We start from the raw sequence: 121,896 nt of genomic DNA, 5'->3' as shown, positions 1-121,896 counted from the left end.
GTGTTGAGAGTGGATAAATGTATGAATGCATGCAACTGTAATTGACCAAGAGGAGGCGCTGTTGCGCCAAATGTATGGAGTCACGTATGACTGATGACACTACTTTATAAGAATGTTCCTATGCACTTGACTCTCACGGAGAGCTGTATGCTTGTTGTGCGCGGTTCTACAATAAACAATGCCACGAGATTGATGGCTGAAGAGACAAAGTCTGAACGTCTGTTCATCCCTTAGAATTATTATTCCGCTGTGCAGGTAGGCAGAAAGAGTAAACCTACCTGCTAACACTAAGAGTTAACTTAGTTTAACATGATATCTCTATTTAACATGATGTTTTGACATTGACATTGTAAACGTTATCTAAGGAGAGTGAAAAGCAGTTTGCAGTAAAGCTAACCAACGTCGTCTCTATCGCAGGAAAAAAATACCGAGCAGCCTGATAACTAAATGAAATGCTCGGCGGGCCGGATGAAAGTGCTTGGCGGGCCGCAGTTTGCCCACCCCTGTGGTAGGCTATCGAAAGACACTTGCACTTTCGATTCAAACAGCTGCGGGGACTGTGTTTGACGACGACGTTACCGCAAGCGGATCACATAAATGTATTTACTCCTAGCAACAACCCACAAAGGCACGGCCCGTGTCGCCAACTTTAAAGCTTTGCATTAAACTTTGAGTAGGCTAACCTAATTTTATATCCATGATAAGTCCAATTTTTAAAAAAAAAACTGTCCATCCGATCACATATTAACACTATATTTCTACTATATCCTGTTGCAGTAATAAGGCTGTTAGAAGAACACACTATTTGTACTTTTCAAATGCTTTATGCAAATTTAGTTGTTTTCTTTTGAATTATTATTATATGTTTTATGTTTTGTATATGAAACGAAGCTTCGGACATCACTGGTCACGTGATTATCACAAAACGAATCAAGCTCCGATACAAAGTTCCATTCCAAATCTTCGATACACTCCTCGAAGCAGGGGGTTCACGGGTGACATCACTAACATTCACGTGTCACATAACCCTTGTCCCGCCCATCACGCAGTTTTAGCGGAATTGTTTGCAGTTCATGCAAACGCAATATTTCAGACTAGGAAATAGTAGCTAGAACACACAGCTTAAATTTTGCAGGAGCCTAGGCCTACAACTCAGACCTATGTCTCATAACTAACTGCACTTATTTTTTTGTAATGGCGTGCGTGCTTAGGCCTAGGCTATTGTCAAGACTCGTCAAGATCGGTTGGCTATTGTATTAGCTCTTCAAAAGTGAAAGTGATTCACCCAGTCAGTAATCATACAGCATTCATTGCTGTTGAAGAGCTATCCTACACACGGACATGACTACAAATTTAGGAATAATGCAAGGTAAGTTCGGTGCGGTAAGTTTTAAAGCCTGTAGGCTATAATATAGGCTGCATGGTTGGGTTTAGGCTACATTTCCCAGGGTAGCCAGCCTACGACGGAAAACACATGGACGCTTTGGAATAATGGCATAGCCTCAAACGTGAGTCGATCTAGAAAGAGAACATGTAACGACTCCTTTCACAAACGCGAATACAACCACACCGCATAGGCTACCCTTATAAAACGTTGCCGTTGCAAAACAATGTTCATCATTAGCCTTTCTCAAGAAAACGTTTGAAAACGTAGCCTATAGGCCTAGTCTAAGTTCTGGGTAAGATTTGTATGCACTTCATTTAGCGGAGAATATCTCAACTGTTATAGACTAATATGACTCCATTTAACAACGTGGGATGTGTGCCAAAATCTCTACCTCGGACGAAAGTCCTGAAAATGACCACAAGGTGACACTATTATCACACTGCAGGTGAATGGGACTTTTTTCCCTTTATAGATAGGCCTATCCTCATACATTTCTATCAGTTTAATCTTCATATTAAGATAAATACTTGTTGTATTACACTTTGTCTTAAAATAAAGTATTCATAAAATAAAATATGCAAATTAGGCAATATCTCATTAAATATGCATACATATAAACTATTGAATTAGAACTACAGATTCATATTAAGATAAATACTTGTTGTATTACACTTTGTCTTAAAATAAAGTATTCATAAAATAAAATATGCAAATTAGGCAATTTCTCATCATACATATAAACTATTGAATTAGAACTACAGATTTTCTGAGGGAATCACAATGTTCAATCACCATGTAGTGTAAGAATTCTGGTTTGATATTTTTAATTGTGTTTCTGTAGATGTTCAGTGTGGATGTTGGGTGGGGGGGTGGGGGTCCTGTTTTGTGCCGTAGCCTTTTTAATGGACAATTATAAATACAATTGTATACAAACAAGGGAGTTTTTTAAAAGAAAGAAAACAAGCATTTGATTAATATACAGACATTTTATATCCAACCTTGTTATTATCATTGGAATGTTAACTTATAAAGTGAAAAATACACAACTACAGGTTTATTTCCGGTGTTCCAAGGTAAAACTTTCATAACAGAGTCCAGATATGGGGATGATGATGAGAGCTCATTCAGTGATAGGATTTTTACAACTATTGTCTCCCTTGCATTTGCAGCAGTTGCAACAACTGATACCAGCTACCCGACAGGGACACACATTCTTGTGTGCACACTGGCCACACGAGCAGGGATCTGGCAAACCTTCAAGTTTTGAGATTACAATCTCAGGGACTAATAAACTGCCCTTTCTTACAAAACCATAAGCATCTGCATTTAAGATCAAGGTGGCGTCTGTAAATGGTGCTTGAACCCAAAGCTGCTGTTGATAATAGGCTCTTTGTACTGTATATGTTTTCTTGCATTAGTTGAGTCTTAAAGGCATTACTATCGAACGCAGCATTGTGCAGGTCGTCAAATGTCTCCATGTCCATTGATGGTTTGAGACATTTGACCAAGAAATTTTCTGCCATTGTATTGCGCACTCTGTTAGCTGTGGACAGTTGAAATTGAGAATCAGAGAAGAGTTGTGGTTTGCGGACAGTGTTGCAGAGCTGCAAGTTTGGTTGATATTTGCTGGTTGTATCGCACCCAGTCAGCACATGTATTGCTGGGAGACACTGTGTAAGCTCGTCTCCCAGAACTATGCAGATATCATGAAGTGGTAATATTGATCTTTTCACTCCTGAGTTACGGATGAGCCAGCCCAGAGCAACTGTTACGTGGTATAATTGGCACGCAAAGACGTCTCTGTCACCTGATGACAGTGTCAGTGATGTAGATCCTGTGGATAAGTTGTTCTCTCAGATCTCCAGATCTTTTGGAATTTTGAAAAATAATGTTTCAAATATGAGTAATTGGTATGTACCAACTTATCTGTTCTTTGTGAGGAATAACTTAATGACATGAAGACACTGTAATTTCATCAACTTGTTTGAACTTGTTTCAAGTTGTTCAAAATTACAACTCACAATGACACGTAATAAGTGTACATGCCAACACAAAGATTCTTACTTTCCTTGATCTCATCAAGAAGTAATTTTGCTTGACAGCCATGTGCTCTGCTATGACCTCAGGTCTCTATGGTTGGCAAGTAAACTTTTGTTGGGAAAAATAGTTGAAGGTGATGGCGTGATGACGGCAATATTTAGAACAGGTAGGAAATGAAAGCTTTTAAAGTTTAGGTTAATAAATAACTGGCAATTCCTGTATGTTACTATAGTTGTATGTAATAGGTTGACTGTTTTTTAGCCATTTTCTTTATATCAAATCAGAACACGTACACTCTTCTATGACCTTAAAATTATGGTCATTGTGATCACCTCAGAAAATCTGTAGCTTCAAGGGTTTATATATTTAATAGAGAGTTTAACTAATTTTTTAGGCAAAGTGTAATACAAAAAGTATTTCTCTTAATATGAAGATTAATCTAGTTGAAATGTATGAGGATATTTATGAAGGGGGAAAAAATCCCATTTAAGTCCCGTTGAATAGTATCTCCTATTGTGGTCATTTTCAGGACTTTCGTCCCAGGTAGACGGGTAGTAGGCAAAATGCATAAGGTGTATTAAGCAATAAGCCCCGAGAGGCCTTATGAATTACAAATGTAACGCAAGAACACATCTTTTTTTATTCTTGTTCAAATGTAATACAAGTATAATTATATGATTATATATAGATGTATCTATTATTTCTATATGTACTCTTATCCATTTTTATCCATTTATTTTGTTTGTTTGTTGTATGTTCAAACAAAGGATCCAACGATATTTTTGCATATGTCATTTACACTAATGAAAGACTGGCGTATTTCTTCATACCGTAAAACTTCAAATAATCGCCGAGTCCCTAAGAGACGCCTGTCTCTTTTAAACGCCTGGCGTGGCTACAGGTTTGGGTTAAAGGCCGGTCTCCAGTAGAGGCCTGGTCTGTTTTTTAGTTTCGGGTTGTATTTAATCTTCTAAAACCCGTCAGATCGTCTGTTTAAAGATTCGCAATGACACGAAAGGAGGTTACAGTGTGGAGGTTACAGCAGTTACAGCAGTGTGAATTAGATGTTGCACGTCGTTGCAAGCCGTCGCAAAGCATTTACCTTGTCTGGTCATAGTTGCAAGGTTTTAGAATGTTGCATCAAGTTGCTGCTCATCTCGTCGCGAATCTTGGGTGATTTGGGCTTAAGTATGGCGCAGACTGCGCACGTTATGATTATGGCATTAAAAGACTGCGGTGAAAAGCTAGTTCCAAATTGTAAAGCTAGAGTTCCAAATTGTATAGCTTTTTTTCAATATGAACTATGCCTATATGTCCGACTTTGTCATCGTTCAATTCATCCCTTGTGTTTAGAATTTGCGGATAGGCCGATGGTAAGCGTGTTTTCATGCTGCCAACAAAACCAGAACGGTTCGCGAACGTTATTGATTGATTGATTTATTGATGAGTCGGAGTGGCAAGTGCTGCGTGTAGTTGCAGTGGAATGTGGCTGCCCAGGGCATTATAAAACTTCTCACTCTTAGACCTACTCATACACGGCGGTGAAATGGTGTATTTAGCTGTCTAAATTCGAATCATATGCTGGGGGAGAAATCGTCGGACATCCATGATTATTTTGTTATTCAGCACCCCTGGTCAAAAATATGTTCCCGTGCACCTGGAAGTAGGCTATGATTTGAATGTAGACTGTTGTCAAATTTGGCAAATACAAAACGGGAGAAACAATATGGTTCATGCTCTCTCATGCTGTTTCATTCGTGCCGAAAAGGAGGGAGAAACATTAAGCACGTTCCACTTTTGCATAAATAATTCCTGAACGGTTTTGGTCAGGGCTGATAATGCAACTGTGTTTGACAAAGGACCGATATGCTATTTGCTAGTGACAAAATATGAGCTTTCAGTGTGATACGATCTCTTTTTAAATTACGTAATTAAAACGTGTTTTATCTATGAACAACATCTCAACACTAAATGAATGATGACCCGTAATTGTCATCAGATAGCCTAGTCATATAGGTAGACATTCAGTGTGTTTGAAATAATTAATTCGATAATATTTTCCATCTTTGCAGAGGAAAAGTTTTGTGTAAAGGGAATTAAAGGCCTGTCTCATATAGACGCCTGTCTCTAATACTAGCCCGTGCAGTTTGGCGATTTGGGAAAATAAAAGCCCGGGCTATTATTTGGAGTTTTACGGTAGTTCAATCTGTCCGGTCTCTCTTGATGTATGTGACAAATAGTCACATTATTTAGGCTTACTTGAGACATTGAGGATCTCAGCCAAGTCTTAAGCCTCCTCAGGGTACTAAAGCTCTTCTCAGCCTCAACAGAAGAGGCAGGCACAACGAGCAAAAGCCTCACTAACATTTGTACCTGACCGAACAGACCTCTCACCTCCGGCATCTGAATAGGTAGTAGGTCCATCTCTGTTGCCATAGCAGTTGTTTTAGCAAATAAGTCATCAAAGTGCTCCTTTGTTCGTTTGTCCTGCATGCTTGTTTTGACATGCTCCACAGCCTCCAACATGCCTGAGACAGACTGTTTACTAAGCTGCAGGGAGGTGTTCAGGCATTCCAAATCCTCCTACCTCTTAGAAATCCTGCATGAAAACCACGGGCCTTAGTTGAAGTGTCAGATACTTTAGAACTGCATAAGGCCATTTCTTCAAGGGCTGTAAGCACTGACTCATACTGGTTGAGAACTGAGCAGATGGCTGGGGTGCTAACAGTCCATCTGGTTGGACAGAGAGGTTTCAATGCGGTGAAACCATCTTCGGAGTTTGCAATTTCCTGTAAAATTACTTTAAATAAGTCATGCACAAGACTCATTGAATCCTTAACTAGTACAGAAGCTCCAGACAGCCTGAGTTATGAGGTTCACACAATAAAAGATGGCCAGCGGTTCTCTTAAAATGGCTTGCACCCCTTGGAGATGTCCAGCCATGTTTGCGGCACCATCATCTGTCTGTCCTCTAAGTTGGGATATTGGAAGGCACAGCTGTGTCATGACATCACATGCCATCTTGGCTATGTTTTGACCGGTTGTTGAGGAAACTTAATATAGTCCAAGGAACTCTTCTTTAGGGTGTAGATTGGTATCTACAAAGCTCACACATACAGACTGCTGCTCAACCGATATGTCCTGGGTGCCATCAATTATAAGAGCAAAGAGGACCGTTGGCATGGATATTATCTTTGAGTCTATCTCTTTTACTATCTTATTTTCTATTATACTTGTACACATTTTGCGTAGCAACCATGCATTTTCACATCAAAGTAAGCCGATACGATTTTTTACTTAAAACTGTGGAAAAACTAGCAAACATCCAACTTCTCCAGAAAGTTCCCTGGAGCGAGTGAATTAGAATCGAGGGTGAACGAAAGAGAGAAAATGACAAGTGAGAATGACAGACAGAGCATAGTGATTAGCCTCTCTTTGTGCTATTTTGTCTTCGGCCAACGGTGAGTTAAATGAAAGACTTGATGAGGTGAGCCTGTGTTCACTCGCAAATTCGTGTTCCCCCAGCTGACCTCGGCCTGCCTACGTAATTCGGCTCGATTTCTTTTCACTACAGTACTCCGCCTGGAATAGGTTGATTCGCGCTCGTTCACTTCGGAGGTTGGGCAGCCGAACCAACCAGCGAACAGAGGGCGTTCCTGAGAGCAATTACGTTACCCAGGCATGGTGTTTTAATTACTACATCCCCGCCCCCGAAGTAGACCGCTTGGAATACATCAACGTAGGGAGCGAAAAGGGCTTATATTTATGAAATCTTTGAGCAAATGTGAATAAAATGCGCAAATAAGGTTGGTGTGAGTTATTTTAGCTCTTTCTAGTTTAGCCTATTAACAGGAGTGTCATGAAAGAAGTCACAGTGGAGTAGGATGTTATATCGTCAGCTAAACTTTAGTCATAGATTTTGTCACTTGAAATAGGCTACGAACGTACCCGAGTCAAACTTTAGTTTAGTAGGCTACATGGTCGCGTCAAAATCGCTATTTTTCAAACACTAAGAAGGCTCGACATAACATGAAACTTTGATTGAAGCATCATCAGTGTCTCTACATATGAACACGAGCATTGAGAACATTGTTCGTGTACACATAGTTTACTAAAAAGAAAGATTTTGGACAACTCACTCCTTGCAAGATGGCAAGATGGCAGCGAGCAGAAAAAACAAGTGAGCTGTTCAAAACCTTTCTTTTAGTAAACTCTGTGTACACCAACAATGTTCTCAATGCTCAAGTTCATGTGTAGAGACACTGATGATACTTCGATCAAAGTTTCATGTTGTGTTAAGCCTTCATAGGATTCCCATTCAAAAGGTAATTTCTCCCAAAAACGACAACGCATACAAGCTTAAAAGTGGCGCTTTGGACGTACTTATGCATTTAGATGAAAGTTTGACTTGGGTACATTCACAAAACACTATATGATGCATTTTGGCGAAAATTAAGCAGATGAAATGTGTGATTGTTTGCTGATAAGATGCACACTTGCTTGTTATGGGCGTGATGCAGAGGGGTCATTCCGTGTCAAATCACCCAGTGGCTGGCAGGTGACCCTCTCCCAAAAAATCTGAAAAAAATCACAGGTGTTTGAAGACCAAACCTATGCATAAATCTTAAATAGTATATCTGTATCACTAATGGTTCCAAAACTACAGCCCTTTCAAGTTTCAAGTCATTTTAAGCATCGTGGTGAACAATCCTTTTTGTTCAACTTCCAACATTATTGGCTCTTTTGGTATTTCACACACATTAGTGAAACTATGTGAATAGAAGTACATTTTCCTGTTGAATTAAAAAATCCAATCAAATCAGGTGTATCTTGTGTAATTCCCCCTCTGCAAAGCTCTGAAAATGGCTATAAATTCATAATGTAAAAAACATCACCACCTTTGAGGGCTTCTCATTCAAAAAGTATGTGATACAAATTCATCAGATTTTTTTCCCACTCATGTATGGATTATAAGGTCATGTCCATGCATTAACTTTGGTTGTTAACATTATCATATTGTCAGAGCATTTTTATTAAATTGGGCTTGATTTTCAAAAAGCCGGTCTTCATCTTCTCATTTCACCACGTGGACAGTTAACAGGATTTTTTTTAATTTTACCATATATCATTCTGTATGTGAGGATCATCTGCCCAAAATGTGGGCTTGTTGCTGAGTTTCTTCATTGAGATAAGATTTTTTACAAATATTGTCTATAAATCCACTGAATTTGTACTTTATCTGCAGTACCACTTTGCACCACACGTGGTGCTCTTTTAATACAATGGAAGTCAATGGAAGAGTATTGGCTCCCACACACAGCTGCGTGCTTCGCGTTGCTGGAGACGCATCCCATTCACTTTACATGGGCTCACGTGATCCGTTGCCGAACTGAATTGTGGGTCCGTCGCGTCGCGTTTCTCCCGCCGCTCGCGTTGAGGAGTTCAGCTGTTGCTGCACCGACAGACGGCACCGGCCAATCAAGCCAATCTACGGACGGCACCAACCAATCACATTAAGGTTTTACTTCAAGTCATTTGCATAGCTACCGTCGGGAACACCCACTGGCATGCGTTGACGGAACGCAGCTGTGTGTGGGAGCCGTAAGAGAGTCACTTGTTTGCTGCATATATCCAATCTAAACACACAGTTTATGGTTCATAGCTGAACTTCTCCAAATAATTATCGCAACATTAACAACATACTACTCATACATAAATCTTATCTAGAGAAAATAAACTGATCAAGTAAATTATACACACATAAGACTGACTGGTCATCATACATGCAGCAAGAGGATTTAGCATAATTACCATCTTTGTAATGAGTTTTCTACACCAGCTTCAACCTATCAGTGCCTATGTGAGCACTTTAATAATTACTAGCCAGCTGGTTAGGCAAAGTCTATATCCATCGTCATATGCATGGGATGCAGTCCTCTGTGATACACAGACAAAGAGCATCAAGATGGAGATCAGTGCTTTGTCTCCATGTGATCTAGGAAAGAAGTTGGAGAATGAATGTAATAAAGGAACATATTCAAGTAAAAAAGGGGTTTCTAAAATTCAGTGCATTGTCAGATGCAGAAAAATCAATACTAAAGAGTTATCATCTTTTTACGAATGCCTCTTGGATCCACGAGTCCTCAAACCTTGTTATGAATACTTGTGATGGAAACACACATGGTCATCTTCATCAAGTGAAATACCTTGATGAACTGAATTTTAGAAAACCATTGTTTCTTGAATATGTTCCTTTATGACATTCATTTTCCAACTCCCAGATCACATGGAGACAAAGCACTGATCTCCATCTTAATGCTCTTTGTCTGTGTATCACAGAGGACTGCATCCCATGCATATGACGATGGATATAGACTTTGCCTAACCTTTGCCTAACTACTTGATCAGTTTATTTTCTCTAAATAAAATGTATTTATGAGTAGTATGTTGTTCATGTTGCAATAATTATTTGGAGCAATTTAACTATGAACCATAAACTGTGTGTTTAGATTGGATATGTGCAGCAAACAAGTGACTCTCTTACTCTTCCATTGACTTCCATTGTATTAAAAGAGCACCACGTGTGGTGCAAAGTGGTACTGCAGATAAAGTACAAATTCAGTGGATTTATAGTCAATATTTGTAAAAAGTCTTATCTCAATGAAGAAACTCAGCAACAAGCCCACATTTTGGGCAGATGATCCTCACATTCAGAATGATATATGGGAAAATTAAAAAAAATCATGTTAACTGTCCACGTGGTGAAATGAGAAGATGAAAACAGGCTTTTTGAAAATCAAGCCCAATTTTAAAGAAATGCTCTGAAAATATGATAATGATAACAACCAAAGTTAATGCATGGACAGGACCTTATAATACATACATGAGTAGGAAAAAAATCTGATGAATTTGTGTCACATACTTATTGAATGAGAAGCCCTCAAAGATGATGATGTCTTTTCACATTATGAATTTATAGCCATTTTCAGAGCTTTACAGAGGGGAAAGTACACAAGATACGTGTGATCCGATTGGATTTTTTTAATTCAACAGGAAAATGTACTTCTATTCACATAGTTTCACTAATGTGTGTGAAATACCAAAAGAGCCAATAAGGTTGGAAGTTGAACAAAAAGGATTGTTCACCACAATGCTTAAAATGACTTGAAGTTTCAAAGGGCTGTAGTTTTGCAACGATTAGTTATACAGATATACTATTTTAGATCTATGCATGTATTTGGTCTACAAACACCTGTGATTTTTTTCAGATTTTTTCGGAGAGGGTCACCTGCCAAATTGTGCTAAAATTGGGTGATTTCACACGGAATGACCCAGAGAAACTTCTCTGTATGATGAAACGCCGGTTGTTATGATTGGTTCAAAGCGGTTCAAAGGAACTCCAATGATTTTAAACCTCAAACTGTGCCCTACCACCCGGAAATAAACGTATGCCTATGGATCTGGGCCAGACTGTCTGCAAAGTCAGAGAGTCTGGTTTCCAGGCTACTGACGTATTGGGAAACTAAAGAATCTCCACTGAGTGGGATTGTGACTTCACCTAGGCCCAATAGTTTGATGTTGTCTTGGAAAGTTATAATTTGTTCACTACTTATTTCAGTTCGCTGATGGTTAAAATCTTCATAACTAAAATGCTCTCAGGGAGTGCAGATATTTCCAAGGCCAAATGTAGCCATTTACGAGTCCCTTTAATAGGGATAATGTAATAAAAAAAAATGTGAATGGGGTGAATAAGTTTGAGAACCATTGTCTAAGCAGGGATAACATATAAACTGGGTAGCCTAAACTGATACGAAGTGACTCTCTTGGCTTTTTTGTAATCTAAGAATATTTCATTTTATTTTTTTAGGCCTAGATGCCGAGGTGACACTGGCAAGTAAACTGTTCAGTTTTCTCTGGGCAATAGGAATGAGGACTCCAATCATCAAAGGATTGTTAATAAAATGTAAGTTGACAAATGTAATAATCATTAGGGGGGCCAAATATTACATTCTTTCTTGGCACCTCAAATTTCTAACAGTGACCATGCTGAACATTCACATGTTTTCATAATCTAGTGTCGTCTTTATATGGGACAGTGTTGCCCATTTACCTGGAAGTGACAGCTGGGATCAAAGTGTTCACTGTCCTCACTGGGAACACCCTGGGCTCCCATGAGAGCTTCAGGAACCGTCTCGCCACTCAGTTGAACCTGACGGAAGTGCCTTTAGTCGAGGACTGTGATGTCATCCTGGCTTACTGTCCAATCGTTTCTCGAGTCGGAACTGACATTGGGGCAGCACTATCGGTTATTCCAGGTAGGTTGATTGTGTTAGTAGTAATTATGACCACTAGCGAAGCGGTCATATAGGGATTGTCAAAGTGCCCCCCCCCCCCCCCCCCCGTCATCTACTTCCTGAATTTTTGGTCTACGATACCCGGGATACCGAACCACCGGGGCACATGACATTTGGTGGGTATGTAGCCCCACTAGACTTTTACGGAAAAATTTTGTTTCGTCCCCGGGGTCCACTCCCCCCCCGTGCTGGGCCCCCCGAACCGCAAAAAAAGCAGTTTTTCCTAAATAACTACCTGAACCGTGGCACCGAGGATGAAGAATCTTTTATGGTATGTTGGTCTCAAGGGCCCACATCAATCTGGCCCATAATCACTCATTTGTGATTTGCACCCCCCCCCGGTAAAAATGAAAATGCAATATCATTCTGCTTTAATCGCCCCTATCTTCAGTTAAGATGTTCAGAACTGCACCAAATTTTATGTGTATGATTGACCTGGCATTCTCTGGGGGTATGCCAAGTTTCGTAGAATTTCATCCATGGGGGGGGTCTTAACAAAATTAGATTTAGTGACTGTACACTCATTGGCCTGTAGATGTCGGTGCACACATTTACACATGCACACACACACAGGCACCCACATACTATCGGTATTAGAACGGCCGATACATAATTACAAATTCAGTAGGATTAAAAGAAAGCCAAAATAAATATTCATCATCATCATCATGGCTGCATTTAAAGTATTGGCGATAAGTAGTCATTTGTCCACTAGATGGCGCATCGTTGCAGTGAGACGTAATTTTGTTGGAAGTTAAACGTGGGTTGGAATAACAATGGACGCTTCCTACAAGGACTATAGTTTACCGCAGAGAACGTCTAATAAGGATAGGATGATGTTCACATGAAATGTAATTCCCATTTATTCTTGCAGCCGAAATAAATCTGAGGATGTTTATCGGACATGCTTGGTTTTTACTGCAATACATCTAGTTCAGTTAATGATACAAGTCAGTGGTTGTAATCTAATACACTTTGTTGTTGAATTCACCAAAGTGCTCCTCTTGGCCCTCTAGCTATCTATTCTGTGTCTGTGCTAAAAAAAAAAAATCCTCAACTAAATAGGAAACCAACACGGTGACTCATACTTTAAACAATCCTAGCCAATCACAGGTGCACGAAATGGTGGGGTGTGATTTGATTTGCTGTTGAGCTAAAATATCAGTCTTGACCTTCACCATAATTGTGAAGAAGATTATGCCATTCTGAAGTAAGCATAACTGAATGTGACTTCTTTACAGATTGCCGACCTGCAGTCCTAATGGTGTTTCACCACACCAATGACAAATATTACATTGTACCAAACACCAACCGATTTACTCAAGACAGGGGTATATCCACAATTAACTGCTTGTTCAATGATGATGGACTATTAAAAGCCCCCCAAAATAATGAGGCTTTTAGACTTGCAGTGAAACATTTGAAACTATTTCATAAGGTAAGTTTTTCTTGTAACTGTACAATTTTGTTTGGCAACAGTATATCACATAATATAGCCTGTTTATTTTACACGCAGCCTTCACTACCATGGACTGAAGGCTAGTGGGTCTAGAGCTATGTGATGCACAAAGCTCACTCCCCACCACAGTGCCTCAGTAGACCTGCTTTTTCTTAGAATATGCAGCAATATGTGTTAGTTTACAACAAAGCATGTAAGAGCATGTAAGCGCCACAGTCATTGACTTCAAACATTTCACAGAAATGTCTGAGTTACAACTCTTTTATTTTATATTAGACCATACTAATTTTGTATTATATTCTAATATGCTATCATGTCCTTAACCATCAGGTTTATGCCATAATGTTTCACAAGAAAGTCAAATATAATATAAAATTTATAAAATATAATATAATACAATGTGCAGTAATTCTTTATACCCGAGTATTGTAAATTCACATTCACTTTGTTAAATCCCTAATTCCTCCTCTTCCATAATGTGCCTAGGGCCGGCTTCTCCGACTTTTAACCATCCTTCAGCGTAAGTGTCTCCTCTTATATCACTAATGGCAAGTAAAAGGTATGGAGTAAATGTTTATAGTGCATTTTCTTACCTGTATAATCCGACATCCTGACTATACTTGTATTAATTAAGATGTGTTGCTTCTCTGCTTTCTAACAGGCTGGGTAGGCTACATGCCTTCAGAAGATCATTAGGGCCCGAGCACCGAAGGGCGCAAGGCCCTATTGTTTTTGTAAGGATTATTATTATTAGGGCCCGAGCACCGAAGGGCGCAAGGCCCTATTGTTTTTGTAAGGATTATTAGGGCCCGAGCACCGAAGGGCGCAAGGCCCTATTGTTTTTGTAAGGATTATTAGGGGTCCGAGCAGCGTAGCTGCAGGAACCCTATTGTTTCTGTACCGTTCATTTTTTGGCCAAAATTCTGTAAAAGTCATACTGCAGCCTAAACCGTAACTCCAAAACTCTTGAAATTTTCAGGTATGGTTACCAGTACCCCCCTCTACCCATAACCCGAAATTTGGGGTACTGCACCCAAAGGTGGCGCTATTGAAAAAAAAAGTTAATTATGCTTATTTCTCCTTACCAGATTCACCTAGACTCAAAATTCTTTCAGAATATTAATCTCTAAACTCAGATGCATCTTTTTGGCCCTGGTCTTATGGTCTACAAATGTTTACTTTTTCCACAATTTCATGGAAAAGCCAAACATTATAAAAAGTTTCACACTCTTCAAAAATAATCGAATCTTCACCAAAATTCTCACAGACAATGTTTAGACCAAGCCTCACAAAAGTTATCGCTCAGAATTTTGATATTTTGTTCCATTTCAGAGATATAGGCCAATAAAGTTAGACCACTTAGGCCTTTTTTCCTAGATCACCTATATTCCTATAAACCGTAAGTCCTAGAAACTTGACATTTTCAAGTATTGTTACCAGTACCCCCCCCACTACCCATAACCCAAATTTGGGGTACTGCACCCAAAGGTGGCGCTCTTGTCAAAAACGCTTATTTCTCCTTACCAGATTCACCTAGACTCAAAATTCTTTCATCATATTAATCTCTACATTCAGATGCATCTTTTTCACCCTGGTCTTATGCTCTAAAAATGTTTACTTTTGCCACAATTTCAGAGAAAAGCCAAACATCATAAAAAGTTTCACAGGCTTCAAAAATTATCAAATCTTCACCAAAATTCTCACAGACAATGTTTAGACAAAGCCTCACAAAAGTTATCAAAAGAATTTGGATACGTTGTTCCATTTCAGAGATATAGGCCAATAAAGTTCGACCACCCAGCCCATTTCTCCTATATCACCTATATTCCTATATGAGTAATTTTTTTTTCTTGGATAACAACCATACAACCATCATTAGGTGGATACCATTAACAGTGCACATTTTCAGATATGTACTCTTTTTTTATAAAGCCCTTAATTCTATTGTCAAATGTATGCTAGGAATTTTCTTGATGTTGTGTGTTTGCCAACACACATTTTCACCATTTGAATGTGACTGCTCAATGTGTATGATTGTCAGTGGCTGAGTGGGATAATGCCTAGTGCTGGTGTTTGTTAGGTTGAGAGTTCGAATCCTGCTAGAGCTTTAGGCTCAAGATGCACATGCTATTGGTTATTGAAGATTCACACTATTGAACAGCACCTGAATGACATCAGACAATTAACATTCACACTCATTAGTTGCCAAGAATCAGAATGCCGACACACTCTATGACATATAGGGGAACTTCTTTGTTTACTATTTTTCCTTCATCATTAAGTCTATCATATTTATATTTCATCCATTACTGTTCTTCTCTATAAATGTCTAATTGCCCCAGAATATCGAAAAGTTTTCAGGTGTACTCTTTCAGGAAAGCCCTTCATTTTATTGTCAAATGTATACTTGGAGTTTTTCTTGTGTGTTTACCAACACACATTTTCACCATTTGAATGTGACTGCTGAATGTGTATGATTGTCAGTGGCAGAGTGGGATAATGCCTAGTGCTGGTGTTTGTTAGGTTGAGGGTTCGAATCCCCGGTAGTGCTTTAGGCTCTAGCTCGAATACTATTGGTTATTGAAGATTCACACCATTGAACAGCACCTGAATGACATCAGGCAATCAACATTCACACTCATCAGTTGCCAAGAATCAGAATGCACTCAATATGGACTTGTAGTGCAAGGCAAGTATTACTGTATAATTATAAGCTGTAGCCTATAATTATTTGTTATTCTTATAATATTTGTCATTTCTTATACATATTTAGTCGGCTCTTCCACTTGACAGAACAACTCTATATCGGTTAAGGATGTCACGCATGAAACAATGCTGCAGAAACATGAAAATACGACTTTGAGTTTAGTAGGCTATAATTTTCAGTTCCTGTTTATCTATTGCACAATGGGTAATAATTTAAAGGAATCATGTTGCAGTCTTGTAAATAGTGACCCTGCAAGATCCCTAGTCATTGCAAAATCATAGTCTGTGACTTAAAACTCTACTACTTGTCTTTAGATGTGAGAGGGTCTGAGACTGTAGTCTTTCAAAAATCTTCCAAAGTTTACCCGCTGGGAAACCCTGTAGCTCCGGAGCAGGGGCTCAGACCAGGATAAATTGTTTGCTCGCCCTCAGTTCGCTCTTTTGTTCATCTCAACCCAGCACTCCAGTGTGTCCTGCTCTGTGTGCGTCTTTGAGTTAACGTAAGTCATCACTTTAATCACCCTCACTATGACTTTTGTGATGTTTATCAGTTTGTAGAGTAGCTCTGCCATCATGTGTAAAGTTAAGGTCTTTGTTTGTTGGTTTGGTGTGTTGGAGTCCCATGTGAGAGATGATTAGGTGATGTTGGTTGACTTGGGATGTCAAGTATTGTTTAGTTGTACCTTATATAGCCATATGATTTCAGTTTATTGTTCAAATGTCAATTGGTTTGTTTGTGAGTTGGGATCTGTACTGATTTACCCCATTTCACTGATTACTCCATTTTCTGTTTGTTTCCTCTTTGATGCAGTACACATACAAGTAAAGAAAAGAACAGATGAATTGAAACTCAAATAAAGTTAACTTGTGTTGCACCGAAACCTGCCATCTCCGTGTCATCACTCCATACCATTGAGCCTTCTGAGTCACACCATTGAACAGCACCTGAATGACATCAGGCAATTAACATTCACACTCATTACACACTGCTGGTGTTTGTTAGGTTGAGAGTTCGAATCCTGCTAGAGCTTGAAGCTCAAGATGCACATGCTATTGGTTATTGAAGATTGACACCATTGAACAGCACCTGAATGACATCAGGCAATTAACATTCACACTCATTAGTTGCCAAGAATCAGAATGCCGACACACTCTATGACATTCAGGGGAACTTCTTTGTTTACTATTTTTCCTTCATCATTAAGTCTATCATATTTATATTTCATCCATTACTGTTCTTCTCTATAAATGTCTAATTGCCCCAGAATATCGAAAAGTTTTCAGGTGTACTCTTTCAGGAAAGCCCTTCATTTTATTGTCAAATGTATACTCGGAGTTTTTCTTGTGTGTTTACCAACACACATTTTCACCATGTGAATGTGACTGCCTAATATGTCGGATTGTTAGTGGCTCAGAGGGATAATGCCTAGTGCTGGTGTTTGTTAGGTTGAGAGTTCGAATCCTGCTAGAGCTTTAGGCTCAAGATGCACATGCTATTGGTTATTGAAGAGTCACACCATTGAACAGCACCTGAATGACATCAGGCAATCAACATTCACACTCATTAGTTGCCAAGAATCAGAATGCCGACACACTCTATGACAGGGATGTCAAAGTCAAATACATTAGAGGGCCAAAAAACCAAATTTGCTACAAGCCGAGGGCCGGACTGGTTCAATGTTTATTAAGATAACCACCCACTTCAAAGACAGCAGGAACGCACAAAGCCTATGGCAGGGCATTCAGGCCCTCACGGACTACAAGCCCGCGCCACAGAGCTGCGAGAGCAACATCCCTCTGCTCAACAACCTGAACCACTTCTTTGCTCGCTTTGAAGCACAAAACAGCACCTGCCCACAGAAGACCCATCCCCCTCTACATGAGCAGCCCCTGTGCCTCTCTGCCGACAGCGTGAAGAGGACACTTGCTGCTATCAACACCCGTAAGGCAACAGGTCCAGACAACATCCCTGGTCGTGCGCTGAAGGACTGCGCAGGGGAGCTTAAGGATGTCTTCACAGACATCTTTAACACTTCCCTGAAGCAAGCCATCGTCCCATCTTGTTTCAAATCTGCCACCATCATACCTGTGCCGAAGAAAACTGCTCCATCCTGCTTCAATGACTACCGCCCTGTGGCACTGACACCCATCATCATGAAGTGCTTTGAGCGGCTTGTCATGTCACATATCAAATCCATTCTCCCCCCCACCCTGGACCCCTTCCAGTTTGCATACCGAGCCAAACGGTCTACAGAGGATGCAATCTGCTCTGCCCTCCACCCAGCCCTCACCCACCTGGAAAAAAGAGACTCATATGTGAGATTGCTGTTTATAGACTTCAGTTCTGCATTCAACACCATAATACCACAACAACTCATCTGCAAACTTGTTAAACTGGGACTCAGTACCTACCTCTGCAACTGGCTACTGGACTTCCTCTGTCAGAGGCCTCAAGTAGTACGTGTTGGCAACAATACCTCAAGCAGCATCACACTGAGCACAGGGGCCCCCCAAGGCTGCGTGCTCAGTCCGCTGCTCTTCACCCTGCTGACGCATGACTGCACTGCAACCTACAGCAACAATCACATAGTGAAATTTGCTGACGACACAACTCTGGTGGGTCTCATCACCAAGGGCGACGAGACTCAATACAGGTTGGAGGTCGACCATCTGACCACGTGGTGCAGGGACAACAACCTCCTGCTGAACGTCAGCAAGGCCAAAGAGATTGTTGTTGACTTCCGGAGAGGTCACACCCAACACCTGCCACTGACCATCGACGGTGCTGTGGTGGAGAGAGCGAGCAGCACCAAATTCCTGGGGGTGCACATCAGTGAAGACCTCTCCTGGACCACCAACACAGCATCACTGGCGAAGAGAGCTCAGCGCCGCCTGTACTTCCTGCGGAAACTCAGGCGAGCAAGTGCTCCACCAGCCATCATGACCACATTCTACCGAGGCACCATTGAGAGCATCCTCTCCAGCTGTATCGCTGTGTGGGGCGGAAGCTGCACTGAATACAACAGGAAAGCCCTGCAGCGCATAGTGAACACAGCTGGAAGGATTATTGGTGCTTCACTCCCCTCCCTGAAGGACATTTACACCACCCACCTCACCCGCAAGGCGACCAAAATTGTGAGTGATGCAAGTCACCCCGCTCACAATCTGTTTGATCTACTGCCCTCTGGGAAGAGGTATAGAAGCCTGCGCTCCCGCACTACCAGACTCACCAACAGCTTCATACACCAAGCTGTTAGGATGCTGAACTCTCTCCCTCCTCTCCCCCCTCCACCCTCAGCTACATAACATCCTGGACATTGGACCCACAATGGCCGCCTGCACCACTCCACTTGCACACTTGTACACTTTGCAACTTGTTGTTGTTGTCCTGAAAACACAACACTTCTGCTGCTCTTACATAACTTGCACCACTATGCCACTTTATTTCTTACTTAGGTCAAACAGAACTACCTCAGCCTCTTATTGGCCTGACTTTGCACTAGTATTTTATTTTATTGACTGTCTATGCACAATTTCAACCATTTTTTGCTGCTCTTATTTTTTCATTATATGTGCCCTCTTATTTACTTATTTACTTACTTTTTGTTTACTTGAATGTTATGTTTGTCTGTGGACTTAAAATTGGTAAAATATGTCTTGTCTCCACCGTGGGATAGTGAGAAACGTAATTTCGATCTCTTTGTATGTCTGGAACATGTGAAGAAATTGACAATAAAGCTGACTTTGACTTTGACTTTGACTTTGAAAACATATTAAAATGACTGCACGTAACCTATTGAACCAAGACATGTACTGTATTTTATTTAATAATTAAATGAATAATGACTGTGACTGAAGTGCGGGCAAAGTTTGCACAGAAATGTACGATTTTTCCCATCCTCACCGACCTTGTCATAAAACTTGTTTAAATGATCATACGATGCCTCCTTACTGCTTTGTCTACATCAGCCTTTCTCAAACTTCTTTGACCTGAGGCCCAGTCAAGGCATACTTTGGGGTCATAGGGCCCACCTACATGAACCCACCCCCCATCAAATTATCATAATGATATCACGATTATTATTTTTAGGCTATACTATATTGCTATACATGCACTTCAAAACAGTCAATGTTTAAAGTGCTAAGATTGTTCACAAAAGTTTGTGAAAACATGCACATCAGAGTACTGCTTTACTAATGTAAAATATAATTAGGCCTACAATAGTTTCATTGTTTTTGCATTGTTGCATGATGCTTGCATGAGAAATACTTCTCAAAACAACAGCAATTATTTGGGTGCCATTGTTTTGGGATGTTTCCCTCATGCAAGCATCATACACTGATAGAATATATATATATGCTATTTAATTACATTTAATTTGAATGCCTGAATGTAAGGATTCAGGAAACACAATACCAGCTTTTGTGAATGGTAAATGGCGGATCAGATCATGCGTAAATCACTGATCTGGAGATCTTGACTAATTAATAGCTTTTGGCTGACTTTAATACTTAATGCCAAACAGTGTTTAATATAGTCTGTGCTCTGTTTTTTATGGAAGTTGCATAAATCCACGTCGTTCTATTAAATGTCGTTTCATAATTAAATAGCCTTCCAATAGGTTGAAGCTTAGCTTTGCTACCAACGTGCACACTATGTTTGATGACACCAAACAAGTATTTCCTAATTGCAGAAATGTTTGTTTTCTTTTTCTGTCCGCGCGGCTCCTTGATCAATTGTGCAGCAAATTATCAGACGATGGCCCGGGAATAATTTCACTCTGCAGACCATTGTCCACATTGCGGACCGCGGCCCATAGTTTGACAAATGGTGACCTACATGCTTCCATATTAAGGCCTTTTTACGGTGTATTTTAGCCGGGTTTTCGCGTGGAAGGCTCTGTAGAAATCTGGCACCCTGTTCAAGAAGTTAAACTGAAAGAGCGTGCCGTTCACAGACACCAGAATGAACGAGTTCACAGTAACGTTCATCAGGCAATACAGTAGGCTACGTTCAGTTCACGTTCGCTCAAAATATGAACGAGTTCATGAACTTTCGTTCAATGAACGCGTTCAGGCACAACACTGGGGAGGGGGGTAGCTGAAAGTTGACATCTGCCCTGACTGAATACTGATGAATAATGAAGCCGAGGCCCACTTGCGGCGCCGCAGTGAGTTCGTGCGGGCTACCGTTGCATTGTGGGGAATGGAGTATTGGTGCGTGCAAAACAGCAGCGGCTGTGGCCTGCGGGCCGGTTCTAATACTAATCAAATATCATCCCGGGGGCCGTAGATAATTCATTCGCGGGCCGGATCCGGCCCGCGGGCCTTGACTTTGACATGTCTGCTCTATGACATATAGGGGAACTTCTTTGTTTACTATTTTTCCTTCATCAATAAGTCTATCATATTTATATTTCATCCATTACTGTTCTTCTCTACAAATGTCTAATTGTCCCAGTTGCCTAATTGTCCCAGTTGCCCAATTGTCTAATTTCCAAACGTTTTCAGGTGTTCTCTTTCAGGAAAGCCCTTCATTTTATTGTCAAATGTATACTTGGAGTTTTTCTTGTGTGTTTACCAATACACATTTTCACCATGTGAATGTGACTGGCAAAGATGTAGGATTGACAGTGGCTTAGTGGGATAATGCCTTGTACTGGTCATCCTTATGTTGAGTGTTCAAATCCCACCTGAAGCATTAGTGTTAAAATACTGTTGGGTTGTGGAGGTTAGCATACTAGAATAGAATGCTGTTGGGTTGTGGAGGTTAGCACACTATAACATTACAGCATTACAGCTACTTGTCAATATGGACTTGTAGTGCAAGGCAAGTATAACTGTATAATTATACGCTGTTTATCTTATTGACTCCGACACAGAACCCACCACCACAAATACAATTCAATTCTGTGGGAAACACTGCCTTCCATTATCAAACCCTTCATCTTATCCACAACAAATAAATAGTCCTGTAGAATCAAGTATTGTTAGAATACTGTTGGGTTGTGGAGGTTAGCACACTATAATGTTACAGCACAGGGTAATCCTAATTTTATGCATCAAATTTATTCCAATCCAACTCAAAAGTTTTGAACGACACAAAGTGAAGGTTTTATCCAGATCAAAACCAAGAATAGATTATGTGATCTAATCCAATTTCAGGATCCTTGTTTCCCTTTGAACAACCCATTTTCAAGATTTGATCCAATCCGATAGCTGAAATCCGGTAACTGAAATCCGATAACCGAAATCCGATCACGTTTCTTTTGAACAATTGTGCCCAAACAATCAAAGCATATGTAAAACTAAAAAGCTATGCCATCATGTTCGTTTTGCTCGGACCCCGTAAATCACCGCTTGCGGTTATATTTATTATTAGGGCCCGAGCACCAAAGGGCGCAAGGCCCTATTGTTTTTGTAAGGATTATTAGGGCCCGAGCACCCGAAGGGCGCAAGGCCCTATTGTTTTTGTAAGGATTATTATTATTAGGGCCCGAGCACCGAAGGGCGCAAGGCCCTATTGTTTTTGTAAGGATTATTATTAGGGGTCCGAGCAGCGTAGCTGCAGGAACCCTATTGTTTCTGTACCGTTCATTTTTTGGCCAAAATTCTGTAAAAGTCATACTGCAGCCTAAACCGTAACTCCAAAACTCTTGAAATTTTCAGGTATGGTTACCAGTACCCCCCTCTACCCATAACCCAAAATTTGGGGTACTGCACCCAAAGGTGGCGCTATTGAAAAAAAAAGTTAATTATGCTTATTTCTCCTTACCAGATTCACCTAGACTCAAAATTCTTTCAGAATATTAATCTCTAAACTCAGATGCATCTTTTTGGCCCTGGTCTTATGGTCTACAAATGTTTACTTTTTCCACAATTTCATGGAAAAGCCAAACATTATAAAAAGTTTCACACTCTTCAAAAATAATCGAATCTTCACCAAAATTCTCACAGACAATGTTTAGACCAAGCCTCACAAAAGTTATCGCTCAGAATTTTGATATTTTGTTCCATTTCAGAGATATAGGCCAATAAAGTTAGACCACTTAGGCCTTTTTTCCTAGATCACCTATATTCCTATAAACCGTAAGTCCTAGAAACTTGACATTTTCAAGTATTGTTACCAGTACCCCCCACTACCCATAACCCAAATTTGGGGTACTGCACCCAAAGGTGGCGCTCTTGTCAAAAACGCTTATTTCTCCTTACCAGATTCACCTAGACTCAAAATTCTTTCATCATATTAATCTCTACATTCAGATGCATCTTTTTCACCCTGGTCTTATGATCTAAAAATTTTTACTTTTGCCACAATTTCAGAGAAAAGCCAAACATCATAAAAAGTTTCACAGGCTTCAAAAATTATCAAATCTTCACCAAAATTCTCACAGACAATGTTTAGACAAAGCCTCACAAAAGTTATCAAAAGAATTTGGATACGTTGTTCCATTTCAGAGATATAGGCCAATAAAGTTCGACCACTCAGCCCATTTCTCCTATATCACCTATATTCCTATATGAGTAATTTTTTTTTTCTTGGATAACAACCATACAACCATCATTAGGTGGATACCATTAACAGTGCACATTTTCAGATATGTACTCTTTTTTATAAAGCCCTTAATTCTATTGTCAAATGTATGCTAGGAATTTTCTTGATGTTGTGTGTTTGCCAACACACATTTTCACCATTTGAATGTGACTGCTCAATGTGTATGATTGTCAGTGGCTGAGTGGGATAATGCCTAGTGCTGGTGTTTGTTAGGTTGAGAGTTCGAATCCTGCTAGAGCTTTAGGCTCAAGATGCACATGCTATTGGTTATTGAAGATTCACACTATTGAACAGCACCTGAATGACATCAGACAATTAACATTCACACTCATTAGTTGCCAAGAATCAGAATGCCGACACACTCTATGACATATAGGGGAACTTCTTTGTTTACTATTTTTCCTTCATCATTAAGTCTATCATATTTATATTTCATCCATTACTGGTCTTCTCTATAAATGTCTAATTGCCCCAGAATATCCAAAAGTTTTCAGGTGTACTCTTTCAGGAAAGCCCTTCATTTTATTGTCAAATGTATACTTGGAGTTTTTCTTGTGTGTTTACCAACACATATTTTCACCATTTGAATGTGACTGCTGAATGTGTATGATTGTCAGTGGCAGAGTGGGATAATGCCTAGTGCTGGTGTTTGTTAGGTTGAGAGTTCAAATCCTGCTAGAGCTTTAGGCTCAAGATGCACATGCTATTGGTTATTGAAGATTCACACTATTGAACAGCACCTGAATGACATCAGACAATTAACATTCACACTCATTAGTTGCCAAGAATCAGAATGCCGACACACTCTATGACATATAGGGGAACTTCTTTGTTTACTATTTTTCCTTCATCATTAAGTCTATCATATTTATATTTCATCCATTACTGTTCTTCTCTATAAATGTCTAATTGCCCCAGAATATCCAAAAGTTTTCAGGTGTACTCTTTCAGGAAAGCCCTTCATTTTATTGTCAAATGTGTACTTGGAGTTTTTCTTGTGTGTTTACCAACACACATTTTCACCATTTGAATGTGACTGCTGAATGTGTATGATTGTCAGTGGCAGAGTGGGATAATGCCTAGTGCTGGTGTTTGTTAGGTTGAGAGTTCGAATCCTGCTAGAGCTTTAGGCTCAAGATGCACATGCTATTGGTTATTGAAGATTCACACTATTGAACAGCACCTGAATGACATCAGACAATTAACATTCACACTCATTAGTTGCCAAGAATCAGAATGCCGACACACTCTATGACATATAGGGGAACTTCTTTGTTTACTATTTTTCCTTCATCATTAAGTCTATCATATTTATATTTCATCCATTACTGTTCTTCTCTATAAATGTCTAATTGCCCCAGAATATCCAAAAGTTTTCAGGTGTATTTTTTCAGGAAAGCCCTTCATTTTATTGTCAAATATATACTTGGAGTTTTTCTTGTGTGTTTACCAACACACATTTTCACCATGTGAATGTGACTACCCAATATGTAGGATTGTCAGTGGCTCAGTGGGATAATGCCTAATGCTGGTGTTTGTTAGGTTGAGGGTTCGAATCCCCGGTAGTGCTTTAGGCTCTAGCTCGAATACTATTGGTTATTGAAGATTCACACCATTGAACAGCACCTGAATGACATCAGGCAATCAACATTCACACTCATCAGTTGCCAAGAATCAGAATGCCGAGACACTCTATGACATTCAGGGGAACTTCTTTGTTTACTATTTTTCCTTCATCATTAAGTCTATCATATTTATATTTAATCTATTAGTGTTCATCTATACAAATGTCTAATCGCCCCTCCATGCTTGGAGTTTTCCTTGTGTGTTTCCCAATACACATTTTCACCATGTGAATGTGACTGGCCAACATGTAGGATTGACAGTGGCTCAGTGGGATAATGCCTTGTACTGGTGATCCTTAGGTTGAGAGTTCAAATCCCACTTGAAGCATTAGTGGGTTGTGGATGTTAGCATACTACAATAGAATGCTGTTGGGTTGTGGAGGATAACACACTATAACATTACAGCTACTTGTCAATATGGACTTGTAGTGCAAGGCAAGTATTACTGTATAATTATAAGCTGTAGCCTATAATTATTTGTTATTCTTATAATATTTGTCATTTCTTATACATATTTAGTCGGCTCTTCCACTTGACAGAACAACTCTATATCGGTTAAGGATGTCATGAAACAATGCTGCAGAAACATGAAAATACGACTTTGAGTTTAGTAGGCTATAATTTTCAGTTCCTGTTTATCTATTGCACAATGGGTAATAATTTAAAGGAATCATGTTGCAGTCTTGTAAATAGTGACCCTGCAAGATCCCTAGTCATTGCAAAATCATAGTCTTTGACTTAAAACTCTACTACTTGTCTTTAGATGTGAGAGGGTCTGAGACTGTAGTCTTTCAAAAATCTTTTCCAAATCTTTGCAAATCTTTCCAAAGTTTACCCGCTGGGAAACCCTGTAGCTCCGGAGCAGGGGCTCAGACCAGGATAAATTGTTTGCTCGCCCTCAGTTCGCTCTTTTGTTCATCTCAACCCAGCACTCCAGTGTGTGTCTTTGAGTTAACGTAAGTCATCACTTTAATCACCCTCACTATGACTTTTGTGATGTTTATCAGTTTGTAGAGTAGCTCTGCCATCATGTGTAAAGTTAAGGTCTTTGTTTGTTGGTTTGGTGTGTTGGAGTCCCATGTGAGAGATGATTAGGTGATGTTGGTTGACTTGGGATGTCAAGTATTGTTTAGTTGTACCTTATATAGCCATATGATTTCAGTTTATTGTTCAAATGTCAATTGGTTTGTTTGTGAGTTGGGATCTGTACTGATTTACCCCATTTCACTGATTACTCCATTTTCGGTTTGTTTCCTCTTTGATGCAGCACACATACAAGTAAAGAACAAAAGAACAGATGAATTGAAACTCAAATAAAGTTAACTTGTGTTGCACCGAAACCTGCCATCTCCGTGTCATCACTCCATACCATTGAGCCTTCTGAGTCACACCATTGAACAGCACCTGAATGACATCAGGCAATTAACATTCACACTCATTACACACTGCTGGTGTTCGAGAGTTCGAATCCTGCTAGAGCTTGAAGCTCAAGATGCACATGCTATTGGTTATTGAAGATTGACACCATTGAACAGCACCTGAATGACATCAGGCAATTAACATTCACACTCATTAGTTGCCAAGAATCAGAATGCCGACACACTCTATGACATATAGGGGAACTTCTTTGTTTACTATTTTTCCTTCATCATTAAGTCTATCATATTTATATTTCATCCATTACTGTTCTTCTCTACAAATGTCTAATTGTCCCAGAATTTCCAAACGTTTTCAGGTGTTCTCTTTCAGGAAAGCCCTTCATTTTATTGTCAAATGTATACTTGGAGTTTTTCTTGTGTGTTTACCAATACACATTTTCACCATGTGAATGTGACTGGCAAAGATGTAGGATTGACAGTGGCTTAGTGGGATAATGCCTTGTACTGGTCATCCTTATGTTGAGTGTTCAAATCCCACCTGAAGCATTAGTGTTAAAATACTGTTGGGTTGTGGAGGTTAGCATACTAGAATAGAATGCTGTTGGGTTGTGGAGGTTAGCACACTATAACATTACAGCATTACAGCTACTTGTCAATATGGACTTGTAGTGCAAGGCAAGTATAACTGTATAATTATACGCTGTTTATCTTATTGACTCCGACACAGAACCCACCACCACAAATACAATTCAATTCTGTGGGAAACACTGCCTTCCATTATCAAACCCTTCATCTTATCCACAACAAATAAATAGTCCTGTAGAATCAAGTATTGTTAGAATACTGTTGGGTTGTGGAGGTTAGCACACTATAATGTTACAGCACAGGGTAATCCTTATTTTATGCATCAAATTTATTCCAATCCAACTCAAAAGTTTTGAACGACACAAAGTGAAGGTTTTATCCAGATCAAAACCAAGAATAGATTATGTGATCTAATCCAATTTCAGGATCCTTGTTTCCCTTTGAACAACCCATTTTCAAGATTTGCTCCAATCCGATAGCTGAAATCCGGTAACTGAAATCCGATAACCGAAATCCGATCACGTTTCTTTTGAACAATTGTGCCCAAACAATCAAAGCATATGTAAAACTAAAAAGCTATGCCATCATGTTCGTTTTGCTCGGACCCCGTAAATCACCGCTTGCGGTTATATTTCTGTATTATTATTGTTATTCCACTTTTTTGCTTTCCTGTTTTTGAGGTGGTTAACATGGTCCAAAACTCTTGAAATTTGGCACACACGTCAGGTGTCACGCATCGCAGTTAGGTACAAGAGCTTGACCCCGGGCGTGGCCCAGGGACTCGCTAGCGCCCCCTTAGGTGACTGATCCCGTGGTTGGCAAATATTTTGAGGTGGTTAACATAATCGAAAAGTCTTGAAATTTGGCACACACATCAGGTGTCACACAAAGCAGCTAGGTAAAAAAGCTTGGCCCCGGGCATGGCCCAGAGACTCGCTAGCGCCCCCTTACGCCCCCTTAGATGACTGATCCCGTGGTGGGCATATACTTTCAGTTACACACACCAAATTTGGTAGGTGTCTGTATCTCCCCAAGATGAACGACTTTCGTATGTACAATGCATTAGCCACGCCCACAGGAAGTGAGGTAATTGAGATTTTGTGCGTTGTGGACATGATAAATTTTAACGTACTCCCCCTAGACGGTTGATCCGATTCATGTCAAAGTTGGTATACATGATGCCGAGATGTTCCTGATTATAAATTGTGAAGGTTTTTTTTGATATGTTGTAATTTGACGAAATGCCGAAATTATTAATTTTAATACCCTTCCACATAAACAATAAATGTGTCATAATTCACCATGCATGGCTTGAAATGTTTTAAATTTCACAGGTCATTGAAGGCCATGTTAATGATAATATTCACATGCCCATAATGCATGTTTGGCATAGCGCCACCAACTGGCAACAGAAAGAATGACAATTATACTGATGCCACATGATCAATTTGAACATACTCCTCCTAGACGGTTTGTCATATTCATTTGAAATTTGGCAAACATTATGCCAAGATGTCGCTGATGTTAAATTGTGAAGGGATTTTTGATAAATTATATATTTGATATGATTTTAATATCTCACCACATAAACAGTAAATGTGTCATAAATCACAGTGCATTGAATGAATGGTCTGAAACTTTTCAGGTTAATAGATATCATGATTATGATGATATCCAGACACCCAATGGGCCTGCCTGGCATAGCGCCACCACCTGGCCAAGGAGGAAATGTGTCAGAAATGGACAATGCCTTAAGTGATTGATCTGAAACTTTATAACATATCAGATATCATTATTGTGATGATATTCACATTTGTAATTCACAGGCCTAGCATAGCGCCACCTTCTGGCCAAGCAGGAAATGTGCCAGAAATGCTCTATGCTTTGAATCAATGGTCTGAAATTTCTCAGGTTAATATATATTATGATTATGATGACACGCAATGGGCCTGCCTTGCATTACGCCCCCACCTGGCCAAGCGAGTAAATGTGGCAGAAAATAAAATACAAAAACAAATACAAAAACAAATAGCACACGCATCAAATATGTACATTTCACAAACGCACCACGTCGGTGCTTTGTTGGATTCCGACATGACACGGGTTGCGGCCCGCAGGTGCTCGGGCCCGCCATTGCCGCTTGCGGCTATATTTATTATTATTATTATTGTTATTCTACTTTTTTGCTTTCCTGTTTTTGAGGTAGTTAACATGGTCAAAAACTCTTGAAATTTGGCACACGCGTCAGGTGACACGCATCGCAGTTAGGTACAAGAGCTTGACCCCGGGCGTGGCCCAGGGACTCGCTAGCGCCCCCTTAGGTGACTGATCCCGTGGTTGGCAAATATTTTGAGGTGGTTAACATAATCGAAAAGTCTTGAAATTTGGCACACACATCAAGTGTCACACAAAGCAGCTAGGTAAAAAAGTTTGGCCCCGGGTATGGCCCAGAGACTCGCTAGCGCCCCCTTACGCCCCCTTAGATGACTGATCCCGTGGTGGGCATATACTTTCAGCTACACACACCAAATTTGGTAGGTGTCTGTATCTCCCCAAGATGAACAACTTTCGTATGTACAATGCATTAGCCACGCCCAACAGGAAGTGAGGTATTTGGGATTTTGTGCAGACTAATATGTGATGAAATATGTGATGAATCATGATGCCAAAAGAGGTGCTTCCCATGGGTGAAAACGCATGAAATTTAGCACACACATCAAGTGATACAGTGAATAGACAGGGATAAAAGCTTGGCACCGGGCATTGCCCAGGAACTCCATAGCGCCCCCTAACGTCACTGTGACTTGTGGTTGGCATATAGTTTTAGATACACACACCAAATTTGGTGGGTGTATGTAACTCCCAAAAACAAACAACTTTTGTATTAACATGCCATTAGCCACGCCCACAGGAAGTGAGGTAATTGAGAATTTGTGCGTTGTGGACATGATCAATTTTAACGTACTCCTCCTAGACGGTTGATCCGATTCATGTCAAAGTTGGTATACATGACGCCGAGATGTTCCTGATGATAAATTGTGAAGCGTTTTTTTGATATGTTGTAATTTGACGAAATGGCGAAATTATTAATTTTAATACCCTTCCACATAAACAATAAATGTGTCATAATTCACCATGCATGGCTTGAAATGTTTTAAATTTCACAGGTCATGGAAGACCATGTTAATGATAATATTCACATGCCCATAATGCATGTTTGGCATAGCGCCACCAACTGGCAACAGAAAGAATGACAATTACACTGACTTCAGATGATCAATTTTAACATACTCCTCCTAGACGGTTTGTCAGATTCATTTGAAATTTGGCAAACATTATGCCAAGATGTCGCTGATGTTAAATTGTGAAGGGATTTTTGAATGTTGTAACATATTTGATATGATTTTAATATCTCACCACATAAACAGGAAATGTGTCACAAATCACAGTGCATTGAATGAATGGTCTGAAACTTCTCAGGTTAATAGATATCGTGATTATGATGATATCCAGACACCCAATGGGCCTGCCTGGCATAGCGCCACCACCTGGCCAAGCAGGAAATGTGCCAGAAATGGAAAATGCCTTAAGTGATTGATCTGAAACTTTATAAAATATTGGATATCATTATTGTGATGATATTCACATGTGTAATTCACAGGCCTAGCATAGCGCCACCCTCTGGCCAAGCAGGAAATGTGCCAGAAATGCTCTATGCTTTGAATAAATGCTCTGAAACTTCTCAGGTTAATAGATATTATGATTATGATGATATCCAGACACCCAATGGGCCTGCCTGGCATAGCGCCACCACCTGGTCAAGCAGGAAATGTGCCAGAAATGGACAATGCCTTAAGTGATGTATCTGAAAGTGTACAAACATTTTGGATATCATTATTGTGATGATATTCACATGTGTAATTTCAATGCCTAACATAGCGCCACCATCTGGCCAACCAAAAAGTGTATCAGAAATGTTCTTTGCTTAAAATGAATGGTCTGAAATTTCTCAGGTTAATATATATTATGATTATGATGACACCCAATGGGCCTGCCTTGCATTACGCCCCCACCTGGCCAAGCGAGTAAATGTGGCAGAAAATAAAATACAAAAGCAAATAGCCCACGCATCAAATATATACATTTCACACACGCACCACGTCGGTGCTTTGTTGGATTCCGACATGTCACGGGTTGCGGCCCGCAGGTGCTCGGGCCCGCCATTGCCGCTTGCGGCTATATTTAGGGCCCGAGCACCGAAGGGCGCAAGGCCCTATTGTTTTTGTAAGGATTATTATTATTATTATTATTATTATTATTATATTAACTTTGTCTCAGAGCGTTTTCCTTTTTTGAGGTGGTTAACATGGTCGAAAACGCTTGAAATTTGGCACACATATCAGGTGTCACGCAAAGCAGTTAGGTACAAGAGCTTGGCCCTGGGCGTGGCCCAGGGACTCAGTAGCGCCCCCTTAGGTGATTGAGGCAGTGGTTGGCACATACTTTCAGCTAGACGCATCAAATTCGGTAGGTATGTGTATCTCCCCAAGATGAACAACTTTCGTATGTACAATGCATTAGCCACGCCCAACAGGAAGTGAGGTATTTGGGATTTTGTGCAGACTAAAATGTGATGAATTGTGATGCCAGAAGACCTTCTTCCCATCGGTGAAAACGCATGAAATTTGGCACACACGTCAAGAGGTACCATGAATACACAGGGGAAAAGCCTTGGCACTGGGCTTGGCCCAGGAACTCCATAGCGCCCCCTTATGTCACTGTGACTTGTGGTTGGAATATAGTTTTAGATACACACACCAAATTTGGTGGGTGTGTGTAACTCCCAAAAACAATCAACTTTTGTATTAACATGCCATTAGCCACGCCCACAGGAAGTGAGGTAATTGGGATTTTGTGCATTGTGGACATGATCAATTTTAACGTACTCCTCCTAGACGATTGATCCGATTCATGTGAAAGTTGGTATACATGATGCCAATATGCTTCTGATTCTAAATTGTGAAGCTTTTTTTGATATGTTGTAATTTGACGAAATGGCGAAACTCTGAATTTTAATACCCTTCCACGTTAACAATAAATGTGTCTTAATTCACCATGCATGGCTTGAAATGTTTTAAATTTCACAGGTCTTTGAATACCATGGTAGTGATGATATTCACATGCCCATAATTTATATTTGGCATAGCGCCACCACCTGGCAACAGAAAGAATGGCAATTACATTGATGTTACATGATCAATTTTAACATACTCCTCCTAGACGGTTTGCCGGATTCATGTGAAATTTGGCTAACATTATGCCAAGATGTTGCTGATGTTAAATTGCGAAGGGATTTTTGATATGTTGTAATATGTCATGATTTTAATATCTCACCATATAAACTGGAAATGTGTCATATAATCACAGTGCATTGAATGAATGGTCTGAAACTTTATAAAATATTGGATATCATTATTGTGATGATATTCACACATATAATTCACATGCCTAGCATAGCGCCACCATCTGGCCAAACAGGAAATATGCCAGAAATGCTCTATGCTTTGAATGAATGGTCTGAAACTTCTCAGGTTAATAGATATCCTGATTATGATGATATCCAGACACCCAATGGGCCTGCCTGGCATAGCGCCACCACCTGGCCAAGCAGGAAATGTGCCAGAAATGGAAAATGCCTTAAGTGATTGATCTGAAACTTTATAAAATATTGGATATCATTATTGTGATGATATTCACGTGCATAATTCACAGGCCTAGCATAGCGCCACCTTCTGGCCAAGCAGGAAATGTGCCAGAAATGCTCTATGCTTTGAATAAATGGTCTGAAACTTTTCAGGTTAATAGATATTATGATTATGATGATATCCAGACACCCAATAGGCCAGCCTGGCATAGCGCCACCACCTGGTCAAGCAGTAAATGTGCCAGAAATGGACAATGCCTTAAGTGATTGATCTGAAAGTTTACAAACATTTTGGATATCATTATTGTGATGATATTCACATGTGTAATTTTCATGCCTAACATAGCGCCACCATCTGGCCAACCAAAAAGTGTATCAGAAATGTTCTTTACTTAAAATAAATAGTCTGAAATTTCTCAGGTTAATATATATTATGATTATGATGACACCCAATGGCCTTCCTTGCATTACGCCCCCACCTGGCCAAGTGAGTAAATGTGGCAGAAAATAACATACAAAAGCAAATAGCACACGCATCAAATATGTACATTTCACACACGCACCACGTCGGTGCTTTGTTGGATTCTGACATGTCACGGGTTGCGGCCCGCAGGTGCTCGGGCCCGCCATTGCCGCTTGCGGCTATATTTAGGGCCCGAGCACCCGAAGGGCGCAAGGCCCTATTGTTTTTGTAAGGATTATTAGGGCCCGAGCACCGAAGGGCGCAAGGCCCTATTGTTTTTGTAAGGATTATTATTATTATTATTATTATTATTATTATTATTATTGTTATTCCACTTTTTTGCTTTCCTGTTTTCGAGGTGGTTAACATGGTCGAAACCTCTTGAAATTTGGCACACACGTCAGGTGTCATGCATCGCAGTTAGTTACAAGAGCTTGACCCCGGGCGTGGCCCAGGGACTCGCTAGCGCCTCCTTAGGTGACTGATCCCGTGGTTGGCAAATATTTTGAGGTGGTTAACATAATCGAAAACGCATGAAATTTAGCACACACATCAAGTGGTATAGTGAATAGACAGGGATAAAAGCTTGGCACCGGGCGTTGCCCAGGAACTCCATAGCGCCCCCTTACGTCACAGTGACTTGTGGTTGGCATATAGTTTTAGATACACACACCAAATTTGGTGGGTGTATGTATCTCCCAAAAACAAACAACTTTTGTATTAACATGCCATTAGCCACGCCCACAGGAAGTGAGGTAATTGAGAATTTGTGCGTTGTGGACATGATCAATTTTAACGTACTCCTCCTAGACGGTTGATCCGATTCATGTCAAAGTTGGTATACATGACGCCGAGATGTTCCTGATTATAAATTGTGAAGCCTTTTTTTGATATGTTGTAATTTGAAGAAATGGCGAAATTATTAATTTTAATACCCTTCCACATAAGCAATAAATGTGTCAGAATTCACCATGCATGGCTTGAAATGTTTTAAATTTCACAGGTCATTGAAGACCATGTTAATGATAATATTTACATGCCCATAATTCATGTTTGGCATAGCGCCACCAACTGGCAACAGAAAGAATGACAATTACACTGATATCACATGATCAATTTGAACATACTCCTCCTATACGGTTTGTCAGATTCATGTGAAATTTGGCAAACATTATGCCAAGATGTCGCTGATGTTAAATTGTGAAGGGATTTTTGATATGTTATATATTTGATATGATTTTAATATCTCACCACATAAAGAGGAAATGTGTCATAAATCACAGTGCATTGAATGAATGGTCTGAAACTTCTCAGGTTAATAGATATCATGATTATGATGATATCCAGACACCCAATGGGCCTGCCTGGCATAGCGCCACCACCTGGCCAAGCAGGAAATGTGCCAGAAATGCTCTATGCTTTGAATAAATGGTCTGAAACTTTTCAGGTTAATAGATATTATGATTATGATGATATCCAGACACCCAATAGGCCAGCCTGGCATAGCGCCACCACCTGGTCAAGCAGTAAATGTGCCAGAAATGGACAATGCCTTAAGTGATTGATCTGAAAGTTTACAAACATTTTGGATATCATTATTGTGATGATATTCACATGTGTAATTTTCATGCCTAACATAGCGCCACCATCTGGCCAACCAAAAAGTGTATCAGAAATGTTCTTTACTTAAAATAAATAGTCTGAAATTTCTCAGGTTAATATATATTATGATTATGATGACACCCAATGGGCCTGCCTTGCATTACGCCCCCACCTGGCCAAGCGAGTAAATGTGGCAGAAAATAAAATACAAAAGCAAATAGCCCACGCATCAAATATATACATTTCACACACGCACCACGTCGGTGCTTTGTTGGATTCCGACATGTCACGGGTTGTGGCCCGCAGGTGCTCGGGCCCGCCATTGCCGCTTGCGGCTATATTTAGGGCCCGAGCACCGAAGGGCGCAAGGCCCTATTGTTTTTGTAAGGATTATTATTATTATTATTATTATTATTATTATATTAACTTTGTCTCAGAGCGTTTTCCTTTTTTGAGGTGGTTAACATGGTCGAAAACGCTTGAAATTTGGCACACATATCAGGTGTCACGCAAAGCAGTTAGGTACAAGAGCTTGGCCCTGGGCGTGGCCCAGGGACTCAGTAGCGCCCCCTTAGGTGATTGAGGCAGTGGTTGGCACATACTTTCAGCTAGACGCATCAAATTCGGTAGGTATGTGTATCTCCCCAAGATGAACAACTTTCGTATGTACAATGCATTAGCCACGCCCAACAGGAAGTGAGGTATTTGGGATTTTGTGCAGACTAAAATGTGATGAATTGTGATGCCAGAAGACCTTCTTCCCATCGGTGAAAACGCATGAAATTTGGCACACACGTCAAGAGGTACCATGAATACACAGGGGAAAAGCCTTGGCACTGGGCTTGGCCCAGGAACTCCATAGCGCCCCCTTATGTCACTGTGACTTGTGGTTGGAATATAGTTTTAGATACACACACCAAATTTGGTGGGTGTGTGTAACTCCCAAAAACAATCAACTTTTGTATTAACATGCCATTAGCCACGCCCACAGGAAGTGAGGTAATTGGGATTTTGTGCATTGTGGACATGATCAATTTTAACGTACTCCTCCTAGACGATTGATCCGATTCATGTGAAAGTTGGTATACATGATGCCAATATGCTTCTGATTCTAAATTGTGAAGCTTTTTTTGATATGTTGTAATTTGACGAAATGGCGAAACTCTGAATTTTAATACCCTTCCACGTTAACAATAAATGTGTCTTAATTCACCATGCATGGCTTGAAATGTTTTAAATTTCACAGGTCTTTGAATACCATGGTAGTGATGATATTCACATGCCCATAATTTATATTTGGCATAGCGCCACCACCTGGCAACAGAAAGAATGGCAATTACATTGATGTTACATGATCAATTTTAACATACTCCTCCTAGACGGTTTGCCGGATTCATGTGAAATTTGGCTAACATTATGCCAAGATGTTGCTGATGTTAAATTGCGAAGGGATTTTTGATATGTTGTAATATGTCATGATTTTAATATCTCACCATATAAACTGGAAATGTGTCATATAATCACAGTGCATTGAATGAATGGTCTGAAACTTTATAAAATATTGGATATCATTATTGTGATGATATTCACACATATAATTCACATGCCTAGCATAGCGCCACCATCTGGCCAAACAGGAAATATGCCAGAAATGCTCTATGCTTTGAATGAATGGTCTGAAACTTCTCAGGTTAATAGATATCCTGATTATGATGATATCCAGACACCCAATGGGCCTGCCTGGCATAGCGCCACCACCTGGCCAAGCAGGAAATGTGCCAGAAATGGAAAATGCCTTAAGTGATTGATCTGAAACTTTATAAAATATTGGATATCATTATTGTGATGATATTCACGTGCATAATTCACAGGCCTAGCATAGCGCCACCTTCTGGCCAAGCAGGAAATGTGCCAGAAATGCTCTATGCTTTGAATAAATGGTCTGAAACTTTTCAGGTTAATAGATATTATGATTATGATGATATCCAGACACCCAATAGGCCAGCCTGGCATAGCGCCACCACCTGGTCAAGCAGTAAATGTGCCAGAAATGGACAATGCCTTAAGTGATTGATCTGAAAGTTTACAAACATTTTGGATATCATTATTGTGATGATATTCACATGTGTAATTTTCATGCCTAACATAGCGCCACCATCTGGCCAACCAAAAAGTGTATCAGAAATGTTCTTTACTTAAAATAAATAGTCTGAAATTTCTCAGGTTAATATATATTATGATTATGATGACACCCAATGGCCTTCCTTGCATTACGCCCCCACCTGGCCAAGTGAGTAAATGTGGCAGAAAATAACATACAAAAGCAAATAGCACACGCATCAAATATGTACATTTCACACACGCACCACGTCGGTGCTTTGTTGGATTCTGACATGTCACGGGTTGCGGCCCGCAGGTGCTCGGGCCCGCCATTGCCGCTTGCGGCTATATTTAGGGCCCGAGCACCCGAAGGGCGCAAGGCCCTATTGTTTTTGTAAGGATTATTAGGGCCCGAGCACCGAAGGGCGCAAGGCCCTATTGTTTTTGTAAGGATTATTATTATTATTATTATTATTATTATTATTATTATTATTATTATTATTATTATTGTTATTCCACTTTTTTGCTTTCCTGTTTTCGAGGTGGTTAACATGGTCGAAACCTCTTGAAATTTGGCACACACGTCAGGTGTCATGCATCGCAGTTAGTTACAAGAGCTTGACCCCGGGCGTGGCCCAGGGACTCGCTAGCGCCTCCTTAGGTGACTGATCCCGTGGTTGGCAAATATTTTGAGGTGGTTAACATAATCGAAAACGCATGAAATTTAGCACACACATCAAGTGGTATAGTGAATAGACAGGGATAAAAGCTTGGCACCGGGCGTTGCCCAGGAACTCCATAGCGCCCCCTTACGTCACAGTGACTTGTGGTTGGCATATAGTTTTAGATACACACACCAAATTTGGTGGGTGTATGTATCTCCCAAAAACAAACAACTTTTGTATTAACATGCCATTAGCCACGCCCACAGGAAGTGAGGTAATTGAGATTTTGTGCATTGTGGACATGATCAATTTTAACGTACTCCTCCTAGACGGTTGATCCGATTCATGTCAAAGTTGGTATACATGACGCCGAGATGTTCCTGATTATAAATTGTGAAGCCTTTTTTTGATATGTTGTAATTTGAAGAAATGGCGAAATTATTAATTTTAATACCCTTCCACATAAGCAATAAATGTGTCATAATTCACCATGCATGGCTTGAAATGTTTTAAATTTCACAGGTCATTGAAGACCATGTTAATGATAATATTTACATGCCCATAATTCATGTTTGGCATAGCGCCACCAACTGGCAACAGAAAGAATGACAATTACACTGATATCACATGATCAATTTGAACATACTCCTCCTATACGGTTTGTCAGATTCATGTGAAATTTGGCAAACATTATGCCAAGATGTCGCTGATGTTAAATTGTGAAGGGATTTTTGATATGTTATATATTTGATATGATTTTAATATCTCACCACATAAAGAGGAAATGTGTCATAAATCACAGTGCATTGAATGAATGGTCTGAAACTTCTCAGGTTAATAGATATCATGATTATGATGATATCCAGACACCCAATGGGCCTGCCTGGCATAGCGCCACCACCTGGCCAAGCAGGAAATGTGCCAGAAATGGACAATGCCTTAAGTGATTGATCTGAAACTTTATAAAATATTGGATATCATTATTGTGATGATATTCACATGCATAATTCACAGGCCTAGCATAGCGCCACCATCTGGCCAAGCAGGAAATGTGCCAGAAATGCTCTATGCTTTGAATAAATGGTCTGAAACTTCTCAGGTTAATAGATATTATGATTATGATGATATCCAGACACCCAATGGGCCTGTCTGGCATAGCGCCACCACCTGGTCAAGCAGGAAATGTGCCAGAAATGGACAATGCCTTAAGTGATTGATCTGAAAGTGTACAAACATTTTGGATATCATTATTGTGATGATATTCACATGTGTAATTTCCATGCCTAACATAGCGCCACCATCTGGCCAACCAAAAAGTGTATCAGAAATGTTCTTTGCTTAAAACGAATGGTCTGAAATTTCTCAGGTTAATATATATTATGATTATGATGACACTCATTGGGCCTGCCTTGCATTACGCCCCCACCTGGCCAAGCGAGTAAATGTGGCAGAAAATAAAATACAAAAGCAAATAGCACACGCATGAAATATGTACATTTCACAAACGCACCACGTCGGTGCTTTGTTGGATTCCGACATGTCACGGGTTGCGGCCCGCAGGTGCTCGGGCCCGCCATTGTCGCTTGCGGCTATATTTATTATTATTATTGTTATTCCACTTTTTTGCTTTCCTGTTTTTGAGGTGGTTAACATGGTCGAAACCTATTGAAATTTGGCACACACGTCAGGTATCATGCATCGCAGTTAGGTACAAGAGCTTGACCCCGGGCGTGACCCAGGGACTCGCTAGCGCCCCCTTAGGTGACTGATCCCGTGGTTGGCAAATATTTTGAGGTGGTTAACATAATCGAAAACGCATGAAATTTAGCACACACATCAAGTGGTACAGTGAATAGACAGGGATAAAAGCTTGGCACCGGGCGTTGCCCAGGAACTCCATAGCGCCCCCTTACGTCACAGTGACTTGTAGTTGGCATATAGTTTTAGATACACACACCAAATTTGGTGGGTGTATGTAACTCCCAAAAACAAACAACTTTTGTATTAACATGCCATTAGCCACGCCCACAGGAAGTGAGGTAATTGAGATTTTGTGCGTTATGGACATGATCAATTTTAACGTACTCCTCCTAGACGGTTGCTCCGATTCATGTCAAAGTTGGTATACATGATGCCGAGATGTTCCTGATTATAAATTGTGAAGTTTTTTTTTTATATGTTGTAATTTGACGAAATGGCGAAATTATTAATTTTAATACCCTTCCACATAAACAATAAATGTGTCATAATTCACCATGCATGGCTTGAAATGTTTTAAATTTCACAGGTCATTGAAGACCATGTTAATGATAATATTCACATGCCCATAATGCATGTTTGGCATAGCGCCACCAACTGGCAACAGAAAGAATGACAATTATACTGATGTCACATGATCAATTTGAACATACTCCTCCAAGACGGTTTGTCAGATTCATTTGAAATTTGGCAAACATTATGCCAAGATGTCGCTGATGTTAAATTGTGAATGGATTTTGGAATGTTGTAATATATTTGATATGATTTTAATATCTCACCACATAAACAGGAAATGTGTCATAAATCACAGTGCATTGAATGAATGGTCTGAAACTTCTCAGGTTAATAGATATCATGATTATGATGATATCCAGACACCCAATGGGCCTGCCTGGCATAGCGCCACCACCTGGCCAAGCAGGAAATGTGCCAGAAATGGAAAATGCCTTAAGTGATTGATCTGAAACTTTATAAAATATCGGATATCATTATTGTGATGATATTCACGTGCGTAATTCACAGGCCTAGCATAGCGCCACCTTCTGGCCAAGCAGGAAATGTGCCAGAAATGCTCTATGCTTTGAATAAATGGTCTGAAACTTTTCAGGTTAATAGATATTATGATTATGATGATATCCAGACACCCAATGGGCCTGTCTGGCATAGCGCCACCACCTGGTCAAGCAGTAAATGTGCCAGAAATGGACAATGCCTTAAGTGATTGATCTAAAAGTTTACAAACATTTTGGATATCATTATTGTGATGATATTCACATGTGTAATTTTCATGCCTAACATAGTGCCACCATCTGGCCAAACTAAAAGGTCTATCAGAGATGTTCTTTGCTTAAAATGAATGGTCTGAAATTTCTCAGGTTAATATATATTATGATTATGATGACACCCAATGGGCCTGCCTTGCATTACGCCCCCACCTGGCCAAGCGAGTAATTGTGGCAGAAAATAAAACACAAAAACAAATAGCACACGCATTAAATATGTACATTTCACAAACGCACCACGTCGGTGCTTTGTTGGATTCCGACATGTCACGGGTTGCGGCCCGCAGGTGCTCGGGCCCGCCATCGCCGCTTGCGGCTATATTTAGGGCCCGAGCACCGAAGGGCGCAAGGCCCTATTGTTTTTGTAAGGATTATTATTATTATTATTATTATTATTATTATTATTATTATTATTATTATTCCACTTTTTTGCTTTCCTGTTTTTGAGGTGGTTAACATGGTCGAAACCTCTTGAAATTTGGCACACACGTCAGGTGTCATGCATCGCAGTTAGGTACAAGAGCTTGACCCCGGGCGTGGCCCAGGGACTCGCTAGCGCCCCCTTAGGTGACTGATCCCGTGGTTGGCAAATATTTTGAGGTGGTTAACATAATCGAAAACGCATGAAATTTAGCACACACATCAAGTGGTACAGTGAATAGACAGGGATAAAAGCTTGGCACCGGGCGTTGCCCAGGAACTCCATAGCGCCCCCTTACGTCACAGTGACTTGTGGTTGGCATATAGTTTTAGATACACACACCAAATTTGGTGGGTGTATGTAACTCCCAAAAACAAACAACTTTTGTATTAACATGCCATTAGCCACGCCCACAGGAAGTGAGGTAATTGAGATTTTGTGCATTGTGGACATGATCAATTTTAACGTACTCCTCCTAGACGGTTGATCCGATTCATGTCAAAGTTGGTATACATGATGCCGAGATGTTCCTGATTATAAATTGTGAAGTTTTTTTTCGATATGTTGTAATTTGACGAAATGGCAAAATTATTAATTTTAATACCCTTCCACATAAACAATAAATGTGTCATAATTCACCATGCATGGCTTGAAATGTTTTAAATTTCACAGGTCATTGAAGACCATGTTAATGATAATATTCACATGCCCATAATGCATGTTTGGCATAGCGCCACCAACTGGCAACAGAAAGAATGACAATTATACTGATGTCACATGATCAATTTGAACATACTCCTCCTAGACGGTTTGTCAGATTCATTTGAAATTTGGCAAACATTATGCCAAGATGTCGCTGATGTTAAATTGTGAATGGATTTTTGAATGTTGTAATATATTTGATATGATTTTAATATCTCACCACATAAACAGGAAATGTGTCATAAATCACAGTGCATTGAATGAATGGTCTGAAACTTCTCAGGTTAATAGATATCATGATTATGATGATATCCAGACACCCAATGGGCCTGCCTGGCATAGCGCCACCACCTGGCCAAGCAGGAAATGTGCCAGAAATGGACAATGCCTTAAGTGATTGATCTGAAACTTTATAAAATATTGGATATCATTATTGTGATGATATTCACATGCATAATTCACAGGCCTAGCATAGCGCCACCTTCTGGCCAAGCAGGAAATGTGCCAGAAATGCTCTATGCTTTGAATAAATGGTCTGAAACTTCTCAGGTTAATAGATATTATGATTATGATGATATCCAGACACCCAATGGGCCTGCCTGGCATAGCGCCACCACCTGGTCAAGCAGGAAATGTGCCAGAAATGGACAATGCCTTAAGTGATTAATCTGAAAGTTTACAAACATTTTGGATATCATTATTGTGATGATATTCACATGTGCAATTTTCATGTCTAACATAGCGCCATCATCTGGCCAACCAAAAAGTGTATCAGAAATGTGATTTGCTTAAAATGAATGATCTGAAATTTCTCAGGTTAATATATATTATGATTATGATGACACCCAATGGGCCTGCCTTGCATTAAGCCCCCACTTGGCCAAGCGAGTAAATGTGGAAGAAAATAAAATACAAAAGCAAATAGCACACGCATCAAATATGTACATTTCACAAACGCACCACGTCGGTGCTTTGTTGGATTCCGACATGTGATGGGTTGCGGCCCGCAGGTGCTCAGGCCCGCCATTGCCGCTTGCGGCTATATTTATTATTATATTAACTTTGTCTCAGAGCGTTTTCCTTTTTTGAGGTGGTTAACATGGTCGAAAACGCTTGAAATTTGGCACACATATCAGGTGTCACGCAAAGCAGTTAGGTACAAGAGCTTGGCCCTGGGCGTGGCCCAGGGACTCAGTAGCGCCCCCTTAGGTGATTGAGGCAGTGGTTGGCACATACTTTCAGCTAGACGCATCAAATTCGGTAGGTATGTGTATCTCCCCAAGATGAACAACTTTCGTATGTACAATGCATTAGCCACGCCCAACAGGAAGTGAGGTATTTGGGATTTTGTGCGGACTAAAATGTGATGAATTGTGATGCCAATAGACGTTCTTCCCATCGGTGAAAACGCATGAAATTTGACACACACGTCAAGAGGTACCATGAATACACAGGGGAAAAGCCTTGGCACTGGGCTTGGCCCAGGAACTCCATAGCGCCCCCTTATGTCACTGTGACTTGTGGTTGGAATATAGTTTTAGATACACACACCAAATTTGGTGGGTGTGTGTAACTCCCAAAAACAATCAACTTTTGTATTAACATGCCATTAGCCACGCCCACAGGAAGTGAGGTAATTGGGATTTTGTGCATTGTGGACATGATCAATTTTAATGTACTCCTCCTAGACGATTGATCCGATTCATGTGAAAGTTGTTATACATGATGCCAATATGCTTCTGATTCTAAATTGTGAAGCTTTTTTTGATATGTTGTAATTTGACGAAATGGCGAAACTATGAATTTTAATACCCTTCCACGTTAACAATAAATGTGTCTTAATTCACCATGCATGGCTTGAAATGTTTTAAATTTCACAGGTCTTTGAATACCATGGTAGTGATGATATTCACATGCCCATAATGTATATTTGGCATAGCGCCACCACCTGGCAACAGAAATAATGGCAATTACATTGATGTTACATGATCAATTTTAACATACTCCTCCTAGACGGTTTGCCGGATTCATGTGAAATTTGGCTAACATTATGCCAAGATGTTGCTGATGTTAAATTGCGAAGGGATTTTTGATATGTTGTAATATGTCATGATTTTAATATCTCACCATATAAACTGGAAATGTGTCATATAATCACAGTGCATTGAATGAATGGTCTGAAACTTCTCAGGTTAATAGATATTATGATTATGATGATATCCAGACACCCAATGGGCCTGCCTGACATAGCGCCACCCCCTGGCCAAGTAGGAAATTTGCCAGAAATGGACTATGCCTTAAGTGATTGATCTGAAACTTTATAAAATATTGGATATCATTATTGTGATGATATTCACACATATAATTCACATGCCTAGCATAGCGCCACCATCTGGCCAAACAGGAAATATGCCAGAAATGCTCTATGCTTTGAATGAATGGTCTGAAACTTCTCAGGTTAATAGATATTATAATTATGATGATATCCAGACACCCTATGGGCCTGCCTGGCATAGCGCCACCACCTGGTCAAGCAGGAAATGTGCCAGAAATGGACAATGCCTTAAGTGATTGATCGGAAAGTTTACAAAAAATGTGGATATCATTATTGTGATGATATTCACATGTGTAATTTCCATGCCTAACATAGCGCCACCATCTGGCCAACCAAAAAGTGTATCAGAAATGTTCTTTGCTTAAAATTAATGGTCTGAAATTTCTCAGGTTAATATATATTATGATTATGATGACACCCAATGGGCCTGCCTTGCATTGCGCCCCCACCTGGCCAAGCAAGTACATGTGGCAGAAAATAAAATACAAAAACAAATAGCACACGCATCAAATATGTACATTTCCCAAATGCACCACGTCGGTGCTTTGTTGGATTCCGACATGTCACGGGTTGCGGCCCGCAGGTGCTCGGGCCCGCCATTGCCGCTTGCGGCTATATTTCACTATTATTATTGTTATTCCACTTTTTTGCTTTCCTGTTTTTGAGGTGGTTAACATGGTTGAAAACTCTTGAAATTTGGCACACACATCAAGTGTCACACATAGCAGCTAGGTAAAAAAGCTTGGCCCCGGGCATGGCCCAGAGACTCGCTAGCGCCCCCTTACGCCCCCTTAGATGACTGATCCCGTGGTGGGCATATACTTTCAGCTACACACACCAAATTTGGTAGGTGTCTGTATCTCCCCAAGATGAACAACTTTCGTATGTACAATGCATTAGCCGCGCCCAACAGGAAGAGAGGTATTTGGGATTTTGTGCAGACTAATATGTGATGAAATATGTGATGAATCATGATGCCAAAGGAGGTGCTTCCCATGGGTGAAAACGCATGAAATTTGGCACACACATCAAGTGATACAGTGAATAGACAGGGATAAAAGCTTGGCACCGGGCGTTGCCCAGGAACTCCATAGCGCCCCCTTATGTCACTGTGACTTGTGGTTGGCATATAGTTTTAGATACACACACCAAATTTGGTGGGTGTATGTACCTCCCAAAAACAAACAACTTTTGTATTAACATGCCATTAGCCACGCCCACAGGAAGTGAGGTAATTGAGATTTTGTGCATTGTGGACATGATCAATTTTAACATACTCCTCCTAGACGGTTGATCCGATTCATGTCAAAGTTGGTATACATGACGCCGAGATGTTCCTGATTATAAATTGTGAAGCCTTTTTTTGATATGTTGTAATTTGACGAAATGGCGAAATTATTAATTTTAATACCCTTCCACATAAGCAATAAATGTGTCATAATTCACCATGCATGGCTTGAAATGTTTTACATTTCACAGGTCATTGAAGACCATGTTAATGATAATATTTACATGCCCATAATTCATGTTTGGCATAGCGCCACCAACTGGCAAAAGAAAGAATGACAATTACACTGATGTCACATGATCAATTTTAACATACTGCTCCTAGACGGTTTGTCAGATTCATGTGAAATTTGGCAAACATTATGCCAAGATGTCGCTGATGTTAAATTGTGAATGGATTTTGGAATGTTGTAATATATTTGATATGATTTTAATATCTCACCACATAAACAGGAAATGTGTCATAAATCACAGTGCATTGAATGAATGGTCTGAAACTTCTCAGGTTAATAGATATCATGATTATGATGATATCCAGACACCCAATGGGCCTGCCTGGCATAGCGCCACCACCTGGCCAAGCAGGAAATGTGCCAGAAATGGACAATGCCTTAAGTGATTGATCTGAAACTTTATAAAATATCAGATATTATTATTGTGATGATATTCACATTCGTAATTCACAGGCCTAGCATAGCGCCACCATCTGGCCAAGAAGGAAATGTGCCAGAAATGCTCTTTGCTTTGAATAAATGGTCTGAAACTTCTCATGTTAATAGATATTATGATTATGATGATATCCAGACACCCAATGGGCCTGCATGCATGGCATAGCGCCACCACCTGGTCAAGCAGGAAATGTGCCAGAAATGGACAATGCCTTAAGTGATTGATCTGAAAGTTTACAAAAAAATTGGATATCATTATTGTGATGATATTCACATGTGTAATTTCCATGCCTAACATAGCGCCACCATCTGGCCAACCAAAAAGTCTATCAGAAATGTTCTTTGCTTAAAATGAATGGTCTGAAATTTCTCAGGTTAATATATATTATGATTATGATGACACCCAATTGACCTGCCTTGCATTGCGCCCCCACCTGGCCAAGCAAGTACATGTGGCAGAAAATAAAATACAAAAACAAATAGCACACGCATCAAATATGTACATTTCCCAAATGCACCACGTCGGTGCTTTGTTGGATTCCGACATGTCACGGGTTGCGGCCCGCAGGTGCTCGGGCCCGCCATTGCCGCTTGCGGCTATATTTAATTATTGGACTTCCACATAGATTTCAACTGGGACATGGATGTACCAATCAATAATATGACAGGCTACTGTTGTATTGTTACACCTGTTGATAATACAGTAGTTTCTTCAAGTGAGCTTGACAAGAACCTAGTCATCAATGTTTTGCCCTTGTTGGTAATCCAGACTGGTATGAACAAACTCATGGCACTATAAGCAGATGGAGATCATATAAAGATGTAGTATTGTTTTGAGGATGAAATCAAATGCATGGAACATGCAAAAGGGAACATGATGAAACCATGAAGTATGACAATATACCTACATTTACTGTATGTAGTGTGACAGATTTAATACGTTTGATTTAATGTCCAACACAGTATATTTGGTCACTTTGATTGTTAATTTGACGTGTGTCTGTCCTTAGTCCTCAGGATATAAGTTTGAGAGCTGCTGAAAATGGCATATTCTCTATCCTTACAGAAATAAAGAAGTGACATCATGTAGACTGCCTGTCAACAGCATTGTACACTTGTGATGGAAACAAGCTAAACATGTTTGTTGTTGTTGTTTCTGTTGTATTTTTCTGAACTCACTTGTGCATGTCCAGCATGGAGCTGATTTATCTGTGTGCCTATAAAAGAGATCTCCTTTTAACTTTCTACGTTAATGTTTTGGTCCCTCTGCTCTTTAATCTTTGAGAAATTCCCCCACAACCTCCCGCAGGGTTACTGATTGGTTGGTTAAATTGAGTTGGTTAAATTGTGCCTGAACATAGTAGGGAGCCAGATTGCATTCCGTTGCCAATGTCAGTCCCCTTGATTGATTTGCCATCAGTTCACTTCAATATAAAAACTGTCTTTTCATTATACAAATAACCCTTGAGCTCTTATAATCTCAATGGCAATGCAGCTTTTGTTTGCACCTCCAACAGCATAGCCTGTTACCGCCCACAAATGCCTGTATGTTTGAAAGGCTGTTAGTCAGTCAGTCCACACCAGAGATCACCTGAAAGCTGTTCAACTCTGTACAACTCTCCTCATGAAGATCAAGATCAGTGCCATGCCCTTTGATCACTAATCACAAAGTGACCATATAAGTTAACTATCTACTGTACAGCTCCTCATGAGTGACTACTCACCTAGAACAATATAAAAATACGGCATTGAATGTTGTGGTATTATTGCGTAGCCTGAATGAAATGTTTTTTGATTTGAGGTCATTTAATTTAATAAAGGCTAATTTATGTTCTTACTACTAGGGGGGTCTAGATTGTTTGTATTCCAAATCATATGGTAAATGGATTGCATTTACATAGCGTTTTTTTTTTTTTTACTCCTGCAAGCACCCAAAGCGCTTTACATTGTCATGCCTCCCACTCATGAACCGATGGTGGAGGCTGTCATGCAAGGTGCCAACCTGCTCATCAGGGGCACTGGGGTTAGTGTCTTGCTCAAGGACACTATGACAGGGTCAGGAGGAGTTGGGCTTATGGTGCATTCAGAGCACCTCGGGATGACAAGGACCGCCCCCATGGCTACTTTGTTTTTCCGACAGCAAGTGTTCAAGTGCTTTGCCATCGAATGTGTGACAAACACGGATGCCACAACAAAGGTTAAAACATATACTCACTAATCCTAAACAAACAACTGTATTTGCTTAAAATATAGTGTAAGATGCTCGTGAAAGAAAGATATGCAGCTTTCAAGTGATAAAAAGGGCAAATTCCCAAGTTCACATTAAAACTGTTGGACATGAAAGGCCACATGGACTACAAACGAACTACAACGTGACGACAAAAGTGATGACGAGCCCCTAACTGGGCAATTCTCTGTTAGCAAAATCTAGCCCCAGTTTCCGACCTCTGACTCACACATTAAGTGACGTGAATGACGCGGAATGATGATGTTTTCACTCGGAGAAAGGTTTTTACGAAGCCCATGAACGCTAGGTTAAACCAACAACCTTCCAATTGCTGGACGATGACTCTACCTCCTGAGCCACTGTCGCCACTATCAAATCAATATGAAGAATTTCCTCCAAGGCCTTCTTCACGAGAAGAATTAGTAGGCTATTTAGTTTGAAAATTAGTAGGCCTAGGCTATTTACAAACAATTGAGTTTCTTACATTATTTCAGGACTCTCGAGGCAAGAATGAAAAGCATTAGTTATAAAATAATAAAGCATGTAGGTAGGCTATACAGGCCTATTTTTAAAACTGATTTTATGACAGGCCTAGCCTAGCCTACTCCTTCTTCCTATATGCCCATACTAGCCAATCCCTTTGTTTGAAGGTATCGAAAGACACTTTCACTTTCGATTTTAAAATAGCTGCGGGGACTGTGTTTGATAACGTTACCGTCAGTGGATGACGTTTATTTGAAACAGGTAAGCTAACCTACGTTGCCCATATTTGAACGAACATAATCATCTGTGTGTGTAGGTGTAGGCCTACGGTCATTTTGTATGTAGCCTAAGATAGCCTACATCTCGAAATAACAAAGTGGTAGCGTATAGGCTATGCTAGGCTACCAGTCTACGCCTGCATCGTTCAACATTTATTTTAATCGACCCATCAGTCGTAGGTTAAGCTATTGTAGCCTACATGAATGATAGGTGTATATGCACAGATGTACGTAACACGAATATATATTTTGTCCTGCATTTTTACTGTCCCATTCTAGGATGAAGCCGGTAAAAATATTTGTGACCCAAAGTGGAAATACTCTGAATTCCCATAACGACTTTCTGAAACGTCTCCGTCATCATCGCAAAATCCAAGAAAAAGAAGTTCATGAATGCGATGTAATTCTGGCATTCTGTCCAATTGTTTCTCGAGTGGGCACTGACATTGAGGCCGCACTGAAGATCTTTAAAGGTAGGCCTATATGTTTCAACACCGTGATTGCATGACAACGGTGGTGTTTGGGGGAGGGAGTTGCTTGCATAACGTTTGTTATTCCCAAACAGGCCTATTTTAAATTATTTGTATTAGGCTATTGTGTTCTAAAGAGGGCGTGTTAAACTTGTTTTTCAACAATACCTAGAATAACTAACTAGCCTAGACTAGATTCAAAACTTAAACTTATTTACAACTAGGCCTAATCAGTAGAGCTATGAGTCACTTGACTTAACACATCAATTGATTAAAGTCATGGAACAGAAGAACCATCCCTTATTAATGAAGGATATCCTGACTTCAGGAATAGAGAGTGATGAAAGTTGTGAGAAAAATAACTGCAAAATGCATGGTGGGTGGATGGGTTGTTTACTAGGCCAATGAAACAGTCAACTGACCTGACATTTCATTGAAATACGGATTAAAAACACCCTTGTCACTCAGTAAGTTCCAAGGAAGAATGTGACCTACCATATTTTCAACACGTGAAATGTTTATTATCTTGAAGGTATTCTAAGTGATGTTGGGTAACGTCACTTCTGTTGACGTTCAAACAAAACAGAGAGCTAGCATGCTACTCCATCCCCCTCCCTTCCGTGCAATCGAAACATTGCTTAGAGTACCTTTAAGTTCTTATCTCAGTTCCTGACAGGATAGATTGCACCCAACTTATAGAAACAACTGTAATATTTTCTCTAGGCCTATATAGGCACATTGCTTATTGATACACTATAATTTTGCATATTTACCGATGATATAGTCTGCTTTTTCATCTTCTGGGATTTAATACTCAAGTAGAAATAAAATAACAAACTGGTGGATATTCAGTATTTTTTTTTTCTGTTTCAATAGGTTACTCTACACCTTCGAAGCCCATCATTGTAGTTGTGCTTCACCATACATATGAGAGAGATGAAGTTGTACCAGACAGTAACAAATATGCAAATGAAAAAATATGTATAGTAAACTCTCTGTTTCATGAAAGTGAAGGACTTCTCAAGAACTGCAAACAGAATTCTGACGCAATCAACCTTACATCACAGAAGCTAAAGGACTTCAAGGTATGCACTCAGAAATATTGGAAATATTTTATCATATAACATAACATTAAGGATGTGTGGTCACAACATAAAAAAATTCTAATTTCCCCCTGCAGAAAAACAGCAAAGGTCCTGAGAAAAATAAAGAAGCCAAGGTAGAAAACAACAACAAGGGAAAAAAAGTAAATTATAAATCTTTTTATAAAGTAAATCTTTTATTTATGTTTTTTTTCTAGAAGGAAATGTATGCATGAATAACACTATAAATAACACATTGAACTTTCATATTTTCATCAGATTTAGATATTTTTTGTTATTGACCAGTTTGTATTATTTTTATTTTTTGGCCTTTTTATGCCTTGTAACAATAGTGACAGTGGAGAGTGACAGGAAGCGAATAGGAGACAGAGCAGGGGCGGGATCCGGAAAGGACCACGGGGGCGGGAATCGAACCCGGGTCGCCGGCATATGGTGAAGGTGCCCCAGCCAGTTGCGCCACAGCTGGGGCCAGTTAGTTACATTAATTCACAGGATTAGATGTTAAAATCCCTTGTGCCAAAATCCAAGGTAAAAACACATTCAGAAGCCCCTGCTCAAGTTTAACTTTAAAAAGCACACTACCCACAAATCCGCCAACAAATGGTCACAAGCACAATGCAAATGGCCTATCCAACAGCAGTAGCCTATATAGTATGCGGCATGTCATTGGGGTTATCAAGTGGGCACCCTCATTCACCGATGTTTCGTTAAGTTAGGCCCACGACACCTCATGAAGGCTTAACAGTGAAACCAGCGTCCTGGAGACACTCCCCTCCATGCTACCACCATATTACCACATTGAAATATCCAATACTCAAAATACTCTTAACCAGCCCAGGCATGGTCTAAGTTGGCTAGGTTGGTCCGTCCCGTTGATGTGGACTGAACCATAAACCATAAAGAACCTTAGCCAAGTACCATCACCCTAGGCACAGCCCATCACAAACACCAAACAAATTAGCCAGTTAGCTTAGCCCATTATCTTAGGCCCCATCCCAAACACAAAACAAATTAGCCAGCAGTTAGCAGTTAGCTTACGCCCCATGCTGCCCCATATTACCACAACAAGCATCCAAATACCCTTAACCAACCTAGGCATGGTTTAAGTTGGCTAGGTCGGTCCGTCCCGTTGATGTGGACTGAACCATAAACCATAAAGAACCTTAGCCAAGTACCATCAACCTAGGCACAGTCCATCACAAACACAAAACAAATGAGCCAGTTAGCTTACCTTAGCTTGCGCCCCAGGCCCCATAGCTTGCGCCCCAGGAAGGGTAACTTCTCCTTACCCACCACCAAAACAAATGAGCCAGTTAGCTTACCTTAGCTTGCGCCCCAGGAAGGGTAACTTCTCCTTACCCACGACCAAAACAAATGAGACAGTTAGCTTACCTTAGCTTGCGCCCCAGGAAGGGTAACTTCTCCTTACCCACAACCATTCGCTTGCCCGTTCTGCTGCTAAGGACATGTTGCTAACCACCTGCCTAAGACTTCGACCACAAATGCCCAATTCAGACAGCAAGCCAATAGCAGATCTGGCCACAAACCCACGTGCACCGATTTCAATAGGCCTTAATCGTGCACTCCAACCTCGCTTAGCTGCCTCCTCTGCTATTTCAGTATATTTAGCTCTCTTCAGTTCATTGGCCACTTCCACTCTGTTTTCCCAAGGAACAGTGAGTTCAATGAAGTAAACTATCTTCTCTGAATCCGACCATAGAATTACGTCAGGACGTAGCTTAGTACTCACTATATGTGGAGGTACCGCCATCTGCTGGCCAAGATCAACCTTCATTTCCCAGCCCGCCCCATTTTTCAACTGGCCGGTTTTGCACCTGGCCTTCGCGGAACAAGGTTTATCCCCCTGACGTACAAAGTTAATTTGCCTTACCCCTTTACTAGCTGCTAATGAATTGACTTCTCTTCTTTTATCCTCTATTGCCGCTGCCACACATTTCAATACCTGGTTATGACGCCACGTATACCGCCCCTGGGTGAGACTTACCTTACTTAATGATGCATCATAAAACTGACAAGTGAGTAGGCAGATCTTGACATATTTATAATGCATTATTCAGATTAAAATTATAATCATTCATAATTAGCTGTCATAATGCATCATGAAGTTGGTTATGACGACTTGTGAATACATATAAATGGTAATAATGAGCATTACAATGCTTTATAGACACCTTATAAAACATTATGAATGCATTCATAGGGCGTTATGAATACAACCTTCATAGAAAGTGTTACCGAAAGGTGCTTGTAGTGGGTATTGTGAAAAGTTGCAGATTCCTCAGTTTATGTTTGTAGGCCAATTAATTTAAGTAGTCAGTGGTTTATGCCTACTGACTTCTACAGCTAGCATGCTACTTAGCTATACTATTATTATTCTGATTGTGAATGTGTAATGTAGGGGAGAACTGGCACAATTGTAACAATTTTTTTTCTAAAGCCGATAGACTTGAAAGCTGCACAATTTGGCCAGAATGGAGTGATATATGTATACTCTATGAAAGTTGAAACTAAATTAAACAAGACTTTTTATAGTTTGATTAAACATGTACATGTACCTTTGGTACAACCTTGACACAGTCAAAAAAATGTGTGGTACAGTTGTAACAGTCAGCGTCATGAATATACAGTACTAAAATCATTAATTCTCAAGGTCTTATTGTTTTTCTTTTGGTAGGATTAAGTAGATACCGTAACGTCAAATAATTTCCGTAGAGACCATGATATTGTAGATCCCAGGGCAAAAAAATAAGCGCCTCTTCATGCGCATAAACAAACTAGCACTTTTATTTTGAAACTTGTGTTCACGGTTCTCATCCCTCAGTCATTCATGCCATTCAAGTGAAAGTAAAGTAGCCTTTCGTGTGCAAGCACAGATAGGTGCGTCTGAAATGCCAGCTGGAATAGTAATAGTGAGCTGACCAGGAGAGATGTCCATTTGTCTGCAACGCAACATAGGCTACAACAACATCTATCTTTAGAAATACAGGAGCAGCTTACTATGCTGAAGAGTGATGAGTGCGTAGCATGCCAGAATATCCCCAAACTCTCGGATGTACATTAAAGTGAAACTTGGCAGGATTTCCCCCTCTGCTGGAGAAATTGTGCATTATGCTATTTCAAACTGTGGAAAAAGGTAACGATAAAGCACATGGATTTGTTTACAAGCTAGCAAAACGGTTAGCATAAGTTCGGCATACAATGTGGATGTTACAAGGTAAGAAACACGATTTAAAACGAGTTTCTTGTTTCTCACTTCTCTTTCCGGGACGGTAGTCTCAATGTTGCAAGGTTGGTTTTCCGCCTGGGGACGCTAGGGGCAGGAGGAAAAGTCACCATTTTCACCGGAACAGGTCATTTAACCATCCAAATGATTTCTAAATGGGTTTATTACGTTGAAATAGTTGTCAAGTTCCCCTTTAAAATTGATCTTTTCAGGCCCCAGCTGTGGCGCAACTGGCTGGGGCACCTGCACCCTACGCCGGTGCCCCTTGGTCCTTTCCGGATCCCACCCAGACTCTCTCTCCCACTCTCTTCCTGTCATTCTCCACTGTCCAGTCACATTAAAGGCATAAAAAGCCCAAAAATATACTTTACATTTTTTTTTAATCTTTTCGGTAGGCTAGTCATTTCCAACTTCCCAAGCTGATGGTGCTCAAAATGCAACACAACCGTGTTCAAAGCAGGATGATGACAACCTGAGGTTGTGTGTGTGTACAAAACTGAGCTAGAATTGAACAGCTTTGAGTCTGTGAGTGCATCACCAAACCCTATAATAGTAGTTGGCCAGTCCTAGTAGGCGCTAGATATCTATCCAACCACTTAAGCACTGTGTAATGGATGTTGATAGACAGAAAGTTGAATGGATGTTGATGGATAGTTTAATGGGTGGATGAGTGAATGGTTTGAAGAGGATGAATGGACAGAAAGTTGGATGGAGTGTGCCTTATATCCTTGTAGAATGGAGAGACACAGAGAGAGTTGGCCTAGTTAAGCAGAAAGCAGTTGATACAGGTGCAATCAGTTTAACTGGCCCTTTGATGGGTCCTAGTAGTGAGCAGCTGGAAGTTGATACAGGTGCAAATCAAGTTAATTAGTCCATTGTGATGTCATAGTGCTAATGCCAAGTCTATGGGGGAAAATAAGCTTGTTTTTTATTAATATCTCAAAAAGTATAAAGTTTACAAAAGTGAAAAATACATTCCCCACGTGTCCTTTTCAAGACCTACGTTACAAAGTTTGAACGAAGTTTCTACGTTAAACGGTTAAAGCTGAATTAGACGCAGAAATTTGGTGGGAAGAATAAGAAGAAGAAGAAGAAGAAGAAGACTTCGGATAACAGAACAGTGCATTTTTATGCACTGTAATTACCCAGTTAGCGGTTAGCCCAGTCAAGAGTGTAGCTACCGTAAAACTCCAAATAATAGCCCGGGCTTTTATTTTCCCAAATCGCCAAACTGCACCGGCTAGTATTAGAGACAGGCGTCTATATGAGACAGGCCTTTGATTCCCTTTACACAAAACTTTTCCTCTGCAAAGATGGAAAATATTATCGAATTAATTATTTCAAACACACTGAATGTCTACCTACTGTATATGACTAGGCTATCTGATGACAATTACAGATCATCATTCATTTAGTGTTGAGATGTTGTTCATTGAGTGAGATAGGCTACAGTAAGATCCAAATAGCGGGGATAGCCAGAACAGATGAAACACGTTTTAATTAAACGTACTCTACAAAGAGATCGTATCACACTGAAAGCTCATATTTTGTCACTAGCAAATAGCCTATATCGGTCCTTTGTCAAATACAGTTGCATTATCAGCCCTGACCGAAACCGCTCAGGAATTATTTATTCAAAAGTGGAACGTGCTTAATGTTTAATTCTCCCTCCTTTTCGGCACGAATGAAACAGCATGAGAGAGCATGAACCATATTGTTTCTCCCGTTTTGTATTTGCCAAATTTGACAACAGTCTACATTCAAATCATAGCCTACTTCCAGGCGCGCGGGAACATATTTTTGACCAGGGATGCTGAATAACAAAATAATCATGGATGTCCGACGATTTCTCCCCCAGCAAATGATTCGAATTTAGACAGCTAAATACGCCATTTCACCGCCGTGTATGAGTACTGTAGGTCTAAGAGTGAGAAGTTTTATAATGACCTGGGCAGCCACATTCCACTGCAACTATGCGCAGCACTTGCCACTCCGACTCATCAATAAAAACTGTGCGCGCACACACCAGTCCCATAGAAGCGCACTTGACTTTACATCATTAACCTATTTCAGTAGGTAATATAGCCAGAGAATGTCCGTAGACGGGCACTGATATAGCTTAGTCTAAGGTATATTCCTTTTCTGACTTCGTTTTTCTTTTTATCGCCATGGCATTTAGAATAAAGAATAACGTTCGCAAACCATTCCGGTTTTGTTGCCAGCATAAAAACAAGCTTACCATCGGCCTATCCGCAAATTTTAAACACAATAGGGATAGTTCATATTGGAAAAAAAAGTTATACAATTTGGAACTCTAGCTTTTCCCCACCGCAGTCTTTTAATGCCATCTAATCATAATGTGCGCAGTCTGCGCCATACTTAAGCCCAAATCACACCCAAGATTCGCAACGAGATGAGCAGCAACTTGATGCAACATTCTAAAAGCTTGCAACTGTGACCAGACATGTGAATGCTTTGCGACGGCTTGTAACGACGTGCAACATCTAATTCACACTGCTGTAACCTCCTTTCTGTAACGGTTTCGTGTCATTGCGAATCTTTAAACAGACGATCTGACGGGTTTTAGAAGATTAAATACAACCCGAAACTAAAAAACAGACCAGGCCTCTACTGGAGACCGGCCTTTAACCCAAACCTGTAGCCACGCCAGGCGTTTAAAAGAGACAGGCGTCTCTTAGGGACTCGGCAATTATTTGAAGTTTTACGGTATACCGTTAGCTAATGTTTTCACTCTCCACAGTGCATTGAACTGTAATGTTATCTCCACTAACGTTGTCAGTCTCAATCTATCAGTAGTAGCTAGACTAACGTTATGAAAGGGGCTAGCTTTATTAGCTAGAGTAGCTTACCAGTTATTACCTGTTCATCAGTAGCTGTTGGTGCATCTGGAAAGACGGATGGAAGGGCATTCGTTGTCAGTGACTTGTGGTCATTTACAGTACCTTCTGGAATTATTGGCACCTCTGCTAAAGTTGACTAAAAAGAGGAATATAAAATCATCTTTTGGAAATTGATGTTAATGCCTTAAGTAAAAAAATGAGGAAATGGTTTTATTTGTATGCTCATTATAGGCTCAATGCATATCAAACCAGCTAATAGGCTAACTGAAATAAAACCATGCCAATCTCTAGGTATATGTGATGATGTGGGACTATTTTAATTCCAAAGGCCAAGGGGACTTTATCAGGATGCATAGTATCCTGGATCCATGAAATAACTAGCCTTTAAAAATAAAAATCTCCCTGCCTCTAAAGGAATTTAACATAGGGGTGCCAATATTAATGATGAATTTTAAGGAAGAACATTTATTTATGATACATTATTCATTCACAAAGAAAATTGGTGTCCTTAAAGGTTGGATATTTCCTCACTTAAGGCATTAAGATCAATTTCCAAAAGATGATTTTATAATCCTCTTTTTAGTCAACTTTAGCAGAGGTGGCAATAATTAAGGAGGGTACTGTATATTCTGGTTTTTTTTCGTCTGGTCTAAAATGATTACTACACATTCGCCACTTAAGTAGTCTCCGTTGGTGTCTTGATGTCCAAGCCAGCAGCAAGAAGCCACAGTTGGTTCCTTTCTGGATGTCGCCATGGAAATCTATGGAAACTTTGTGGTGCCCCTTTGTATCATTTATTTTTACAATTTGCAAATGCACACTGAATCACCATTTCACCTAGTCCTTAGGTTCCAATCCAATACTTCAATACCCCTGTATAGGCTACAGTGCTGCAGCAGGTGTCCCGACTGGAGTGCGCTTGTCTGTTTACTTTTCAGTGCAGTACTACTAACCGGAGCAAAGTAAAATTCCGCTGCTGCTGAGAAACTAGCCCCTCAAAATGTAATATGATCATTGAGATGCAAGGATAGTTTTATTTCTAACATTATTCTATCAACACAAACATTTACATCAATAGTCTGGCATTATGATTTATTTGCCAGAGTGTCGGGTGTCGGGTGTGTGGAGTGGGTAAGGCTGTTTTAGTGGCAGACTAACCATGTACCGTTGACTTGCGCTAGCCTAGCAACAGCGAACTCAAAATACTGCAAATAGAAGGACTGGATGAAACATGTTGAATATTTCTCCACTGATAAATATCACACTGGTTAACTTGGAAATGAGGTCCTATGTCCACAATTCCGAACTACCCATTTAACCACAAGTTGCCCCAGGGACAAAGTAATATGATTGAAATATGTAAGTCACTTTGGATTAAAAGTGCCTGCTACATGTAATGTAAGAATTGTCCTCTTACCATTTGTGATGGGATCTGGGAAAACCCTTCACATGGTGCAATTTTACCAACTGATGATTCTGATACCATCCTGCAACATCCAAGATTTTGGGAGAAAGGTATCCAGGATTTTGCTAGGGGACAGTGTCCAGAATGTCGCTAAGATGGTATCAGAATCTTAAGTTGGTAAAATTGCGCCATGTGAAGGGTTTTCCCAGATCCCATCACAAATGGTAAGAGGACAATTCTTGCACCATGTGAAGGGTTTTCCTAGTTTGCATCACATTTACATTAAAATAATAATTTTGCACTTTACACAAACACACTTTTTAAATGAATTATGCCTACAGATGATTAAACTGACATAACTTGTTCTTTCTAGGCTAAGCACCAAGAGGTTAGGAAGAATGACCAACAGATCCCTGCAGACCCATCTCAAAGAGACAGAGTAAAATAATAATTTTGCACCTTACACAAACACACTTTTTAAATGAATTATGCCCACAGATGATTAAACTGACATAACTTGTTCTTTCTAGGCTGAGCACCAAGAGGATAGGAAGAATGCCCAGCAGAACCGCACAGATCCATCTCAAAGAAAAAAAGTATCTCGCTATTGTAGCATAGCCTAAGAAAGTCCACTGTAAATATAAAGAGTATCAGAAACAGTTTGCAGTTACAGAATGACTGGCTATTTGATGATATGTTGCGGATCTTTTGCATACATTTACTTCATGTCAGACTTTTTACCCTACAATCAATACACATGCACTCTACCTTCATGGTGAAGAGGTCTATGGATATTGTGGGTGCTTCTTTAGGACACAAATGCATTTGAAATATGTTTGGTCATCAAATAACTCTGTGCACTAGCTTACTTGAAATGCACAGGCTATCAACAAGCACCTGAAAATGAGTGCTTTAGTTGTGCCAAAATAAATACAATGTATGCAAGTCTTAATGTCCATGTGCGGCTCTAAGGAGCACTGCTGTGTGCCATTATACTCGGCTTCAAGTTATTATAAAAGCGATTTTAGCTTCCATCTTTTCCTAAAAACACCAGCCTACGTGCAGTAGCTGCACAAAATAGATTGGAAGGATTTTCTGGTGAGCACATATTTTCAGGTGCTTGTTGACAGCAATGTCAACGAACAGGAATCTGGTTTGCTGACTTCAAGTAAGCTAGTGCACAGAGCCCATAGGAGAGGATTATTATAGGTTTGCTTGCGAGTGGTCCAATAAAATCTCTATCCAGCGAGCAAGCAGATGGTCTGTATAGATTACATGTGCTCACCAGAAAATCCTTCCAATCTATTTTATCTTCCAATCTATTTTTGTAAAGTGGCAGGACAGTAGGCTACTGATCAGCCACGTCAGCCACGCTGAGTATTAAACATGATCTGTTTTTTTGTTTGAGTGAGTTATTGCCCTGAAGCAGTGGCCCCTGTCTCTGAATGTGGTATAATGATTGTTAATTAGCCTGCTTTCTGAAGGCCTGTAATGTCTGTCAAATGCTCTACCGCATAGGCTAGTTTTGTTATGAACTGTCATTCTTATTAAAAGTTTACAATGTCCAAAGTGGTTGTGTGAAACTGATAAGGGGCCCTATCATGACATTCTAAAGTGCATCGTCACTTGTCAAAAGTCTATTCAAATTTAGTAGGATGTCCAGTTCACATTGGGAGGGGTTCGTTATCAAACGTGGAGCACATGGCGCAACAAGGTGTTCCTAGGTTTTTTAATCAGTCATATGGGTGTGTTTGGGGCGTCATTTTAAACCAATGAGAATGACATCTGTCATTCCCTTTACCGGCGCAAAGCGCGATATGTCAAATAAATGCATCGGTATTTTGGCATTCAACGGCGCATTTGAAGGAGGCTGCTTGCGAGACCGTATGGAATAGTTATTCTTAAACCATGCTTTACTAAAACCTAGCATAGCCTTCACGCATTTGCACTCGTCTATTATTTGAACTCATTGGCAAAGTGAAACTAACTTCACCAAGGAGTCAGTCAACGACAAGACAGTTATATGCAGTTATTTTCACTATTGACTGACAATGGGTTACCACCGAAAACATAGGCTGGAAAAAGCAACACTTACCCTAATGTTGCTCAAATGACTGAATAAAACAACATTTATCCTGCAGAGGAGTTGCTTATATCTCGTGACAGTGCGTCTTCAGCTGTGCTCCATACGTGTCTCTCGCCTCTCCCCTAATCACTTTTAACCGTGCAAATGATGGTGAATAACTACTCATCATGAGATGTACAGTATTTCGTAATATCTTTATTCTAATTATGTTTCCCATTGTAATCGTGCAATTTGTAATGCTTTGCATGGACGTGCGCTGGTGTGCGTTCATGAATGATAGAAGGATGGTGCGTGCACTTGCCAATATGACTTTTGACATGCGCTCTTAAAATAGCATATGAACAACTCGCCATTGACTTCTGACCAGGTTTAGGTGGTGTATGATAGCGATTTTTAGACAACGCGCTAGTCCCCTCATAGGTTGTTAATTGCCACACCCCTGGGCGCAATGCTTAAAAAATAAACGTGCAAAATACCGAATTCAACTTCGCGCGGGTGAATAACGAACTTTACGCCATGCGCTGGTGCCCAAAATACAGCCCAAGATCTGAATGGTAGGATAACATGGTTGATATGGAGGTAACCCTGGATATTTTTACAAAAACAAATATTTTTCGTGGATCTGATGCAAAGGAACCAAGCTGACATTATATTGACTGAACACCAAGGAGAAAATTAAACATTAAAGATGCTTTGTCCACACGGTCTCTGTGGACAGCCCAGGCTCCAAAAACGGCAACAAGAACAACTTGGTCCAACCTGGGGGGTATATATACCTGTTAGCAACTTAGTCGGTTGGCAATATGAAATTGCATTGCAACCAACAAAGTTGGTAACTTAGTTGGTTTTGGGAAACGCTCCCATGGGTAAGTTAATTCAGAGTAAGTGGTAAACCTCCTACAACAAGAGCACTATTACATTGTTTTGTTAGGAGAATGAAGCTATACAGCTCTTCTATTAGAAGGTTTACCACTTACCTTACTCCAACTTAACTTACCCAGGTTTGTCACTAAACCATGTAGGCTACTTGGAATACAAAACTAACTGTTCCAGCAAATCACCGACGAGATGCGTGTTTAGGAGAGTTTCAATTGCATGGGTGGGAGTAGTGAGCTAGTTTTGTTTGAACGTCAACAGAAGTGACGTTACCCAGCACCCAGCAAAAGCTTATAGCGCCTTTAAGCATGCCACATATCTGTGCACTTAACATCAATATGTTTAGGTTCTCCAAGTTTTTAATTGCTTCCCTAATTTTCACCATTTGACAAAAAGCCTAATGGCATCATTAATTTTAACAGTAGGGGAGAACAGAGCATTTGCACAAATTTATCATGAGACAGCATAAGAAAGAGGTAATCATTCCTTACAATTTGTGCAAAGGTACAGCACATGGCAATGCAATTTAAAAGTAAACAGGCGACAGTTGAATCTATTTGGCAAATGTTCAGTTAAATGTTGGTGTTTGTTACTGTTTAAAATTAAACTAGATGTACCGCAGAGCGGTACAACATATGACCGCCGCCCAGTCCAGCACATTTTTTCCACAAAAAGAAATCACGCTGAAAGGCCTATATGATTCTAACTGTCTCACTAAATTGCATTATCCACACTCAATTCTTGGTATCTGCTAGACAACAAGTACCAAAACATGATTAGTTCATAGATTTCACATGTAAAATTAATTTTATACAACCCCACCTCCATCTTGCCTGTTCATAATTCTGAGAAATTCTTGATTGTTTGTGTTATGTTTATGTTATGTGTGTGGGTGTGTGTGTGTGTGTGTGTGTGTGTGGGTGTGTGTGTGCGTGCTTGTGTGTGTGATCGCGTATGTGCCTGTGCATGCAAGCGTACATATGTCTACTGTGTGAGTATGTGTCATACGTATGATTACTGTGAATGTATGTGTGTGTGTGTGTGTGTATATCTGTTTGTGCACATGTGTGCACATGAAATGGGTTAACATGACCCCTGGAGGCAAACATACGGAAAAAAATTGTCATCCTAGGCCCTACAGTTCTCAAGATATTCACAGAGAACTGTGTCTGCCCTACCCTCCTTTCGGGGGGTCCAGTCCAGCGGGGGGGCTACAGATCAAAACAAAAAATGACGGTTCCATGCTATCCATGTGGGGGTACATGCCCACCAAGTTTTGTGTACCCCGGTCTTTCAGTGTCCCGGGAATCCTTGTTGGTGTACGTCACTAAATGAACACATAAATTATTTTATTGTAAGGCCCCCCATGAACGAAAGTACACAAAACTTGGCATGCATTCGGAGGGTGTCATAATGATCCTACACTTTTAATTTTGTGCAGTTTTGACCTTGTCAGCCAGAGATATTGTGATGAAAACACCTAATTTTTTGCTTTTTAATTTTTAACTAGGTGGCGCTATACATGAAATAAGTGTACTGTAAAAGTACTGTAAAACCAAAACAAGTCCAGGCCCAGACAACATTGGCAGCCGTGTTCTTTCTTGTTGTGCAGAACAGCTAGGCCCAATTTTTACTTATATTTTTAATCAATCTTTGTGCCAACAGAAGGTCCCTGACTTATGGAAACAGTCAACTATAGTCCCTGTTGCAAAGAATAGCCACCCAAAGATTTTAAATGACTACAGACCCATAGCCCTTACGTCACTTGTGATGAAGTCCTTTGAAAAGCTGATCAAAAGAGAACTGACATTTAGGACTGACATTTGTGGACTTCTCGTCAGCCTTTAACACCATTCAGCCCCACCTGCTGGTTGAGAAGCTCTTGCATCAGTTCCAACTGGAGGCCAGCCTGGTGGGCTGGATATTAGACTTCCTCACTAATAGATATCAGCTAGTGAGAGTCAATGGTCACCTTTTTGACTCGGCCCTCACATCAACTGGCTCACCGCAGGGGTGTGTTCTCGCCCCCCTCCTCTACATTCTGTACACAAATGACTGTCGTTTTGTGACTGATAACCGACACTTTGTGAAGTTTGCTGATGATACGGTCATTGTCAGCTTACTGAACAACAAGGAAACTTCACACGGTCCGGTCATCGACCATTTTGTAACATGGTGTCAGGATTCCTTTCTTGAACTGAATGCCTTAAAGACTAAGGACAGGTGTATTGATTTTAGGCGAAATGTCTGTAACATTGTGAAAACTAGCATAAATGGTCAGGAAATAGAGGTTGTTAATAAGTACACGTATTTAGGATCTATTATTGATGACAAGTTGTGTTTTGAGCCAAATACTAGTTTGCTCTGCAAGAAAGGCCAGCAGCGCCTGCATTGCCTTAGGAAGCTGGCCAAGTTTAATGTGGACAAGACCTTGATGACCCTTTTCTATAGGTCCTTTATTGAGTCAGTTGTCACCTCCTCCTTAATCTGTTGGTATGGGTCCATCCAGTGGTTAAATTGGCTTTTGTAAGGAGGTGGAGCCCTTATTTACGGTGAATGGTCATCATTCAAAATCGCGCCGTAAAATGACAATGTGTTTTTACACCAAATGGGCTCTTTTTCCAGTATTAATGTAAGGTAGGACTACTATTGTTGGGGGGGGGGGGTGATTTCCTGTAATCTGGTGCATTTTGGGGATGGCCAATACTAAATTCAATCAGATTCATAGCCTATCCTGATTTGTTGATATTGAGGCAATGATTCCGTGCAAAGGCTTGGACTTCAGGGCCCCCTGACCCCTTGGGCCCCTGGGCCCGGTAGGCCCGTGCAGTAATCCATCCCTGGCCTACTTTATTGTTATTTTTACCTTTAATGTTGTGCCTCTCTTTAGTTTTTTTCTACTAAATGCATATTTCTATGGCCTACTTCAAAATGACTGATTCTGCACAGTTCTAGGTTTACATCTTCAATCTCTACCGCCCCTCAAAACATCTTCCATGGTCCGTTTCATCATTATAGATCAGGGGTGTCACTAGGCCTAAACTGCACTGGGACACAAGCCCCCCTAGGGGGGTCCGGGGGATTGCTCCCCCGTCAGAAAATTTTGTATATTTTAACGTTTAAATGCATCAATCTGGAAAATATCATTGGACAGCTTAGATTCCGCTCGTTCACGTGATATATGTGTGACGAGTACACCGCGAGAAATTAAACCTGAACTTGAGATTTTACTGGGCCACGGAAGTTCAATATTAGGCTAGTCTTGCTAATTATTCAGTCTCATATGCCATGTATTTGCCAGGAGATGAAAAATAATTCTAGTGGAATAATAATATTTGGTGCTGAAGGAGACGGAGCTGAGCTCCGGCAGGGTGTGTTGTGGACCTGAGGAGGCGGAGCTGCGCTCCGGTGCGCTCCGGCCCAATTTAACCTCTGGGTCCATCACCGTAAAACAAAAAAAACTCCCTTTCCAAGGTTATTAAGATGAGCAGCTGTCTCACAGATAAGGTTGCCAACCAACCAAAACTCCCTTTCCAAGGTTATTAAGATGAGCAGCTGTCTCACCAACTTCCTCAACCTGAAAGACCGGGGTACACGAAACTTGGTGGGCATGTAACCCCACATGGATAGCATGGAACCGTTGTTTTTCGTTTTGATCTGTAGCCCCCCGCTGTACTGGACCCCCGAAAGGAGGGTAGGGCAGACACAGTTTTCTGTGAATATCTTGAGAACCGTAGGGCCTAGGATGACCAATTTTTTCCGTATGTTTGCCTCCAGTGGTCATGTTAACCCATTCCATGTGCACACATGTGCATAAACAGATACACACGGACACACATACATTCACAGTAATCATACGTATGACACATACTCACACAGTAGACATATGTACGCATGCATGCACATGCACAAACACACATACGCAGGCAAACACACAAGCACGCACGCACGCACACACAAGCACGCACGCACGCACACACACACACACACACACACACACACACACATAAACATAAACGTGTACACGCACACATGCACACAATTCAAGAATTTCTCAGAATTATGAACAGGCAAGATGGGGGTGGGGTTGTATAAAATGAATTTTACATGTGAAATCTATGAACTAATCATGTTTTGGTACTTGTTGTCTAGCAGATACCAGTGAGAATTGAGTGTGGCTAATGCAATTTAGTGAGACAGTTAGAATCATATAAGCCTTTCAGCGTGATTTATTTTTGTGGAAAAAATGTGCTGGACTGGGCGGCGGTCGTTTTGTACCGCTCTGCGGTACATCTAGTTTTTATCACATATTGACCATTTGTCGAATCAGAGTCACATCTGCAGTCAATAGGTAAGGACATGTCGAACGAATTGCTTGTGATTATGTGCTAATGTTCAGTTAACACTCTTCCCCAGAAGATCCTTAGCACCTGTTTCTGAAAGTTAGTTCTATAGACCTATTTATTTTGCCTGTGTTGTGCACTGAACACCAAGACCAGCTGGAACAAGGAACAAGGGTTGGCAAGCGTTTCAGAACTGCTAAAAATGAAACCATTTTTTTTTTAAAAAGGGCCCTATGTTACCCGCTTTTCCCAAAAAGGGTCCTATGTTCCCCACTTTGTATGGGACCAGGAAACATGTTACCCTTCCTCCTAAGGGTCCTATGTTCCCCGGTCTGTTATTTTTTGCACCATCAGCCAAATTCCACAGCAAATAGGCTACAGGCCGTTTGACGCGCATGTCCAAATAGGTCTAGAGGAGGAGAGATTAGGCTGTAAATTTTGTTTGTCTTTTGTTTTTGTCACATTTGGACAGTTTAAAGGTCCCCTGTGTAATGTTTTCAGTTGTTAACAAAATCAACATTTCCCATACATAAATGTGGCTCAATTCATGTTTAATTACCACAACCATGCATGCATGCCTATTGGCTTAGAAATCCTCATTTCCACATACAGTAGCCCAGGGGCTAAAATAGAGGGGGCCAGCAAGGGTGCTGTTTACTTTGATATATGGTTTGCTATGTTTTGACCTAAGTGTTCGTGAGATATACCACCGAGAGCAATGAGTGTGGAGATAGACGAAGCGCTGTGTGCACAATGGAAATATGATTAAATGTCATGTAGATCGATCCAACATTAATTTTCTCGCGAACCGTTTCTCTCAACACCTAGCCGCTAATATCATGGGAAAGCTCAGGTTCTGCTCTATCACGTGATATCTGTGATTTATGTGTGATAAGTACTCCGTGAGCAATTCAACAGAGAATAATGGGTGTGAATTTGGACACATTTTTCGTCCGTCAGCCACATAACAAGGGGTGGCCACAGGGGTGGCCAGAGCGCCCCTGGGTACAATGAAATGAGATGTAAAGAAAAGGAATAATACAGTAACACAATCAATTAAAAGGGGCCAAACGCTGTCACACTGGGTATCAGCTGCGCTACACAAATGGCCTCCTTCCAGTAGCAAACATAAAAAGGAAACTGACAAATTCATAAACAAAATGAACAAAAACGCTCAGTTGCATCAATCAGGATACTCAGACACTCAATGCATACGCAAAATCACAACATATTAATTATTCATTCATTCATTCATTCATTCATTTGGACGCTGCACACACAAAGACGAAGGACACAACACAGTCCAATCCAGCTGGCAAGCGAATCACACTAAACGTTGTTGTTGGTAAAACAGCAGTCGGCAAAGCAGCAGTTCACGGAGGCCAGCGGGACTGGCGTAAATTCCTAAAACCCCAAAACATCTGTTTACAAAGCTAAAATGACATACTGAAAGTTTCCCTAGAATGTTGTGAAATGGGTAACGTACCACCGTAATCTATGATGCACGCTTGGCAGGTGGAAGTCCAACACAAGGGATTCTATAAAGAGGAAGCGCTAGGTGTAAGCAGCAATTTAGTAACCTAACAGAAACACGGGGAACGCAATCATACCTGCGGCAACGACTAATGTCAGGGAGGCAAAAACGGGGTGGGCCTTTGACGTCTGGCACCTCGTAACGAGTAATTCAGGATTTAAATAGAGGCGCACCAATAGTGGTTGGCTCACAGCTCATTACAGAGAGCCATTCACCATGCAGCAATCGGAACTCAAATGAGAAGTGGGCACTACACCACTTCATCCTGCTACATTCTCATTCAGGGAAACACTGCTTGGGCAGAGTGATTTGCCCGCAGCACCTGAAAAGCTGCAGTAGCAGTGCTTTACCTGAATGGGAATGTATTTCCAAACATATAGGCTACATAGGCCTACGCTTTGAAAATTGCTGTGTGAAATTTGTACACATTGTAATTACACTACAACATGTAGGCTACAGAGAACAATGTTTGAGTTCTTTTGTCACTTTTGGGAGATAGTCTAGTTGGAACTGCCGACCTCAATGAACTATGTTAAGCTATGCTAACGGTGGGTGCTTCAGATTGAGTTACAGCATGGACAGAGACAAGAAGTGTATCATCTTATCTACCTCTAAGGGAGATGGTGAATAAGCTAATTTCCCAAAATGTTGGTGTGTTCCTTTTAAGGTATTACTTGTAACTGTAGAGAGGGAAGCCAAAAATGTTAGAATTTCACCGTAAACATCTTTTTGGAAATTACGTTTCTCAGGGCTCATTTCCAGTACCATCTAGACTAGAGTTAGCCAGTTTGGTGCCATGTTACAGATGAAGACAATAGAATACAAACGGTATGTCATCGATGCAGATTGGTGGTTGAGTTGAGCTGGCAATTTACTGCTGGTAGGATCAGCCAATCTACACTGATGACATAATTTGTGGCCATCGGGGGCCTGTACTACGAAGGGAGCTTAACCAACCCAGATGTAACCCAAGGTTACTTTGTTAAACCGGGGTTGACAAAACCTGGTTATCTTTAGTGGTGTTAATCGGTACTACGACGCTGATTATGAAGTTGATTTGTTGAGCCGGGGTTAACCTCATTGGAGTTTGTGCGCGTTCACATAAAAGGGGCGGGTTGCAGCGCAAATCACCACTTTCAGTGATGACGCGTTCACCTTATTTTACGGATGAGGAATGCCAATTATTATGACAAATACGTCGGCAAGGCTGTTGGCAACGTATTGCAGATCCTAAATGCCTAAAAGTAAAGTTTTATTTCCACATGTTCTTCAAATACGGAGGAGTAATAGCTTGCGGAATGTATTTAATGAGTTGAAATAATTAAATTACTTATTTTGAGTTCATAGAAATGCCTACAGATGCAACACAATTTAGAAGTGGGCATATAGATTACAGTAATAAGGATAATTGAATGTTTATGTAGCCCCATTGACTGATTTAGTGTATGCCTAATCCTGTGAACATTTCAGATGCAACACCATTGCCAAACGCACATGGCAGCAGGTGAAAATGAAACACAAACACATTATTCAGAATAGTGGTTTATATAGTCATAGCTTGCATTAATATTTCTTAATTATGAAAACATGTAGGCCTATGCTTATAGCCTTCACTTGGCCTCTGTTTTACAGCTAACAAGAAAAAGGTGTCTTTGAACACTACTGTAAGGCACCAGAGTGTTTTACAGTAGCAGAGGAGTTGGCCATCGCAAATAATAGTGGAAGGCCGATTATGGAGGGGGTTGAGGGAGGCATTCGGTCGGATTCTGGTGCTGTGGAAATGTGTAGCCTTTATGTGCAGGGTACAGTAATATGACATTCAATTCAACAAGTTTGTTAAAATGGTGATTTTTATTTATTAGGCCTACTGTAGGCTATGTCCGACTTATTTTAGGCTATTCTTGCTCAGATGTTCAGCATACTGTAGGCCTATGTCCGATTTATTTTAGGACATACAGTATTCTTGCATCACCGATTGAATACATGAATGTCCACGTACGGGCATTTCTATTAGACGTCTTCCTAGATCATCTGACAAAGATAACGAATTCCCTCGGCTGACAATCTATATCTTCATAGAGAATATCGTCCGGGTAGGCTATATATATTTTCTGGCGGTCTCTAAAACCCCTCGCCCTGCGAAGAGAGTCCCTCACGATTTGCGCTCCAATGTCGTATGGATCATCCAGGTACGCCGACATGTCTCGGGAGAAATTGTTAGTGGAGGGGTGGTACTTATAAAGGGTGTGGTTAACGGAAACCTCGGGTTGCGGGTTAACCAAGAACATAACCTGGTCGGAGCAGGTTTGAGATGCAGCGTAAATTGCCATGGCAGCATACCTCGGTTAAAACCTATCCACCTTTCATAGTAGGCTACGGGTTAATCGGGAAGTTACGCCACACGTGATCAAGTTACTCTCGAAGTTACCCAGATAAGCCAGAAACCCCGCTTCGTAGTACAGGCCCCAGAAATGTGGCACCTAATTGGCTTTAGCTCGTTAGTGAAAATGAAGGCAGAAGTGAGCATGACATACAACATTTTTAAAAGTGGTGTCATCCAGCTGAGATGCTAACTGACTGAAACGTACACTCCTTACAAGCCTGACCCTGTGCCCTCGCTTCATCTGACTCTGCCTCTTACACTAAAATATATGGGATTGCGGGAAATTGTAAAATTTATGGGCGGCTATCAATACGCAGGAAACTCTCAGAACTTCCGGCCCGGGAGAGATGGGATTTCTGCAACTTTACTTCTGCATATTCTTTGCGGTTATGTTTGCTTATCACGCATTTTATTTTCTGAAAACTGCTTACTGTCTCTAACTCCTTCTGCAAGACTACAGTTGATTGATGCATCCATATGCATATAATTGCTATGATAACACTCTAATTTTGGCTGTGTAAAGGACTAAAAGGCTCCGACCAACTGACATATTGCTTTAAAAACAGTTTCTGTGTTGGATGATTGCACCTGGTGTGTGTGTGTGTTTAGTTTTAGTAGTAGACTGTGAGCAGTCTGATGGGGTCAAGGTCCACTTAGTTGCAATAAAGATTGAAGGTCCCTTACTACCTCAAGCTACAAGCTTTTTGTTTGTGACTGAGGACTTTCACAGCCTCTACAGAACAGAGGGTTTGACTGAAAGCTAACAAGACGGAAATATTCGTAAGTAGTTAACATATGAGATTGCTGCTCATTCAAGATGCATTGAAAAATATGTCAATACTGACTGTTTGATCTCTCAAGACCTTGCATAGTAGGTAGTCACTAGGTGTGGTTATATTATGGACATACATGGAATGTGCTCATGGTTAGGAATGATGACAGCTGTAGTTCTAGTGTTCAGCTACAGCAGTGTTTCTCAAAGTGTGGTCAGAGGACCACTGGTGGTCCGCAAGCTACCCCAAGTGGTTCGCGAGCAGATGTGGTAAAATATAATATAAGGCCCTTTCACACTGGCAAAATTGCCGCGATTTTATGTACCAGAATCGCGGAACGAGTGTCCCTTTAACATAGACCGAGGCGGAACGGCGGGACAAAGGGTCTCGCCAAATTTACTACCAAGCCCCCTAGACATTTTGCCGAGTTTTTTCGTTCCGCCACCAGTGTGAATGGGTCAAGGCGGAAAGGGGGAACGTGGGCGTGGGAAGGGGACGTGGGCGGGGGTGTCTAGTGACGCTACCTATGCAACCCACCACCGGGAGATTTAAAAACACACACAGCTGATCAGAACGAAGAAGAAGAACAACAACAAGGAGAAAGAAAACATGGCACACTGGGGAGACCAAGAAATCCGGACGCTCCTTGCCCTTAGGGGAGAAGATGAGATGAGGCGCCACATGAACGGGACAGTAAAGGATGGTCCTATATTGGAAAGACTGGCCGGAAAACTCTGCGACCTCAGCTATGCACGGGACAAGATGCAGGTCACCAGCAAATTAAAAAGCCTGCAAAAAATTCAACAGCGTCAGTGACCACAACGGCAGAAGTGGCAGGGGGAGACTGGATTAGCCATATTTCGACCTCTGTTGTGCGATTTGGGGGAGCAGCCACTAGGCCAACCCTGTCGCTCTTCAGAGCAGCATGGAGGCGACACCTGCATCCCCAGCATCCAGTGTCTGTTCTGGCGCCGACACCAGCACCAGCGATTCCAACACCGAAAGCCAACAATCAGCCACCGATAACCAACCAGGTAAATTCGTAGGCCTACTCATTTTCGCAATTGCAGGCCATAACATTCCCCTGTGTGTTTCACCGATTTGTTTGCCTATGAAACAACCCGACTAAGTATCCAAAGGGACATGCAGTCGCAGTCTTCCCTTATGCGGGACATGATTGCAAGAATACCAGCTCCTGTACCAGAGCACAGCACCCCACGCCACTACCGTGCACCTGCTGCAGCGTCCTACCACTCTCCTCCGCCACCATTCCCCAGCTTCCACATGGACGAGTCACACAACGGGCAGTCTGCGTCTTATCAGCAGCTGGACTGATCATATTGTTGTTTTTAATTTTGCGATTTAAAAAAATAAATTTTAGCACTGCATATTTTGCAGTTATAGGGCTCTATTTTTGGTATGGATGGTATTTTTTGTATGTTTGTAAATAGTTATAATACACTGTTGCACTGATGTTTCATTTTGCACTTGTAAATAGTTAATGTTTGTAAATAGTTATAATATGCCTACATTGCACTGTTGGATGTTTCATTTTGCACTTGTAAATAGTTCAAGCACATTTCTTTCTATTAAAATATTTATAGTTTAATCTTCCTGTGTACTTCACTCATTTACATTCGCCAGACTTCACAAATACAGCCTAAGTCCGCGGTAATTCAAATGTGGACGTCTAATCGGTGAAATCACACTTCTTATTGTAATGCTTAATGCATTGTATACCGATTGCTTTGGTAACTACACCTGTTTAGAATATTGTGGACTTTAATGCTAGGAATGCCTGCTGTATTGTTCGAGGACAGGCGATAATGCTCTTGAACAAGAGTAGGTATTGTAATGCTTAATGCAACTGCTCCCTGCTTCTCTTCAATTTCTCATCCAAATTACTTTTTATTGTCCGAAGACGTTGCTCGCAAGATGAATCCGATTCTATTGAAGCATAGCACTGCATGATGATGCAAAGCAACTTCAATTGCATCTGCAAGGTAGGCCTACTAAAGATGTGGGCAGCAGCTAGCCAAAGTGTTGTCGGTTCTCCCACCATGGTTTTGAAAATGACACACCTGCTGCATCTGAAGGGTGCATAAGGCCCACGCATATCAGTCCAAACGCCCCCTATTGCACGTCACGTTTAAATTTGCTAGCTGGTCCCACCCATAGGTCCTGTCTCCTGGCTCCCCAAATCGCCGGGACTTGTGAACAGATCAGCAGGCCGGCAAATTTTCACCTCGTTTTCAGACACACGTTGCGGCAAAAAGACGTCTCCTCTTCCCGCAAATTTTGCGTAATCTCTGTGTGAAAGGGCTAATAGATGAGTTGTTTGCCATATTGTAAATCCAAACAGTTCTGCAACACTGCCTATGTAAGCTACGCCAGTTTAAATCATATGAATCCTCTGGCACAATAAGCAAAGTGCAAAGACAAAAAGCAAGGTGCTAACTATGCTAACCATGTGACTTAGCTAACTTAGCTAATCATTTTTAGTAGGTATGCTAATTATTCTAGCTAACATGCTAACTATGTTAACCATGTTACTTAGCTAACCTACCTAATCATTTTTAGCAGTTATGCTAACTATGCTAATTAACATGTTAACATGCTAACGATGCTAACCATGTTACTTAGCTAATCATTTTTAGTAGTTTTGTTAAAAATGCTAACTAGCACGCTAACATGCTAGCATGCTAACTATGCTAACCATGTTACTTAGCTAACTTAGCTAACTAGCTACAGTGGGTAGGAGTTATAGTTGATGACAAGTAACAGTTACAATGGCTGAACAGTTCAAATGTTCAGTAGTTTAAAGGCTTAAATTGTTTAACAGTGAAATATTGTAGTGAGGACTTTTATTTTGAAACAGTTTGGCAGTTTTTGGCAGTTGAACAGGATGTTTAGTCTTAATAGGGCCAGTTTGTATGCTTAAAGCCTGAGACTGGCAGTTGATGCAGGTGGCCCGAACACCTGCCATAGGATTCTAATTGCTTAACGGCTCTATTGTGATGTCATCAGCCCATGTTAAGTCTATGGGGAATTTTTTTACAGTTTTTTACAGTTTTACAGTTTTTAATTAATAGTTTAAAAAGTATAAAAGTCACAAAGTTGAAAAATACATTGCCCGGGTGTCCTAAGTAAGACCTACGTAACATAGTTTGAATGAAGTTTCTACGTTAAACGGTTGAAGCTGCATTAAATGCGTTAGAAGAAGAAGAATAAGAAGCTTAGGAAGAACAGTACAGTGCATTTTCATGCACTGTAATAACAAGAAGAAAAAGATTTGGAAGAACAGTATAGTGCATTTTCATGCACTATAATAACTTTGCATTCATTCATAGTTTTGATTAGCCTGGAAACCAGACTCTCTGACTTCGCAAAGAGTCTGGCCTAGATCCATAGGCGTTCGTTTATTTCCGGGTGGGAGGGCACAGTTTGAGGTTTAAAATCATTGGAGTTCCTTTGAACCAATCACTAACAACCGGCGTTTAGTCATACAGAGAAGTTTCTCAGCAGCACACCCATAACAAGCACGGGTGCATCTTATCAGCAAACAACCACACGTTTCATCTGCGTAACTCTCGCCAAAATGCATCATATAGTGTTTTGTGAATGTACCCAAGTCAAACTTTCATATAAATGCATAAGTACGTCCAAAGCGCCACTTTTAAGCTTGTATGCGTTGTCGTTTTCGGGTGAAATGACCTTTTCAATTTCAATTTCAATTTATTGTGCTTACACATGTATCATGGCGCTTTACAGAATGTAGGCAATCAGAGAAAAAGGAAAGAAAGGAAGAAAAGAAAGAGAGAGAGGCCCATGGGTAACAGGGGCGAGGAAAAACTCCCTAGAATTGGAGATACATATAGGAAGAAACCTCGAGCAGATCCACGACTCAAGGGCCTGACCCATCTGCCTAGAGTCAATACAGGACAGTAAGGTATATATACATGACAAATGCATATGATAGTCAGGTGTAGAGAATAAGACGTGGTGTTAAAAAACACTTGAGCTGAAAGTTACAAGAGGTGGGGTGATTACGTATCTGGTTTGATAATTCATTAATCCTGATTTAGTGACAGAAAGTTCAAATAGTCCAGCATTGGATTTGTCCAGGGGAAGGGAGTTGTCAAGGGGCATGTGGTGGGTCAGCAGACAAGCCAGGAATCCGGGCAGAATTGTCATAGGCAGGTGGTGGGTCGCTAGGCTGTACGGGCCAGGAATCCAGATAGGGGGACAATAGGGCAGTCGAGGATGGGACTTCAGGTGAGATGGGTGAGAGGAGGGCAAACACATGGATAGTTGATGACTGGCGATGATATACCTCACAAGTGAGGTACAGTAAGGGGAAAGAAAGAGAGATGTAGAGTGGGTTAGTATTACTGAAAATCAAAATGGTTAATGTCAATAAGTAATTAGTGGTACTATATATTGTTACAGTATATCATAATGAGAATAGGCAAGAGAGGGAGAGTTGAGAGAGAGAGAAGAGGAGAGGGGGGGTTGTACGGCGTGAAACATGAAAAGTCCATGACAGCACTAAGCTATAGCAGCATAACTAAGGCATGGTGAGGGGTAGTCGGCACCAGCTCAGGTATGGTCAGTGACCACCATCGCACGCGCGACTGGGGTGCCAGTCACACGAGGACTCAGCAGGGAGGTCCATTCCAAAAAATCCCTGAGGTGGGTGAAGTTCCACACCGCACCATACCTAACTATGGGAGGCAGTAAAGAGGTATGTTTTAAGTCTAGACTTAAAAATAGGGAAGGTGTCTGCTAGTCGAATTGAGGAAGGAAGATTATTCCAGAGGAGGGGTGCGCGATAGCTGAAAGCTCTGCCTCCTACTGTAGTTTTTGAGATTCTTGGAATTACAAGAAGGCCAGTATTCTGTGATCGTTGCGGTCTAGGTGGGTTATATGGGACTAGGAGATCTTTAATATATTCTGGTGCCTGGCTATTAATGGCTTTGTATGTTAGAAGCAATATTTTGAAGTCAATGCGACTTTTAACAGGCAGCCAGTGTAGAGATGCCAGGATAGGGGAAATATGTTCATATTTTTTAGTTCTACTGAGTGTGGGAACAGCTGCATTTTGTATAAGCTGTAGGCTCTTTAGACAGGTGTTGTTGCAGCCAGCGTATAGAGCATTGCAATAATCAATCCTTGAGGTGACAAAAGCATGGATTAATTTCTCAGCGTCTGTCAAGTTGTGCTGGGGGTTCTGTGCAAAATCCTCAACTTGAAAAATGGAAGGACATCTATGGAGTTTTTAAGAATGCTGGATTCCACTCAATGACTTGAAATAAACTGTGCTTTTGTTTCCTCTTTTTGTTTCTTTTATTTTCTTTGAATTCAGACAGGCATATGCAGTCACTTTTTAGCATCCATTAAATGTTGTCATTTACAAGTCATTTCCATCAGGTGAAAAACCTTTAAAAGACAGACAAAAAAGTAGAGAACAGTCATCATGTAAGATGAGGCTATACACCCAAAAGTAGACATTTAAATAAGTGCAATATCCCACTAGACATGCAGAAAATTACATCTCTTTCAGCAGCATTTGATGTCTAAATATAATGAATACTACTTCATTTTCCCACGTGTAGCACGGGAATCACTCAATAGAGAAAATAGATTCAAATGGCTGTTTAACATGACAGTAAGTAGCATGGGTAACCAGACATTTAGACAGGTGAAGAATGTTCAAATACAAAACTAATTTAATAGAAAAATATATCTACGAGTAGAAAAATATCTCTGAGTAGAAAAATATATCTAAGTAGAAAAATACACATTACGAGTAGAACCACACATGCAGCCCATATTAAATTACGTAGAACCCAACAAACATTCCACAACTGTAGCTTAAAATTTCACAGGCCCATTTGCGCACACTATACAATACAGTACAATACAATCCAGTTTTAGCAACGTTGCTTAAATCACTAGGCATATGCAATAACATTTCAGGCATTTACTTAAAAGCACGGGCAGCAGGTGGAACCGCAACTCCACGGACGTTCGTGTTCCAAGCCAGTTAAGGCATGCATTTGGTTCGAGCACCAACATAGTTAAAAAGTGGTATAAATCCCTTACCGTCAGTCTCTCCAGCTTTTAAACGTCCCAGATCGCACAGAACTTCGTGAACACGCAGGTAACTCTTCAGCGTTTGCCTTTGTCAGCGTCTGCTCTATTGTTTGCTGTCGTGTCTCCCCTATTCACTCCCGCTTAGTATTTAATTAACCACCTGTGCCTTGGAGGTGTGTCGCTCACGTTGCGTTGCAGACTGAATGCAATGGGAGGGGATTTGATTGATTGCGTCGGCCGACTGCTCTCCGCTAACCTGACTGAAATCACCACTGTTTTCTCTTTTCCCCATGCAGCTTTCTTCCCATTGTTCCCAAACTATCCTAAATAGAGTTTGACTTCACACCTCCCACTCGAGCTTCCCTGATCCATACTGGGAAGGTCGCTACTCAACGTCAAACTCAAACTGAGGTAGGTCAACTAACTTGAATTTCCCATTTGCTCTTCAGGCAACAGGCAACTAGGCACCGGACGCCCCGGTGGAGGACTGCCTCCCACTTTGGTCTTCTCAGGCTCGGTTTGATCCAAGGAACTTTCTTTTCCTTCTTTTTCCTTTATAGCACTCCAGATCCATGCAATGGTCTCAACCAGCCTGTGTAAGACACTGAACAACTTGACGTCCACAAGGCTCAGGATCGCTGGACCGACAGGTGGTTTTTGTTGCCCTGCTTGGGATGGATCCTGGTCCTGTAGTGGCTTCATCACTAGGGCCCTTGTCAGTGCGGAAACAGAGGTTTTCTTTCGCATCTTAATGATGCTCTCCCTGGGAGCGCCAAGGGCAGCCTGGTTGTCAAAGTGATACCATCTTCCACCTTTGATCCGGCTGTGCATCTTGAAGTACCCCTTCTGGCGGGAAGCAAACGCGACTCCAGACACCTCTCCTTTCAAGGCATCTTCATTCTGGTCCAAGGGGGTTAGCTTAGTTTTGTTGTCACTGTCACCCATGTGATTTGGGAGGACCGTGGCTTTCGGTTTGTCATCCGGGTCTTCATGAGACTCCTGCCTCCCACTTTGCTCAGAGCATGCCCATGATTTGAGCTGAAATCCTCCAGTCTTCTGGACTTGCTCCTTATTTGCAGCAGTGGCTTTCAGGGGGTCAAGGTCGTCATGTGATGTCAGGAAATCATAGTTGTCCTGTTTCCACCCTTTCAGGAAGTCATGGTTGGTGGAAAAAGTCGTCAATTCCTGAAAGTTGCAGCCATCTTGACTAGTTGGTTGCAGTTGTTCTGGGATCCTGGCAGCGAGCTCCTCATACCTTACTGCAGCTGTTCTCATCGACCTAGCAAAGTGGGTTTTGGATGTATGGGTGGACACGGTAACGCTCTCGAAAAGGTCTGGATGCGTACCTCCAACAGTCTTCCCCAGGGGGCCGTCCCACAGCACAAGATCTCCAATGACTTGGATGCGTTGAGGAGCCAGCTTACCCTCTCGGTGGCTTATCAGTAGGCTGATCTCCTTGGGCCGCTCAAGCTCACAAGCTGGGACATCTGAGAAGAACTTCTGCAGCTGCCTCGCGGTCACACCTTGGTGGACATCTGCAATATTATTCAGTCCGTAACAAACTAGCTGGTGAGATTGGAGGGTACCCTTGGGGGTCTTAACTCTGATCTTTAAGAGGTACCTCTTTGTCTCTACACGGACCTTCATCCCTCCAACGCCATGGACAATGAGGGTAACATCTTCACTCTTTAGGTTCAGCCTTCTTGCAGCCCTGTGAGTGATGTAGTTTGTGTCAGATGCCAGGTCGATCAAGGTCCCAATACTTTGTCCAGCATTTGCAGTTACATTAAGAAGCATCATGATGACTGGCGATTCTTGTATCCCACTTCCCACGAGGAGGCTTGATTGCTCCGTTGACATACTCATGGTTTTTGAGGCAGTGTTTGAAAAGACATCTCTGCACTGGTTTGCAAGCTCTGGAGAAAGTTTGCTCAAGAAGTCCTCTTGGTCAGCAGTGTACCTTTCCTTTCCTCTCCCGGGATCATATTCACTCCTTTTCTGGCTTGCACCTCTTGTGCCGGTGTTGGGGCACAAGTAATAATGGTGTCCTGGGCCATGCCCATCCTGGCACTCTGGATGTTTGCAGAGGAAGGTGGGCTTACACAATGCCAGGTTATCATGTACTTCAAGACACCGCTCACATGCTCCCAGCTTCTTTACAGCAGCTTCTCTCTCTACTGGCTTTAGTGCTCGAAACTGCTGGCAGAAATACAGCCTAGTCCTGTGCTTCCAATCACCACAAACTACACATCCTAAATGGGAATCTTCCAACTTGGTGGCCCTTGTCTTGGCATATGTAGGCTCAAATCTTGCTTCCCTCCTTGGCTCATCATCCATCAGTTGCTCCAGCTGCTCATAGATCCTCTCTTGCTGCTTCAGGAATGCCAACAGGGTGTCAAATCGGTTGTCATGGGTCACAGCATTCCGACTATCTGCCACATACATGAGCCACTCCTTCTTCAGAGAGTCTGGAAGCTTACTTTCGATGGACTTTATGACCAGCGGATTTTTTATTGCTCCCGTGTCTCCTAGATCGATCAAGTCTTGCAGAGCCTTCTCTACCGCTTGGATCAACTCCACAATCTTTCTTGGCTGATGACTCCTTGCGGCTGGCATCCTCTGTAGCTCCTCCACAATTTCGATGGCGATGGCAGTCTGGTTCCCATAGCGGTTCTCAAGGACACGGAAAACGTCTTCTGCTGTGTTGTAGGCAGTGAGTCGAAGGTCTCTGGTGACCTTTTCTTCCAGGCTGTCCAACAACTGGAATTTTTTCACCTCCTTAGACCCAGTCGGCTCACCTTGCCTCTGCAGTGCTTCCCAGTCTTTCCTCCATCTATGGAAATCACGCCTATTCCCAGAGAACTTAGGCAGGGCTGTTGGTTTTAGCTTGATGGTTGCTACAGGGAGATTTGAGGGGGCTATTGGAGCTGATCTTCTCTCATCCTTCAATCTCTCCCGAATAAAATCCGCCTTTCTGAGTACAAGCTTAGGAATCGTTAGCTCAAGGTCATTGAACCGGTCTCGGAGACCTCTCTTTTGGTCAGAGGGGATCCATCTCTTCCAGCGGTTGTGGACTTCCTTTGCGGACCTTGCGAGCTCTTGTAGGTGGGTAAGCATGAAATCATACGCCTCTTCTTCGCTACTGAGGTCAACTGCGGTTGTGTTCCTGCAGGCTGATTCTGCCACTTGCAGCGCGGTCAACACTTCAAGGGCTCCATAACTGGACCACAGCGTTTCTTGGACAAGGTTTTTGATTGTTTTCAATTTTGTCTCACAGTCACTTGCAGTTCTTGTTATATCAGCTTTCTGCTGTTCCGACAGCACTGCCTCTTCTCCAGCGTCCAGCCCGACCTCAATGTCTGCAAGGAGTTTGGCCTCCAAATCTTCATTTACACCTAGGACCTTATCTGCTGCCATCGTGAGTCCACTGAGGGCCTCCTTGAGGTGTTCCTCAGCCATGTCCTCATAATTTCTTACTACACTGTTTGCGAGGCGAGAGAATGCTCTTTTCGTCGTGGTTCTCTCCATCTTAAGGTGTTCGACGGTCTTTACGGCTTGTTCAGACATGCTTTTTCCAGTTCCTGACTCGTCGGTTTTTCACTGTCAAGTTGTGCTGGGGGTTCTGTGCAAAATCCTCAACTTGAAAAATGGAAGGACATCTATGGAGTTTTTAAGAATGCTGGATTCCACTCAATGACTTGAAATAAACTGTGCTTTTGTTTCCTCTTTTTGTTTCTTTTATTTTCTTTGAATTCAGACAGGCATATGCAGTCACTTTTTAGCATCCATTAAATGTTGTCATTTACAAGTCATTTCCATCAGGTGAAAAACCTTTAAAAGACAGACAAAAAAGTAGAGAACAGTCATCATGTAAGATGAGGCTATACACCCAAAAGTAGACATTTAAATAAGTGCAATATCCCACTAGACATGCAGAAAATTACATCTCTTTCAGCAGCATTTGATGTCTAAATATAATGAATACTACTTCATTTTCCCACGTGTAGCACGGGAATCACTCAATAGAGAAAATAGATTCAAATGGCTGTTTAACATGACAGTAAGTAGCATGGGTAACCAGACATTTAGACAGGTGAAGAATGTTCAAATACAAAACTAATTTAATAGAAAAATATATCTACGAGTAGAAAAATATCTCTGAGTAGAAAAATATATCTAAGTAGAAAAATACACATTACGAGTAGAACCACACATGCAGCCCATATTAAATTACGTAGAACCCAACAAACATTCCACAACTGTAGCTTAAAATTTCACAGGCCCATTTGCGCACACTATACAATACAGTACAATACAATCCAGTTTTAGCAACGTTGCTTAAATCACTAGGCATATGCAATAACATTTCAGGCATTTACTTAAAAGCACGGGCAGCAGGTGGAACCGCAACTCCACGGACGTTCGTGTTCCAAGCCAGTTAAGGCATGCATTTGGTTCGAGCACCAACATAGTTAAAAAGTGGTATAAATCCCTTACCGTCAGTCTCTCCAGCTTTTAAACGTCCCAGATCGCACAGAACTTCGTGAACACGCAGGTAACTCTTCAGCGTTTGCCTTTGTCAGCGTCTGCTCTATTGTTTGCTGTCGTGTCTCCCCTATTCACTCCCGCTTAGTATTTAATTAACCACCTGTGCCTTGGAGGTGTGTCGCTCACGTTGCGTTGCAGACTGAATGCAATGGGAGGGGATTTGATTGATTGCGTCGGCCGACTGCTCTCCGCTAACCTGACTGAAATCACCACTGTTTTCTCTTTTCCCCATGCAGCTTTCTTCCCATTGTTCCCAAACTATCCTAAATAGAGTTTGACTTCACAGCGTCTGGTAAGGATAAAGACTTCCTTATCTTTGAAATGTTCCTTAAATGATAAAATGAAGTTTTGGTAATCTGTTTTATGTGATTACTTAGTGATAGGTCTTGGTCAATTGTAACTCCTAGATTTTTAACACTTGTGGATGAGGATAGTCGAAGATCAGTAAATGTAGCCTGTGATGAGGATAGGATATCCCTCATCTTTTTTGGACCTAAAACCATGACTTCTGTTTTATCGGAGTTCAAAAGCAGGAAATTATTTGTCATCCATGTCTTTATGTCTCTTATACATGTGTCAAGTTTGGCTAACGGAGTTAATTCGTCAGGTTTTATGGAAAGGTATAGTTGTGTATCGTCTGCATAAGAATGAAATTTAATGCCATGTTTCCTAATTTCTGAGCCTAGAGGAAGCATATAAAGAGAAAATAACAGGGGCCCTAGTACTGAGCCTTGAGGCACCCCATATTTTACCATAGTCCATAGTGGCCCATAGTGGGTAGACCAGGGGTGTCAAACATACGGCCCGCGGGCCGGATGTGGCCCGCTAGATGGTTTAATCCGGCCCAGACTTGTAGAGAATAAATTTCTGACGATGTCAACAACAAAAAAAATCTCTAGCCCATTACTGTGAGGAGTTATGAATTTTCAAAGAAATAACCGAAATGCTCAATTCAGCCGATGGGGGCATCCAAAAAACAAAAAAAATAGTTCGGAGTTGACTGGTCCTGTGCTGTCAGTTTGGCTACATTGTCGGGAGAAAAGCAGGCGTTGCGACAAAATTCAGAGACAAAGTCAGTGCCGGTGTTCCAGTTTAGATGGTGAGCAGTTTAACTGGTGATATTTGCATAAAATCTGTGAATATTCAACAAGACCCTGCCTACTTCTTAATCTGCTCTGCCTCTGATAGTGCAGGTTTATATTAGGCTACATTTTCACGAAGTGTTTGCAAGTGAGAAAATATAACGGATATCCCTGAAAACATCACCAGTGTATGTCTAATACATGTCCGTTTAAGCATTATCCACAAATATGACACATACTGAATGAATGGAAAAAAATAAAACTAGCGATCTAGCTGGGATTCGAACCACGCATGGACAAGAAAGTTGATTGGATTAGATTCTACATCATCTATACCACTACACTACGAGCCACTGAAATTGATGCCAGATTTCTATGTATATATTGAACTGTTAGTAAAAGTTAACACAGGTTAACATAAGTGAGAAATATACGCCCATGTTAACTGGTGCCATCACAATTTAACATGGGCATATGCAAGCCTCAAAACAACAAATAGGTTCATCTTTGCCTCACATACCAAAACCTAACTGATGTACAACAAACTGGCATGTCCCACTAACACTTTATTCCGTTTTGGGGGTTAATAATATGAAATACGTCAGTCATGTGCAAAAATTATCATAACTTAGTGTCATGTCTCGGTGAAGTTATGCAGTGAGCTGTCTAATGATTTGAAGTGAACACATGAAACTTATTTTCTCCGAGTTAAATATTATTTAATTTGTTGGTCCTAGTTTGACGACACAAAATGGTTACCATGGTAGCATATTACAAAACTTTGATGTAGCTAGAGAGTTTGATGACAGATGTTGCTGTTTCAGATTCCCACGTAGCCTAAATTAGAAAATAGTTTAGCCTACTTACTGCTCGTTCAGCAGCCTGTTGCAAAACATTCACTTAGCCTAGATGTTTGCTATAATGAATATCTTTTGACAAATAAGCTGTCACAAGACGACCTACATTCATTTAATAGGAACACCATGCTATTGCATAGGTACAAAATAACCAGTGGTGCAATTGGTTAGCAGGGTGGACTATTACTGCTAGCTTGCTATTTTAGTGAGCAGTTCGAGGCCCAAGTGATCTTCATAATTTTTGCGCATTATAATCATGATGTGTGTTTCTGCACAAAAAACGAGCAACGTCTGATGGGGTCATTTGTTACTGTTTGTGATGCAAAATTACTGAGGCAAAATTAATCTGCATTATGCAGGCATGCATTCGCTGTGTTGGATATCACCAGTTAACATGGACATCAGGATAGCTAGTAAGCTAGTAGACTAGTCTAATAGACTAATGACAAGTGTTGCTCTCTGTGGCGTAGTGGTGATAGTGTTTACTGCTTGGAACATTTAGCCTCAGTGAGACTCATGTTCGAAACCCAACAAAACCTTCGCTGATTTACTTTGACACATTTCCTGTTTGCACAACATTTTGTGTGGATGCTTAAGCAGACATGCATTATACATAGCGATTCCGCATGTTTTCGGCAAGATCTTGCTTCATATTCTGTCACGCACTGTAGGCTTGTGAAAATGTGAATCTCCAGCACTGGAAGGGCAGAGGCAGAGCAAAGCGTTGTTAACAAGTAGGCAGGGTCTTGTTGAATATTCACGGATTTTATGCAAATATCACAAGTTAACCTGCTCACCATCTAAACTGGAACACCGGCGCTATGGTGGGGCCTTCGTAGGCCGTGCCCCCCCTAGCGGTCATTGATGCCCCTCCTACCAGAGGCCATGGCGTGGCAAAAAAAATCCTTTTTAGTCATTATTTTAATATTAAATGTGCAAACTGTAACTTAAATTAATTCAAATTAAATGAAGGGGAGAACGCATCATTTTAGTTGTGCATAGCAGGTTGCTTGGTCAATCCTCATTGGTCGCCGAGTAGCTAAACGTTTTACATTTGAATTTGTATCTAAACGTTGAACTGCAGCGCGCAGAATCCATTGCATTTCAAGTTGTTGGTTGAATAAATAAAAATAGAACAGTTTGTCTGTCCTCATAGGCAGTTAGCCTATAATATTATCGACAAAAAATTGATTTACGAAAATGGCTTAGGCCTCGACCTCTTCGTCAACCTCTTACAGCAGCAGACTCGGACAATGTGGAACATTGGATGCCTTCGCGAGTGTGGGCTATCGTAACTGTAAACACGCCATGACCAAATAGCGTGGATTTTATAAACATGAAACTTCGGAGGGACCACATGTCTTGTAATGCAATGTGGAAGGAGAGGGAGATGCGTTGCAATACAGGGAATGCAACCCTTGTCAATGCAAGTCAACTAAGGAACAATCAGTATTATGTGTCATCACTAGATGTAGTTGGGTTCTTGGTTGAAAACCAGTTGCCGCTAGATTGATGCTTTTGGCTACACAATGACAAGCCAGCTGGAATCTGCCACTCTATTTACAATGACAAACCTCTCGCCTGCGCGCGGAAGGTGCGTTTAAGTGGAGTAAAGTCAGATCTGCTACGTGGTGGAGAGCGGACTCAAAAGTAGCATCCATGTACCATGGCGTTGTTACATTTTGACATCGTAAAGTTCTCAAACTGTTTAGGTGGATAAACTATTTCTGACATGTCAGAGGTGAGTAAACTGCATTTATTTGCGTTTAGCCTCTACGACAGCCCTTGTGTCATCTGAGTGATCCTCCTTCCTCGCTGGAGTAGAGACAAACTTTATGCTACCCCACCCCTTTATACTTTTTTATTATCAACAGTATGTGTAATTAACATGAAAATGAACAATAAAAAAACGAAATTCGCTAAAGAAATAATAGGCCTAATTAAGAAAAGCAAAAAATATTTCTCAAACGGCAGTGCCCCCCCACCGATGACCCAATGCCCCTCCAGTAGATCTGCTCTGGCGCCGACTCTGGACAAAGTGCAGCCTGCAAACGGAGGACAAGATGTTTGGGCATTTTATTGTATTTTGCACCAGGAAGTGTTGTGTTGTAAAACACTAAACTTTGATCATGTTAAAGTGTGGTTGTGCAAACTGTACATTTAATCAGGTCGCGAGGTCTGACTCACCGTCAGTTTGACTGTTTTCTTAGTGATAATGGCATTCTGTCTGGCTTACCATACCACGCTGCAGTACGGTGGTTAAGCCGAGGTGCCGTACTCAAGCGTTTCTTTGAACTACGAGAGGAAATTGGACAGTTCTTGGAGAAAAAAGGCAGACCAGTAGCAATTTAAATGCCCGGAATGGGTGCAGGATCTGGCCTTTATGGTGGATAGCCTATTACACAGCACCGCCACCTAGCCTACAAAATTATTTGATCTGATGTAACCTAATCGTATCAATTGATCGTATTGCTCATGCACTGCTAACTTATTTATTATTTTATTTTTCATACATTTGCACATTTACATTTTTAAGGCAGGATGTTAACTTTCTTCATAGCTTCCACTTGAGTTTAGTGTGGTGAGTTGGTTCAGGTGGTCAGATGTAAAAATGTAGGCCTATCCACTCAACTATAAAAATAAACCAGTTGTTTATGAGAGTGAAATGCATTTTATTTCAATTTCATTGGCCTCTTTGAATAAATGTGTAATAATCTAATATATCCCTTGTGATTATGTAGGCTACAAATGTAGGCTGAAGGGTAAAGCATAGCCTACTGAAAAAAACTAAGCTGGAGATGTCTCCCCTATTCACTCCCGCTTAGTATTTAATTAACCACCTGTGCCTTGGAGGTGTGTCGCTCACGTTGCGTTGCAGACTGAATGCAATGGGAGGGGATTTGATTGATTGCGTCGGCCGACTGCTCTCCGCTAACCTGACTGAAATCACCACTGTTTTCTCTTTTCCCCATGCAGCTTTCTTCCCATTGTTCCCAAACTATCCTAAATAGAGTTTGACTTCACAGCGTCTGGTAAGGATAAAGACTTCCTTATCTTTGAAATGTTCCTTAAATGATAAAATGAAGTTTTGGTAATCTGTTTTATGTGATTACTTAGTGATAGGTCTTGGTCAATTGTAACTCCTAGATTTTTAACACTTGTGGATGAGGATAGTCGAAGATCAGTAAATGTAGCCTGTGATGAGGATAGGATATCCCTCATCTTTTTTGGACCTAAAACCATGACTTCTGTTTTATCGGAGTTCAAAAGCAGGAAATTATTTGTCATCCATGTCTTTATCCATTTGTCATCCATGTCCAAGTCTGGGCCGGATTAAACCATCTAGCGGGCCACATCCGGCCCGCGGGCCGTATGTGGCCCGCTAGATGGTTTAATCCGGCCCAGACTTGTAGAGAATAAATTTCTGACGATGTCAACAACAAAAAAAATCTCTAGCCCATTACTGTGAGGAGTTATGAATTTTCAAAGAAATAACCGAAATGCTCAATTCAGCCGATGGGGGCATCCAAAAAACAAAAAAAATAGTTCGGAGTTGACTGGTCCTGTGCTGTCAGTTTGGCTACATTGTCGGGAGAAAAGCAGGCGTTGCGACAAAATTCAGAGACAAAGTCAGTGCCGGTGTTCCAGTTTAGATGGTGAGCAGTTTAACTGGTGATATTTGCATAAAATCTGTGAATATTCAACAAGACCCTGCCTACTTCTTAATCTGCTCTGCCTCTGATAGTGCAGGTTTATATTAGGCTACATTTTCACGAAGTGTTTGCAAGTGAGACAATATAACGGATATCCCTGAAAACATCACCAGTGTATGTCTAATACATGTCCGTTTAAGCATTATCCACAAATATGACACATACTGAATGAATGGAAAAAAATAAAACTAGCGATCTAGCTGATTCGAACCACGCATGGACAAGAAAGTTGATTGGATTAGCTTCTACATCATCTATACCACTACACTACGAGCCACTGAAATTGATGCCAGATTTCTATGTATATATTGAACTGTTAGTAAAAGTTAACACAGGTTAACATAAGTGAGAAATATACGCCCATGTTAACTGGTGCCATCACAATTTAACATGGGCATATGCAAGCCTCAAAACAACAAATAGGTTCATCTTTGCCTCACATACCAAAACCTAACTGATGTACAACAAACTGGCATGTCCCACTAACACTTTATTCCGTTTTGGGGGTTAATAATATGAAATACGTCAGTCATGTGCAAAAATTATCATAACTTAGTGTCATGTCTCGGTGAAGTTATGCAGTGAGCTGTCTAATGATTTGAAGTGAACACATGAAACTTATTTTCTCCGAGTTAAATATTATTTAATTTGTTGGTCCTAGTTTGACGACACAAAATGGTTACCATGGTAGCATATTACAAAACTTTGATGTAGCTAGAGAGTTTGATGACAGATGTTGCTGTTTCAGATTCCCACGTAGCCTAAATTAGAAAATAGTTTAGCCTACTTACTGCTCGTTCAGCAGCCTGTTGCAAAACATTCACTTAGCCTAGATGTTTGCTATAATGAATATCTTTTGACAAATAAGCTGTCACAAGACGACCTACATTCATTTAATAGGAACACCATGCTATTGCATAGGTACAAAATAACCAGTGGTGCAATTGGTTAGCAGGGTGGACTATTACTGCTAGCTTGCTATTTTAGTGAGCAGTTCGAGGCCCAAGTGATCTTCATAATTTTTGCGCATTATAATCATGATGTGTGTTTCTGCACAAAAAACGAGCAACGTCTGATGGGGTCATTTGTTACTGTTTGTGATGCAAAATTACTGAGGCAAAATTAATCTGCATTATGCAGGCATGCATTCGCTGTGTTGGATATCACCAGTTAACATGGACATCAGGATAGCTAGTAAGCTAGTAGACTAGTCTAATAGACTAATGACAAGTGTTGCTCTCTGTGGCGTAGTGGTGATAGTGTTTACTGCTTGGAACATTTAGCCTCAGTGAGACTCATGTTCGAAACCCAACAAAACCTTCGCTGATTTACTTTGACACATTTCCTGTTTGCACAACATTTTGTGTGGATGCTTAAGCAGACATGCATTATACATAGCGATTCCGCATGTTTTCGGCAAGATCTTGCTTCATATTCTGTCACGCACTGTAGGCTTGTGAAAATGTGAATCTCCAGCACTGGAAGGGCAGAGGCAGAGCAAAGCGTTGTTAACAAGTAGGCAGGGTCTTGTTGAATATTCACAGATTTTATGCAAATATCACAAGTTAACCTGCTCACCATCTAAACTGGAACACCGGCGCTATGGTGGGGCCTTCGTAGGCCGTGCCCCCCCTAGCGGTCATTGATGCCCCTCCTACCAGAGGCCATGGCGTGGCAAAAAAAATCCTTTTTAGTCATTATTTTAATATTAAATGTGCAAACTGTAACTTAAATTAATTCAAATTAAATGAAGGGGAGAACGCATCATTTTAGTTGTGCATAGCAGGTTGCTTGGTCAATCCTCATTGGTCGCCGAGTAGCTAAACGTTTTACATTTGAATTTGTATCTAAACGTTGAACTGCAGCGCGCAGAATCCATTGCATTTCAAGTTGTTGGTTGAATAAATAAAAATAGAACAGTTTGTCTGTCCTCATAGGCAGTTAGCCTATAATATTATCGACAAAAAATTGATTTACGAAAATGGCTTAGGCCTCGACCTCTTCGTCAACCTCTTACAGCAGCAGACTCGGACAATGTGGAACATTGGATGCCTTCGCGAGTGTGGGCTATCGTAACTGTAAACACGCCATGACCAAAGAGCGTGGATTTTATAAACATGAAACTTCGGAGGGACCACATGTCTTGTAATGCAATGTGGAAGGAGAGGGAGATGCGTTGCAATACAGGGAATGCAACCCTTGTCAATGCAAGTCAACTAAGGAACAATCAGTATTATGTGTCATCACTAGATGTAGTTGGGTCCTTGGTTGAAAACCAGTTGCCGCTAGATTGATGCTTTTGGCTACACAATGACAAGCCAGCTGGAATCTGCCACTCTATTTACAATGACAAACCTCTCGCCTGCGCGCGGAAGGTGCGTTTAAGTGGAGTAAAGTCAGATCTGCTACGTGGTGCAGAGCGGACTCAAAAGTAGCATCCATGTACCATGGCGTTGTTACATTTTGACATCGTAAAGTTCTCAAACTGTTTAGGTGGATAAACTATTTCTGACATGTCAGAGGTGAGTAAACTGCATTTATTTGCGTTTAGCCTCTACGACAGCCCTTGTGTCATCTGAGTGATCCTCCTTCCTCGCTGGAGTAGAGACAAACTTTATGCTACCCCACCCCTTTATACTTTTTTATTATCAACAGTATGTGTAATTAACATGAAAATGAACAATAAAAAAACGAAATTCGCTAAAGAAATAATAGGCCTAATTAAGAAAAGCATAAAATATTTCTCAAACGGCAGTGCCCCCCCACCGATGACCCAATGCCCCTCCAGTAGATCTGCTCTGGCGCCGACTCTGGACAAAGTGCAGCCTGCAAACGGAGGACAAGATGTTTGGGCATTTTATTGTATTTTGCACCAGGAAGTGTTGTGTTGTAAAACACTAAACTTTGATCATGTTAAAGTGTGGTTGTGCAAACTGTACATTTAATCAGGTCGCGAGGTCTGACTCACCGTCAGTTTGACTGTTTTCTTAGTGATAATGGCATTCTGTCTGGCTTACCATACCACGCTGCAGTACGGTGGTTAAGCCGAGGTGCCGTACTCAAGCGTTTCTTTGAACTACGAGAGGAAATTGGACAGTTCTTGGAGAAAAAAGGCAGACCAGTAGCAATTTAAATGCCCGGAATGGGTGCAGGATCTGGCCTTTATGGTGGATAGCCTATTACACAGCACCGCCACCTAGCCTACAAAATTATTTGATCTGATGTAACCTAATCGTATCAATTGATCGTATTGCTCATGCACTGCTAACTTATTTATTATTTTATTTTTCATACATTTGCACATTTACATTTTTAAGGCAGGATGTTAACTTTCTTCATAGCTTCCACTTGAGTTTAGTGTGGTGAGTTGGTTCAGGTGGTCAGATGTAAAAATGTAGGCCTATCCACTCAACTATAAAAATAAACCAGTTGTTTATGAGAGTGAAATGCATTTTATTTCAATTTCATTGGCCTCTTTGAATAAATGTGTAATAATCTAATATATCCCTTGTGATTATGTAGGCTACAAATGTAGGCTGAAGGGTAAAGCATAGCCTACTGAAAAAAGCTAAGCTGGAGATGTCTCCCCTATTCACTCCCGCTTAGTATTTAATTAACCACCTGTGCCTTGGAGGTGTGTCGCTCACGTTGCGTTGCAGACTGAATGCAATGGGAGGGGATTTGATTGATTGCATCGGCCGACTGCTCTCCGCTAACCTGACTGAAATCACCACTGTTTTCTCTTTTCCCCATGCAGCTTTCTTCCCATTGTTCCCAAACTATCCTAAATAGAGTTTGACTTCACAGCGTCTGGTAAGGATAAAGACTTCCTTATCTTTGAAATGTTCCTTAAATGATAAAATGAAGTTTTGGTAATCTGTTTTATGTGATTACTTAGTGATAGGTCTTGGTCAATTGTAACTCCTAGATTTTTAACACTTGTGGATGAGGATAGTCGAAGATCAGTAAATGTAGCCTGTGATGAGGATAGGATATCCCTCATCTTTTTTGGACCTAAAACCATGACTTCTGTTTTATCGGAGTTCAAAAGCAGGAAATTATTTGTCATCCATGTCTTTATCCATTTGTCATCCATGTCCAAGTCTGGGCCGGATTAAACCATCTAGCGGGCCACATCCGGCCCGCGGGCCGTATGTGGCCCGCTAGATGGTTTAATCCGGCCCAGACTTGTAGAGAATAAATTTCTGACGATGTCAACAACAAAAAAAATCTCTAGCCCATTACTGTGAGGAGTTATGAATTTTCAAAGAAATAACCGAAATGCTCAATTCAGCCGATGGGGGCATCCAAAAAACAAAAAAAATAGTTCGGAGTTGACTGGTCCTGTGCTGTCAGTTTGGCTACATTGTCGGGAGAAAAGCAGGCGTTGCGACAAAATTCAGAGACAAAGTCAGTGCCGGTGTTCCAGTTTAGATGGTGAGCAGTTTAACTGGTGATATTTGCATAAAATCTGTGAATATTCAACAAGACCCTGCCTACTTCTTAATCTGCTCTGCCTCTGATAGTGCAGGTTTATATTAGGCTACATTTTCACGAAGTGTTTGCAAGTGAGACAATATAACGGATATCCCTGAAAACATCACCAGTGTATGTCTAATACATGTCCGTTTAAGCATTATCCACAAATATGACACATACTGAATGAATGGAAAAAAATAAAACTAGCGATCTAGCTGGGATTCGAACCACGCATGGACAAGAAAGTTGATTGGATTAGCTTCTACATCATCTATACCACTACACTACGAGCCACTGAAATTGATGCCAGATTTCTATGTATATATTGAACTGTTAGTAAAAGTTAACACAGGTTAACATAAGTGAGAAATATACGCCCATGTTAACTGGTGCCATCACAATTTAACATGGGCATATGCAAGCCTCAAAACAACAAATAGGTTCATCTTTGCCTCACATACCAAAACCTAACTGATGTACAACAAACTGGCATGTCCCACTAACACTTTATTCCGTTTTGGGGGTTAATAATATGAAATACGTCAGTCATGTGCAAAAATTATCATAACTTAGTGTCATGTCTCGGTGAAGTTATGCAGTGAGCTGTCTAATGATTTGAAGTGAACACATGAAACTTATTTTCTCCGAGTTAAATATTATTTAATTTGTTGGTCCTAGTTTGACGACACAAAATGGTTACCATGGTAGCATATTACAAAACTTTGATGTAGCTAGAGAGTTTGATGACAGATGTTGCTGTTTCAGATTCCCACGTAGCCTAAATTAGAAAATAGTTTAGCCTACTTACTGCTCGTTCAGCAGCCTGTTGCAAAACATTCACTTAGCCTAGATGTTTGCTATAATGAATATCTTTTGACAAATAAGCTGTCACAAGACGACCTACATTCATTTAATAGGAACACCATGCTATTGCATAGGTACAAAATAACCAGTGGTGCAATTGGTTAGCAGGGTGGACTATTACTGCTAGCTTGCTATTTTAGTGAGCAGTTCGAGGCCCAAGTGATCTTCATAATTTTTGCGCATTATAATCATGATGTGTGTTTCTGCACAAAAAACGAGCAACGTCTGATGGGGTCATTTGTTACTGTTTGTGATGCAAAATTACTGAGGCAAAATTAATCTGCATTATGCAGGCATGCATTCGCTGTGTTGGATATCACCAGTTAACATGGACATCAGGATAGCTAGTAAGCTAGTAGACTAGTCTAATAGACTAATGACAAGTGTTGCTCTCTGTGGCGTAGTGGTGATAGTGTTTACTGCTTGGAACATTTAGCCTCAGTGAGACTCATGTTCGAAACCCAACAAAACCTTCGCTGATTTACTTTGACACATTTCCTGTTTGCACAACATTTTGTGTGGATGCTTAAGCAGACATGCATTATACATAGCGATTCCGCATGTTTTCGGCAAGATCTTGCTTCATATTCTGTCACGCACTGTAGGCTTGTGAAAATGTGAATCTCCAGCACTGGAAGGGCAGAGGCAGAGCAAAGCGTTGTTAACAAGTAGGCAGGGTCTTGTTGAATATTCACGGATTTTATGCAAATATCACAAGTTAACCTGCTCACCATCTAAACTGGAACACCGGCGCTATGGTGGGGCCTTCGTAGGCCGTGCCCCCCCTAGCGGTCATTGATGCCCCTCCTACCAGAGGCCATGGCGTGGCAAAAAAAATCCTTTTTAGTCATTATTTTAATATTAAATGTGCAAACTGTAACTTAAATTAATTCAAATTAAATGAAGGGGAGAACGCATCATTTTAGTTGTGCATAGCAGGTTGCTTGGTCAATCCTCATTGGTCGCCGAGTAGCTAAACGTTTTACATTTGAATTTGTATCTAAACGTTGAACTGCAGCGCGCAGAATCCATTGCATTTCAAGTTGTTGGTTGAATAAATAAAAATAGAACAGTTTGTCTGTCCTCATAGGCAGTTAGCCTATAATATTATCGACAAAAAATTGATTTACGAAAATGGCTTAGGCCTCGACCTCTTCGTCAACCTCTTACAGCAGCAGACTCGGACAATGTGGAACATTGGATGCCTTCGCGAGTGTGGGCTATCGTAACTGTAAACACGCCATGACCAAAGAGCGTGGATTTTATAAACATGAAACTTCGGAGGGACCACATGTCTTGTAATGCAATGTGGAAGGAGAGGGAGATGCGTTGCAATACAGGGAATGCAACCCTTGTCAATGCAAGTCAACTAAGGAACAATCAGTATTATGTGTCATCACTAGATGTAGTTGGGTTCTTGGTTGAAAACCAGTTGCCGCTAGATTGATGCTTTTGGCTACACAATGACAAGCCAGCTGGAATCTGCCACTCTATTTACAATGACAAACCTCTCGCCTGCGCGCGGAAGGTGCGTTTAAGTGGAGTAAAGTCAGATCTGCTACGTGGTGGAGAGCGGACTCAAAAGTAGCATCCATGTACCATGGCGTTGTTACATTTTGACATCGTAAAGTTCTCAAACTGTTTAGGTGGATAAACTATTTCTGACATGTCAGAGGTGAGTAAACTGCATTTATTTGCGTTTAGCCTCTACGACAGCCCTTGTGTCATCTGAGTGATCCTCCTTCCTCGCTGGAGTAGAGACAAACTTTATGCTACCCCACCCCTTTATACTTTTTTATTATCAACAGTATGTGTAATTAACATGAAAATGAACAATAAAAAAACGAAATTCGCTAAAGAAATAATAGGCCTAATTAAGAAAAGCATAAAATATTTCTCAAACGGCAGTGCCCCCCCACGATGACCCAATGCCCCTCCAGTAGATCTGCTCTGGCGCCGACTCTGGACAAAGTGCAGCCTGCAAACGGAGGACAAGATGTTTGGGCATTTTATTGTATTTTGCACCAGGAAGTGTTGTGTTGTAAAACACTAAACTTTGATCATGTTAAAGTGTGGTTGTGCAAACTGTACATTTAATCAGGTCGCGAGGTCTGACTCACCGTCAGTTTGACTGTTTTCTTAGTGATAATGGCATTCTGTCTGGCTTACCATACCACGCTGCAGTACGGTGGTTAAGCCGAGGTGCCGTACTCAAGCGTTTCTTTGAACTACGAGAGGAAATTGGACAGTTCTTGGAGAAAAAAGGCAGACCAGTAGCAATTTAAATGCCCGGAATGGGTGCAGGATCTGGCCTTTATGGTGGATAGCCTATTACACAGCACCGCCACCTAGCCTACAAAATTATTTGATCTGATGTAACCTAATCGTATCAATTGATCGTATTGCTCATGCACTGCTAACTTATTTATTATTTTATTTTTCATACATTTGCACATTTACATTTTTAAGGCAGGATGTTAACTTTCTTCATAGCTTCCACTTGAGTTTAGTGTGGTGAGTTGGTTCAGGTGGTCAGATGTAAAAATGTAGGCCTATCCACTCAACTATAAAAATAAACCAGTTGTTTATGAGAGTGAAATGCATTTTATTTCAATTTCATTGGCCTCTTTGAATAAATGTGTAATAATCTAATATATCCCTTGTGATTATGTAGGCTACAAATGTAGGCTGAAGGGTAAAGCATAGCCTACTGAAAAAAACTAAGCTGGAGATGTCTCCCCTATTCACTCCCGCTTAGTATTTAATTAACCACCTGTGCCTTGGAGGTGTGTCGCTCACGTTGCGTTGCAGACTGAATGCAATGGGAGGGGATTTGATTGATTGCGTCGGCCGACTGCTCTCCGCTAACCTGACTGAAATCACCACTGTTTTCTCTTTTCCCCATGCAGCTTTCTTCCCATTGTTCCCAAACTATCCTAAATAGAGTTTGACTTCACAGCGTCTGGTAAGGATAAAGACTTCCTTATCTTTGAAATGTTCCTTAAATGATAAAATGAAGTTTTGGTAATCTGTTTTATGTGATTACTTAGTGATAGGTCTTGGTCAATTGTAACTCCTAGATTTTTAACACTTGTGGATGAGGATAGTCGAAGATCAGTAAATGTAGCCTGTGATGAGGATAGGATATCCCTCATCTTTTTTGGACCTAAAACCATGACTTCTGTTTTATCGGAGTTCAAAAGCAGGAAATTATTTGTCATCCATGTCTTTATGTCTCTTATACATGTGTCAAGTTTGGCTAACGGAGTTAATTCGTCAGGTTTTATGGAAAGGTATAGTTGTGTATCGTCTGCATAAGAATGAAATTTAATGCCATGTTTCCTAATTTCTGAGCCTAGAGGAAGCATATAAAGAGAAAATAACAGGGGCCCTAGTACTGAGCCTTGAGGCACCCCATATTTTACCATAGTCCATAGTGGCCCATAGTGGGTAGACCAGGGGTGTCAAACATACGGCCCGCGGGCCGGATGTGGCCCGCTAGATGGTTTAATCCGGCCCAGACTTGTAGAGAATAAATTTCTGACGATGTCAACAACAAAAAAAATCTCTAGCCCATTACTGTGAGGAGTTATGAATTTTCAAAGAAATAACCGAAATGCTCAATTCAGCCGATGGGGGCATCCAAAAAACAAAAAAAATAGTTCGGAGTTGACTGGTCCTGTGCTGTCAGTTTGGCTACATTGTCGGGAGAAAAGCAGGCGTTGCGACAAAATTCAGAGACAAAGTCAGTGCCGGTGTTCCAGTTTAGATGGTGAGCAGTTTAACTGGTGATATTTGCATAAAATCTGTGAATATTCAACAAGACCCTGCCTACTTCTTAATCTGCTCTGCCTCTGATAGTGCAGGTTTATATTAGGCTACATTTTCACGAAGTGTTTGCAAGTGAGACAATATAACGGATATCCCTGAAAACATCACCAGTGTATGTCTAATACATGTCCGTTTAAGCATTATCCACAAATATGACACATACTGAATGAATGGAAAAAAATAAAACTAGCGATCTAGCTGGGATTCGAACCACGCATGGACAAGAAAGTTGATTGGATTAGCTTCTACATCATCTATACCACTACACTACGAGCCACTGAAATTGATGCCAGATTTCTATGTATATATTGAACTGTTAGTAAAAGTTAACACAGGTTAACATAAGTGAGAAATATACGCCCATGTTAACTGGTGCCATCACAATTTAACATGGGCATATGCAAGCCTCAAAACAACAAATAGGTTCATCTTTGCCTCACATACCAAAACCTAACTGATGTACAACAAACTGGCATGTCCCACTAACACTTTATTCCGTTTTGGGGGTTAATAATATGAAATACGTCAGTCATGTGCAAAAATTATCATAACTTAGTGTCATGTCTCGGTGAAGTTATGCAGTGAGCTGTCTAATGATTTGAAGTGAACACATGAAACTTATTTTCTCCGAGTTAAATATTATTTAATTTGTTGGTCCTAGTTTGACGACACAAAATGGTTACCATGGTAGCATATTACAAAACTTTGATGTAGCTAGAGAGTTTGATGACAGATGTTGCTGTTTCAGATTCCCACGTAGCCTAAATTAGAAAATAGTTTAGCCTACTTACTGCTCGTTCAGCAGCCTGTTGCAAAACATTCACTTAGCCTAGATGTTTGCTATAATGAATATCTTTTGACAAATAAGCTGTCACAAGACGACCTACATTCATTTAATAGGAACACCATGCTATTGCATAGGTACAAAATAACCAGTGGTGCAATTGGTTAGCAGGGTGGACTATTACTGCTAGCTTGCTATTTTAGTGAGCAGTTCGAGGCCCAAGTGATCTTCATAATTTTTGCGCATTATAATCATGATGTGTGTTTCTGCACAAAAAACGAGCAACGTCTGATGGGGTCATTTGTTACTGTTAGTGATGCAAAATTACTGAGGCAAAATTAATCTGCATTATGCAGGCATGCATTCGCTGTGTTGGATATCACCAGTTAACATGGACATCAGGATAGCTAGTAAGCTAGTAGACTAGTCTAATAGACTAATGACAAGTGTTGCTCTCTGTGGCGTAGTGGTGATAGTGTTTACTGCTTGGAACATTTAGCCTCAGTGAGACTCATGTTCGAAACCCAACAAAACCTTCGCTGATTTACTTTGACACATTTCCTGTTTGCACAACATTTTGTGTGGATGCTTAAGCAGACATGCATTATACATAGCGATTCCGCATGTTTTCGGCAAGATCTTGCTTCATATTCTGTCACGCACTGTAGGCTTGTGAAAATGTGAATCTCCAGCACTGGAAGGGCAGAGGCAGAGCAAAGCGTTGTTAACAAGTAGGCAGGGTCTTGTTGAATATTCACGGATTTTATGCAAATATCACAAGTTAACCTGCTCACCATCTAAACTGGAACACCGGCGCTATGGTGGGGCCTTCGTAGGCCGTGCCCCCCCTAGCGGTCATTGATGCCCCTCCTACCAGAGGCCATGGCGTGGCAAAAAAAATCCTTTTTAGTCATTATTTTAATATTAAATGTGCAAACTGTAACTTAAATTAATTCAAATTAAATGAAGGGGAGAACGCATCATTTTAGTTGTGCATAGCAGGTTGCTTGGTCAATCCTCATTGGTCGCCGAGTAGCTAAACGTTTTACATTTGAATTTGTATCTAAACGTTGAACTGCAGCGCGCAGAATCCATTGCATTTCAAGTTGTTGGTTGAATAAATAAAAATAGAACAGTTTGTCTGTCCTCATAGGCAGTTAGCCTATAATATTATCGACAAAAAATTGATTTACGAAAATGGCTTAGGCCTCGACCTCTTCGTCAACCTCTTACAGCAGCAGACTCGGACAATGTGGAACATTGGATGCCTTCGCGAGTGTGGGCTATCGTAACTGTAAACACGCCATGACCAAAGAGCGTGGATTTTATAAACATGAAACTTCGGAGGGACCACATGTCTTGTAATGCAATGTGGAAGGAGAGGGAGATGCGTTGCAATACAGGGAATGCAACCCTTGTCAATGCAAGTCAACTAAGGAACAATCAGTATTATGTGTCATCACTAGATGTAGTTGGGTTCTTGGTTGAAAACCAGTTGCCGCTAGATTGATGCTTTTGGCTACACAATGACAAGCCAGCTGGAATCTGCCACTCTATTTACAATGACAAACCTCTCGCCTGCGCGCGGAAGGTGCGTTTAAGTGGAGTAAAGTCAGATCTGCTACGTGGTGGAGAGCGGACTCAAAAGTAGCATCCATGTACCATGGCGTTGTTACATTTTGACATCGTAAAGTTCTCAAACTGTTTAGGTGGATAAACTATTTCTGACATGTCAGAGGTGAGTAAACTGCATTTATTTGCGTTTAGCCTCTACGACAGCCCTTGTGTCATCTGAGTGATCCTCCTTCCTCGCTGGAGTAGAGACAAACTTTATGCTACCCCACCCCTTTATACTTTTTTATTATCAACAGTATGTGTAATTAACATGAAAATGAACAATAAAAAAACGAAATTCGCTAAAGAAATAATAGGCCTAATTAAGAAAAGCATAAAATATTTCTCAAACGGCAGTGCCCCCCCACGATGACCCAATGCCCCTCCAGTAGATCTGCTCTGGCGCCGACTCTGGACAAAGTGCAGCCTGCAAACGGAGGACAAGATGTTTGGGCATTTTATTGTATTTTGCACCAGGAAGTGTTGTGTTGTAAAACACTAAACTTTGATCATGTTAAAGTGTGGTTGTGCAAACTGTACATTTAATCAGGTCGCGAGGTCTGACTCACCGTCAGTTTGACTGTTTTCTTAGTGATAATGGCATTCTGTCTGGCTTACCATACCACGCTGCAGTACGGTGGTTAAGCCGAGGTGCCGTACTCAAGCGTTTCTTTGAACTACGAGAGGAAATTGGACAGTTCTTGGAGAAAAAAGGCAGACCAGTAGCAATTTAAATGCCCGGAATGGGTGCAGGATCTGGCCTTTATGGTGGATAGCCTATTACACAGCACCGCCACCTAGCCTACAAAATTATTTGATCTGATGTAACCTAATCGTATCAATTGATCGTATTGCTCATGCACTGCTAACTTATTTATTATTTTATTTTTCATACATTTGCACATTTACATTTTTAAGGCAGGATGTTAACTTTCTTCATAGCTTCCACTTGAGTTTAGTGTGGTGAGTTGGTTCAGGTGGTCAGATGTAAAAATGTAGGCCTATCCACTCAACTATAAAAATAAACCAGTTGTTTATGAGAGTGAAATGCATTTTATTTCAATTTCATTGGCCTCTTTGAATAAATGTGTAATAATCTAATATATCCCTTGTGATTATGTAGGCTACAAATGTAGGCTGAAGGGTAAAGCATAGCCTACTGAAAAAAACTAAGCTGGAGATGTCTCCCCTATTCACTCCCGCTTAGTATTTAATTAACCACCTGTGCCTTGGAGGTGTGTCGCTCACGTTGCGTTGCAGACTGAATGCAATGGGAGGGGATTTGATTGATTGCGTCGGCCGACTGCTCTCCGCTAACCTGACTGAAATCACCACTGTTTTCTCTTTTCCCCATGCAGCTTTCTTCCCATTGTTCCCAAACTATCCTAAATAGAGTTTGACTTCACAGCGTCTGGTAAGGATAAAGACTTCCTTATCTTTGAAATGTTCCTTAAATGATAAAATGAAGTTTTGGTAATCTGTTTTATGTGATTACTTAGTGATAGGTCTTGGTCAATTGTAACTCCTAGATTTTTAACACTTGTGGATGAGGATAGTCGAAGATCAGTAAATGTAGCCTGTGATGAGGATAGGATATCCCTCATCTTTTTTGGACCTAAAACCATGACTTCTGTTTTATCGGAGTTCAAAAGCAGGAAATTATTTGTCATCCATGTCTTTATGTCTCTTATACATGTGTCAAGTTTGGCTAACGGAGTTAATTCGTCAGGTTTTATGGAAAGGTATAGTTGTGTATCGTCTGCATAAGAATGAAATTTAATGCCATGTTTCCTAATTTCTGAGCCTAGAGGAAGCATATAAAGAGAAAATAACAGGGGCCCTAGTACTGAGCCTTGAGGCACCCCATATTTTACCATAGTCCATAGTGGCCCATAGTGGGTAGACCAGGGGTGTCAAACATACGGCCCGCGGGCCGGATGTGGCCCGCTAGATGGTTTAATCCGGCCCAGACTTGTAGAGAATAAATTTCTGACGATGTCAACAACAAAAAAAATCTCTAGCCCATTACTGTGAGGAGTTATGAATTTTCAAAGAAATAACCGAAATGCTCAATTCAGCCGATGGGGGCATCCAAAAAACAAAAAAAATAGTTCGGAGTTGACTGGTCCTGTGCTGTCAGTTTGGCTACATTGTCGGGAGAAAAGCAGGCGTTGCGACAAAATTCAGAGACAAAGTCAGTGCCGGTGTTCCAGTTTAGATGGTGAGCAGTTTAACTGGTGATATTTGCATAAAATCTGTGAATATTCAACAAGACCCTGCCTACTTCTTAATCTGCTCTGCCTCTGATAGTGCAGGTTTATATTAGGCTACATTTTCACGAAGTGTTTGCAAGTGAGACAATATAACGGATATCCCTGAAAACATCACCAGTGTATGTCTAATACATGTCCGTTTAAGCATTATCCACAAATATGACACATACTGAATGAATGGAAAAAAATAAAACTAGCGATCTAGCTGGGATTCGAACCACGCATGGACAAGAAAGTTGATTGGATTAGCTTCTACATCATCTATACCACTACACTACGAGCCACTGAAATTGATGCCAGATTTCTATGTATATATTGAACTGTTAGTAAAAGTTAACACAGGTTAACATAAGTGAGAAATATACGCCCATGTTAACTGGTGCCATCACAATTTAACATGGGCATATGCAAGCCTCAAAACAACAAATAGGTTCATCTTTGCCTCACATACCAAAACCTAACTGATGTACAACAAACTGGCATGTCCCACTAACACTTTATTCCGTTTTGGGGGTTAATAATATGAAATACGTCAGTCATGTGCAAAAATTATCATAACTTAGTGTCATGTCTCGGTGAAGTTATGCAGTGAGCTGTCTAATGATTTGAAGTGAACACATGAAACTTATTTTCTCCGAGTTAAATATTATTTAATTTGTTGGTCCTAGTTTGACGACACAAAATGGTTACCATGGTAGCATATTACAAAACTTTGATGTAGCTAGAGAGTTTGATGACAGATGTTGCTGTTTCAGATTCCCACGTAGCCTAAATTAGAAAATAGTTTAGCCTACTTACTGCTCGTTCAGCAGCCTGTTGCAAAACATTCACTTAGCCTAGATGTTTGCTATAATGAATATCTTTTGACAAATAAGCTGTCACAAGACGACCTACATTCATTTAATAGGAACACCATGCTATTGCATAGGTACAAAATAACCAGTGGTGCAATTGGTTAGCAGGGTGGACTATTACTGCTAGCTTGCTATTTTAGTGAGCAGTTCGAGGCCCAAGTGATCTTCATAATTTTTGCGCATTATAATCATGATGTGTGTTTCTGCACAAAAAACGAGCAACGTCTGATGGGGTCATTTGTTACTGTTTGTGATGCAAAATTACTGAGGCAAAATTAATCTGCATTATGCAGGCATGCATTCGCTGTGTTGGATATCACCAGTTAACATGGACATCAGGATAGCTAGTAAGCTAGTAGACTAGTCTAATAGACTAATGACAAGTGTTGCTCTCTGTGGCGTAGTGGTGATAGTGTTTACTGCTTGGAACATTTAGCCTCAGTGAGACTCATGTTCGAAACCCAACAAAACCTTCGCTGATTTACTTTGACACATTTCCTGTTTGCACAACATTTTGTGTGGATGCTTAAGCAGACATGCATTATACATAGCGATTCCGCATGTTTTCGGCAAGATCTTGCTTCATATTCTGTCACGCACTGTAGGCTTGTGAAAATGTGAATCTCCAGCACTGGAAGGGCAGAGGCAGAGCAAAGCGTTGTTAACAAGTAGGCAGGGTCTTGTTGAATATTCACGGATTTTATGCAAATATCACAAGTTAACCTGCTCACCATCTAAACTGGAACACCGGCGCTATGGTGGGGCCTTCGTAGGCCGTGCCCCCCCTAGCGGTCATTGATGCCCCTCCTACCAGAGGCCATGGCGTGGCAAAAAAAATCCTTTTTAGTCATTATTTTAATATTAAATGTGCAAACTGTAACTTAAATTAATTCAAATTAAATGAAGGGGAGAACGCATCATTTTAGTTGTGCATAGCAGGTTGCTTGGTCAATCCTCATTGGTCGCCGAGTAGCTAAACGTTTTACATTTGAATTTGTATCTAAACGTTGAACTGCAGCGCGCAGAATCCATTGCATTTCAAGTTGTTGGTTGAATAAATAAAAATAGAACAGTTTGTCTGTCCTCATAGGCAGTTAGCCTATAATATTATCGACAAAAAATTGATTTACGAAAATGGCTTAGGCCTCGACCTCTTCGTCAACCTCTTACAGCAGCAGACTCGGACAATGTGGAACATTGGATGCCTTCGCGAGTGTGGGCTATCGTAACTGTAAACACGCCATGACCAAAGAGCGTGGATTTTATAAACATGAAACTTCGGAGGGACCACATGTCTTGTAATGCAATGTGGAAGGAGAGGGAGATGCGTTGCAATACAGGGAATGCAACCCTTGTCAATGCAAGTCAACTAAGGAACAATCAGTATTATGTGTCATCACTAGATGTAGTTGGGTTCTTGGTTGAAAACCAGTTGCCGCTAGATTGATGCTTTTGGCTACACAATGACAAGCCAGCTGGAATCTGCCACTCTATTTACAATGACAAACCTCTCGCCTGCGCGCGGAAGGTGCGTTTAAGTGGAGTAAAGTCAGATCTGCTACGTGGTGGAGAGCGGACTCAAAAGTAGCATCCATGTACCATGGCGTTGTTACATTTTGACATCGTAAAGTTCTCAAACTGTTTAGGTGGATAAACTATTTCTGACATGTCAGAGGTGAGTAAACTGCATTTATTTGCGTTTAGCCTCTACGACAGCCCTTGTGTCATCTGAGTGATCCTCCTTCCTCGCTGGAGTAGAGACAAACTTTATGCTACCCCACCCCTTTATACTTTTTTATTATCAACAGTATGTGTAATTAACATGAAAATGAACAATAAAAAAACGAAATTCGCTAAAGAAATAATAGGCCTAATTAAGAAAAGCATAAAATATTTCTCAAACGGCAGTGCCCCCCCACCGATGACCCAATGCCCCTCCAGTAGATCTGCTCTGGCGCCGACTCTGGACAAAGTGCAGCCTGCAAACGGAGGACAAGATGTTTGGGCATTTTATTGTATTTTGCACCAGGAAGTGTTGTGTTGTAAAACACTAAACTTTGATCATGTTAAAGTGTGGTTGTGCAAACTGTACATTTAATCAGGTCGCGAGGTCTGACTCACCGTCAGTTTGACTGTTTTCTTAGTGATAATGGCATTCTGTCTGGCTTACCATACCACGCTGCAGTACGGTGGTTAAGCCGAGGTGCCGTACTCAAGCGTTTCTTTGAACTACGAGAGGAAATTGGACAGTTCTTGGAGAAAAAAGGCAGACCAGTAGCAATTTAAATGCCCGGAATGGGTGCAGGATCTGGCCTTTATGGTGGATAGCCTATTACACAGCACCGCCACCTAGCCTACAAAATTATTTAATCTGATGTAACCTAATCGTATCAATTGATCGTATTGCTCATGCACTGCTAACTTATTTATTATTTTATTTTTCATACATTTGCACATTTACATTTTTAAGGCAGGATGTTAACTTTCTTCATAGCTTCCACTTGAGTTTAGTGTGGTGAGTTGGTTCAGGTGGTCAGATGTAAAAATGTAGGCCTATCCACTCAACTATAAAAATAAACCAGTTGTTTATGAGAGTGAAATGCATTTTATTTCAATTTCATTGGCCTCTTTGAATAAATGTGTAATAATCTAATATATCCCTTGTGATTATGTAGGCTACAAATGTAGGCTGAAGGGTAAAGCATAGCCTACTGAAAAAAACTAAGCTGGAGATGTCTCCCCTATTCACTCCCGCTAAGTATTTAATTAACCACCTGTGCCTTGGAGGTGTGTCGCTCACGTTGCGTTGCAGACTGAATGCAATGGGAGGGGATTTGATTGATTGCGTCGGCCGACTGCTCTCCGCTAACCTGACTGAAATCACCACTGTTTTCTCTTTTCCCCATGCAGCTTTCTTCCCATTGTTCCCAAACTATCCTAAATAGAGTTTGACTTCACAGCGTCTGGTAAGGATAAAGACTTCCTTATCTTTGAAATGTTCCTTAAATGATAAAATGAAGTTTTGGTAATCTGTTTTATGTGATTACTTAGTGATAGGTCTTGGTCAATTGTAACTCCTAGATTTTTAACACTTGTGGATGAGGATAGTCGAAGATCAGTAAATGTAGCCTGTGATGAGGATAGGATATCCCTCATCTTTTTTGGACCTAAAACCATGACTTCTGTTTTATCGGAGTTCAAAAGCAGGAAATTATTTGTCATCCATGTCTTTATGTCTCTTATACATGTGTCAAGTTTGGCTAACGGAGTTAATTCGTCAGGTTTTATGGAAAGGTATAGTTGTGTATCGTCTGCATAAGAATGAAATTTAATGCCATGTTTCCTAATTTCTGAGCCTAGAGGAAGCATATAAAGAGAAAATAACAGGGGCCCTAGTACTGAGCCTTGAGGCACCCCATATTTTACCATAGTCCATAGTGGCCCATAGTGGGTAGACCAGGGGTGTCAAACATACGGCCCGCGGGCCGGATGTGGCCCGCTAGATGGTTTAATCCGGCCCAGACTTGTAGAGAATAAATTTCTGACGATGTCAACAACAAAAAAAATCTCTAGCCCATTACTGTGAGGAGTTATGAATTTTCAAAGAAATAACCGAAATGCTCAATTCAGCCGATGGGGGCATCCAAAAAACAAAAAAAATAGTTTGGAGTTGACTGGTCCTGTGCTGTCAGTTTGGCTACATTGTCGGGAGAAAAACAGGCGTTGCGACAAAATTCAGAGACAAAGTCAGTGCCGGTGTTCCAGTTTAGATGGTGAGCAGTTTAACTGGTGATATTTGCATAAAATCTGTGAATATTCAACAAGACCCTGCCTACTTCTTAATCTGCTCTGCCTCTGATAGTGCAGGTTTATATTAGGCTACATTTTCACGAAGTGTTTGCAAGTGAGACAATATAACGGATATCCCTGAAAACATCACCAGTGTATGTCTAATACATGTCCGTTTAAGCATTATCCACAAATATGACACATACTGAATGAATGGAAAAAAATAAAACTAGCGATCTAGCTGGGATTCGAACCACGCATGGACAAGAAAGTTGATTGGATTAGCTTCTACATCATCTATACCACTACACTACGAGCCACTGAAATTGATGCCAGATTTCTATGTATATATTGAACTGTTAGTAAAAGTTAACACAGGTTAACATAAGTGAGAAATATACGCCCATGTTAACTGGTGCCATCACAATTTAACATGGGCATATGCAAGCCTCAAAACAACAAATAGGTTCATCTTTGCCTCACATACCAAAACCTAACTGATGTACAACAAACTGGCATGTCCCACTAACACTTTATTCCGTTTTGGGGGTTAATAATATGAAATACGTCAGTCATGTGCAAAAATTATCATAACTTAGTGTCATGTCTCGGTGAAGTTATGCAGTGAGCTGTCTAATGATTTGAAGTGAACACATGAAACTTATTTTCTCCGAGTTAAATATTATTTAATTTGTTGGTCCTAGTTTGACGACACAAAATGGTTACCATGGTAGCATATTACAAAACTTTGATGTAGCTAGAGAGTTTGATGACAGATGTTGCTGTTTCAGATTCCCACGTAGCCTAAATTAGAAAATAGTTTAGCCTACTTACTGCTCGTTCAGCAGCCTGTTGCAAAACATTCACTTAGCCTAGATGTTTGCTATAATGAATATCTTTTGACAAATAAGCTGTCACAAGACGACCTACATTCATTTAATAGGAACACCATGCTATTGCATAGGTACAAAATAACCAGTGGTGCAATTGGTTAGCAGGGTGGACTATTACTGCTAGCTTGCTATTTTAGTGAGCAGTTCGAGGCCCAAGTGATCTTCATAATTTTTGCGCATTATAATCATGATGTGTGTTTCTGCACAAAAAACGAGCAACGTCTGATGGGGTCATTTGTTACTGTTTGTGATGCAAAATTACTGAGGCAAAATTAATCTGCATTATGCAGGCATGCATTCGCTGTGTTGGATATCACCAGTTAACATGGACATCAGGATAGCTAGTAAGCTAGTAGACTAGTCTAATAGACTAATGACAAGTGTTGCTCTCTGTGGCGTAGTGGTGATAGTGTTTACTGCTTGGAACATTTAGCCTCAGTGAGACTCATGTTCGAAACCCAACAAAACCTTCGCTGATTTACTTTGACACATTTCCTGTTTGCACAACATTTTGTGTGGATGCTTAAGCAGACATGCATTATACATAGCGATTCCGCATGTTTTCGGCAAGATCTTGCTTCATATTCTGTCACGCACTGTAGGCTTGTGAAAATGTGAATCTCCAGCACTGGAAGGGCAGAGGCAGAGCAAAGCGTTGTTAACAAGTAGGCAGGGTCTTGTTGAATATTCACGGATTTTATGCAAATATCACAAGTTAACCTGCTCACCATCTAAACTGGAACACCGGCGCTATGGTGGGGCCTTCGTAGGGCGTGCCCCCCCTAGCGGTCATTGATGCCCCTCCTACCAGAGGCCATGGCGTGGCAAAAAAAATCCTTTTTAGTCATTATTTTAATATTAAATGTGCAAACTGTAACTTAAATTAATTCAAATTAAATGAAGGGGAGAACGCATCATTTTAGTTGTGCATAGCAGGTTGCTTGGTCAATCCTCATTGGTCGCCGAGTAGCTAAACGTTTTACATTTGAATTTGTATCTAAACGTTGAACTGCAGCGCGCAGAATCCATTGCATTTCAAGTTGTTGGTTGAATAAATAAAAATAGAACAGTTTGTCTGTCCTCATAGGCAGTTAGCCTATAATATTATCGACAAAAAATTGATTTACGAAAATGGCTTAGGCCTCGACCTCTTCGTCAACCTCTTACAGCAGCAGACTCGGACAATGTGGAACATTGGATGCCTTCGCGAGTGTGGGCTATCGTAACTGTAAACACGCCATGACCAAAGAGCGTGGATTTTATAAACATGAAACTTCGGAGGGACCACATGTCTTGTAATGCAATGTGGAAGGAGAGGGAGATGCGTTGCAATACAGGGAATGCAACCCTTGTCAATGCAAGTCAACTAAGGAACAATCAGTATTATGTGTCATCACTAGATGTAGTTGGGTTCTTGGTTGAAAACCAGTTGCCGCTAGATTGATGCTTTTGGCTACACAATGACAAGCCAGCTGGAATCTGCCACTCTATTTACAATGACAAACCTCTCGCCTGCGCGCGGAAGGTGCGTTTAAGTGGAGTAAAGTCAGATCTGCTACGTGGTGGAGAGCGGACTCAAAAGTAGCATCCATGTACCATGGCGTTGTTACATTTTGACATCGTAAAGTTCTCAAACTGTTTAGGTGGATAAACTATTTCTGACATGTCAGAGGTGAGTAAACTGCATTTATTTGCGTTTAGCCTCTACGACAGCCCTTGTGTCATCTGAGTGATCCTCCTTCCTCGCTGGAGTAGAGACAAACTTTATGCTACCCCACCCCTTTATACTTTTTTATTATCAACAGTATGTGTAATTAACATGAAAATGAACAATAAAAAAACGAAATTCGCTAAAGAAATAATAGGCCTAATTAAGAAAAGCAAAAAATATTTCTCAAACGGCAGTGCCCCCCCACCGATGACCCAATGCCCCTCCAGTAGATCTGCTCTGGCGCCGACTCTGGACAAAGTGCAGCCTGCAAACGGAGGACAAGATGTTTGGGCATTTTATTGTATTTTGCACCAGGAAGTGTTGTGTTGTAAAACACTAAACTTTGATCATGTTAAAGTGTGGTTGTGCAAACTGTACATTTAATCAGGTCGCGAGGTCTGACTCACCGTCAGTTTGACTGTTTTCTTAGTGATAATGGCATTCTGTCTGGCTTACCATACCACGCTGCAGTACGGTGGTTAAGCCGAGGTGCCGTACTCAAGCGTTTCTTTGAACTACGAGAGGAAATTGGACAGTTCTTGGAGAAAAAAGGCAGACCAGTAGCAATTTAAATGCCCGGAATGGGTGCAGGATCTGGCCTTTATGGTGGATAGCCTATTACACAGCACCGCCACCTAGCCTACAAAATTATTTGATCTGATGTAACCTAATCGTATCAATTGATCGTATTGCTCATGCACTGCTAACTTATTTATTATTTTATTTTTCATACATTTGCACATTTACATTTTTAAGGCAGGATGTTAACTTTCTTCATAGCTTCCACTTGAGTTTAGTGTGGTGAGTTGGTTCAGGTGGTCAGATGTAAAAATGTAGGCCTATCCACTCAACTATAAAAATAAACCAGTTGTTTATGAGAGTGAAATGCATTTTATTTCAATTTCATTGGCCTCTTTGAATAAATGTGTAATAATCTAATATATCCCTTGTGATTATGTAGGCTACAAATGTAGGCTGAAGGGTAAAGCATAGCCTACTGAAAAAAACTAAGCTGGAGATTTGGAGTTGTCAAAGGATGTTTTGCAATTATTTCACTGGTCCGGCCCACTTGAGATCAGATGGGCTGTATGTGGCCCCTGAACCAAAATGAGTTTGACACCCCTGGGGTAGACGGTTTATTGTGAACCTGTACAAATTGTCTGCGGTTAGAAAGGTATGATCTAAACCAAGCGAGTGCTGAGTCTTTAATACCTATCGAATGTTCAAGCCTGTGGAGTAGTATATTGTGGTCTATGGTGTCAAAGGCAGCACTGAGGTCCAGGAGGACCAATATTGATATATGTCCATCATCGGCAGCGATAAGGAGGTCATTAAAAACTTTAACTAAGGCTGATTCAGTACTGTGGTGAGCTCTAAAAACCAGACTGATATAATTCTTGATTTTTATTCATGTGCAAGAAGGTACCAATTTGTTTCGACACTATTTTTTCTAGTATTTTTGACAAAAAAGGGAGATTAGATATAGGCCTATAGTTGGCCAGGTTGTTAGGGTCAAGGTTAGGCTTTTTGAGGGATGGCTTAATAACAGATAACTTAAGCGACTGCGGTACGTGGCCTGATAGCAGTGAGTTATTTATAATCTGGAGCAACGCATTGTCCAAGAAAGGGAGAGCAGTCTTCAGAAGATGGGTAGGAATAGGATCTAGTAAACTAGTTGTAGATTTTGATGAAGAGATTGTGGAAGTGAGGTCTAATATGTCGATATGTGTAAATGAATTCAACGTTCGTCCCATCTGTGATTCAATTATATTTTCGCTACCGTTCAGCAATGGAGTATGAATACTTGGTGAGACTGATTGGTTGTTAATCTTATCTCTAATTGTTTCAATTTTGTCATTGAAAAAGTTCATGAAGTCATTACTGTTTAGGCAAATAGAGATAGATTCGGTTACTTCAGTGTGGCTCTTCGTCAGGCGGGAGATTGTGGTAAAGAGAAATTTTGTATTGTTTTTGTTTTCTTCGATCAGCGAGGAATAGTAGGTTGACTTAGCTTCGTTGAGTGCTTTTTTGTAGGTGATAAGGCTATCTTTCCATGCTTGGCGAAAAACGTCCAATTTAGTGGTACGCCATTTTTGTTCAAGTTTACGCGTTGTTTGTTTGAGTGTTTTTGTCTGTGTGGTATACCATGGAGCACGCCTTACTTGTTTTCTTATTCTCTTTTTCAGTGGTGCTACTGAGTCAAGGGTTGAGCGTAATGAGTTCATCACATCAGTTAACAAGTCGACCTCGGCTGGATTAAGGAAAGGGCCTTCTGATAGGCCTACCACATAAGTCCGGAATAGGGCGGGCGTAAGAAATTTTTTTTTTAGAAAGTCTGCATTAGTTTTTTCAGATAAGCCGCGGCTGTAGTATTCAGCTAAATTAGGTACTGCATGTTGTAATGTCATTGTAAAAGTAATTAGATGGTGGTCAGTTAAGGTCGGGTGTTGTGGCAAGATTGTTAACTGCTCTATGCTTATGCCGTATGACAAGACTAGATCAATAGTATGGTTATCGCGGTGCATGGGTGAATTAACATTTTGGCAGAACCCGACATGGTCAATTAGGGATTGAAATGCAATTGTGAGACAGTCGTTCACATTATCCATATGAATATTAAAATCACCCAATATAAGTATTTTTTCTGTTTGGGTAGTTAAAGTGGAAAGGAAATCAGAAAATTCCTCTAAGAATTCAGTGTAGGGGCCAGGGGGTCTGTACAATGTGACTACAGTTACAGGCTGATTAGTTTTCCAGTCTGGCGGTAAAAAATTTAGGACTAGAACTTCAAAAGATTTAAACTTGTGTGTGAGCTTGGGAGATGTGAGAAGACTAGATTGATAGATTGTAGCTACTCCACCTCCCCTGCCAGTGTGACGTGGTACATGATAATTCAAATGGGAGGGAGGTGTAGACTGGAAGGTATTCATCTGGTTTAAGCCAGGTTTCAGTAAGGCACATAACATCTATACGATTGTCAGTAATAATTTCATTAACCAAGGCAGTTTTATTTGACAGTGATCGAATATTAAGTAAAGCAAGTGTAAATTGCGTTTTTGGAGGAATTTGCTTAACCGAAGAAGTTTTTATCATAATAAGATTGCTACGAATAATTCCCCTAGTGGGTCGAGTAAGAGTTGTGTGTTGCCCCCTGCAGGTAACCCCCAGAACCTAGTCAACGTCAGCCGTTTCTCAGATGTAACCCCAGGGGCCTCATTTATAAAAGGGTTGCGTAGAAACCATCCTTCATTTGATCTTAGATCATTTCTGAAATGATCGTACGTGTGATTCAGAAAAAACTAACGTACGCACAAAAAAACGTGCGTACGCCACCCTTCCAGATGTGCCCATTATAAATCACTAATGAACGTCAACTTGTGCGCAGCCGGATGGTTTTAGGTCTTCGCCCTGTAAACACCCCCTCATCAATATCATTAGCATATGTGTTAATGAAATCAATGGCCTAAAAGCTGTAGCTTATGTAAAATTATATATTGAAAACATTGTATAGGCCTAGCCTTTGCCATCTGATGTTAACTAGCCTATATGTGTCAGTTCGAATAGCTTACCTAATTATGTTTTTTCCAGCAAAGCTTTCTGGAAAGAGATCGTATGCATCCATGTCTATTGTCCTCTGCTCGCTTTCATTCCTTTTGCTTGCAGTAATGTGAATAATCAACATTTCGTATGTTTAGGCCTACTTTGTAGAAAAAAAAAGGGTAGGCCTATGAAGGAAAGACCTCTAGGCCTATATAGTCCTGTACGTTATGGTACAGTAGGCTACATATCCAATGACCCAGGGTAATATGCTGATTTAGCCTACAAAACAGAGGACTAAATTATAAGCGTGATATGTCATGCAGGCTTAACGTTTCTTTTAGGGTAGGCTATTTTTTTGCTGAAAAAGTAGCCTAGTTCGCCTGTCATTTTTCATTCATTCTGCATATCTTTGCTATAATTTTCTTTCAATAATGTCCAATGGCTTAAACATTGTCCTTTATTGTTTGCTTTAGGCTTACCTTTAAATTTTATCCTACATTATTCAACTCACGTATTGTCATCTGATCTTGGGCACTGCCAGTCAAAAAAAGCAAACAGGTGCGCACTCTGCACCTCTTTACGCAACTCCGACGCAACACTAAATATGAAGATGCCCTGCTTTCAGAGGATAACTTCCGTCCCTTGGTTGTGTAGGCTATATATGATATAAAATATCTATAGCCTACATTGTATAGCTTACAGTCAAATATTACATTTTTGTTACGAAGCTGGGAATAGGCCTATGAGCGCAAATTAGGATGTAGTGGAGGCTAAACGCGAGTAAACGCAGTTTATCCACCTCTGAAATTTCATAAATAGAGTTTAGGCCTACCCACCTCTTATTAGAGTTTATCCACCTCTCAAAAAAGTTTATTCACTTTTAACATTCAAAACTGTATGATCAAATACTATCCTATATTCCCAATACTGCACAATAACCTCCAACATTATCAAACTGTTCAATGCCTTTTTGAATGCCTTCCTCTCCTAAACGAGGGCAATTGGACATTTGATGGTCAATATTAGATTGGTGAAAACACAAAATATACTAGATCACCTGTAAGAATGTTTCAATTATTCTATCGTAGGTCTTGGTGTTTTTTTTTTTAGATATTGTGAAATAAGTAAGCTATACGTCTTTTCACTTTCTTAAGTGGGCTATAGTTCTCATTAGCAGTTTTATGCCAAACCATGAAACAATAAGCTGCGTCCAAAAACGTCTTTAAAAATCTTCTGATATTGATCATGCATATGGCAAAGAAAGACATGAGATCGTTGGTCTTGGAATTTTGAAAATGCATCGCACTTAGACCTCAGATTACTTGCAGTACCCCGGCATTACCACAAGGAAATGGTCGTACGTCAAGTTTGAACCTGACGTGGAGATAAGCACTTTTCCACGTCAAAGACGGTTTTTATAAATCTGAGCGTTGGCATGGATTTGAGCGTACGCACCGTCTAAGATCAAATCTGTGCGTAAGAACGCTTTATAAATGAGGCCCCAGGCCTAGGCAGTTAAGACCCACGATACCCCCTCGAAGTTATTGTAGATAGCAGGGACCTACTGTCGAGCGAAGTCGCACGTCTTCCCTCTGCCGCGCAGATAACCTATTGCTCCTATTTTTAAATATCCCCCTTGGAAGTTGATCAGGCTTCCGTGGTGGATTTATTGAGATGTTTATGAAATAAGGAGCGACTACGCCTAGGTCTCGAACAGTTGGCTAACGTGCAAAGATGTTTGACCCTAGAATTTATCTAGAGACACAGGTTATAGGCTACTTCTTGCTCAGGTTTTATAAGGATGGAGATTTTGTTACCGTCCAGCAGCACTCAAGTCCAACTAACCCAAGTCTTAGACAGAGCAGATGAATAACCACAGAAGAAACCAGTTATCTTACCCTCCTGCTGGAATTCGTAGAAAACCCAAGAAAAGACAAAAATACTGCTTGAAGAATTGGATGCCAAGGTTAAATGAGTTCTTTACTTTTCAGCACTTTGGTGATGTTAACAAAATGCGGCGTAATATCCACTTGCAGGTTACAATGTTGTAGAAAATATAAAAAGAGTAAATCCACAAAAGAGAGTACAATAAAAATAGTAATCCACAGATGGAGAAGAGAATACAATAGTAAATCCACAAATGGAGAAAAAGGTATATAAGAAAAAAGAGTAAGTCCTCAAATAGGGAAAAAATCCGCTGATTATCGTTCTGCAGTCTCTCACTGTCGGAGTAGCAGTGCGATCCCGGCAACAGGTGGTGCGGAGTTATACGATCCGCGGCTTCAGCCTGGCACAAAGTTCCAACACTTGGCTTCTCAACGAAGTACGGACAACGAATCCTAACAATCAAGCGTAACAGCAAAAAGCACGTAGCAGTAGAAGAAAAAAGAAGAAGCAGCCCCGATCGTTTAGTTCGGCCCCTATTTATACTAGGTGGACTTGACTTCCCCCACACATTCCTGAGACAAATCAATCCTATTTTCCCACGACAGTTTAGAACCTTCTAGAAGTTCCCACGATGACTGGGAATATTCTGACGGTAGCTGGGAATATTCTCACGGTAGCTGGGAAAATTCTCACGATAGCTAATACATTCTAGAAGTCACTGATCTTAACCAACAATTTAAGATGACACGCATTAACATACTTCTCCGGGTTACATTTCGGAGATGATACATTACATTCAGGTTTACAGATAGTTTCCAGAGGTTACACAAACAGTTTACATTCAATGGCAATTATAACCATGTGACACATTACATTTAGCAACATACACTTTTACAGTCATCAAGAGAGATCGGTTACATTCTTACAGGTTACAAACACTTATGGCATTAACTCTTCACACAATGCAATCTGAATACATTGATTTAAACAGTTTAAGGCACTTTACCCATTTCACAGTTTGAGACATGCAATTCTTTACATGCATAATTTCCTAGACTTTACAAGGTCAGGCTACTAAAATACTTGTAATGATACATTTCATTCATCGCACTTTATTATTTATTATGAGGTCATTGTTTGCAGTTATGGTTCATTTTCCATTCTTTTATTCACATTCAATAATCATCAAGTATTCCTGAGGTCAGGGTGATCTGGTTCAGTAATCCAGCACATTGTTTCAGCACATTCATTCACTTCCACGCTTTCAGGTGAACTCAATTCAAGAGTAGGTTGCAAGGTCATTGGTTTAACATTACGATTCAATTCCTGGTCAGTTTCTTTCCTAATTTGCCTAATCATATTTTCTAGATCAGAGAGATTACCTTGATAGCTAGCGCTGAATCTAGCCTTTCTGCGTTTTCACCTTGTAAGAAATTGTATTGTATTGATTTTGTGCTATCGCTCTGGGGTCCATACGGTTGGTTTTCTGGCAACACGTCAGTTGACAGTCTTGGTACAGACACCCTCTCTATTTGGCCTTGTATGCCCTGTATACCTGGGTGACTGTTAGGACGGCAGAGATCTGTGTAAGACATTATCTCTGCTTCCTGGATCTCTGGTTCGTCAGGAACTAGCCTTGGTTAGGTGACGGTCTATGTTCCTTGAAAGGAGGGCAGTACCCTCCCATGTGGGATGGATACCGTCTCTTTTCAACAGTCCAGGTTTCCCCCAGAAGGAGCTAAAGTTATCTATGAAGCCCACATTGTTATTGGCACACTACTTTGACAGCCATCGGTTGAGGTCCGAAATTCTGCTGAGCATTTCATCACCTCTTTTAATAGGTATGGGTCCAGAGAAAGTTACAGAGTCAGACATCTGTTGCGCGAACCTGCACACGGAGATAAAGTTTTGTTTGGTGATCTCCGATTGACGCAATCGGACATCATTATTGCCGGTGTGGATGACTATTTTCGAGTATTTACGATTAGCTTTAGCCAGCACTTTCAAATTTGATTCGATGTTGTTAGCTCTGGCCCCAGATATCTATTTTACTATGGCCGATGGAGTCGCTAGCATCACGTTTCGTATAGTAGAAGCGCCAATGACCAGAGTAGCAGGTTTCTCGGGGCTAGCTAAGGTTTCTCGGGGCTAGCTAAGCTTTTGAATGGGATTCCTATAGGGCTACTACTTTTTTGATACAATCGCGTCAAAATCGCTATTTTTCAAATACTATGAAGGCTCGACACAACATGAAACTTTGATCGAAGTATCATCAGTGTCTCTACACATGAACTCGAGCATTGAGAACATTGTTGGTGTACACAGAGTTTACTAAAAGAGAGGTTTTGAACAACTCACTTGTTTTTTCTGCTCGCTGCCATAATTGCCATCTTGCAAGGAGTGAGTTGTCCAAAATCTTTCTTTTTAGTAAACTATGTGTACACGAACAATGTTCTTAATGCTCGAGTTCATATGTAGAGACACTGATGATGCTTCGATCAAAGTTTCAAGTTATGTCGAGCCTTCTTAGTGTTTGAAAAATAGCGATTTTGACTGACCATGTAGCCTATTAAACTACAGTTTGACTCGGGTACGTTTGTAGCCTATTTAAAGTGACAAAATCTATGACTAAAGTTTAGCTGACAATATAACATCCTACTCCACTGTGACTTCGTTCATGACACTCCTGTTAATAGGCTAAACTATTATTCACATTTGCTCAAAGATTTCATAAGTATAAGTCCTTTTCGCTCCCTACGTTGATGTATTCCAAGCGATCTGCTTCAGGGGCGGGGACGTAGTAATTGAAACACCATGCCTGGGTACGTAATCGCTCTCAGGGACGCCCTCTGTTCGCTGGTTGGTCGGCTGCCCAACTGCCGAAGTAAACGAGCGTGAATCAACCTATTCCAGACGGAGTACTGTAGGGAAAAGAAATCGACCGGAAGTACGTAGACAGGCCAAGGCCAGGCTAAGTTTTGATGCCTTCGGTGAGAATCTACAATGTAAATAGTCATGAAAATAAAGGAATCACATTGAAATGAGAAGATGTGTCCAAACTTTTAGCCTGTACTGTATCTCATAATTATGACATACTACTTGAATGACTTTCCTACTGAAAGATAAACATGTCTTTGAGTGGCATGAAAAATAAGCCTGTCAAATCGCCAACAAATTGTTGCACATACACAGTCCTAACCAGTAAGGTGGAGGTATGTGCTTAGGCGTGATTCGCCTGAACCAGCAGCATCCATCATTACCCTACTACGTTGTGGTGCCTACTATCACTGAAGATACTTATCTCATAATTATGAGATACTGTAATGTGATTTCTCTTTTTTTTACTCATGTGAATGCAGTGAGATTCTGTAATAGCTAGATTATTCATTGGTATTTTAGAAGAATGGAGTGGTTCAGCTCAAACTAACCCATATTTCCCCATTTTTATACAGAGTAAAGGATGGTGAAAGTGTTTGTCATCCTTGCTGGAAACACTCTGAACTCCCACACAGAGTTTTGGCGGAGTCTGGTGAGAAGGACTAATGCAAAGGAAGTGGACCGCTCCGAGAACTGTGATGTCACCCTCACATTCTGTCCAATTGTGTCACGAGTCGGAACTGACATAGAGGCAGCCATCAAACTGATCCCCAGTGAGTACAGACAGGAGCAAACATGGAACATTTGTAACTTTTCACAAGAGTGGCAACAAATGTGAATTAGTGTCAAACCCATGTTTGGTCCACACCTTAAAGATATTCAGTCATAGAGAAGTGAAGGAACTAGAATATTTATTATTCACATATAAGAAGCATGAATCAGAATGGCACTTATTAATTAAAAATGAATCAATTCTGAAAATAGTTGCCAGTTAATTTAATACTTGACAACTAAGTGATTAATTGATGAATTGTCATAACTCTTGGTGCTTCCAAATAAGATGAACTTTTTGACGGCTTCATGATGATCTCTGCTACCAGAATGAAGACAAAGAGCCAATACTACAACTGCATTATTACAACTCAAAGCAATGAGGGATTGTAGTCATGTATGATTTTATTTTGATGCATAATAACGGAAATAACCTCCAGCTATAGTTTTTTTTAGTGTTGTGTATGTCTCACTGCTGCTTTGGAGTGGGTACAGATAGTTTTTCAATGCAGTTGATAATAAGTGGTTCAGCAGAGCAAGATATTTTTAATGACCCTACTGTACTTGTGGTGCACTTTGGGAAAGTGTAACACGCACAATAGGCTACGTGCACGAAAGGCTCTCTGTGTGCTCCTTTGTTTCTGGTGGAGCCAGGTGTGTTTGAACCTGCTAATAAAGGACAACTTTATTTTTAATACAGAAATACAAACATTGAGAATAGCCGGATGGCTGAAACATCTTCTCTTGCTCTTTATTTAAAAAAGTTGCTCCTTTTGCAAAGACTTCGTCTGGTCACTTTTCCAGAGTGCGAACCATTCATAGCCTCTTCGTCACAGTATTGGTTCGCACCTGGACTTAAAAACTTGTCATCTGTGCACAACAATACTTTTTTGCCTAATACAGAAATACACCTGCGATATACTGCTCAATGAATTACATTCTAATTTGATTTCACTACCATATTTTAGCGAGAAGTTAGATATCTGTAAAAATGGGAGGGGTAACATACATAAGTTTACACACCCATGCTAAAATTGACTAAAAAGAGGAATAAAAAATAATCTTTTGGAAATTGATCTTAATGCCTTAATTAAAACAAATAGAAAAATCCAGCCTTGAAGGACACCAATTTTCTTTGTGAATCAATAATGTAAATAAATAAATGTTCTTCCTTAAAATGCAGGGGGCATAAGTATATACCTATGTTAAATTCCCATAGAGGCAGGCAGATTTTTATTTTCAAAGGGCAGTTATTTCATGGATCCAGGATACTATGCATCCTGATAAAGTTCCCTTGGCCTTTGGATTTCAAATAGCCCCACATCATCACATACCCTTCACCATACCTAGAGATTGGCATGGGGTACTTTCCATAAGATCATCTCTCAATGCAAATCAAACCAGCTATTAGGCTAACTGAAATAAAACCATGCCAATCTCTAGGTATGGTGAAGGGTATGTGATGATGTGGGGCTATTTTATTGGGTAAATTAAGTAATTTTGCAGATCTCGGTCCAAAAACAAGCTCCGGGAGTGATGGATAAGTCTGATTCCCATTTAGTAAATGGTAGGCTTAATGTGTTGTCTGATTGTAAAATTAATTTATAGATTTTAGAGAGTTGTAGTTGTTTTGGGGAGGTTTTGTTGATTAGCTCTGAGGTTAAGATTAACATTCTGAATGTTATTTTTTGATTAGATGGATGATTTGATTTTTAGATATTCCCAGTTTGTTGTTATGGAACACGTGATGAAGCTGTGTGATGCCCATTCTTACCCATGTGTAGAAATAAAGTGGTTTCTTGTTAACTGTGAAATCCAGGTTGTTCCAAATAGGACTGAATTTAGATTGCGGTGCCTGTGATATAATGACATTTCCACCAGGCTGTCAGAGCTGTTGGTATTGTTGGTGTTTTGAAGCAAGGGTGTTTTTTGATTATCTGACTGCAGAAAGGTAAGTCTGAAATCTGGGTGTTTTTTTTGACAAATGCATCGTTCAATATCTAACCAAATAAGTTCAGAAGGGTTAGGATATATCCATTTATATATACTGTATATTGAATTTGATTAGCCAGAGAGTAGTGGTAAAAATGTGGTGCTTCCAAACCTCATACTTTGGGTTTCTGTAAAGTGCTTAATTTAATTCTTGAGGGTTTTATTTTCCCAAATAGAATTTGATAATGATGGAGTCTGGAGGTTTAAACTAGGAAAGGGAAGGATGTATTGGAATCATTGAGAGAGGGGTAATATAACCTGCTGCTATTGTTAATGACTACATGGACCCGGTTGGGTGTTGCACTAGGAAATCAGCATGTTACAATAAAGATTTATACGTGTGTTTGAATTGTTATCATTGGGCATACGGGATATTCCATGTCAGAGTGAAAATGTAAGGAGCAGAATATAACAGAAGATGCCGTTACAACACAGTTAATGAGCGCACATGAAGAGCCTTTCGTGCATCTGTGGCATCTACCCCCCCTACTGTTTGTACTGTTTTCAATGTCTCAGTGTGATAGTTACTTATCATCATGTTAAACTGTCATCATGCCTTCAAGTTAAACTCGCTCTGTATTTAAATAAATTTACATTTAAATCGCTCTGTGTTTAAATGTGAAATCCTCTTTTTTTTTTCCCTGTAGCAACCAGCCCTGGAGTTCTGGTAGCACTGCACCCAACCTTTAACCTGGACTATATTGTACCAGATATCAGAAGATTTGTACTGCGTCCAAACATCCTCACTGTCAACTGCTTGTTTCACGAGGGCGAGCTACTGAACTGCCACTGCAATGCCACTGCATTAAGACAAGTATCTCAATACTTATTGAGCTTTCAGAGGGAAATTATCCCTCAACCACGCCGTCGCGATCCCCGTCCATCTCGGAATCAGTGCTCTAGTTGCCTTGATTCAATATTGCTAACAGAAAACCCCCAATATATCTGTGTGGCATTAATTGTTGTAGTAATTGTATTAATCTTGAGTGCTTTCTTCATAATACTGAGTTCTACCAGGGCCATCTGAATACAGCAAGTTTATGTATGTGATCAAATTACACTCATCATGCATGCCCTGTATGTTGGAAAAAATACATAATGACATGCTACAGTATACAGTAACTCTGTGATACTTTCACCACCCTCAACAGATGTCATTCTTTACACAAGTTCTTTGATAGTGTGGCAAAAAGTAATAAACAAAAAATAGACAATAGCAAGAGTTTGGTCATAGATTTCATTGGTCTAGAAAAAAGCTTACCGAAAAAGAAGAAGGGTTCACTGGCCTGTTATTCAGTGAGTTTTTTCAGTGAGTGCATTACTACCACCATCTGCTGGACTGAGGTGTAATGGCAAGTGTACCCTTTAGCCTCGTAATGGCCGCCGGGTGAATAAGGCGAATTGCCAGCTCAACCACTGATCCCTATCAACGTCATACCATTGTACTCCACATTGTCTCCATCTGTAATGTGGTACCTAATTGGGTAACTCCAGATGGTGTTAGAAACAAGCCCCATGGAAAGCCATTTTGAAAAAGATGATTGTGGTAAATTTCGAACTTTTTGGCTGATGTAACTAGCGTTGCATGGGCCATTGAAATGAATGGGGGGTGGTACCTCATCCCTCTCTCCAGTTCTGTATCCTACCTTCATGGTCTGGACACTCAGTTCACTTTTGGTTTCCAAGGGAGATAACTTCTGGTGAAATTAAATCTAAGTTATACATTCAAGTCAATCTTTTTGGAAGTACAGAAAACAAACAAAGAAGAGATCATTTTGAAAGGAAAAGTATTTTGAATTTTACTTGTGTCTGAAAATCTAGCTTTGGAAAGCAAGTCATCAGCTGGGTCTCTGTTTACAATACAAGATGTTGATAGCTTATCAATTCGGAAGAGTGAATTCTGATAATAAGCTAGGATCCAATCAGATCACATTCCTTATTTGCATAAGAGGAACAAGCACATAATACAATTCTCTGAACAAAAATAATCAATTTTCTTAGTCTCACCATCATGCTGTTTTGATTCAGATCTTAGTGGTATTAGCTTCTTCACTAGTGCATTGGAAAATTGCATTGGAAAAACAGACTTTAGAGCTTGTCTGGCTTGGTCTGAGTTGGGCAGAAGATGTCAGTTGGTCTGACTCAGACTTGGGTCCCTGTGGGCCCTGTACCCACTTGTTGTACAGGAAGCTGACACCTCATTTGGGTATCTGACACAGGAAAGATTAAAAACATGATGTCCTTCTGTTCCTTAGGGATGAATTACAATGCGGAAACTAGGCATCTTCGCCAGGTGTGATGGTCAGTGCAGTTACATAAGCAGAATCTGATTAAAGCACCAATTGGATTATTATTAGATTATTATTAGAATTTTAGATATTTAGGTTGACATGCTAAGAAAACTAGTTAAAATCCAGTTTCCATCATGACACATCTTTATTCAGGATCATGATAAACTCCGACTGTACTCAGAGTAGCTACATGACGGATCGAATCAGCTTGAAGCGTCACACAAGATCAAGAACTCTGTGTTATTTTTTTCCAACTTCTTAAAACTAGATTTCAATATGAAGACACAATTTACATTACTTTCTTTAATCAGAGTAAAGACTAAAATCAGACTGAAATTCGATTGTTTACATGTAACCGCATTGACTGTTCTAGAGGGTGGTGGGTGTGGTCTCATGAGGGGTGTGGTCAGCCTCCTAGGACTATGGGAAGAAGCCCTGAGAGTCAGTGAGTGGGCGGGACAAGTTATGGAATGCCCACTGCAGGATGGTGTCTACAGAGGCCTGCTGTAACAAACACACACACACACACATTAATGAGGAACTTCATAAATGCATAGAATAGCATGAATTGCATAAAGCAAACACACACAAAACTACAAGAGACAAAGCACAACTTTGACACACATATGTACCTCTCCTGCCATGGAGTCATTTTCTTCTTTCCTCATGACTGAGACATCTTGCTCTGCTCCATCACAAACCTAGAGACATAGGGAGAAAGAGTTAGCAAAAAACACACGCACACACACACACCCACATACATATTCAACAATTCAACATCATTGGTGTGTGTATACCTGTAGAGTGTGTGTTTGTTCCTCTCTTCTACTCCAGGAACTGCAACAGGATCTGCATGTGCTACTGCCTCTGAATCACACAAACACACGTGGGCCATGACACACCATTTACCAAAGTCTTCTTTTTGGTCAATTTATGTTCTGGGAATTACTGGTATCTTGGTCGTTGAGGTTATCTGGCTTTGGTTAACAAGGCAATGCACTCTCAT

At 40.7% G+C, this 121,896-nt stretch overlaps 3 protein-coding genes and 1 long non-coding RNA gene across 7 annotated transcripts in view; 3 read left to right on the top strand and 1 right to left on the bottom strand.

Annotated features, from left to right (window-relative positions):
• Positions 1-1,045: 1,045 nt before the first annotated feature.
• On the top strand, positions 1,046-46,742 carry LOC143109412 (uncharacterized). 2 transcript variants are annotated; one of them, XM_076272130.1, is made up of 7 exons: positions 1,046-1,369; positions 11,295-11,390; positions 11,503-11,742; positions 13,023-13,219; positions 13,727-13,760; positions 13,902-13,935; positions 46,685-46,742. In XM_076272130.1, coding segments are annotated over exons 1-7 (630 nt in total). In that variant the 5' UTR covers positions 1,046-1,341; the 3' UTR covers positions 46,686-46,742. The 2 variants fall into 2 exon arrangements, with proteins under 2 accessions (XP_076128245.1, XP_076128244.1); XM_076272129.1 differs by lacking the exon at positions 46,685-46,742 and having other exon boundaries at positions 13,902-14,398.
• LOC143110375 (uncharacterized) lies at positions 16,208-16,827 on the top strand. The gene is made up of 2 exons (XR_012984132.1): positions 16,208-16,446; positions 16,758-16,827. It is a non-coding gene; the product is annotated as an uncharacterized LOC143110375 (long non-coding RNA).
• Positions 46,743-48,582: 1,840 nt separating the features above from the next.
• LOC143109617 (uncharacterized) lies at positions 48,583-59,718 on the top strand. 2 transcript variants are annotated; one of them, XM_076272394.1, is made up of 6 exons: positions 48,583-49,049; positions 49,346-49,539; positions 50,413-50,621; positions 50,717-50,755; positions 58,523-58,588; positions 58,680-59,718. In XM_076272394.1, the coding sequence occupies exons 2-6, from the start codon at positions 49,347-49,349 to the stop codon at positions 58,770-58,772; spliced, it is 600 nt and encodes a 199-aa protein (XP_076128509.1). In that variant the 5' UTR covers positions 48,583-49,049; position 49,346; the 3' UTR covers positions 58,773-59,718. The 2 variants fall into 2 exon arrangements, with proteins under 2 accessions (XP_076128509.1, XP_076128508.1); XM_076272393.1 differs by having other exon boundaries at positions 48,586-49,049; positions 50,717-50,782.
• A 60,717-nt stretch (positions 59,719-120,435) lies between these two features.
• Positions 120,436-121,896, bottom strand: part of aire (autoimmune regulator) — a 7,120-nt gene continuing 5,659 nt past the window's right edge. For both annotated transcript variants that reach the window (XM_076272497.1, XM_076272498.1), the window contains exons 9-11: positions 121,688-121,757; positions 121,523-121,591; positions 120,436-121,394 (exon numbers count right to left, since the gene is read on the bottom strand). In XM_076272497.1, the coding sequence (XP_076128612.1) occupies positions 121,311-121,394; positions 121,523-121,591; positions 121,688-121,757 (223 nt within the window). In that variant the 3' untranslated portion in view covers positions 120,436-121,310. The remainder of the gene's footprint in view (positions 121,395-121,522; positions 121,592-121,687; positions 121,758-121,896) is intronic.

This window comes from Alosa pseudoharengus, unplaced genomic scaffold, assembly GCF_046254945.1.
Source record: "Alosa pseudoharengus isolate Yale_2024_CS ecotype anadromous, Long Island Sound unplaced genomic scaffold, YU_APseudo_1.1 YU_APseudo_1.1_scf_7, whole genome shotgun sequence".
Taxonomy (NCBI): domain Eukaryota; kingdom Metazoa; phylum Chordata; class Actinopteri; order Clupeiformes; family Clupeidae; genus Alosa; species Alosa pseudoharengus.
This window is presented reverse-complemented; position numbering and strand designations above follow the sequence as displayed.

What these genes read in the sequence shown, in the direction of transcription:
- LOC143109412 (XM_076272130.1), top strand. Translation starts at nt 1,342, where the DNA reads ATGACTACAAATTTAGGAATAATGCAAG. An exon ending in AAATTTAGGAATAATGCAAG is followed by an intron (nt 1,370 to 11,294) that starts GTAAGTTCGGTG and finishes TTATTTTTTTAG; the next exon opens with GCCTAGATGCCGAGGTGACA. An exon ending in CAAAGGATTGTTAATAAAAT is followed by an intron (nt 11,391 to 11,502) that starts GTAAGTTGACAA and finishes TTCATAATCTAG; the next exon opens with TGTCGTCTTTATATGGGACA.
- LOC143109617 (XM_076272393.1), top strand. Translation starts at nt 49,347, where the DNA reads ATGAAGCCGGTAAAAATATTTGTGACCCAAAGTGGAAATACTCTGAAT. An exon ending in AGAAGCTAAAGGACTTCAAG is followed by an intron (nt 50,622 to 50,716) that starts GTATGCACTCAG and finishes TTCCCCCTGCAG; the next exon opens with AAAAACAGCAAAGGTCCTGA. An exon ending in ACCCATCTCAAAGAGACAGA is followed by an intron (nt 58,589 to 58,679) that starts GTAAAATAATAA and finishes TGTTCTTTCTAG; the next exon opens with GCTGAGCACCAAGAGGATAG.